General features: G+C 47.0%; 4 protein-coding genes across 4 annotated transcripts; 3 read left to right on the plus strand and 1 right to left on the minus strand.

Annotated features, from left to right (window-relative positions):
• Window positions 1–6,380: 6,380 nt before the first annotated feature.
• LOC144156137 (tetratricopeptide repeat protein 1-like) lies at window positions 6,381–24,828 on the minus strand. Its single transcript, XM_077687967.1, has 7 exons — window positions 24,688–24,828; window positions 24,016–24,261; window positions 23,475–23,648; window positions 22,394–22,430; window positions 22,061–22,209; window positions 9,145–9,199; window positions 6,381–6,623 (listed from the first exon to the last, which is right to left on the minus strand). Exons 2-7 carry the CDS (start codon window positions 24,241–24,243, stop codon window positions 6,508–6,510), a joined length of 759 nt encoding a protein of 252 aa, XP_077544093.1. The 5' UTR covers window positions 24,244–24,261; window positions 24,688–24,828; the 3' UTR covers window positions 6,381–6,507.
• A 3,606-nt stretch (window positions 24,829–28,434) lies between these two features.
• LOC144156139 (E3 ubiquitin-protein ligase TM129) lies at window positions 28,435–55,081 on the plus strand. Its single transcript, XM_077687969.1, has 6 exons — window positions 28,435–28,663; window positions 31,819–32,057; window positions 35,932–36,161; window positions 41,817–41,976; window positions 50,695–50,903; window positions 52,972–55,081. Exons 1-6 carry the CDS (start codon window positions 28,459–28,461, stop codon window positions 53,012–53,014), a joined length of 1,086 nt encoding a protein of 361 aa, XP_077544095.1. The 5' UTR covers window positions 28,435–28,458; the 3' UTR covers window positions 53,015–55,081.
• Window positions 55,082–65,752: 10,671 nt separating this feature from the next.
• Window positions 65,753–66,792, plus strand: LOC144156140 (endoribonuclease LACTB2). The gene has a single exon (XM_077687971.1). It carries the CDS (start codon window positions 65,823–65,825, stop codon window positions 66,654–66,656), a length of 834 nt encoding a protein of 277 aa, XP_077544097.1. The 5' UTR covers window positions 65,753–65,822; the 3' UTR covers window positions 66,657–66,792.
• A 513-nt stretch (window positions 66,793–67,305) lies between these two features.
• Window positions 67,306–100,357, plus strand: Flr (actin-interacting protein 1 flr). Its single transcript, XM_077687968.1, has 16 exons — window positions 67,306–67,462; window positions 68,714–68,835; window positions 71,905–71,995; window positions 72,096–72,243; window positions 72,310–72,490; window positions 72,617–72,694; window positions 72,790–72,867; window positions 74,404–74,495; window positions 81,233–81,374; window positions 87,101–87,182; window positions 87,283–87,436; window positions 92,855–92,939; window positions 93,131–93,241; window positions 94,018–94,185; window positions 94,304–94,454; window positions 99,308–100,357. Exons 1-16 carry the CDS (start codon window positions 67,447–67,449, stop codon window positions 99,415–99,417), a joined length of 1,809 nt encoding a protein of 602 aa, XP_077544094.1. The 5' UTR covers window positions 67,306–67,446; the 3' UTR covers window positions 99,418–100,357.
• Window positions 100,358–143,532: the final 43,175 nt, after the last annotated feature.

The following is a 143,532-nucleotide window of genomic DNA, read 5'->3' on the forward strand; positions in this document are numbered from 1 at the left end:
GATGGAGGGTGAGGGTTTGATGAGGACCCCATCTAATTCTATTTCTATAGTTGTCTTATAGTGGCATTCTTGAGTCGAGATCTCTTCTGCACCAGTAGGAGTTCTGACTTCTCAGGGGCGCATTTGAGGCCACAGTTTGCTGCATAGGTTCGGACAACGTCTGCAGCCTGTTGTAATTTGTCTTCGCCTTCCCCTATCCAGATCGTGATATCGTCAGCATGCATATATTCCGTGGTGCAGACCTGGAATTTGATCCAGTTGTCTTGGAAGGTTGATGAGGGCAATATTGAAGAGAAGCGGGGACAGCACCGCCCCCTGCGGAGTGCCCTTGCATCCAATCGTGATGGGTTGAGAGCTCACGTCCCCAACTTTGATGACTGCCACACGACCCGTTAAGAAGTCTCGAATGTATGCGTACATTCGTTCCCCGCAACCAAGGTTATTAAGGTTTTGGAGGATGACTTCGTGCTTGACGTTATCGAACGCCCATTTAGGTCGAGGGCCAAAATAGCCTTCGGTGCGAGTTTGTTGGCTTTGCTCAGAACATCTTTAATTTGCAGGAGAATGTCTTGAGTTGAATGATGTGGCCGGAAACCGAACATTGTGTGTGGCATCCGTTGGGATTCTTCAAGGTAGCCCTGTAGTCTGTTAAGAGCTACATGCTCCATGAGCTTTCCAATACATGAAGCAAGAGAAATCGGTCTCAGATTTTCTATGCTTGGGTCTTTGCCCGGCTTTGGGATAAGCCTGACTTCGGCTTCTTTCCATGTTGAGGGTATGGCACCTCTCTCCCAACAATCGTTCATGTATCCCGTGAGTGCACAGATTGAGTTGTCATCAAGACAGAGCTCTGTTGGTGATTCGGTTCATTCCTGGCGATATGTTCTTCCGGATTTTTGCAAGGGCTGCCCTAACCTCTGCCTGGGTGATTGGGCGATCGAGGTTAGCGTTGGGGGAACCATTGTATGGAGGCGGGTGGAAAGGGGGTGAACTGGGTATGTAGCGGGATTGGAGAGCACGAAGCAAATCATCTGTGGTTCCCTGAAATTGATGAATAATTGTCTGCATGGTTTTACTATTTTCTCCTTTGCTTTTTGTCGGGTCGATGAGGTATCGGAGGAGACTCCAGGTTTTGGATGTGCTTAGAGTGCCTCGGAGCTCATCACATTTTCCAAGCCAGTTCTGCTGGCAAAGCTTCGTTGCGTGGGCCTCTGGCTCCGCCGTCAGTTTTGCAATTCGGAGCTTAAGCTTCCGGTTGTGTTTTTGTCTCCTCCATCGCCTAGTGAGGCTGTGCCGAGCTTCCAACAAGTGAAAGAGATGGCTGTCTATAGCTGGGGTCTGGGTTGTGGTTTGGAGGACTCTGGTGTGGTTCTTAATGTCTCCTCGCAATTTCTGTGCCCAATTTTCGATGTCTATGATGGGGTCCTTAGGAGTTTGTTGCCGGCTTTCCCTTAAATTATGCCAATCTGTGATTCGAGCTTCACTGAGATGCCTTCGGTAGAGGGATCCCTGAAGCTCAGTCTCAATTATCATGTGGTCACTCCCAAGGTTTTCCTCCAGACTGTGCCAGGAGTTGTGGGGGGCGTTTTTAGCGAGAGTGAGGTCGGGGCAAATATCCCGCGAGACGCTGTTCCCCACTCTTGTGGGTTCGGCGGGATTAGCGAGTAGCGTCAGGTTCTCTTCATCCATACAGTCTGCGACTTCCTTGCCTCGCTTATTAAAGTAGGAGTACCCCCAGGCAAGATGAGGGTTCGGGATTAATTTTGACCACCTGGGGATCTTCAACGTGCGCTGAAATCTCGAACACACGGGCGTTTCCGCTTTACTCCTCCATCGAAAATGCGGCCGCGGTGGCTGGGAATCGAACCCACGTCCTTGGGCTGAGTGAGAAGTGGGTCATAGTGATGCAACGACCATGTGGTGTAGTGCACACACATGTGGCGCACTTTCCCTAGCAGCCAGGTGCACATTATATTTCATGATAAAGCCACACGACGAACTGATTAAAATTCAGTTTACTGTTTTACAGCTGAGGGGCTGCATGCAACCATTAATGAGCAAAGTTAGAGCTCTTCAAAAATTTTCAAACCACTACATCGCCTGTGATAGGCGGTGCTAATGTTTTCGGGAAGGTACCTGGCTTAACTCTTATAACCTTTGGGCCATTTGTCATAATGTAAACTACAAAAATCACTACAGACCTCCCAGTGCTATTGATGCCCTCTTATAGGCTAGTAGAGCACTGAAAATAAATGAACCCAAAACACAACCCACAGAAAACATGGCACCTGTACTGGTCTAATTACGTTTCAAAATATTACAGAACAGAACAAATATTACAAGCGCACTGTGTGTCTTCTGTGTTTTGTCCCTCGTCTTGTGGTGCGCTTCGACACGTCGCTATCTGCCGACTCGCCCAAACTACTACACTGCTGAACATAACAGAAGCAACATGTGCTACAAACATGACGCTTAGGCCCAGTGCAAGTCTATTTGTGCCATGAAATAAGACTAGCAGTCTTGTGGGTATGTAAAATATAAATGAATCAAAATACCATGTGTGTACTTCGGCAATGCCAAAGTAGCTCTACACACTCACACACTCCACCAGGTTTCCTCCTTCCCCTGCACTGTGTAAGGTAGGCATTAAAGGGGTCCTGAAATACCTTCCGCCGATGCGTGGATGTACATGTAACCAAATAAAGCAATGTATTAGCAATCTCCTCCCGCAAGAATTTTGTTGAAGCGATGAGTATTAGCTGAGAAATCGTAAATCAAAAACCGCGTATTATCGTCGCGCCGCGTTTCCTCCTCCTTTCAACTTACTCTCCGCTGTTGACGGCGAGCGAGCCTTCCCTCCCATGATGCTGCGCTCCTCGGCGGTGACGTACTTCCGCTATTGCGCTGCTCACACAGCCGTCTGCTACGGGCAAGCTTTGTTGACACCATGAATCCCGCTCTCCGCTCAAGGCTGGAAAAGCGAACGAAAAATCTGGCCGCATGTGTGCGGCGGCCTGGCCTTGCCCTTTCGCGGTGTACGTTGCTGCAGAACTTTGCTATCGGCGGCACGCGACTCTTTATCGGCGGCGAACTCACAGCCGCACGGGGAGGTTCCTGCGCTCGCTCCCTTGGATGCACAGCGCACTGTTTATCCAAAAAGCGCCGTATCAGATGTGGCCCCGCTGGTGCCGGGTCTTATTTTGTGGCGGTGGTAATTCCTGGCGGCAGCATGTGAAAAAGACATTTTAAACCGATACAGAACCTGTGCACAAAACGCCAGTTCAGCTTGGGGCGACGCGTGGTGGAGAGCGGCAACGTTGGCAAAACATGCTCCTCCGCGGCTCTGAGCTTTCTAGCGCTGGAGCGAGCACCATTTCTTTGACAATATCAAACATCGGTTGCCCTGGAAACAAGGCACAAACCGCTCTAGAAGTCAGTTACGGTTGCGTGATCTCGGTTCAGCTTGGGGCCCCACCTCGCAGCATATGGGCACTGCAGGCATACTACTCACTCCCATTTGGAAGTGCGAGATGCGTTTGGCATTACAGGAGGCGATGGTGTGTGTTGTGGACGCCTTTGTTTCGCGATGAAATGCGACGTTGTGCTTCTGCGGGTGGATAGTGCTTCCCATGGTCTGGATTATCTTTCTCAAGCGGCGTACGACTCAACCTCGCATGAGGTATGTGCAGTGTGCGTGGCTAAAAGCCATCTCGGCTTGTGCGCCAGAGTTAAGTGACTTGCTGTTCGTCCCCGCAAACCGCGCGCGAGGTGAGTGCCGAATTTACGAGGGGCAGGAGGAGGCAACCCATCGTCTGTCAATCGCGGTTCGGACTTGCAACGCATGTTGTGACGTTGTGTTCGTTCGAAACGCATCTCTGGATTGTTTGGAAGTTGAATAAAATGTACGCGTCTAACCCGGGCATTCGGCTCAGGGCGTTCTCTGCGATTGCAAGAAAGAAGTGCCACGGGGCTTCAACGCTTTCTTTATGGAACGTACTCAAGTAAGAGAATATTCATGTCGTGTTATGGCCCTGTTGCATTCAATACAAACGGTTAAGCGTTTGTTTACACTTGTTTCGTTTGTCGTAAAATGTCCAAGCACTCCGGCACTCCGCTGGCAGATCAGCCGGCGAGCCGACGCTGAGCAGACGACTCATCTCTTTGCCGGAAGTGCGTAAAAAAGCCGCCCAATAGCAGGATGTCTAGCTCATGACGAACATCTGGGAATCGATGTAGACATGTGAAGATGGCGGCGTCCAAAAACACGAAGGAAAGGGTGAGAAAAAAGCGACAAACTTTGCAACAAAAGTGTGAGCTTTCCGCTGCGTGTAAAATAGTAATACTTGGCACAGATGATGTTGAAGACCCAATCTAACGATTGCGCTAGTCAATTTAGTGTGCTCGAAACGCCTTTCAGGGCCCCTTTAAGGGAGGGAGCGCTTGTCCTCAGCATCACACATTAGGTAGCAGATAAATAAGAAACTGCGCACTCCTGCTGCCCCCGCTGCTTTGATCGAGGCATGAAGGGCGCAAAGCAAGTACTTCACAACACTCATACCTGCAGTACAAATGGACAAGATGGTCACACTGTGCACCACAGTGGCCAAAAGCTGCCACGTTTGGTGCAAGACACCAAACAGGGGACAGTTTTTTTCAGGTATGACTACCCACTTTAACATAACGCCAGGTGGCTGCCCGTAGAGTTTAGAAACTTTGATCATCCCCTGCAACTTGCCCAGACCCCACTGAAAAATGGGCAAGTTTGGCCCCTTTCAACAAAAAAAATTGGCATGTGTTGAAAACACCTTACTGACCCAGTTCTGTTACACCCCCTTGCCTTAGCCTCTTTCTGTTACAATTTCAAGACACAGCACAGCACATCTAGGTGGCCATTTATTTTACGCCATCTTCTCATAGCTATACTAGTCGTAAATAGGGTCTAGGGTTTAGGGGCTGCCCGTCTCGCCTACTTCTCAACTCAGGCAGGGCAGCGTTTGTTGCAGTTTGCCCCGGGAAAATTCCACAACAAGACATGATGTGTGACAAGGAAAAATCTTGCAAGCTTCAATGAAGTGGTTTGCATGTAGCTTTCTGACCCCAACAACCTTATGCATGCTCAGCAAAGTGTAGCAGTGGTAGCAGTAGTAGTAGGCAGTAGCAGCAGCAGTAGAAGTCCAACCTGTGCAAAAACTACGTTAAGTGGTTATTCAGTGTGTTGTGTTTGTGAATAAAATATGCATGGAATGTGTATAGCATTACTAAAAGTGCTGTAAACTGGCAAAATGGGCAAGCTGGTGTGCGGTAATGGAGACAGCAGCACAAAAGGAGGAGAATAAGAAAAGAAAACTCAAACAGCTCCATGTTTCTGTCTTCTTAGTCTACGTCCTCTTATGTGCTGCTGTGAACATGAACTGTGTACATTTGAGTGTAGAAGGCTCGTAGTTTAAAATTTCAATGGTCAAAATAGTCAATCAAGTTGGGGTGTGAAGGTGCCTAAAATTTCAATGCATGCTCAGAGAGGAGGACCTCACTCAATACTGAGAGGTTCTGAGGTTATAAGTTCCATACAAGAAGTGTTTTAATAATCTAATACTTGCAATGTAAGCTGAAAGACATCTGGTTGTGAACATTGGGTAGCCTGCTAAAACAGGAGCATTTGAATTAAGAACCCCATATTCACAAGGTAAGCTAAAAGACATCTGTTTGTGAACATAGGGTAGTTTGCTAAAAATAGCGAGTAGTGTAGCAGAATTTTTCAAGTGTAATTTCAGGGAAATGTCATCGTCTAGGATCATTGCATGATACGCACTCAACACACGGAGCACAAAGAGCCATTCCTCCCATTTGTGACAAACTGGTGAAGTGCAACAAGCACATGCAATGAGAAATAACCAGGGGTTCTGTCCCTACGAGCGTCTAATGAATTTCAAAGCATACGAAGGGTACATGCGATACATAGTAATGAAACACTGTGCAGCCTGCATCAGGACTCAATAGCAAGTGTAAGTACAGTAGATCCTCACAAGTTCCATGTCAGTTTTACCAGCCATACACATTTGTATTGAGGTAGGCTCCCCAATTATATAGATTTTCAAATAAACAAGGTGGGTGGGGCACGTTGCCTGGCCTTGTCTGACTCAGTCATGGCCACCTTGTACATTCAATAAATAGAATGTACAAGGGGCCCATGTACATTCTTACCCGTGGATCGTCTTACCTGTTCTGCACCCCGTAACAATATTTATTAAGGTTATCGTTTATTTCACACCTAAAAAGCTTTGTTCATACTTTTATATATATACGACACCTAAAATTCTGTATTACACCTGCAGCCTCGACCTCAATTTACTTGGGAAAAAAGAGAGAGACAGAGACTATGCTTTAAGTTTAAACAAATAACTGGAATTTATTGATAAAATGTACATGTTATAAATTTACTCCAGCTACTGCCTGCACATGAGTGAAACTGAAAAAATTTATTCACTCTGGTTGGACTTGACTATACAATCATTTCTGAATCTCTATCTTGTAGCCGCCCCCTTCGCCATCTTTAATCAGCTTGAAGTTGTCAGTGGACATACCAAAGGGCTTTAGAACAAGGTTTCCAAGCTCCTTCAGTTTGCCTGCAAAGACAAAAACATCATCCTTATCATCAACAACAACAGCCTACTAGGTTCACTGCAGGACGAAGGCCTCTCCCATCGACCTCCAACAGCTCCTGTCCTGCACTGCTCGGAGTCCATTCTTCCCCTCCGAATTTCCTTTTTTTTTTTGTTGTGATTTACAGATACTGCCGGCCCTTCTCGGGCCCATGCAGGAGTGAAGACAAAGAAATACATCGGCAGAAATTCAACATACAGCTTGACAATACATCAGTGTTGCTTGACATAATTTTAAAACGTACAACACACATAGGTGGAGTCGTAAATATGCTTACACAATCGCTTGTGGAAAAGAAAAGAAAATGATAATGTCTTCCAATTTTGAAACAACACTTCAACCAAAGCTTATATTATCAATATGCTGAGAAAACACTTCTAACATCACAGAGTTCACCTTCTCTTCAGGTAACATATTCCAGTAAGAAATTGCTCGAGGAAACAATGAAAATTTATGCAAATTAATGTAACTAATCGGTTGCCTAATAGTCTTACCGTGATGAGTTCTCGCTGAATGTTTGAAAGGCTCTTGGATGTAGTATTCCCGCGACAATTTGAAATGACCGCAGTAAAGCTGATAAAGAAATTTTAAGCTAGATATGACCCTAGACTGCTCGAGTTTTTGGAGGTTTGCCATATTACGTAAAGTGGTTACGCTCAAGTGACGCGAATAAACAGAATAAATGAAGCGCAAAGCTAAATTCTGTACTCTGTCAATTTTACTTATCACGTATTGTTGGTAAGGGCTCCAAATGACATCTGCATACTCCAACTTAGGTCGTACTAGTGCTTTGTAAGCGTTTAATTTCACAGCAGGAGGGGTATTGCGCAACTTTATTTTCAAAAATGCCAATTTCTTAAGTGCACCCTGACAAACGTTATCAATGTGCGTTTCCCAACTGAGGTTACTTGTAAGTGTGACGCCTAGATATTTAACCTTATCAGATTTGTTGATGGTAGCATTACCTAAAGAATAAGTAAAGCCGAGGGGCCTCTTTTTGTTGCTGAATGTAATAGAAGTTGTCTTAGTAGCATTTAAACCCCACTTTGTACACCATGTCTCAATTGAGTGCAAAGCATTGTTCAACTTAGTTTGGTCATCTCGGGTATTAATACCTGTGTATACCATGCAGTCGTCCGCAAATAATTTAATATGGATAGGGGGTTCAACAGTAAGATAAATATCATTTATATATACTAAAAAAAGGAGAGAGCCCAATACAGAGCCCTGTGGAACTCCAGAGTACACGTCCAGCTCTTCGGAGATACACTCATTAATGGCGACACACTGTGTTCTATTTCTTAAATAACATTCTATCCATGCGACTACTTTTCGTTCAATGCCAATTGCGAGTAGTTTTGTAATCAGATCGGGATGGGGGACGACATCGAATGCCTTTGACAAATCTAGAAATATAGCGTCGGTTTGACCATTTGTATTTAGTGTACTAATTAAATCATCTGTTATTTCAGATAGTTGGGTAACGGTTGATAAGCCAGATCTAAAACCATGCTGTTTGGAATAAAGCAAATGGTTGTATTCTAGGTAAGTAATGATGGCCTTATAGATAATATGCTCGAATAGCTTACAACAAGTACTCGTTAAGGAAACTGGCCTGTAGTTGTTAATTTCTAGAGGAGAGCCAGATTTATGCACGGGAATAATTTTTGCCGAGCGCCAGTCATCGGGAATAGTCGAAGTGCGTAAGGACATAACGTAAATTTGATGTAGATATTTAGCTACCCATGCAGCATATTTACTTAAAAAAGTATTGGACAGTTGATCGGGGCCAGCTGATTTCTTCACATCTAGTTTATGCAAAAGGCTGAGGACACCATCCTCTGTTATTTCTACTTCAGGCATAGGACAATCAAAAACATATGATGGCAGCGCAGCGTGCGAAGCTGTCCGCGTGAACATGGATTGGAAAAAGGCATTAAATTTGTTAGAAATGGTAGTCGCGTCAACAATACTTTCGCCTGAAACATTTATCTCCGAAATGCGTTGTTTATCTTTTGAGAGATAGCGCCAAAACTTTTGGGGTTGGTTGTTCACGAATGACTTCAGAGTAACGGAAAAGAAATGCTCCTTTGCCAATCACGTTTTTTCTTCCCTTCCCTTCCCTTCTTCCCTCCCCTTCTTCTAGACCCGCCTCTCAGCGTCCACTCTGTTACCCTGGTGGTCATTTCGCCTAACCACATAGCCAGCCCAGGTTCATTTCTTTTTCTTTACTTGAACCACGATATCCTCTACTCTAGTTTGTTCTCTGACCCAAGAAGCTCGTTTCATGTCCCAAAGTGTTTTATTGTTTGTTCCATGTCCCGTTGAGTCGACCTAAGTTTGCTTTCAAGTTTTTTAGTAAGGCGCCAATTCCTGCTCCAATGACATATGGAAACAAAAACAAAACAGATGCAAAAATGTGAGGCAAGCAAATGCACTGGAAGTGTACCTGCACTTCAAAGGGAGGAAAGCAGTTGCTCTTACCGATCATTTCAGCTTGTAATTTCTCATTCCTCTCTTTGATTTCATCAGGCAGTGTCTGTCAAAAAGAGGGAGGGGGAACTTACAGGGCATGATACAACTCCAACAAATTACCTTTGACAGTACTTTGATTTGGGCCAGCTAAGTCACACTTAAAGAAATAATGGATGGCCACTTGCTCTCTACCCTGCACCCGTGGCTCCCGTTTGTGGCATATGCTAAAGAAAAATCTGGTGGTAACGTAATTGAGCCCCACTCGAGGCCATACAGGCTACTGTGGGAATTACATTATGAGTACAGGTTTGCATTAGCTACTGTTAATTGGCTCGGCTTGTAATGTTTCAGTGTGCGTGCAAACACCAAAGTGCAGGAAAAAGCCACAAAAAGTCTGTTTGCATAAGGAATAAAAACACACTGTAGCAATCGGAAAGTAAAATAATGGGCACTTTTTTTAGCCCGCATACATGAACATTTTTCATTCGCAATTCTCACAGACCAAGCCAGCCATTAAAGAATTTTCACCTTTCATAATTCCCACTAAAACAAACTTTAATCTTTTCACAATTATTTTAAAAGAATAAGTCCTCGAAACAGTCCGCAAAAACCTTACACGTAAAAAAAAACGCCAGCACCGTCGTCAAACTACCTCCTTGATGTAAAGCGTAGTTTACCTGCTATTAGAAACTACACAAACGTTAACTCAGGTTGACCATGGTGCAGATGTTTCCTCGTATGTGTGTGTAAGTGTGTATATATATACATACATATATAACAGTAAAAACTGTTCTGATCCTGTATTTAAAAAAAAAAATTACGGTGAATTGATTAGTATGAAGTATTGCAAAAGTCAAAAATTTTTCACCAAAATCAGAGACGAAAAATGTCCACCGAGTTCTCCACTTAAAGAAAAAGCTCACTATTTCACTTTTCAATTGCAACAGCGTGTTTTTATTTCTTATCTATTCCCAGGCACTAAAACATTAAAGCCTAGCAACATCTTTCTATCTTTCGTAGCTATCTTTTATCTTATATGTACCTTGTCTTTTATGTTTGCCTTAAAACTGAATTAATCGCCATTCTGACGTGGCACTATTTCGATTAATTATTAAACCAGACTTGCCATCTGCCTTCGGTGCCACGGGCATACGCCGCACTATTCTACACGGACGCTTGCCCTATAACACGCAACTTTAACAGCGAAGTTGTTCATGAACGAGGCTTTCATTGAACAAAACGAGGAACCGCGGTCGCCCTGATGTGGAGAGGCATAGTCTAACGGTGAGGAGAGCAAGCCCCATGCACACATGCAGTTAGTTGAAAGAACGCTTGAACAACATGCTTATACATACAGACAAAGCTTTTTTAAACTACTACATCTGGTGGCAATGTTTATACTTATCAACACTGTTGAACAAAAATAAAACATTAAGCATATTTTCAGCAAGACATCAATATATAAGTAATAGCTGCACTGTTCTTTTAATTAAAAATACTACATGGCGGCTTGATTTTTGCGATAGCAAATAAAAAAATACCCTGTGAAAAAAACAAGAAGGCCTTGCGGCATCCCTCGTGGCAACGTTCCAAGTTCAAAAGTAACGAACGGTTCCAGCAGGCGGTGTGAGCAGCGGAACAGGGCAAAAATGAATTGGCGCGAACAGGAATCCATCTGCTGGCTTTAAAATGTTCTATGAAGCTTGGCCTTGAAATTAGAGAACAACGGGCAATTTGTGACGTTACGTCAGTGAAGCTGGGCTGACTTTCAAATTCCATTTCGCTAACTTCTGAGGCATCGCAGTAGCTGTGTTAACTGCTGCTTGTCTGCGTGAATATAAGATCTAATCATTTGATTCTTATTCCAAACTGAGCTGAAACTCTCAACCTGGGGAGCATAGATCTAACTTGTATATGACTGCAAACACATCAAGCGTGCAGGGTGCAATGCTAAAGTTCTACGCAAACACAAACACAGCAGAAAGAAGATTTAAAAGAAGTTACTACAAAGTCTTTACAGGTACACTTGCACAGGCACGAATTTTCAAATATGGCGTTGTGGCTGTACATGTATAGCACTATCCTTAAACGCATCAAATCAGAGCCACATGTTTTATGAACCCTTCCTTACCCTTTTCACCACGATGCTTTTATCATCGACCACCATCCAACGTAAAGTATGGATGTTTGCAACTGTTACTGTCAGCACAGCTGCCAAAATAGGGTGCAAGTTCATTGCAAGTTTTTTTTCTTTTATTAAAGGAGCCATGAAGAGAAAATGCAAGTTGGTTTTATTCAAAAGATTTCGTGTTTTATAGTGCCCCCAGCACTTGTCCGGATACAAACGATGCTTTATTCACTGAGAAATTAAACAATTTAGGTTAAAATTTTGATTTTCCCGCTAAATCGTTTGTTTTCGGGGTTTGCAATGACATCACAGGAACCGACCACTCTGCAGCATAGAATACCTTCATTCACGCATCCGCTGTACAGGGTAGAGACACGTATACGCTGGCGCCGCCATTTTGGGTCGCTCGCTCGCCGCCAAAGCAAGTCATTGTGTCAAAACCGCGCTAAAATTGTCGCCGCAACGCGGTTTACTGAAGAAGTTTGAATCATATTGTCTGTTTCGCGTTGCTAGGTCTCGTGGGAGACGAAAAGAACAACGCGTTGAGCACGTTGACCCAATTGCGGCGGCACGGGACCGTTCAAAGGTTGTCTCCACCCTGTACAGCGGTGTTGGTTTGTTCCCGCGTTTCTTCACGTTACCCGAACCTAGATGGCGCCACCATACCGTGGCAAGCGTTTGGTTTGTTTTTGCCCGTATTTAAACCTGGCTTGTTTTTGTTCTGGGAGAAAACATTCGTTCCCTGAAACAGTGCTCGCTCGACAAATGTGGTCACGTAAGACACCGTTGCTTGCGTCAATCTGCCAGTGTCGTCTGAGACAACCCCAAGCCCCGTAGTGCTGTGCAGCTAAACCAAGCATGCTGTGCGCAGTACGAACGGCAGTACGCATCAGTACTTCTATGTTTACATGTGCTTTCGTAACTTCCACTGTTTGTCCCATCATTCTTATTGCTTTGTAAAGAATGTGCCCTAAATTTAAGCGCAAATCGCTCGTTCGGCTAGTTTGTAAGCTCTACCTAATTTGCGTCTGCTTCTGCCGGCCTCCGCCAATCGCAGAGCTGGCTCGAATGACATCATAGGTTCTGTTGCGGGAAATGAGCTGGTGGGTCGCATGGCCATTCCCTTTTTTCCTAATTATGTAGCTTATTTGAGCGAAGTTTACGTTAAAAGTGGTGTCAGTATGATTCTAACGAGGCAATATTTTGAATGAACCAAACTTGTGTTTTCTCTTCATGGCTCTTTAACCCCATGCCCTCTTTACAAGACATCCAGTTTCAGAAAAAGACCGAAAACCATTTTTTCCATTTTTATGACCCATTGTAGGTTATCAGGAAGTATGGCCCCCAACTTTTATCGAAGAAACTGCCAGCTGCCACCATCAACGAAAAATCCCCAACTGCTAGAAGCAACTCCACTGCTGAGACTCCTCGGGCTTTTATCCCTTTGGCATTTTTGTTAGTCCCAAGTGAATCCCCAACTTGGAAGCAAACAGGAACCTTGGCATGCTGCTATAGCTTCCACCGACATAACAGCAGACTACATAACCGTAACCATCAATTTACTGTACCAATAACCAAATGCCATTTGATGATGACCACATAAGAATCGTATGCCACCTTTCAGGCCAAAGCAATAACCATTCAATAATTTAGGCCGAATGACACCAATACTAATCTGTGTGCCCTCCTAGGTAATCTAGTCAGCAAACAGCACAACTCTGGCACTGAATATCAAGCCTTCCACATACTCTGCCCAGTGTTCCACAGGAGCCACAGCAACATCACAAAGTGTCTTCAATATGCTGAAAAGACTCACCACTGGCTGAGCCAGAATTAAAAAAAAAAAAAAGAAAATACTCCACTGACCCTTGACCTGAGTGACAAGTGAGGTTGCAATGTGTTTAATTAGGCAATTAAGCTACAACACTGTTCTTGCATTTGCAGTGGATGTTCATTTTCAACTAATCTATGTTTCCTCAGGCTGCTGTCCACAGAGCCGGTTCTGTTCTGCGTTGCTAGTCACATTCACATTACTCCTCAGCCGCTCAAACTTTATCTGGCATACCCACGGCAGATATGCAACCACGCGTTTCCACACCACCCAGCAGCTGTCTTGCTAAGAAAACAACAAGCGGCACAGAGCTGATTGATTGATTGTAGGGTTTAACGTGCCGACGCAACGCAGGCGATGAGGCGCGCCGTAGTGGAGGGCTCCGGATTAATTTTGACCACCTGGAGATCTTTAACGTGCGCCGAAACCTCATACACACGGGCGCGTTTTCGCTTTTCGCCTCCATCAGAAAAGCGGCCGCCGCGGCCGGGAATCGAACCTGCGACCTCGCGCACAGCAGTGCAACGCCTTAGCCACTGAGCCACTGTGGCAAGTACAAACGGCACAGAGCTAACCATTCCACTGCGAGAAAACAAACTTTTCACTGTCATCATGCTCTGAAGAGATGGACTATTGTGTTGACACACTTGTATATCTTCAAGATGTTCCAGTTTTATTTTCACTATAAAAAGAGTTTATTCAGCCCCAATATTTTCTTTGTCAACACAAAAAAATTTTGACACAGGTGACATATGCCAAGGGAGAACTGGTACAAGTGTGAAAACGAGGCTGCCATACTAGCCCAATATATCTGTTCTCTGGACGAGCCATTTTCGTCACACCACTACTGATAGACTCTTTAATTCCCAACCCAGACAAACATCAGAGTGGTATTTGCTGCAGGCTGCTACGAGGGCACCTAGAAATTTCTGGCAATGCCATTCACTATGTTTTGGTAATTTTCTTCAAGCAGGCGCAGGCGAAACTCAGATACAAGTGTGTTATTCAAAGCCTTCGCCACAGCAGTCAAGAAAGTTTATGAATAGTTTACCATGGTGAGACATTTGCTTTTGATTAGGAACTACCGCCACACTTTGTCTTCAATGCGTTTACACTTCGCCAGAAGAATTTTGTTTCAGGCTACAGTCCATTTTGAGACCATAGATATTTTTTGTAAAGCACGCAGTTCTGGTGAGAGATCAAGTTCAACTTGATTTTCATAAACTTTGTTTGGGGGGTAAATATCATGTAATATGAAATTTTCCCTGAACATGACCTAATCTATGTAGTTATAGCATTACATTAGCCCTCCGTGTAATATGTTTATGATCACAATCATTGCACTGGTGCAATGTTGGGTCAGCTGTTGCAGTTACCATCACTGATTTCGACACTTCTGTTAACAAACAACGCAACAGATGGTTACAATCACACTGCATTAGAGGAAGGCACAAAACTTATGATCAATTGCTGTCCATGACCAGTATACGAGTACAGTTAAACCTGGATATAACGAAGTTGACAAAAAATAGCTTTTTTATTACATGCACGTTTCGAGTTAAGGCTCGCATGAATGAAGCAGCAACGAAACCAATATGCTAGACATCAGTGATGGGGAACTCGCCCTTAAAGGGAAGGTGAAGCGGTTTTAGAATTAAAAGAAAAGTTGACTAGCAGCAAGTACACATTGAATAGTTCATGTGTACGAAATATTTTCGCAATACATGCAATAGAAGCGGCGCAATGAGCAAACAAAAGTGGCCCGATGCCCCGCCCCCCACTCGCTGCGCGATGCCGGAAGACCGAAGAGCGCGGGCGAAAACCGGCTGAAAAACGTCATACCTGGACTTCCGGCCGGATCGGCCGCCTCGGCCATGCTCTTTTCGCCGTGTTTCCTTGTGAATGATACTTGTTGTTGTGGTTGATAGCACTCATTCGTACAATTTTCGTGTTCAAAAAGTATGCACGAAAAGCAAACGAGGCATACGTTATCATGCCGTATTCCTAAGGAGAATAATGCCACACCGGGATGCTTGATAACATACGGAAGCGACAGCCGAGGTGGCTGTGCTTGATGACAGAGAATATACTACACTACGTTAAATACTTTGTAAACCGCTCCAATGCGGCTTTTTTTTTTTTTTTTTTGATGCGACGGACGTGAATGTTCGCATTAGATTCTAGATTTAGGAAGGATGGGGAATACTGCTGCACTTTGGCCGGGGATGTTTCGTTCCATTCCAGACACCAAGTCACATTTGTTCAGGAAATACTTGTTTCGTTAAACGCGTCGGTTTTCTTTCCCTATGGGCTCAGGAAAGTAAAAAAAAAACAATTTTTTGGCGAAACTAAAAAAAAGGGGCCAATCCTGATAGAAGTTCTCTCCCGGCTAACAGGTAAAAAGTATTCCTACAAAGTAAAAGAACCAAGACAACCAGATTACTTATTTTGCAAGTATACATGTCACGATAAGGTGATGTTTGTCTGGAATTTAAAAAAAAACACCACTCCGAACCACCACCGTGCCATAATTTCTGTTGACTGCGGGGGCCTAATTTTTCCCCAAGATTCCGTGTGGCTGCATATTATAACCTGGCAAGCACTTGTTGTCACTGAACCTCAAGTGTGCTCCAGTGATAGTCGGTGATATATATAATGATGATACTAAAATATTAGGAGCGAAGAGTAAATATACGGCCTCTGTCCGACTAGCGCGGTAAATGCTTAAATCTAGAAATGCTGAAACAGGCCATCGATTCATTATCACAAACGTTTGGTGATTGCTACCTAAAGTAACGTAACTACAACGTAACTGCCTTGTCCGACTGGTCTGTTAATTATAACGAGGTGGCCGTAATATTGTAGCAGAATGCGCAACGCACAAGCGAAAATCAAGCCCTACTACAGCCAATAATGCTGAGCAGGCACTAGTATGCTGCAGTGTTTTCAGAATAAATGCATGTGAAGCAGTAAGACGCCACTCATCGAAGTGCAGCTAGCAATCGCGGAGGCGCCGTAGCGCCGCTGCCGGAACGGCGCGCGCGTGTGGGTCTGTGTACGGGGATGAGTAACGGGGCTGGGGTGGGCGACAACGAACAAAGGAAATGCGGAAGCAGAGTCTGCTTGTTGGTTTATGCGTGTACCGGCAAGATGTGTCTCGCATATACGTTTACAGCGCATGAACGCTATTTTTTCGCGCAGTGCCCGTACGTGCTTTTCGCTGGTAGATTGTTTATAAAACGCCGATTAATCTTCGGCATAAATGATTTTGTGTATAATAAGAAACAGTTAAGGCAGTAGCTAATATTAACATAAGGTATAAAATCCCCCCATGCTGGTTGCCTAATTCAAAAATATTTTGATGGAACCCACTAGTCGACGCCACAGTCAGTGCTTTGGGGTTCTCTGTCGTGTAAAGCAAATTTAAGCTCCAAGATAATTGAACCAACAGCACGGGAAATTATAAAACAAACTTCCAGTCATGTGCGAAAATTAAACTGCAAGCTAAATTGCCGCAAAGGCAACCGTGCGATCGTTCGCAATGCTTCCGACAACCCGCGCGGCCGAAGGGTGTCCTCCTTTGACGTCATGACGGGCGCAACCAATCAGGGGCGTCAAAAGACGAAAAGCGCGCGTCTTTCAAACGGGGCCGCGCTTTTTGCAAGATAAATGCCACTTGGACTCATGTACGATAAATTTCAATGTGATATTCGGAATCAGCGTGCAAGAAACTATATAACTGTTAATCTAACTCAAATTTTTTGGAAAGCGCTTCAGCTTCCCTTTAAGGGCACAGGGTAAGCCCTATACTTCCCATGCATTTTTGGCCATTTTGAGGTACATTTTTCTCAGCATCTAATAAAGGTATCTACGTAACGTATATATCATTTTCTTTCAAATTTTGTGCTCTTTTAACTGTACTAGAGTTATGAACATTCTTAAAAAATTCAGTTTTTTATAATTTTTTGTCCGTTAGTACCTAAATTTTGGCACTATTTTAGCATTAAAACTTGTGTACCAAAAAAACTCTTACGTGCATATTTTCAATTCTAGTACAGCAGGTGTGAAAAGTTATGTAGATGACAGGGGGAAAAAATCAGCTCGTTGTCTTGGAAGATATAGGAAATAATGGTACCTATGTAAGAAAAAACATTGTTTTGAGATAATTGAGTTTAAAGTAAAAAAAGAGGTGAAAAACAATACTTTTTTGCCAAAAACACCAATGGAGCCATTTATTTAAAAAGCACCAGCTTCATAATCACTGTCAAAGTCATTTTTTTGCTTTTCACCCGGTCGTCTGTCCTTCCTTGACTATTTTGTGCACAATCGTACAGATTTGTTCACACAGTATTTTGCTTGTGGTCAACCTCTTAAAGCCACTTGATGGTGGTGTTGCGCCCAGGTTTTGGTCTGACTGATTTTAAAATGCTGGCTCATGCGTTGATTCATCATTTAGTGGAAGAACAGCATCCAATGGTGCAATCATTAGAGTGTGAAGCCCAAAAAAGATGTTTTTTATGCACAGCTTCGAAGGGAAAATGTGAAAAAAACGTGCAACAGGGTCTTTGTATTGCCCTCGCTGAAAAATATGCTATGCAATGGTTGCTAAGCAATTTCTTACTACAGCTGGTTCCAGAAAAGCATTTTGATCTGAAACTGGAAGTTTTTTTAGGAAAAAAATGACAATAAACCCTGAGAACATTCTTAAAGGGGCCCTGAAAGGCATTTTGAGCACACTAAATGAACTAGCGCAATCGCTAGATTGGGTCGCCAACGTCACCTGTGCCAAGTATTACTCTTTTACGCGCAGCGGAAAGCTCACACTTTTGTTGCAAAGTTTGTCGCTTTTTTCTCACCCTTTCCTTCGTGTTTTTGGACGCCGCCATCTTCACATGTCTACATCATCGATTCCCAGATGTTCGTCATGAGCTAGACATCCTGCTATTGGGCGGCTTTTTCACGCACTTCCGGCAAAGAGATGAGTCGTCTGCTCAGCGTCGGCTCGCCGGCTGATCTGCCAGCGGAGTGCCGGAGTGCTTTGACATTTTACGACAAACGAAACAAGTGTAAACAAACGCTTAACCGTTTGTATTGAATGCAACACGGCCATAACACGTCGTGGATTTTATCTTACGTGAGTACGTACCATAAAGAAAGTCCCGTGGCACTTCTTTGGTGCAATCGCAGAGAACGCCCTGAGCCGAATGCCCGGGTTTGACGCGTACATTTTATTCAACTTCAAAACAATCCAGAGATGCGTTTCGAACGAACGCAACGTCACAACATGCGTTGCAAGTCTGAACCGCGATTGACAGACGATGAGTTGCCTCCTCCTGCCCGTCGTAAATACGGCACTCACCTCACACCCGGTTTGCGGGGACGAGCAGCAAGTCACAACTCTGGCGCGCAAGCGAGAAGGCTTTTAGCCAGGCACACTGCACATACCCCATGCGAGGTTGAGTGGTACGTCGTTCGAGAAAGATAATCCAGACCATGGGAAGCACTATCCACCAGCGGAAGTACAATGTCGCATTTCATCGCGAAACGAACGCGTCCACAACACACAGGAGGCGATGCACACACACACACACAGCTTCGGTCGCTGCATTGACTTAGCTGCAAGCTTCGTTCGGACAATCAGCGATGCTACGACGATACAGAGCTGCGTGAGGACGACGTGCTAACCACTTCACGTATTTAAAAACACAGGGGCAAAGAACTAGGTTCATCGGAAGCAAAAAATCTTTCCTCCATTATAGTGCCTGAAATATACTGGCTAGTGTGCCGAGGGCGGGCACCAGGCGGGCGCCGGGAGCGATGTATGCGGCCGTCTGCCGCTTGGGGCGCTGCCGTGCGGGAGTGTGCGGTGCGCGTTCATCGGCCCGAGCAGATCGCGCGGTTACCTCCGAGCTGCGTAGCAGACGGCAGCGGCAGAACTTTCCATTCCCGCTTGCGACGAAAGCGAGCGAAAGCGACGGGAATTCTGTCGCGCGACGAAAATTTGTCCCGACCATTCGACAAAAACGATCGTCGCGCGACAAAGCGACGGAATTCCTGCCGCTCTCACTCGCTTTCGTCGCAAGTGCGAACGGGCCTTTATGCGCAATCTCCGCCCCACATAAAACAAGCTCTTGCTTGTCGCCTGAGCATACGGTTGATATCTGACTACGTTACACTGTGCTTGCCAGTGTATTTAAACGATGTCACTAGGTTTGAAACGTACGCGCTCGGCGTGCAGCTTTCTAAACGCAAGCGGTTTCACATACGCACGCTATTTTGCTGCTAATAGAGTTTTAGTACAGCGTTTGTGGCCTTTGCATACGCTAAGCGCTAAATTTTTGCGTCCCGCTACGTGACACCGCGATGGGAGTTTTAGTAGAGCGTCTCATCAGTTTTGCGTAGCGACACACTAATGCATACGGCGCCATCTGTCAAATGTTTTCCGAAATGTCTCGCCGGCTGATCTGCTAGCGGAGTGCCGGAGTGTTTGGACATTTTACGACTATCCAAACAAGTGCAAACAAACGCTTTCCCGTCAGTGTTGAATGCAACACATGGGTGCAGTTTGTCAGAACACGGGTTCTCGCTGATCGAGTGCAGCGTTGGTTTGCCCTTCGCCTTCACGTTCATCGCCGTTGATAAAGCGATCCGATCCGGCGCGTTTTGTGCACGGGTTCTGTGTCGGTTGAAAATGTCTTTTTTCACATGCCGCCGGTAGTAGGAATTACAACCACCGCAAAATAACACCCGGCACCAGCGGGGCCACATCTGAGACCGGGCTGTTTGGATAAACAGTGCGCGGTGCACCAAAGGGAACGAGCGCACGATTCTCCCCACGCGGCTGCGAGTTCGCCGCCGATACCAACTGCAGCCCTGCAGCTACGTACACCGCGAAAGGGCAAGGCCAGGCCGCACACATGCGGCCAGGTCATTCGTTCGCTTTTCCAGCCTGTGTCCATGGTGTCTACAGAGATGAAAAAGCCGAAAGAGCTGGCCCGTAGCAGACGGCAGTCTGTGGGAGCGCAATAGCGGAAGTACGTCACCGCTGAGGAGCGGAGCATCATGGGAGGGGAGGCCAACAGCGAAGAAACAGTTGAAAGGAGGAGGAAATACGGCGCGACGATAATTCGCGGTTTTTGATTTACGATTTCTCAGCTAATACTCATCGCTTTAACAAAATTCTTGCAGGAGGAGATTGCTAATACATTGCTTTATTTGGTTACATGTACATCCATGCATCGGCGGAAGGCATTTCAGGACCCCTTTAAGAGGATGTGGGCACTTACTACTTGCTTACGAGAAAACTGCTTTTTAGCGCGAAATAAGACTTTTTAAGACAAGTGTGATATGGAAAATGTGCACAAGGAATTGAACTTCCCTAATTGCGAAGAAAAACAAAAAGTCATTTTTTCAAAATTTCGCCTTACCCTGTGCCCTTAAAGTATTTAATTCACAGGAAAATCTGCGTGATTTGCGCCTGCGGCTTTTTCACGAACTTGGTCCCTACCTGACACTCGGAAGGACCAAGGTCACTTAAGCCTCGTATTCCAAACGCAACTTAAGTATCACTTTTTCCTTTTGACACATTTCGGTGCCTTAACCCCTTTCAAGGACCAAACGTATGCTGAAGTGACGCCTTACGCCAACTTGAAATTTGCCGCACTCAAAACTGTTGCGAGTGTGCTAGCTGGATACTGTACCGGAAGGCAACGTTCCTCTTTCTCACCGGCAGAGACAGCATTTAAAATACGAGTTCTTCTTGAAAAGGCAAAACTTTTCATTTTCTGGTCGCAGAACTCATCACTGACAAGCCTACACCACAGGAGGCAGTGGAGACGCGCGACTGCACGCCGACAGGGAGTTCTGGCACAACCGATACCGCACTCACACTGCGAACGCACGTTAGTTCGCAGTGCAGGTGAAATTCGCTAAATAAGTGCATTTCTCCAGCCAATTTTTCAGAAAAAGTGCAAGAAAAAATGGCTGATCAGTGAAGAGAATTCGCTACATCGAGGTTAACCATCGCAACACCTTAGTTACTCAGAGGTCACAAACACATAGGTTTCAATGGAACCGGCAACGGGGAATCGAAAAACTTCGTTAAATCCAGGAATTCATTACATAGAGGTTCGTTACATCCAGGTTTAACTAAAAGGACCTACAAACGATGCAACAGTCATTGTGGGGAATGATGACAACAAGCAGCTTGTTTTCTTGCCATATTTCCTTTTAACATCATAGTTTTGTTTGTGAGGACGTAGGCACACAAGATTTTGTGGAAGGACCCTAATACAGATTCTATAAAAAATAGTCAATAGCTGTAGCTCACAGATTCAGCCCCGTTTTGGGCTGGAAAAACTGATACGACAGCACGAAGATAGACAATGAAAAAGGCAAACATCCTCCCCGTCCTTGCACTGTTTTCCCAGTATGTTTGGTTCAAACTAATCAGCCCAACTTAGTACCTCAGAAAGACCCATTTATGCCCCACATTTGTCCGCCTATGTTTTCATGGGATCAACTGCAATCACATAAGTTCCGTTTTCTTTTCGTAAAATGCAAGTGACGTTGCGCCTGTATGATTTTGTACGTCTGCTTATGTTTGTAAAACGCAAGTGATGGTTCGTTGTTTGCCTTTTGTTATATGGCTGTGTACTATGTGAAATATGAGTGATTGTTCCATCTGTTGGCCTGGTGTTATATGCTTATTTTTTCTTTTGTACCCAACCTGCTAAAATCCCTCCAGGGGATTGCAGTACCCATAAATAAATAAATAAATATATAAATAAATAATGCAGGCTGCAAAAAGGACAGCATGCTTCCACAACTTTTCCAGAGTTTGACGTGCCGACAGGAAAAGAAAATAATAAATAATGAACACAATGAACAACGAACACCAAGGAAGACACCACACAAAATATTTTTGAGTTGAATGGTGAAACTCGCAAGCAGCAGGGCAAACTTACCCTGCAAGCGTGCCTTGCCTCCCAAATGCTAGGATCCAGCTCTAGGACACGCTGGTAGTCCTTTAGCGCCTCGTCCAGATTCTTCATCTCCTTGTTCAGCTGCGCCCTCTTCAAGACGGGCTTCAGGTAGGAGGGGTTCAGTTCGATGGCTGGCAAAGGAATGTCCATTTAAATCAGTCATCAGCAAGGCATTCCCAAAGCAACACGTATGGCAGCTTTTCACAGTCTTTTCACAATGGGCTGAATCTTTTACGAACCAAAATCAGTGGCTCACCCCCTTGCACACTTGCATAACCCAAGGCTGCGTAACATGCCCCTACAAATGTTACTCACCCTTTGTGCAGTCCTGTATTGCCAATTTGTTCTTTTCCTAAACAAAGGAAAAGGAAACAGAAGATTAAACAGATAGATTACTCCTTGAAATAAGACATATAAGCTAATCACACACTAGGGCAATCACACAGTAGTTTTAAATGAGATAGCATCCGTGGACAAGCTGGTGCAAGCGTCTATGGCTGCTGCAAAATGGGAGGAAGGTGTGGGAGGCCAGGAGGAAGCCACACCTTTTGTCCCCACCTTCGCCCCAACAACGGAGAGGCAGCCACATACAAAACTTTCACAGTGGGCCCCTTGTAGTGTATGCAACTGTTACCATCAACAAACAATACACTGGTGCTCAATGCATGCCTGCTGCACTGCAAGCCACAAAAGTTTGAGCACTGCAAATGCAATGCTGCACCCCCTGGGAGTACACGCGTTTCAAGATGTGCACTTATTCCCACTTCAAGCACACCTGTACATGCTTCAAAGCGCTCACTTGGCATCACTCAGCAACAACCGGGCTAAACCAAGATTTATTCAGCACTATTTTTATAACCTATAACTTTCCCAGCACATCACAAGATTTGAAACAAGAGTTGTAGTGGCTGCAATTGAATTGCACCTGATGAAGGAAAGTAGATGTACCTACAAGCATCAAAAGACACATTCATGCAAAGTGGACATCTCGGTCATAGACGAGCATCCTCAGCTGGTGCGGAGTACCCATCGCTCACACATTCCGCAATCTTTGGGACTCAACAGAACGGTCACCAAATAAGACTGGTGGGGCCTCCGTATGAGCACCCTGAATCATTCGAGCAGTTAACTTTAACAAGATAGCGAGGTAACTGCCTTATGCAGTGGGAACTGCTAAAATGACCTGTGAACATGCGCAAAACTGCGTGTTACATATTCACGGCACATGAGGAAAACAAAGCATAAATCATGGGCCTCTTGTCAACCTCACAGCATAGCTTTTAGTCTACAGCCTTCACACTGCTGCGAATATCCTGGCACAAAGAAACGAAAGCCTGCCAACGTCGACAACACACTTCACAGAGGGGCGCAGACAAACACCAAAAGCTCTGCTCACCAGCCTAGACCATGTCGCGCCTCTATTTGAGTAGAGAACAGACCGCTCTGCTGACAAGGATAGGGGACATGTCTTCAAGGCTTCTGTGTAGGACTCCATTGCATCATTATATTGGCCCCTCTTGAAGCTTGCATTGCCTTCTTCCTTCAGATTTAATGCACGTTCCTTCTTTGACTGTAAACAAAAATATGGTATGTTGTAGAATAAGCACTATAAAATCTTCAGGGCGGCATCGACAGGCTGTGAAGCTCAGCACAAGAAATCAGGATGCCCCGAATTCCGTGATGATTATGCCATACTGATTCATGAATAAAGTTTGCACTGCTGCTACCGATCGTCAAATATTATTCCGATAATCCCCAATTTGTGCTTTCGCAAATGTGCGACGAACCCCCTCTTCTTACAACCTCAAATTCCCCAGCCCCGCATCTCCCTCAGGTAAATTGCGTGCACTAAACTAGGGTGACAGCCGGGGTTTTTGCTTCCTCTCTTTCACAACATTATCTGCGGCCACGATTAGCGCACAAAAACGTTGTCATACCATCCTCTCCTCTTCGGTCATTGCCTTTTCGAGCCTCTCTAGCTCCTCCTCATCTATTATATACAAGTCCTCCTCCTCGGTGTCTTCAACGTCCTCGGAATCTGTCGGGCGACCTGTGCTCTGCGATTCTTCCTTGCAGGCATCACTGGCATCTCTCCACGTAGCATCCTCCGCAGACAGCGCAGTCTTTTTGCCATCGTCCCCACAGTTATCCGGACTAGTTGCCATGACGCCACGTGAAGGTAACTGTAAAGTAAGCAAGGACTCGCATTAAGAATGCAAAACTTGCAGCACTCCGAGAGCCACACCGATGGCAGCCAGGCGAGTTAAATTGGTAGCATGTTTCGCCCGACAACGTCACAAGCTTCGTAAAACAAACGTCTAATATATTTTTCGTGATGAACACTGTAAAGTAAGCAAGGATTCACATTAACAATGCAAAACTTTCAGCGTTCAGAGATAGCCACACCGATGGCAGCCAGGCGAGTTAAATTGGTAGCATGTTTCGCCCGACAACATCACAATCTTTGTAAAACAAATGTTAAATACCAGCCAATTATCTTTTTGGTGATGAACACTGCAACAACCGCGCCGAGGTGAGCACAATCTAGCCCAAAAGATGGCTAACTGAACCAGCTGTGTCGAATTATATAAATGCTCCTTGTAACTTACCGTTCTAGCTGTATCAGTGAGGTTACTTTGTGCTACAAAATTTTGTCTAAACCATTAAAATTTTCACGACTGCTCTTAATGAACATAGCAGTCACGAAACGAAACACTCCGCTTGCAACCCTCTTGTCATGGTTGCTGGGTGTAGCCAGTGTAGCGCAATACTTGGCTAGATAAGTTTTTCAACATCTTTTTAACAGCGCAATCTATGCCAAAAAAGGCAAATATCATTCAGTATTTAAAAATCCTAAATTTATAAAAATAAATTATTTGAACTACAAATAATTATTGCGGTCGTCGTCATTTAGGAGTCATCGTCATCACCATCTTTGTAAGTCTGTTCTGATTGGCTTCGAGGAGGAAGCGCGGAATCTGATCTGCCCTCCTCGGTTGACATTGGCAAGAAGCGCTGGAAGCATGGCTGGAAGCGCTCTGTGCTCTGTTAAGAAATGTTGATTCAGTAGTGGGGGCGATTACCCGCCTGCTCCGCGTCAGACTGGTGAGGTAACCTGTGCCTTTGTGGAAATTCTAACCCTGAAGACTGCTCAAATTGTCCGCTTTACGCAGAGGAAGGCAATGTCTTGGAAGGGATCGATAAACGTCAGCGCACGTAAAGTGAGGCGAATCAGGCGATTGCCGTAGTTGAATGCCTCAGTCGTTGCCAGTGGGTCCACTACTGTGGATGCGTCTCTTACTGACGTCACTACCACTGCTATTGGAAGAAAGCGCGACTCAGATGATGGACCGGTATATGAGCTGCTCTTGAGAGCTCATGCAGCCCATGTCACCCAGGCTGTGTCTGAGTTGTGCTGTGCAGCTGTTCAATGAGGTCCCACTGTTGGTTTCAATACTGCCTGTGTTGTGCCTCCCAAATGATCTTGCTAAATCTCCCATCGACTTTATCTCTACGGCCCTACAGTCCCCCGATCTTCCCGCGCGGTCTGCTAGCCCTTACCTCTCACCCCTTCTCGTGTGCATGCTTCGTCTCAGTTCCTTTTCAGAACTTGCTTCTCTCTCACCAAACACTAATATCGCCAGTCCTTTTCAGATCAGTCCTTTACTAGTCATCCTCCTACCAAGCCCACTGCCAGTTCTGCGAACTCTTTAGATGATAAAAAAAAACTGCATCTCTTGTAAGTTCACAAGATTCTTGTCCAAGTGACAGAAGAGAATAAACTTATTTAGTTGCCAACTGGAGTTCCTAGGCGTCAGCCAGAAGCCCCTGGGCTTTGGAAGCATTTTCGACCAGTTGGACGATCCAAAGCTGATTCTCCGGGTTGGAGCTGCGCAGTACGGACTCCTGTGTGGCTGCCTGCCGACATTTCCATAGCATGTGTGCTAGGTCGGCTCGTTCCTGGCACCTGTGGCACTCTGGGGGGTAACGCCCTGGGTAATCTGTAGACAATCGGGCTAGGATGTGAGTTTGTCTGGAGGAGTCGCCAGACCACGGATTTGCGTTTAGTTAGGGACGGATGCGTGGGTGGGCAGTGGGCCCGGGTCAGCCGATAGTGGTTGGCAATCTCCCTGTAGGACACGAGCCTGTCCCTTCCCGAGAGGGAGACGAAACCCTCGTCTAAATTGACGTCCGCTCGGTCGGTGAAGCCTAGAGCCGCGTCTTGCGCGGATTCGTTCCGGGCCAGGCCAGAGTGGGCAGGGGTCCAGATTAGCTGTACCAGCCCATGGTGAAATAAAAACCCCGCGCACGCATGTTCAAAAGGCAAGTGGTTTGGAAGGAAGTTTTGGAGTAACCAATGCCGAACTATTTGAACCAATGACAATATTGTGGCCGCCATATTCAAGCGGGTTGTAATAACTAAGGCGAAAGAAACCGTAACACCTAAAAGTGAGCAACTCTCTCAAAGACGAAAAAGAGACACGTGTTATATAGTTTCTTTTGCGTTTGCGGATGGTGCAGCATGATCAGTATAATGGTAATTCAGTTGTCACCCACAATGTTGAAACTCATTGATGTTTCACAGCTGTCTGCGGCTGCCCCAGGTCCAGATGCATGTATTACGGTGGCAAGGTTAAATATTTGAGGAGCCTGACTTCGAGGAGCCTGATGACTTGTTTAACACAGCTAACATTTTCCTTGAAAATAGCTGGCTACCTCTTACGTGGAAATTTGCTAAAATCATGCCATTCCTAAAAAAACGAAAGTTTAGGCATTTGAAGGACTCTGGTTTAGGTTTAATCCTAGATAATAGGCCTCTTTCCCTAACTTAGCAACATGGCTTATTAAGAGCTTATTAACACGGCCTATTAACACGTGGCCTCGTGCGGTTTTTTGATAGCAATATTATTTAAAGCCCCAGTCAAATTGGCTTCTGTACTGGGAATTTCAAATTTGGAAGGCTCGTGGAAGGACATCGAGAGCCGTACCAAACTAACCCGTCGCTTTAAACACGTCAGCGCTCTTGTTAGAGAAGCACTCTGACATAGCGAATGTTTATTATAATGCGGAGTACTACATATTCCTTGATGTCACATCTGCAGTCTAGTGGAATACCAGGTTACACTCTCTCCTGGATTGGTGCTTTAAATTTAGAAGGGTTATCGTCGTCTTTGTACCGACGTTCGTCAGGAATCAGTCCTTTGTGGTGTTTTTTTTTTTTACTTATTCCTCTGTCCCCAATGCAATTAAGGAGCCACGTACGTCTACGCTGATATTCATTAGTTGTTTCTTCGGTTACAAAGGCAGCTGCGCGTCCTGGTTAATAGGCTTAACGCATAACATCTGTCACCTAAAGGAACTATGCTGTTCCAGTATATCTCATTGCTGAGGTGCCCAATATTATTATGCCCATCATATCGGCAGCAATGCATCCCTCAACTTACAGAGCATCTGGGCATTATTATGACCAACTCACGGGGCGTCCTCATATTAACACGTTGCTGCAAAAAAGGTGCAAGATAGCTGCTGGTATGCTGCGCAGGCTGTATGCGACCATAAATTCGGAATGCACAGAGACACCCCTGCTTATGATGTTGCACGATGTACAAAATACATCCCCTCTTTCTGGTTCTTGATGATCGTTTGGCAGCGAACCGACTTTGTTGTATAGTTGTTGCCCAAATCAGAAAATGGCTGTCGCTGCAAAGAGTAAATAAATAAAAAAAAACAATTGAGTTTGTATGGGAACCGATCGCGAGGTCATATATAGCAGTTGAGTGCATTACTTCTGCGCCTCAGCACATTGCCAGCCATAACACAAGATTTAGCCTAGTGCGTGCATCGCTGAGTCACTGACGGCATATCGCATGATAAGTGAACGTAACGGCACGTGAGTAGAACAGGTGCACGCCAGCTGCAGGCGACTCTGGTTCTAGGAAAACTGTGGCGTGAAGTATCATCGAGTGCCTGTCGAAGTAGTGCTGGTAGTGCGCCAAAAGACGAAGAAATGAAAACAAATTACGATAGCAAAAGTGGTTCAAAAGGGCAACAAAAGTTGCATGGTGCTGGAATTTCATCTTGAATTGTGCTGGGCATAACTACGGCGAAGCGAAAGTGGACGACAAAAGGACAAGATGATGTGCATACGTACAACTGTACAGCAAAAATGCTCGGGGAACGTGCACGCGCGGCGAAACGTAAAACAAAAATTCAGTTTTTTGCTACAACCGACCGTAAACATTACGACTGGAAACGCTGAACGTTTTATGTGGTTTTACTAAAAAAAAATTGATTGCTGCCTCATTTTGGAACAAAGATGATAACGTCGACAACTTTTTGTGGCTTGGATTCGTTCCGGTGCCGGCCTTCTGTAAATAAACATGGCGACGGAGGCCGTGTGGTTTACTGCGGTGTATGCTATGATATGTGTTTACATCCTTACGCCACCAACAGAATTTGTGACAGCCGGTTTGACGCTCACACATCTCTTAGGGAGGTTCATCGACAAAGAGGACGTCAAGTTTGTGGAGCATCATATTCAAAGGACGCTGTTGACTGTCATCGTTCATACTTTTCTACCACTGGGTAACGTCGTGTTCTTATACCTCACGCTAAGTTCCGCAGCTCTCTCTTGGGTCATTATCCCCTTTTGGTGAAAAGCGTACTTGTGTGCACGTTTCTTATCTCTTCGTATAGCTGTGCCTGATATTTCAGTGTCATTTAGTTACGTGACGTGTCCTTTAGCGCAAGAGCGCTTTGCTGGTGCGTTAACTCGTACGCGCAGGTGGGGCGCGTGCTGTGAGGCGTGCATGGTGTGAGATCATTTTCGTGCGTGTAGCCGACTGGATATCGACGCGAGCAGGTTGCATGTAGAGGATGAATCATGTAGCAAAAAGTAGCCGCAGTTTGAAAAATGCACAGCACCATGTTTTGGCGCCGTGGCCAGGTGCATCCGTTTTGATTGACAGATGCGCCTGGCTTTCGCAAGTAGAAGTTATAAACAATGACTGGAAAGCGTCAGACAAACCAGATCGGTGCCCATACAGTTATTATAATTTTCCGTTTGAAGTTCAACTGAACTGTCACCACGATGCTTCTGGCGAATTGGGTCTGAAACGAAAACCAACCTCCATATTCAACGTCTGCGGCACCTCATGGGTAATAATTAATTCTAAGGTCGGCTACTTAGTTAAGCAAAATTTTTGACATCTCAACATTTTAAAAATCATGCCGTTGTAAAAATTAAGCAGGTGACAGTTTCGACCCCCCCCCCCCCCCCCCCTTGAAAAGAAGATCGACAAACTAAACTCCAGCTCAATACTAAAATCTACAAGTTGTTATGAGCTTTCAACTATTCAACTTTTTTTTAATATACATATACAATTTGAAAGGATCATGTTGTATCAGAGAGCGTAATGTGCTTGAGCCACGCAAAGCTCTTGCAATGTTTTCAACTGCTATTTTTGAATGACATCATCTTCTTGCAAGGTGGCGTTGTGGCTCAGATTGTACTATTAGGTATAAGTAACGAATATGCCGAGACAATTGAATTTCATTATCTTTATCTGTTGGCAACTCTATCGGCTTCTGTAACATAGTCTGCAGCTGAGTATGACGTCACTGGTCAAGTCCCAAACCTGTAGACCGATTTTATGGCAGGTAAAAAACAAAAATGCCTTTGTGTTGGACATTTCAGTGCAAAGGCCCTCAGGGGGCAATTATATAAAATCAAGGTGTTCCCGTGAGCCTGACATCAAACTTGGGTCATAAATCTGCAAAGTTCTAGACCGCGCTCGCTGCTCATTATGCACAAAATGGAACTGCGTTGCAAGGCCAATCGCGTGAGGTAGATTCATCTGACAGAAGTGTCTCAACATGTCTGGTGCCGCGGAGAATCTACTACCTGGTGGTCTAAATTAATCTGGAACCATCCAGTACAGATGCCTACAAGGTCGGGCATAGCTGCAGTGATTCAAGGGACATTAAAGTGTGGGAACAAGTTGAACTCTGCCATAAGATTTTAATGCCGTGAATTCAGATACACCACTTGTGGCAGCAGCAGTCGGCTTAATAATGCAGAGAATGCCGAAATTGAGTTTGTTTAAGCAGTTTCGTGAAGCAAACATCAAAACAGGCGAATGAAAATGTAAAATAAAGTTATGTGAGAACTCCTGCTGAGCACGTGTTCGAAAAGGCATAAACTTTAGCTTTTAAACATTATTAGGATATGGTTGGTGCTGCAATGCAGAAGTGGAAAGGTGCTTAAACTTCGATGAAAACGTGAACAAAAAAGATGACAGCACAATTAAATACTCTGATTTATTGCATGTAATTACATATATATGTGGTGTTTTTCCCAAATAATGTATATCTGTGGAGTATGTTCTGTTAAAACCAGTCAGTCGTTAGTTGTGCTGTCATCTTGTGTTGCTGTCCTTTTAGATCGTGATCTTTTTTGTTTACTTAAATATTGTTAGTAGGTTGCTCTACTAGAACTGCCAGTAAGATTTGTTTGTTTTGGTTTTGGTCCGTTTTGCATAGCCGTAAGTACCGTCAGAAGGCTAACGCATGAGCTGTCGAGCTTTGCCTCTTTACACTGCTGGTGTGTGTTTGTGTCCAGCCATCAACCGTTGTGGTGGGAAATCGCGCGAGTAGTTTCTACCACTTCTCCCGAGGAGGGGGGGGGGGGGGGGGGCAGCACCTCCCTTGCTGGAAACGCTGTGAATGGCTTTGTAGGCGGTCCCTCTTCATGATGTGTGTAGTGATCTTCTGTATCAGAAAATTGGAAGGGAAACGAGAGGGAATGGCAGCTTATGTACATATTTTTAAGCAAAGCATTGTTCCCCATTGAACAAAAGCCGAAACAGCTTTGAATAGTTTGATATTGTGGTTGAAACAAAAAATCTTTCAGACTTTAGTGTCGCTTTCACCCTTTCAGTATTACTGACATAGTGGTGCGTTTTCATGTTTCCATCCAGCCATGTCACGGACGTGCCTCACCTTTCTCACTCCATTAAAAAGTGCTTGAAAGAACCTGATATTGGGGATGTGTTACCCCCAGAAATATCTAACCCTGAAAGTGTTAAAATGCCAATTCAAACGTTTATTTGAGCATTCGCAAATATTATGTGCTCAAGTCAGTGTTGGTATATGTGTGTGTGTGTACAATGTTCACTGTTGAAAACGGCAGTCCCAAAGAACACACAAAAAGGAGGCTGAATTAGGGCCCTGTACTCGCATAGGGCTTCTGAGTGTGAAAGGTGCATCCTGGAAAAAGGCACATCAACCATTTTTTTTTGTAGTCCTGTCATCTGTAGGGATGTGACTTCATGCGTTCTGTCTTTCTGCCTAGCAAAAACCTTTTGTCTGTGTTTCACTGTGCAAAGCCTATAATTTGGTAACATAAGGAAATAATACGTTAATCTGAGCTTTTGCTTCAAAATTTTTTCACTTTGTTAATTTCTCTAAAAAAAAAAGTGCTTGTATCGTGTCAGGTGTCTCATAACTTTTGCAGCACCCGTAGTGGCAAAAGGGGCCGTGATTCTGCTGTGTACCCTTTCATCGTTGGGGCTACCCTACAGGCGGTGCAGGCTGCTGTCAAAAGTATTTCATGAGAATGGTTACTCTGCAGTTGGGCTAATCCAGAGGCCGGTTGTTCAGCCAGAAAATGCGCTGGTTGTGGGTTGCAAGGGTTGCCCCACGGGCAGTCTGGCGTGAGCCCCTGTTGCATTCCCTACCAGGCTACTTCTTTGGGTTCACCAACCTGATTGAGGATGACAGCCTGGTGGCCCTATGGCAGTCCAAGCTGCTGTGGCAGGTGGGCCTGGCCGTGTCCTGCCTGGTGTTCACGGCAGGCATTGTGGTGGCCTTCAGCTGGTCCATGGCCGACTGGAGCCGGCACCCCGTGACGCAGCGGCTACTACACTACGGCAGCCCCTGGCGCCTCATCGCCATGCGCATTGACGCCGAGTTCTGCCAGGTGGGCTATTAACCGGGCCTTTCATCATTCGTCAGGAAAGAAGGGCAGTGCAGGTTTTTACGGGAACAAAAAGAAACGTGCATGTTTAAGCTGAACATATTTTCAGTTCAGTGTGCATGTTGTGCCTCTCCTTGTTTATCCTTGCCGGGGGTTAAAAACTCTTCAGCACATTAAGAAGGTACAACTAAGGTGTCCAAATGCAACTTGTGGTGGTATGATTATTTGTGGGGGGGGATTTCATTGAACAGTGTCCAAATGAGCCAGCACATTTCTTCTATTGCTTTGGAAAAGGTGAGGCCTGTGCTTGTAGTTTGTTCAAACGTTTTATATGGGCATGACATCTGTGCAGCAAGGACAACTTGGGTGAAACCTTTTCCCCCTCGCTTGTGCATGCCTCCTTGCATTCCACTACAATGTTTAGGTAAGTGCAGTGATCATTGCAGGCATGTTCATCCACGTTCGTACCACTATTCATTAATTTGGGAACTGTCTAATTACCTAAATAATGTTTCAGCAGTGTGCAGTGTTAACAAGCTCTAAAATATTTTGGAATATAAAACGTTAGAATGTTGAGATGGAATGCGTCATCATCAGCATATCTGAGAATTTTCCTTATTCGTCCCTCCATGGTCTTCCTCTACTTCTGGTACCCTCTTTTGGTAGCCACTGTGCTATGCTGGTGGTCCACCGGTTGTCATTTTGCTTCATTACACGGCCAGTGCAAGTTCATTCCTTTTTCTTAATTTGATATGTGATATCTCTCACCCCAGTTTGTTCCTTGATCCAAGATGCTCATTTATAATCTCTAAGTGGTTGATTGGGAGGGTTTAACGCGCCAACGCAACGCATGCGATGAGGCATGCCGTAGTGGAGGGCTCTGGATTAATTTTGACCCCCTGGGGATCTTTAACATGCGCCGAAATCTCACACACACGGGCGTTTTTGCTTTTCGCCTCACCAGAAAAGCGGCTGCCGCGGCCGGTAATCGAACCCGTGTCCTCGTGCTCAGCAGCGCAGCGCCTTAGCCACTGAGCCACCGCGGCGGGCAATAATCCTAAAGTGTTACTCCATGAAGGTTACTGCTACCAAGCATTATTCGTACCATCGTTTGTTTCATACCTCGTTGGGCTCACCTGAATTTTCTTTTCAGATTTTTAGTAAGGTGACAAGTTTCTGCCCCCTGTGTCATCACCGGCAATACGCATTGGTTGTATACCATTCTTTTTAGCCGTATAGGTAGGCCACACAGTACTTGTTGAGTGCGCCCCTGCCCATACCTACCTACCTGTTCTGCTCCAGATTTCCTTATGCTTGCGATCAGAGCTGATAACCTGTCCAAAAGGGTTATATTTGTCTACTTGTCCTAGCGTTTCGTTCCCTGTGCTGAGCTTCGTTCCCTAAGCTTTGCCTATGCCGTAAAGGGGGCTGAAGAGGGTACTGAAGAGGGTGCTTTCAGCATGTTTATTCATCATTACTTTAGATTTATTTGCATTTATTTGTATCGCCACGGCCCTGCTTTCTGAATTTAGTTCCTGAAGCATTTTTTGCAGGTGTTCTCCAGACTTGCTGACCAGACTTGCTGAACGAGACTATGTTGTCCGCAAATCTCAAATAGTTCAAATATTCCCCATTTATCCATAATCCTCCCAGTTAAGCTCCTGGAATACCCTTCCAGCAATTCTGTAAACAATTTTGGCGAGGTGGTGTCTCCTTGTCTTACTCCCTACTTGGTGAGGAACTTTTTGCTGTTCTTATGGAGAATTATCCTGCCGGCACATCCCTTGTATATGTCATTCAATAGTCTCTTTGATTCCCTGGTCTTGCAGTAATGTGGCAATGTCTACAGAACCAAATGCTTTTTCATAGTCTGTAAAAGCCATGTAGATTGGGTTTGATGTTCAAATGTTTATTCAAACCCATTCCTTCTCTTGCCAGCTTTTTGTGGTGACAGGGATTCTGTGTCAGCTCAGGGTTGCTGTTGGTGGCTGCTTTGTGCCAAATTGGCTAATTTGTGGCCCTGTCTGGTGATTGAAATCTGTGTGTGCTTTATGGCTCCTTTTTAGCTCCATTTAACACATAGTTTGGTGCATTTGGTAGCTATATTTGTTGTAATTGCAGGCATGGCATGTGCCTTTAAGCAATAATGTGCCCCACCAGAGGTGATAACACACCTGATCCTTTTGCTCACCGGACGCCCTAGAGGCACATCTAAGTGTAACAGTACTTCCTGGAATTACCAAGCATGTATCCCTCTCAATACCACTAAAAACGTCACCTACCAAGAAGTTAATCATAGGCCATAATAGAGGCTTTTATGGACTGATTAATAAACTTACTTGCTTCACAAAAATTTTAAAAACCATCGGCTCACCTCAATCCCCACCATCATCAATGCATGCGCATTTCGATCGGCAGCTGGAAGCTACTTTTGTTTTTTGTAATCACTTTTTTTATAGTATTTTTGTGTATGTATATACATGCATTGTATATTTCCTGGACGATTATGTTGGTCGTTTAGTTTGACTTTTTTTTTTTTTTTTTTGGAGGGGGTGCATTTGTTTGCATTGTATCTTCTTCCTGTTTTTCTGAGTAAACGTATTTATATTCATTGTATAACTTCTGAAAACTTTTTTTTTGTGCAACCCACAGTTTTGTATAATTTAGGCATTTTCCCCATGTGCAATATTTTTCTTTTGCCATTGATAAGGAAAACAAATGAAGCAGTGGCAACTCACCAGCCACTATCTTGCTGGTTCCATACGACAAACCCAGCTCTCACACTCAGGTATCACCTCGGTCAAATTTACTTAGAACGTACAGTACATACCACCAAACCAACTAATACATGACTGGTAGCCCCGTGAAATGCATAGTTAGTTAGAAACGTTTAAAATAGCCCTGTCGCAGACGACGCTGCACCTGCTGGCAGTTTACATAAACTGCCGTTTACATAAACTGCCATGGAGTGGAAGTGACATTGTGGCCGGTCAGGTGCTTGGTCCTCTGGCCAGCCAGGAGAATCTGGTCGAGCTCCGCTGAGTGCGTTCCTCCTGGGGCTGCTGTGGGTGCGAGCGGTTGCGCGCAGATTTTCTCTGGCCGGCCGGCCACTCGCTCACCGGCTGCAACGTCACTTCAGCCTGGCCTAATTGCTGCGCTCTTCTCAATTTTGGTTTCGAAATCACAGATTTTTTATGGTAATTTGCACCGTTCATACGTGTATTTCAGCTGTCTATGTTGTATCTGGCTGTCTACTTAGGCAGACTGTACGGAAAGAAGGTTTTTAAGGGGGCGAAATTTTGAGGGCAGTTGGCTTTTAGCGGCCCCCAACCAGAGCCACCACCAAGAAACATGACTGTGGGATTGAAGGAGTGCGTCTCTAGTTCCGTTTGGCCATACCACTTAAACACTAACATCCATTTAACAACCATGTATCCCCCCTATCACGTCACTGCTGATGTTGTGTAGCATGAAATTTGGAAGTTTTCTTTATTCCGTACCTTTTTTCGATATAAAAAAACATCTTTTGTGGCTGCAATAAAGTTTAATTGAATTACCAGAGGCTAGTTATTTCAAATGAAATCCTTATGCCACCTGTAACAAAAGCTTCCTACCTATTACGGACATGCATAGTTGCTAGACAGTAACTGCTTAGCTTTCTCTGTGCCTCGTGGGTTTATTCGTTCTTTTTTTCCCACACATAGCCCCAGTTGTAGCCTCAGCACACAGAGCCACGTGCCCCTTTTTCGATGTTAATTAGAGCAGAAAGTTGGGCAAGTTGGTACTGGGATAACAGAGGCATGTTTCCAGCGCAACAAAGACTTGAACACAGGAGAAGAATGTTTTGGAGAAGAAGAATGTTCTTTTCCTTGACCAGGTGGACAAGTTCATCAGCGGGGCTGGCTCGCTGACGCGCACGGTGGTCACCAACTCGTGGATCATCAAGGCGACCCCGTACAATCTGCATCTGATCCAGCAGACAGATGCAGTGCTGGAACTGGTGAGCAGTGCCGAGCACTCGGTGTCCCACGTCAGTGGCATGGGCATCCAGTACCTGGACATCCTGGTGAAAAGCCGGAGGCCAGGCATCCCCTCCTTTACCATCAGGTGGGTTATCCGACATTTAAGCAAACCAGTTCCAAGTGTTATCTGCATAAATGGATGTTTCTAGTTTGGCTGGAAAACTCTTAGTGCGCCAGAAAGCAAAAGGGCTGTTGGCCCAGTTGATGGAGAGCCATAACTCTGCTGGCACAAAGAGAAAAAACTGACACTGTGGCATTTGACGTAAGTTCCATGTTATGATCGCACCGTATACATTTTAGTCAATTGTACTTTTCAGAAATTTTGGCCGATGGGCCTGAAAACTCTGGGATTGGCCATTGTGGCCACATGACCTGAGGTTGGTGATGGCTGTGCATGTACACTCCAGGAGGTGGTCTATACCATATCTTAACAGCACAGATGGCAAGACAAAGAGGAAGGACTACACGGCAGTGCTCATTCCGTGTAGTGTTTCCTCTTTTTTGTCTCGTCATCTGTACTGTTTAGGCATGAATCCTAACCAACTGGCCCAAGTTTTCTTTTTGCTGAGGTTGTCTAAAATTGCTGGGATTCTACTGTGTCATGATTGTCATGGTGCACGTCGACCTCTTTCAATGTGCACCTGGCAGAAGTGTGTGCCTGTCATATAAACCAAGATTGTGTCAATTTTAAATGCAGAGCATTTCTTTAACTCGCGATGTCACCCGTTCTTGGCGTCCGTAGTTGTCCGGATCGCTCGCCTCGACATGCCCGGCTCAGACGTTTCGCTATCGGCGCGATCAACATTCGATAGCGCGCCCAGGCACGTTTCAAGGACACTCTCTCCCCTCTCTCGGACTCAACGTGCGCCGAGGCTGCCAATTTTACTGCTGACGAGCGCTCTCTCGTCAGCAGTTGCCACAAGTGCAACAACATTAACGTAACGCAAACTACTTAACGTCGTGCGCCCCCGGAAATGCTCTGCATTTGATCGTGCCCCTCGCGAGGGGGATGTTTCACTGCGTCGCCATGCGAACAGTTTGCCACGCTTTAGTTTCAGTTCCGTATCTCCCCGCCGCGGCCGTGGAGAGAAGGCGGCCGGCCGCGACTCTCGCCACCGCGGCGCTGCGGTTGCGAGTTGCGCTAGGAAAGCGAGCGTCGTCTGCTAGCGGGGAGCGGAACGCATTCCGCTCGGCATCTCCGGTCTTCGCCACTTCTGGCTGCGCACTGCAAAAGAATTTTTAGATGCGGAGCAGCTTATGGTAGCGCCTGTTCCCTCCGCCGTTGTGCGGCGTCCACACCCACACTGCGCATGCGCATCCTCCTCCCCCTCCACTCCGGCATTCCTCCTTTCCTCTCCGAAGCTCCCCTCCTCTCCGGGATTGCGCAACGAATGCAACACCTGCGGCTCCGCGCGTGATAATGCGAAGCAGCTTAGGGTTACAGACGCGACGGTAACCGCTGCATACTCCGCTGGGGGCGCCACTGTAGCTCCGCGGTATAAATGGCGCGCGCGCGCTCCGCTACCCTCATTCTCCTCCCGCAACACCGCAATCGAACTGAAAACTAACGGGAACTTCAGTTGACCCCATGGCTGCTTCGGATACTACTCATGGTTCCCCTACGGGAAGATGGTGAAATTTTTTATCTTTCGGCGCGAGTGTTTCTGGAACCGTCGATTGACATCCAGAACATTGTAGATCACAGACGATTATTTGTGGTGCCAGCACTGTTTGTTGTGCTTCTTGTGAATTTCTGGACGATGCTGTCCTCTAGGCTCTTGTAATCGCTGCTCTGTCTCTCACACCCCCACAATAGACAGGAGGGGGGGCTTTGCAGAAGGGGCTTGCAAGTAAATGTAATGAATCAGCCTAGCCTACAATATCACATTTTTATTGTCTGCATTATTGCGCGACATCTTATAGCAGTAATCGGTATTCACCAAACAGCTGCACTATACAAAATTTTACACGATGTCATGAATACCCAATGAGTTTTATGAGCCAAAAGCATAGGTAAATTACGATGGAGATTTTTGGTGGGATGTGATGGTACATAAAGGCAGGGTTTTTACGATAAGCCACGAAAGGCTTACACAAAGGTGGCTCTTGAGGATACGAAAATTGTAAAGAGCACACTGGTCTCTCTGATTGACACACAGAGGCTGGACATTGATTAAAAGAGACGAAGTCTAAGCTTAGTTTCAGGCCTGATTCTTTTCAGTTGAACACTTGGCGAGGCACAAGTGTAGGATTGAAGAATGAGTTGTACATGGCAAAAGTTTATAGCGCAGAACAACAAGGATGATCAGTGCTCATCTTCCATTCTTCCAGTTCGTCCTTGTGGTTCTGTGCTGTAAACTTTTGGCAAGGGTAGGAGGCTTGAGTGGACACCGCCATTCCTTAGCCTTACTGCTGCATGTGTCTGGAAAATAGTGTTTGAATTAGGGCACTTCCCAGATGTGAGGTAAACAAACGTTAATATCTTCTGCTGGTAAAGAATTTCCTGACTTTTTTGTAGATCTGAGCTTTATTTTATTTCTCACTTTATCATTTTATGTGTATTTTCAGGTTTGGAAGTGTCGTACACCGTTAGACTCTGATTCGACCCCCATTAATAGTGTGAACTGTCCATGTTGTTACTTCCTTCATTCTATGTCTTTATGATACAAAATAATTTTGCTGATTTTTGCGTATCAGTTGGAATGAACTGCAATTTGGTTCTAATGTTACTGGCAGGGCTTCTTGAGTGTTGAAACCAAGCAAATAATAATACTTTCGTGTTAGGAATTATCACTGGACCACCTGTGCCAGCATGTGGTCCAAGTTTGTCGGGCAAATTTATTGTAAGCCTGTTTAGTGTTCGCACATACTACACAAGTTACAAAATAAAAAGAAATGACTTGTCATGAACTGTTTGCCTGGCCAGATGAATAGTGTTTTTGCTGTCCACAAAGTATGTCATATTGGCCACAGTAGAATGAAGTGAGCTCATCATCAGCATTCGTGAACTGTAAAACTGTTTTCAAGATAAGTGAGCTGTGGACAGCCTGCTGGCACTTTGAACAGAGTGCACTTCAAACTGCCTTGCATTAAGCTGGTGAGCGTTAGCTGTTACCAACTTTTCATGTGGAAAGGTGTGCGTACCAGCCCAATCTTTAATGGGGCCATGAAGACAAAACACTACTTTGGCCACTTTGAAAGAGCTAGCTTTGAGCTAGCCTGTGTTAACTCGCCCAGGGCCAATTCAGCCACAAAATAAACTTCTTTAACACTTTCGTGACCGTGGAAAAATCGATTGTTTTTGGGTAGTCCTGGAAATATTTTTTTCTTGCCACAGAATTGATTGATGCTAAAGTGTAAGATATGAAATGATAGAGGAAGGATAGGTTTTTCCAACAGTAACAATTTCAAACAACAGGTTTATTACTAATTCTATCAAAAAATGATTACAACAAAACAAAAAGTAACAAGAAGAAAAAAAAAATGATGAAAACATCAATGCTTCTTTGCACAGGGTACACAAAAAAAATTTGAAATATACAACTTGAACATAAGGCCATTATAGAATAATAACTGCAAATATGAGCTCTGTAAGTACAAAAGTTATTGACATGCATACAAAAATATAAATACTAGTGCCTATCATGCCACCACGCGAAGCAGTTTCTTGACGCGGTGAAACAGAGGTTGGCTGTGCATGTTTCATAGACAACGTTTGTTTTCTGCTCAACCGTCCTTTCTCCGTAGCACAGTTTGCAGTTTCGGTATTTTTCGGTTTATTGTGATTGGTGCTGTGGATCCTGAGGCGCAGTTTTAGGGGACACAACTGGAGGGACGGTGGGGCCCACGAGATGTTGCTCGTCACAGCCCAGCAGCTGTTCAATGAGCTCGAGTCTGAAAGCAAACTGATCAAGTGCAAGCTTCTTGAAAGCTCCGGAACTTCCGGATGCTGACGACAAAATCGATGGCTGACGAAATACCGCGCGCTACTCTGGAGCGCTATGCCAAGGTCAATTTTGGGCCGTCTCCGCGGAGACAACTCGACTCTTTGTGCAGCCGGTGCCAAGTGGTCTCGCCCGAACGAAGCCAACACCCTGCAGATAAGAGCTGTGACTTTTAGAACAGGCCGGATCTGTTTACATCAACACGCGCCCGCGATAAAATGGCCGGAGGAGGAAGCGAAACTTGCCGGCGGATACCTGTTGATGTTCCGGGGCGGTTTGACGCAATTTTGCTGTCTGTACTAAAGTCCGACGGACTGAGGTCGTCTTCCGTGTCTGTGCTGCTAGCACCATCCGCACATTCCAGCTCACATTCATTGGAATTCGTCAAAATTCACCGTTCGCGTGAAGCATCGGCAAACGGCGTCAATGGCATAACCATTACCATGAGAGCTCATCTCCCCGCCAGCAAAGGACATCTAAAAATCCCACCTGCAGCAGAGAAAAGAAACTCGAAAGCAAAATTGATGAAATACTTCCTCCTTTACCCTTTTGATGGCGTTAGCTGTCCAGAAGCGCTAGAGCGCCAAAATTTGAATTTGTATTCATCGATAATATACTATTGATATGAATAGGTGCGGTCACGAAAGTGCTAACTGAACAAAAGCAAGAAAAATTTAAAAAATTTTTGAATTTTGCACTACAGTGATGTAATATGGGCCTGTGCTAAAATATCGTTATCAGTGTGTTAACTACAGGTTAGCATGCAAGTGATACAATAAAACGGAACTAGAGGCCTCACTCCAATCTCCCAGTCATGTTTCTTGGCGGTGGCTTTGGTCGGTGGCCGCCAATCGCACAAGCAAGATTCTGTGACGTCATAAAAAAGCTGCCGGAAAGTGCCTGGGGTGTCGCCACTGCTTCGCCTGTTTTCCTTAACCCTCTCAGGGTCAGTGACGTACATGTACATCTTCTGCAAACACCTTCAAAATGGTCAATGATGTAAATGTACGTCATCGCTTGTATGTTTAAGAAAGCGCGCCTTTTTCGATCATTTCCCTCGCTTGGCATGTGCTGCCACACTGTGGAAATACGTGAAATTTCTTTCTTGTGCGGATGACTCTTCTTTTATTTTCTTTATGCTTTTCTAAAGCGGTGTGCTGGCCATCGCTTGTGCATCCGGCCGCATGCGGGCGCGCAGTGGCTAGTTTCGGTTTCGTTTTCCGGGCGTTTCCATTTTTTTTTTTGTCCGCAAAACTGATGTGCTTCTTGCACTTCTCTTTCTTGCACCCGCGAAACTTCTTTAGAATTTTTCTCGTGTTACGAATAAACCACGTGTATGTAGCAACACAAACCATTTTTTGGTACTTAATGGTCGCCCTAAAAAAATTACGACAATTTTTTCTCGAAATACATTCGTCCGAAGAATTCAAATCAGCAATACAAAAAATTGGCCCTCGGGAGTCGCATTTGGCAAAAAAATTTGACACTCCAAGGGTTAATTCATTTTTTGTTCATTAAACATTTTGTTTCACTTAAAACAAATATTCATTATTTGTTTGAAGTTTGCGATAAACTTGGTATCATTGTTATCGGAACGAAGCAGGCTTGCATTTTTTCTTCATGGCCTCTTTAAAAGAAGGCTTGATGTGTTGAATTGTTCGAAATGGAAACCCTGTAAGGAAATGTCGAACTTCTTTGTGTAAAACGCTTCCAGAATGAGCATTGGAAATGAGCAGTCTAGTAGTGGAGGGCATTCCTAATGGCATGTCTCTTGTATTTGCGACGGCTGGTTTCAGGGTGAACTCAATGGAGTACAATGACCTGCGGGTAAAGCTCCAAGCCCCATTGGATAATGTGCGCAACATTGTGATCCACCGGAGCCTGAGCGACAGGTTTACTGACGCCTTCAAAACCCACGTTGAGCAAAATTCTAAGTACAAGCTTCCAGCAGGCATGGTGAGTTATTCTTTCCCCAACTTTGTTTCAAGCTCTTGATTTTTTATTCTGCTCAAAGAACTGCTAACACTCAATGGATGGGATCACTGCTGCGGCATATATTTTGCTCTATGGTTCGTGATGCTGCACATATTGTGAAACAGATTTGCGGAGCTTGTCAAAAAGCTTGTACAATGCATCTGAACAATGCATCTGCAATTTTTTGTTGATAACTGTTATGATGCTTGCTTAAACAACTTACAATGAACACAACATCGTATTGCTTTATTAAAATAAAGCCACAACATTGATTTATTAGCCAGGTCAGGTAGTTATTACTTCACTGCATTTCTGCTTGGTGGGGAACGATGTTTTCATTGAAGATGAATCCACATTTAGGACAGATTTCACGTTATTTGTTTCCTAAATTTACCATATGTTGTGCCACAATTTCTTACGACATACTTGGTACTTGGGGGGCGCAGACAAAAAACCAGCAGGCAGTACTCGGACTACGTGTCGCTAAATGCTGCTGGCAGGAACCGGAAATCTGATGTTGCTGTTTAATGTACCAAAACATAGTACAGCAATTCAGCTGTGAAATTGCATGGCCCATGGTTTCCATGCTTGCTGATAACTGTGGCAGTGATGCGATTGCAGCACCAAACTGCGACAAAAGGCAGGTCCTACTACACCTTGGTACATTTTGAGTAATCGGCACTGAACCTGTGTCACACCTTGCTTTTGGGATTTGTGCTGACTGCCCAAGCTCGTAGTACTTTGCATTTGAGAGCGACATACATTGTTTGTCACTTGCAGCCCCTCCTTCGTGCGGGCACAAAGGAGAGGAAGCATGTCAGGAACAGCTGGTGCAATTAGAAAAAGAAAGACATAGCCTGCGGTACAGTAAAACCTGCTTACAAGAGACACTTGGTTAGAAGAGACACTTGGTTACAAAGAGACACCTGAATGAAGGCGGTTTGGTTGGCTTTCCTGTGTCCCCCATGTTAGAAACATTGCTTACAAGAGACCTTGGTTACAAGAGACACGTTTTTTGGTTCCCTTGAGTGTCTCTTGTGACGAGGTGTTACTGTAGTATTGTCTGTCTTATTTTATTATTATTTTTTATTTATTTTTTGTGCTAGTGCAGAAAAATGCAGCCCATTGTTATGCACGCCTTTTTCAAGGCGTGCACCCTCTGCAGTCCGAACCTTCTACCCGATTTCCGGCCGTTTCGGTCCACACTATTTTGCCAGTTTCTAGCGCCACGAAGAAAACCGTGAACTGTGCAAGAAAAACTCATCGTATACTTATTTTTTCTTTTGCATTATTCTTGCAACTCCTTTACCAATATTTGAGCAGCATGTGAAACTGCCTGAAGCATTCTCGTGGATGCAAGCCACAGTTTTTTCTGCTGGTTTTGCAGAACAACATAGTTTTCCTCCTGCCTCCTTTTGTTTTTCTGTCGCTGCAAACTGCACAGCCCTCGTTGCTTCGACCTGGGAGCTTGTAGATGAAATGGCTTATCCCATATAGCCTTCACTCGCTCTCCATACTTGCAGATGGTCCCCGATTTTCGGCTCGAGCCCTCAGATCACCCACCAGCTGTTAAATGAGGTTTTGGCGGTACTGTAGGTTTCCCTGCTTTTTTTCGTCATGTGTGCAGTTGTGTGCACTTCTAAATATAACTATGGACAATGAAAACCTCTAGATGCCAGAACAAAAACTTTTCATTGTTTTTCGACAAAATGCGTAGCTCACAGAGTAATGATCCGCGCAGTGCTGTCTCCACTACCATCGTGGCCTTCGTCACTCACTTCTAACTAACTGATGGAGGCACGTCCTCACTGAAGTCATCATTGCTTTCGCTAAGTGCACCCTCGTAGAATGCAGGCGATGAGAAAGTGGCCATGCTTCTTGGCAAACAGCGCCCACATGAAAACGCTCTAGAATCTAGAAAGACCGTGTTGAACATTGTGCTGCACCCTAGTGCAAAAAGGAGAAAACTTCAACAAAAAAACTTCACTTATCCCTCAAGAGATGGCACATCATGTATACAAAGGATGCGGGTGCATCACAGTGAGGAAAACCGCGAAATTTAACCTTGAACACCCATGTCGGGCATAGCCCGACAACGGACCGCTACAGCCGTGTTGCGTTGTCGGGAACAGGCGTCCCCCATGCCCGACAACGGACCACAAAGGGTTAAGAAGACAGCCATCTCCTAAACAACCCACTTGCACTTTCTGCCCGGGGAACGGCTGTTATGTACCTGATTTCCTTCAGCTTTGTTACCGTTGAACGTTGGTAGTGCGTGCTTGCTCGTAAGGGTGTAAGGTAGATTTTTCATGTGTAGAAGCAAGGAGGTCTCATACAAAAACCACTTTTCCTGGTTTTGAGTAAGTTCCGATGTGGAAAGAACTTGTAGTGCAGTACACATTGTTTCTGTCACAGTTACTCCAATCGGGTGGGTCTCTTGTGTTGCAGTGTGCTGTGGTTATGGCATTCATGCGACAGTGGGCGTACAAGTTTTCATTCCAGGGAAGAAAAAAGGGGAGAGAGAGGTTGTAAAGGGACACTGAAGGCAAAATACAAGTTGCTTTAGATCATTAGATTAGCTCACCGAGAACACAAATTTACCACACGTATGCTTAGCTTTGTCTAAAATAAGGTAGAAAATGGCGAAAACATGATTGCAGGTGTCGCCACCACTGGCTATATTGTGCAACTTACACTAGTGCTTAACAGGAAGTTCTCTTAGTGTCATGTTTTAATGTCGAAAAACAAAAAGAAAGCTAGAAACAATATGATGGGAGCCGAGCCAATAGGTCACGCGGCAATGCCAAACCCCAACAGGCTAGTTTTAGTTTCTGTGTAATACCTGGTACAATTCGCGACCAGATAATTGTGTGACCCTTGCTGTAGTAGTGTGCATTCCTACTTTTATTATGACCCTCTGCGTGCTTTTGCTGCATTAAAAAAAAAAAAAAAACCTGGGAATGCTTATTTTGCCTAAAATCAGGATATGTGCGGAACGCCTGGTGTACGCAACGTCTTCCTTAGCTGCCGCTGCATGGCACTACCCACTTATGCTGGCACCGATGCTGCTATGCGAGGCGGCGTGTGGGGGCCGTGCACAAGCAGCTGGTTTGACGCCAACATTCACACAGACTAAAAAGGGCAAATGCTTTTCTTCAACAAAGCATCAATACTGATCATGGGTCCCATGAAGAAGCATTTTGCTTAGTGGTCCGTAGCAGTAGAGGACGCGGGTGTTTGGGAAAGCACGGCTCCTTTGGAATTAAACTGATAAAGCCGCGTGGTACGTGGTGGCGTTGTATATTCGGTTGCTTCTATACGGCTATACATCACCACTGCCTCCCTTGTATGGTGACACAAACAGCGGCTGCAGCAGCCTGTGTTTGCATCATGGAATTGCTGTAAGGGAAATGAGGAAGGACCCGCCGCGGTGGCTCAGTGGCTAAGGCGTTGCGCTGCTGAGCACGAGGTCGCGGGTTCGATTCCCGGCCGCGGCGGCCGCTTTTCTGATGGAGGCGAAAAGCAAAAACGCCCGTGTGTACGAGATTTCGGCGCACGATAAAGATCCCCAGGTGGTCAAAATTAATCCGGAGCCCTCCACTACGGCGCGCCTCATCGCCTGCGTTGCGTCGGCGCGTTAAACCCCACAATCAATCAATCAATCAAATGAGGAAGGAAAGTGTGTTGTTTGATTAACAAATAAGGCACCCAATCAACTTTAAAATGGCTATGGGAAGGTCAGACTTCCATTTGAAACCAACTTGCTGGCTGCCTTCAGTGGCCCTTTAATCAATGCATCCCCCTTTTTTCAGCTTTTTTTTTGTGTAGAGCGGAGGGAGGTAATGTTAGCAAAATATTTAATCAAATGTGATATATATATTTTTTTCATTGTGTTTCAGGTAGAACAAAGCATCTGCCTTAAAGGGACACTGAAGTGATTTGTAAACATTGCGGGATTACTAGCGCAAATTGTAGTTCGGAGTCTGTAGGCCTTGTTTCGACCACCCTGGCCGCGTTTACGCGAATTTATTTAGTAGAAAAATCAATTCGAAAATGCTGTCCTCCTCTCTTTATGCTCGCCCATTTTCTGTGGCGTTTTCGTGTGACGTCAGCAGGAGATGAGCTGGAAAATGGCTGCGCTACTGCACGGTTCGCCGACCAGCCGACCTACCGATCGAGTCAGTCGGCCCAGCGTTTCGTCCGCCGGCCGCCGACGGGTCGTCGCTATTCGCTCGCTCAATTTAAACTAAGCCACAACACCTTTGTGAATGAAAGAATGTGCCTTTCTTTACTTTGTTAGTTTGTACACTGTGTCAAACTCAGTGTCCGGGTCGCTCCACGCAACCGCTGCACAAGTGCACATGCGACGCTTCGCTGACTTTACGCTAGTAGGAAAATCTAAGGCCAATTGAAGGCGGGAGAAGAGTTAGAGAAGTCAATATAGGTACTAAGAAAATAAAATCAACTGAAACTTTTACCGTACAGCGCAAAACTAGGGAGCAGGAAGCATTTTTTGCGCTGGGTAAACAAGCACAGCGGTCAGCAGCACGACCGCCCATCTGTGAACGCTTTTCCGTCAAAGAAATGCAATTGCTAGACGTGAGATATTGTGGAAGTTTGGGGGACGCTTACTGCAGGAGCGCTATACAACAAATAGTCACATAAAGTACTTGAAATGCTTAAAATAAATAAAAGTGTAAACTGGTTATACATTATAGACCTTATATATCCAACCGAGTCAGTGCTGGCTCGTGGCCTAGTGGTTTGAGGCGCTGGGATTACTGTTTTGAAAGTCGCAGGTTCGAATCCCCGAGAGTACATGTTTTTTTTTTTTTTTTTTTTAAGTTGATTTTTTCGTATGCGGCTGATGTTTTCTGGACTGAGTTCACCCTTTTTGGGCCGTAACGTTCACTGCTCCACGAGCGAGATCGCAGAACGCGCGCATACTGGCAATGACGCGCTAGCGAGTTCTCGTTGGCGTGCTGTTGCCACAAGCACCGACTGCTTGCGGGCAGTGGGCCCAGGCCTCAATCAGCACACCCTTGGCCTGGTGCGAACTAGCTTTTTACGAACAGACATGAGTGAGGCAAGCTCCGAATATGCGGGAAAAGCGCATGGCATTTGAGAGTCTGCGGTGACGCGGAGGGCGTTCATCCACTGCGTAGGCCTCGTCTAGTGATTTCTACGATTCCAAGCCGCCCTGGGAGGTTTATGTTAGACATTTGACAGCCGACAACATGGCAGAAGCGCGGTACGGTGATTACTGAGATATCGAGAATGGCCATCCAACAACGCCATCGGATGTCAAGCATGTTGTTTTACAGAACCGAAACCGAAACCGAAACTTGTTTGATTGCTATCCTTGGGCATCGTCCAATCACGGTGCCCCCCCCTCCTGACGTCACAGCCTTTAGTTGGTGCGGCCGCCGCAAACCGCGCATGGTAGTTTTTCTTCTTTCGCGCTTTGTAAAATAATTACCGATTTGTCAACCGGATAAACGATGAATAGTGTGTTAATTTGAGCCAGTCTACACAGTGCAAGCAAAAACGGGAGCTTGACAAATTCACTTCAGTGTCCCTTTAATTACATTGCATTGAGAATAAATTTACGGGAGAACAGAATCAGAGATATGTGGACTGATAAGGAACCATTGTAGTGCATGTGTGTGTGTGTGTGTGTGTTACAGCTGGCATTCTTTTTAGTAACATTTGACTGCACATTGTCTGATCTGATTCAACTGCAGAAATATGCAAACACAGTTGAGGCGAATACAGGCAAGACGGCCTCCCACCGTAGTGCCATGGACGCGGCAGCTGTATGTGGAGGATCGTCCAAGTCAGACATACACCACGTGCTTATTAGCTTTAAGTTAAGGTTGGGGATCAAGCAAGTTTGTGTAGTGCAGTTTTGAACATTTTACAAGTGGCATTGCAAGCAAAATGTAAAAAAAAAAAAACATTGTTCATTGCTGATTGACGAGTCAGTGAAACTTTAGGTGTGTTATGTGGGAAAGGTTTTGAGGGTTGCACCTGTATAATCCTGCTGTGACTCCTATTTTGCCACAAAAACAACTGTGCACATGTGAAGGAATTCTATTTGCTCTCAGTAAATTTTTGGGGTCATCTTACTCTCCTCCTTTCAACTGTGGGAGTTGTGCTGACAAATCCTCTTGCTCTCTGTTAGAATTTGGATATGAGAAAATAGTCAGCCCATATACAGGGTGTCCCAGCTATCATGCACCAAGATTTAAAAAAAGAGAAATCGCGTAACTCGAAGAAAACCTAGTGCATAATGTTTGCAGTACTGTCAAGAAGCGGAGAGTAATTTTTTCGTTAATGAGACTTAATTAACTAATTGTTATTAATTATCTAACTCGAGAAATACTGTCCTAATCACTAAAGTGTCAATGAGGCACTTGTAGGTAACCACGAGGGGCATCTAACTGCGCTATTTTCAGCGACGAACTAATTGCGTACTCATTTATTCTGACTGAAAAAGGAAACCCGCGAAATATGAAAAATACCACGTGACGACGCTTACGCGCACATTGTAAAGCAGCGTCCCCAAACAAAGCTGATTGAAAGCAACTGCTTCGCGTGTTACCCGCCCGAAGAGACAGCGCATCACCTTGATAATAGCATGCATGGAAGGAGCAGCAGCAGCAAGATTCGCGGGACGCGTGTGCAGATAAGGAACAAACTCGGTCGCGATTTCTTCTTTCTTTCTTTTGTCTATTTCATTCTGGCTAACTCAGAGGCAGCCTGTTTGAGGGCGTTGCTTCACGGTGCGCGCGGAGGCGCCGTCACGTGGTATTTTTCATATTTCGCGGGTTTCCTTTATCAGTCAGAATAAATGTGTACGCAATTAGTTCATCGCTGAAAATACCGCAGTTAGATGCCCCTCGTGGTTACCTACAAGTGCCTCATTGACACTTTAGTGATTAGGACAGTATTTCTCGAGTTAGATAATTAATTACAATTAGTTAATTAAGTCTCATTAACGAAAAAATTACTCTCCGCTTCTTCACAGTACTGCAAACATTATGCACTAGGTTTTCTTCGAGTTACGCCTTTACTCTTTTTTTAAAACTTGGTGCATGATAGCTGGGACACCCTGTATAATTCTTATTAGAAAGTGTGGAATTAATGGAGGGTCTCTACACATGCTGGGTGCTTATGTGGGCATTAAGGGCGTTGCTTCAGAGCACTAAAACCCCAGCCAGCTAGCTTCGGTAGGCAACAGCATCCCCCAAAATCCACCGAGTTCACAACGTTGCGTGGATGCAGGGACTAATTCAGCTCGCAGACAGGCTGAAGACAGGCTTCAAAGGGCTGAGACGAACAAGAGGCTTTATTAGCCGAGAAGTACAAGTAATTATGAAGTGATTGTGCAAACAAGGACAGGTACGTATACTGAAGTGCATCTTTGTTGACCCAACTGAGCATTTGCATTCCGCATCCCGTAGGGGCCAGTGACATTTTGTGCCATCTAGGGGCACATTTGAACATACCTATATCCACAAGTTTTTTACTCTCCGTTTAAGCAAACTTGGAAGGCTGGTCGTGTGATGTAGAGGTTCTGTTTCTGGGTGGCAATCTTGCAAAACCTGGTTCAAATCCCATTGGTGCCGTTCTTCTTTTTTTTTTTTTTGGTCAAGTTTTACTTTAGATAGATTTTTTTTATCATGTCTGTTGTGCATTTCTGACACCTTTGTGCATTATGAATGAAATTTTTGCTGTTGGTTTGTTTCATTTAGGTCAGGTTAGCTCTTGTTATTTATGTTTTAGCAGTTTGGTTCCTTGTATGTTGGTTTCGACTGCCTTTGTTCAATACCTTTGTGAATGGAGTGGTTTTATTCCTGTTAGGTGGACTTTGGTTCAGAATTTTTTTTTTAATTTGTGGTTTTTTTGCCCCCTGAAGGTTGGTTTTCAATGTCCCATAGCTAACCGAGTGAAGGCTAGCTACGGTAAGCATAGGTGTGTTGTTTTTTTTTATTGGGGTTGTTTCGCCCGTTTCAGGTTGGTTTTGCCTGTTGTTGTTTCACTTAGGGTGCTTTCGCTTATGAGGAAAGTGTTAAATGGAGTGGGAGAGAATGCTTCTGGATGAGGAGGTGGCTCCATTGAAGGAAGTGAGAGAGTCCTAGGACCCCACCGGCGTGTTGGCTCCGTGTGGTGTAGTTCGTGAAGAAAAGGCATGCGTCGTGCGTGTGCAAGCGGAAAGGCAAAGGGGGTTCTCCACAAAAGCAAAGCGGAAAAAGTGTCCTAGTAGTGGATACTAACTTGCACTTCGAGTACCTAATTGTGCTTGTAGCGTTCCAGAACCCCATTCAGACTTGATGTCCACGCTTTCTACAGTAAGTTATCACATGAATGAGCTTTTTATTTGAATGAACATCTGAGTTAAACCAACTTTTCAAAAATCCCCTGCTTGGAATCCTTTTGTGTATTAATTGCATTTTTTTTTTGTTCCCTTGAAGGTTGTTCCATTAAAGCTCTGTTACATGCATCATTGTATCTCTCAGTGAAGAGGTAGGCAGCAGTTCAAAAAATATGTTTGCAAACAAGGCGAGAATTCCCACAGTGTGCTATTATTTTGACAGCAGTCGCAGTTGACAGTAGGGGTTCAAGCAGTGCCAACACCGTCGCATGCGTCCCTGTGAAGTTGTGGAAGTGATCAAGGTGCCCCTGTGGGTGGTGCAGGAGCTGGAGCCGTGCATTGGGTGCATGCAGACGACGGCCAACGTGAAGCTGCAGAAGCTCTGCGACGAGGCCCTGGTGGGGCAGTGCCAGGGCTGCCTGTGCCGGCCCATGTGGTGTCTGGACTGCATGGGCCGCTGGTTCGCCAGCCGCCAGGACCAGGCACGCCCCGAGACGTGGCTGGGCAGCCGCTGCTTCTGCCCCACCTGCAGGTAAGCCCTGCTGCCACCCCTTCTGCTGCCTTGGGGCTCTTCGATTTACGACACTCCCCCCTGGAGAAAATCGGGCACCGCTCCATAAGCGGTGTAGACTTACCCAAAAAAAAAAAACGAAGTGTTGACTTTTTCCTCTGGCGGCCTGTGGGTAACTCGCGGAGATCTAGTAGGTATAAAATCAAAGAAGCTCACGGTCGACAGACTTTGTGTGTTTGTAAGCTCAAAATTTTGAGCACAAAATGGAAAGTTCAGATTTGAAAATATTTTACGAAATTGAAGGGCCAAGGAAAAGTTTAGACCGATTGTTCCTATCTGCATCCCGTCATCGTAATATTCCGTTTCCAGCTTTCTTAAGGGGTCAGAGAGGGCTTTGAAGGACTGTGCAAAGCAAAAGTCTACATGGTGATTATGTGAAAGCCCTTATATGCACACTGTTGATTCATTTAAGAATTATGAAGGCATCAAGTGCTGTACCAGCGTAAATATTCTTTTGAGCCAACAATTTTGTCAGAATTTTTAAGGTACTGCTTTTTTTTTTTCAAATTGATATTGATTTGCAAAATGTGTAAGAAATTGGATTCTTGTAGAAATTAAGTACTTTACAGTTGTTGGGGACATAGTTTGGGTAGCTAAGAGAGAAAGACACTTTGCCATAGCTTATCATGGCACATTAGAACATTAGCTAACCAAAATAATTTGGGAGGGGGGAAGGATTAATACGATCGACTTTTCTGGGGTGTTGCTCAGCTCTTCTCCCTCTAGTATAACATTTATACTGATAAAATTTCGAGCATTTCAAGGTTTGATGATGATGATTGCTATTGGTTTCCCCTTTGAAGCGGGGTGATGACATGTCATCTTACCAAAAAGGACTAATATAACCATGTTTTACACTCTTGGTTTAATACTAGCACTGCTTAAGGCAGGCACTAAAGATTATTAGGCCCGAAATACTTTCTTTTCCCCGTTACAGGTGGTAACTGTCCTAGGCAATATTCCCCTCTCTGCTCTTCGTCCACCAGCATTCTAATCTTCTTTTCGTCCCCTCGACAGCCTTGAAGTTAACTTCCTCTCTGATACCCTTAAATCCTAGGGCTTCTGGAAGCCCAATATTCCCTTCATGTAGATTTGGATGGATACCCTCACATTCTAACACTATGTGCCGCATAGTTTCTGTTTCTTTTCCGGAGACCACACATACCCCATCATTTTGTGAATACTTCCCCACAAAACTCTTAGTTCGCAGGCAACCTGCTCTAGCCTCAAAAAGCAAAGCACTGCCCTGGGAATTATCGTAGAAATTTTCCTTTCTGATGTTAATTTTCTCAGCCCTGTCATGACACCCTGTCAAGGGGTGTCATGTGCCTCCCAACCACCCTCCCCACCTGACTTGCCTATGCCACCAGATTACAGTGCCCGAGTTGTACTACTTAAAAAAAAAATACCAATGAAACAAAAGCATGTTGTACAGTGGTGCTGTGCTAGCATTGTTGTGTGAGCATAACTAATTCTGCAAGTTGTAGCTAATAATTGGAGTTGTCCAATTACTGCTGCGTACTCAACCTTAGAGTTGTAAGCAAAGTGGAAAAATATCAATGGGCCTGCTTCTCCTACTTGCCTGGTATGCCAACTATGTAGTCGAGAGTTCTTTCATTCTAGCAATGTAGTGAATAAGGTGAGCTGGTGGATCAACTCGTCCATCTGTGTCAATTGTGATTGGGTGTCCGTCAGTTTAAATGTAATAGTCGCATCTTTTTGTTGCAGATTAATTTGTTGCGTTCACACCCAGGGCATACCCCTGCAGCCACATTTTGGAGGTTTCTTAGGTATTTGTTATCAGTGGAGAACTTAACTGCATCTGAAGTTTCCACTTCTTGCACAATGCAGCAACAAATGCGACACTTCATGGGCCATTCCACAGTGAAGCGATAGGACGGCAACAGCATTGGATGGGCTGTAATGTTTCGTGCTTGAATAAGCAGCAACCAGCTAGGCCCGTTTACCTAGTTTCTTCCCCCACTTGCCAAATGCTTTCGTCTCAGGGCTTTCAATTCTCCTCTTGCAGGTCTGTGTTCTGCATGCTTGACGTGTGCATCGTGGAGCCCTAGCTCCTTCGCTCTCACGGGACGCCTGCCTGAAAGAAGTGTGATGCGGTGGCTGCAGCTCACCCGAGCACTTGGTGTCGCCGCAGCTGTGTGAATACCGCTTAGCAAAAACACCGAGGGGCCCCACCTGAGAGATGTCCATTCCTTCACCAAGTGCATTGGGAAGGGGCCATCTGAAACAGAGTGCTGCATACGTTTCAGACAAAGCTGGCTGACTGTTACCCGCTATATTTACATCAGAGGAAAAATTGTGAAAAGAAGCCCCTTTCTCATTTATGTTGGCACGTTGGGTTTCTGGCCTTATTTTGTGTGCATACGCATGCTTTTTAGTGTGCTCAACATTTTCTGCCACGTATTGCATTGTTCACATTTATCGCTGGTGAACTGCTGTGACCTGTGGGGCATGCCTTGGCAGAGTTGCAGCTTGCCTCAGCAGTGCTACATGTTGGCCCCTCGATGCCAGTGTAAGTCATTGGCAGGAAATGTAGCAGGCTTGTGGGGCAGGCTGCAGGGCAGGACACCGAAAGGCAGTGAAAGTGCTAGTCTCTTGTTTATTGTCTCATTGCCTCAGTGACAGCTTGCAAGATCTGAGATGAGACATTTGGAGACACAGCGTGAAGGACGAGCACTGGCAGGAGGGCAGCTACTGTTATAGTGCTCTGTGGTTGCCCGCCTGCTATCTGCCCTGACCTTTTGTGCCTTGTCTTCAGATGTCAACTACAGTTAAACCTGGATGTAACGAACCTCTGTGTAACGAATTCCTGGATTTAACGAAGTTTTTCAATTTCCCATTGCCACCTCCACTGAAGCCCTTATGTTTGTGACCTCTATGTAACGAAGGCATTGCGATGGTTAACCTTGATGCAACAAATTCTCTGCGCTGATAAGCTATTATTTTTGCGCTTATTCTGAAAAATTGGCTGCAGAAGTACGCTAATTTAGCGAATTTCGTCCGCACCATGAACTGCCGTGCGTTTCCACGTGTAAGTGTGGTGTTGGTTAGATGCTAGGCCTGCCTGTCAGCATGTAGTCACTTGTCTCCACTGCCACGGCCATGCCACTGCTATCTGTGGAGTCGGTTAATTGGTGGCGAGTTCTGCTGCCAGAAGACAAAAAGTTTTGTCTTGCCAAGACAAGCTCGCAATTTTAAGTGCCATCTCCGCTGGCGAGAAAGGAGAACACAACCTCCCGGTGCAGTATGGTTAACCTTGATGCAACAAATTCTCTGCGCTGATAAGCTATTATTTTTGCGCTTATTCTGAAAAATTGGCTGCAGAAGTACGCTAATTTAGCGAATTTCGTCCGCACCATGAACTGCCGTGCGTTTCCACGTGTAAGTGTGGTGTTGGTTAGATGCTAGGCCTGCCTGTCAGCATGTAGTCACTTGTCTCCACTGCCACGGCCATGCCACTGCTATCTGTGGAGTCGGTTAATTGGTGGCGAGTTCTGCTGCCAGAAGACAAAAAGTTTTGTCTTGCCAAGACAAGCTCGCAATTTTAAGTGCCATCTCCGCTGGCGAGAAAGGAGAACACAGCCTCCCGGTGCAGTATCCCAGCTAGCACCCTCTCACCAATTTTGAGTGCGGAAAAGAGCACCAAGTTCATGAAAAAGTGCCCTTTCAGCATAAGTTTGGGCCTTGAAACGCATTAAGGCTCCGAAAAGTGTCAAAAGGAGAAAGTGATGCTTAAGTTGCGTTTGTGAACGCAGGGGTAAGTGACGTTGCTTCTTTGGAGTGCTGTGTAGTGACTGAGCTTGTGGGAAAGCAGCATGTGCAAATCACGCCATTTTTCACTGTGAAATAAATCCTTGGAGGGCGAGTTCATCGTCACTGATATCTAGCATTTTGGTTTCGTTTCTGCTTCGTTCACGCGAGCCTGAACTCTAAACCTGCACGTAACGAAAAATTGCTAATTTTTGTCAGCTTCGTTATATCCAGGTTTAACTGTACCACCAACTCACCCAGCAAGCTGCCCTGTTGTGTCCCTTATTTTGGTCAAGGAGTCAAATTAGTTTCTGCCAGAGAACGTAAGTTGAAATCTTGCAGAAATAAAGGTGTTTGAGAAAAACTTTGTGCATGCTAGCATTACTCAGTCGGTTTTAAAAGAAATCTCCACAAAGAATGCTTACTAGGGCACCTGTGAAGTACTTTTGTGCTGCATTTGACCAGGGGGCTAGCAAACAAACAGCTTTTTTCGGTCATTTTTATTTTTATTTCACTCTTCTTACCCATAAAAAAAAAAAAAGGTCAGAGCTGAAGCGCTTATTTGAAAACGAAACTAAATATCAGTCTGTTCACCAGGTGGTGTAGCGACGTCAGAGGGGCTGGACTGTGTGCCCCCGTCATTGGGGTCATCGTCTGCTTCCTTGTCCTTGCGCCTGGGTCATTTGTTGTGATGTTAAAATCCAGCCGTGCCAGGATGACTTGTGAGTGGTTCCTTGGGGTGGACTTTCAGAGCGGCATCTCGTTTTCAGTCGGGCCTTAAGGACATCTTCAACAGCCTCTAGGTCCTTGACTTTTTATACAGTAGCAGAAATCATGTCACTGTTAGCATTAGAGGGCACACAATTTAAAGCTTTAAGTTACACCAGACAGGTAATTGAGATGGTGCATGGAAGATGCTGGCACGAGAAGCACAACACACCTTGCAAGAACAAGCAGCTGCCTGGCCTAGTGCATAGAAGCCCTTCATTCGAGCTAAAAACATGCTTGGTCGCTGTTTACTAGTTTTTGGTGTCACCCATTTGTTCACCACCACTCTCAAAATGGAGCACTCTGGCAAGACATTTTCATTGCCTTCTGGTTGGTGGAAATGTTCAATGATTGGTGTACTTCAAGGATTAACTAGAGACCACGACCAACTATAACTGCGTGTTTAAGAACATTAACTGAAAAATTTGGAAAACGCTCAAGCTTTGCCTTTAAGTGTGGAATACAATGGTGTTATTGGGCCACATTCGCAACGCATTATCATTTGCTTGTCATGCCCCTGAGCCACACATGGCACCCAAGAGGAGTGAGAAGTTTCCACTCCTGCTCACACACCATCTGTTAAGGCAGCGCCTTGCTTTCCCGGGAATTTTAGTGGGCACTGCGAGGGGGTGTAGCCTTAAACAACCCGTTCCCGAAGCGCCCTTCCCGTTTGACCTGTCCCGTGCGCACCTGTTACCAAAACGACCTTTTCCGCTTAGGCACTTCCTGTCTCAACCCATTCAAAAAACCCATTCCCGTTTGAACTAGTATCGTTTCAACCCATTCGAATTTCTGAAAATATGCGTTACCGTTTTTGAAAGTGTTCCCAAAAATGTGCATCCAAGGAATGGGTCATGCATTACTGTAAAAACTTCTATGCAGCAACTTATCTGGAATTGAGCATACGACCGATATTTCTGGCTGATAAAAGTGTGCGAATGCCTGAGGCCGATACTGTGCTCTTGAAGCTTTTTGACGAAGAAAATGCTTTCGCATTTCTTGTTTGTCTGGCTTCTGTACAGAATCCAAAAAGTGCGTTCGTTCATTCATGGCTCTTCTCAGAAAAGAAACAATTGCGCTGAAACAATTAATTATGCTCTTGAAAGACTTTTTTCCAGTACCGGTGCTCCTAGCGGCCACCACGGTGAGCAAACCATTCAGGGTCATAAAGATTTCACTGTCAAGAAACTTGTGAACGGAACATCCTGCATCGATGTGGGTTCCAATCTCGACAGTTGCACTGTTTTTTATAATCAAGAAGCATGCAGCCATGTGCAAATGCAACTACTGAAAGGTAGTTCGACAATACTGCGTGCATTGCATGTGACGCAGGTCTGTGCGGGCATTTCAGAGAAAAGTCTCAAGCTGGCAACTGGTTCTGCAAAAAATATCTGAAGCATTAGTGGATGACTACATAATGTTATGCACTACATTTGCTTTTCCACGTACTGCATGCCCACCTATGTATTACCCGTAAAAATTACACTCAAACAAATAAAGCTTCAGGTGTTCTTAACTCCTGGATGTAAAATGTGTGCGTACGATTTAGACTTCAATTGCCATCTTTTTGCAGAGATTTTCATAGAAAGTGACCCTTAGCCCTATATTAAAATGGATTGTAAAAACCACTGGTTTGTCCCATAATATGCCACTTTCATAAAATACATTTTTCATTAGTTAGCTAGGTTTGGTAATTAAATTTTGCAAGATTTCTTTACTGCACAGAAATAAAACAGTAACCCTTTACTACTCCTAATGAATTATTAATTGTATTTGTAAAAGACCCAACTTCGTTCTCGGCATGATACAATCGCTACAAACAGGCACTGCGCCCGCGGCAAGAGTTTCCGTTTTGTTAATTCCCACATTTTCCTTTTCATTTGGGTGTTACATATGGAAAGCAGTGCACGTGCTTTCATATATAAAACAATTCAATACTTTGAAACTCGCATGCAACCATCTGGACTCGAACCCTCACCCCTGCTGGTGTACACGTGCAAGCAACACGCTCCAAACCACTCGACCAACGCGAAAGCATACAGAAGGGTAAGGTTGCAGCCTGTAATTCACCAATGCTCTACCAGGTCAGTCAGATGTAGCGCAGCACCCAAAGGGTTGCTTTTTCATTGATGCCATGAATCGTTCATCACCATGAATGGCAATAAGGTTATGCATATTAATAGGGCGTGTCTGTACTCTGGTATTTTGTTAACTGTGGAATACATTTTATGCAATTTCAATTTAATTTTTTGGTTACGTCGGACGTAAGTGTAATTTTATTTTGGGTTACGCCGGACGTAACTTAAAACATCGGGTTAAAGTACAGTCAGATGTAACTTGCAACTTTTATTTCAAAAATTGCACGTTTCGATCCGAGTCATCCTAGTCGAACTGGGTATGTTATTTCAAGAAGGGGCTAAACGGAAAAATACAAAATGGGAAGGTCGTTTTGTACTGGGTTGTTGTATCGAGTTGAAACGGGGGGGGCAAACAAGGTTGGAATGGGAATGGGTTCAAATGGGAAAGGGCGAAACGGGAAGGTTGCTTTGCACCGGGTTGAAATGGGAGGGAACAAGCGGGAAGGTTGAAATGGGAATGGGTTTAAACGGGAACCTTCCCTGTGAGGTGTTGACGGAATTTTTCGCTCACGACGCTGACCTTTCCACGACATGGGGCCCTTTGCACTACGCGCTAAAACTTCGCATTTTGCGCACAATGCAGGCACGCATTTTGAAGCAAATTGTTTAAAGTTCCTTTTTTGTTGGTGAATAATTCAGGGTGTCTAGCAAATTGCCTAATTCAATTTCCCTGACTTTTCCATGTTTTCCATGACCAATGAATTCCCTGACCTATACAATAGGCGCCATTCTGTGGAAATGGTCCGTGAAGAATATAAAAAGCACAGAAAACACATTCTATGATAGGGAAAAACACATTTGTTGCAAGTGCCCTAATTCTCAAAGTGCACTTTGATTAACTTCAGTTTAGAAGCTTCAAGTTGCGCTTCAGCGAGCACCTTTTGCTTTTTTTCTTGATTGTCCTGGCGCGACATGCAACGTGAACCACATGGTGCGTTTTTGCACGCAATTCGAGCGCGTCGGCGTCGCGCGTGCGATTTTTTGACGCCCGATTCGACGATTCGCGCGCGCGGCAGCTTCTGCCTCGCTCAGAAAGTGACGCTCGTCGCGCGCGACAGTAGGAGGAGCCTGATGACAGAAGGACTCTGCTGACGACTTGCGAAGCGCTCGAGACAGCCGGCTTGGCTCCGCCGGAAATGGTTAGGCTTAGCACCCCGGCAGATATTTAATGGGCGTTTTCACTAGCGCCGTGGATGATGTTTTATAGTACCGTTTTCGCATGCATAATCACCTTTCTTACCGCACAAGCAACTTAGCGTCTGCCTTGAGCGGCATTTTAGAGCGCTTTGAAGCGGTCGCTCGAGCTCCCGTCACCACTTCGCGGTTGAAGCCGCCGCCGGCAGCACCACGCGCAGCATGCGGGCGATGCGGGTGGTTCCACGGCAACGTTCAGCGCGCCTGTGGCGTCGGCGCGTTTTCGCGAGCAGAAAACGCCCCATGCGGTTCACGCTAAACCATGTCATGTTCCTTTTCGATTATGGAATTCTGGCTCCTGATGTCATAAGAAAGAAGTTCTTTAAATAGCGCTGCCTTTTCATATTCGCTGGGGGGAAAAAGCGTGTTGTGCGTGCAATTTGGGCACCACCTACATCGTCCCTATACGCAAGTGCACCCCAGCTGCTAACTGCGTGAACCACACGGCGAGTTTCTGCACGCGATTCGTACGCGGTATTTCCACGGCCGCGTCGACGATTTCGTGCCTGCGGTGGCTCCTTTCCTGCACGAGCAAGTGCGTTTGTGCCTTGAGTAGCATTTTAAAGATCGGTTAGAAGCGGTCGGTGGAGCTGCGGCAGGCGCGTGATTCCAAACGCTTCGCTGCACAGAGCATCCACGTGACATGTGTGATGTTACTGCGCGCGCTATTCTTTTGAGCGCCTGCTAAAATGAGCCCTCCGTTCGGGTTCTGTGGCCTTGATGTAGAGTACTGAGTTCTGGAGCTGAAGGCTTGGATTTGAGCCCCAGCAGGTCTATCTCTTTTAGTTTTCTTAGTTTTTTTTTCATTGGCTAACTTTTTTTTTCTAATTTTTTTTTCTAAACTCAAATGTGCGGGTTGTTCTCCGCGGCCGGTACTGCCGCTATGTTCCCGGTGCCTTCCGCTCGGCACGCAGGGTGGTTTCCACGGCGGCGTCAGTGCGTTTCAGGCGTGCGAGGCGCGTTTTCGCTTGCAGAAAAAACAGAAAACGTTTCATGCGGTTCACGCTTTCGTCGCGCGCGAAAGTGTTGCGTTCGGTAACTTCTTGGGGGCCTCCAACACTGGTTTCCCCTATTCTAAAACTGTGTGGGCAGGCCCCGAAGTAGTTTTCCCTGACTGGTACTACTTGATTGAAAAATTCCCTGCCAATTTCCTGATTTTTCCCGGTGGCTCAAAATTACCTGACTTTTCCCTGTTTTCCCGGTCGCTAGACACCCTGGGTGTGCACCAGTATATGGTAGAACTTTGATACCAGTTGGGAAAAAACCTAAATGTTTAGATGAAACACTTAGTTCAGCCACAAAGATTGCTTGAAAATTGACCATAACGTTTATAATTCCATGAACATATCGAACAAATCTAGAAACCTCAGTTATTTGCCACCAAACGGGGTGTGTAAAAGTGTGCCTTGCACCATCTAATGCTTTTGGTTTGTCTGTCACTAGCACCCACAGCGTCTTGTACTTTTGTAGAGAGCTCAAAGCCAGCACAAGCTAATGTTTGTTGGGCCGGGCTGAGGCAGGCTTCTTTGGTTGTTCCATTTCTTCAGAATCTGCCTTGTGAGAAATCTTTATAGTACTGAGGTTTAACTCTTAAACCATCCACCATTTTTTCCTCCTTTGTATTCATACCACTTAGGTATCTGTATACGTACGAGCTAGGGTGCAAAAAACTGAATTTGGTAGTCTTGTCAGCCACAAGAAAGGTTTGCCAGAACTCCACTGCAAACATCATGTGGTATCTGTGACGTCCGTAGCAATAGCATTTCCAAGGTGGGCAGAGTTTAGTACAATGAATTTGTCATGGCTCCTTGTTTACATGTCCATTTTTCCAGAAGAGGCACGGGAATTCATTCAGATCAGCATGGCTACTTTATGAAGCAAGGGATTTGCTGTATCTGGGATTACTGTGATAGAGTTCTACTGTACCTCTAAACAGCTTTCAAGCATCACCCTGCAATTTTTCTGCGAAGCTGACACTGTGCTGTTTATTAGCCATCAGGATAAGACAAACACCCCATTGTTCTAGGTATATATTGCCTGTAGTCAATATATATCCCCAGGTAGTCCAAATTAATTTGCACCTCGTGGCTCCAGTTTAGCTTTGTTGTATCGAGCCATAATTTTTTGCATTTGATGACAAAATACTCTTGTGTTGACTAATGGTCGACGCCGTGGAATATAAAAAAAGAAGCTGCCCGTTTTTGCCATGCGTGTAGTCATTGTCATCATCAACAACAGCCTACTCAGGTCCACTCATGGAGGGGTCCACTGCAGGACGAAGGCCTCTCCCATTGACCTTCACCCACTCCTGTCCTGCACTGCCCAAGTCCACCGAATTTTCTCATTTCATCTCTCCATCGGGTTAACGGCCTTTCCCTTTCTTATAGACCCGTCTCTCGGTATCCACTCTGTTACCCTAATTGTCCACCGGTTGTTGGTTCGTCTCACGGCCAGCCCAAGTTCACTTGTTCTTGATTTGAACTATGATATCTTCTACTCGACTTTGCTCCCTGATGGAGGATGCTCGTTTCTTGTCCCTGAGTGTCACTCCTATATCATTGTTCGTTCCATGGCCCGTTTGGGCCGACCTAAGTTTGCTTTCTAGTTGTTTAGTAAGGCGCCAAGTTTCTGCTCCGTATGTCGTGACCGGTAGAATGCATTGATTAAATACTTTTCTTTTGAGTGACAAAGGTAGCTAACTTTTGATTATTTGTGGGTGCTTGCCAAATGCCCCCCAGCCCATTCCTATTCTGCGCTGGATTTCTCTCTCACGGTTGGGGTCAACATTGACCACCCGTGGTAGTTATATTCTTCTACTTGTTTCAGTATTATGCTACCTATGCTGGAGAGGGCGCTTTCAGCATGCTTATTTATCATTACTTTAGATTTCCTCATATTTATTTTTAACCCCACTGCAAAGCTTTGTGTGTAGATTTTCAATCATTTTTTACAGTTTTGCCGATTCACTGAGAAGACTATGTCATCTGCAAACCTCAGATGACCCGTTTATCCGTAAACCTGCGTTTTCCCAGTCAAGCTTCCTGAATACCATCTCCAGACATGCTGTGAACAATTTTGGTGAGATGGTATTTCCCTGTCGCACTCCCCCCTGGATTGGGAATATTTTGCTTTGCTTGTGAATTCCTCGTACATATCGTCTAAGAGTCTTATATAGGTCTCTTTTATTAGTACTTGGTTCTTTAACGCTGCCAAAACTGCTCCGGTCTCTATTGAATCAAACGCGTTTTCAGAGTCTGTAAATGTCAAAATATACTCTGCAGGTTTTTCTATTACTTAATTGATGACACGGATGTGATCCACTGCAAAGTATCCTTTTCTAAACCCAGCCTGTTCCCTCGGTTGTTGAAAATGCCGTTTATGCGGTGAACCTTGGTAAACAGCTTGTAAACAACCGGCAGTACGCTGATGGGTTTGTAATTCTCAAGGTCTTTGTTATCTAGCTTCGCGTGAATCGGAACTATGTTGGCGTTTTTCCAGGCTATGGGTACTTTTAAAGGGGCCCTAAATAGGCTGCCAAATGTTACGATTTTGCGTGCGCAGTCACTGGAGTACTATCCAAGGAACGTCATCCCGCAAAAATTGTTTAAATTCGTTAAGTATAAGCCGAGTTATCGCTCATTAAAAGGGGCCGCCCATAAGGCCTGGGGCTCTCCTCCTCTAGTAGCTCCTCCGAAGCACTGTGGAAGCCGCGACGTCATCGACCCGGCGCAAGACCACCGAGAGAAACAGGGCAATCCATCACCCTCCTTGATGTACGTGCAGTCATTGGCTGCGCCAAGCCCTGCGCGCGCTTTTTTTTTTTTAGCACTCGACGCGCATGCTCCGCCCACCAGATTCCGGTTGCACGGTGAGCGCTGTCGCTGTGGTTCGCGTTCGCGGCGCCGCACTGGGCAGTGTCTCGTGCGTCATAGAGGCGCGTCAGAGCCGGAAAGAACTGCGTCAGAGCGCGCAAGTGTGGCGGCAAGGTATGGTTGGTGAGCCAGGAGAGAAAGTGAAATCTTTTTTTCGTGTTTGTGCGGCCCCTGCTTTACGCAGAGGTGTAATATTTGGTACACGTTGTCGTGAAGGGGTACTCTAGCGATTGCGCGATTGAAATGGCGACCTTAGGAAGCCTATTTAGGGCCCCTTTAAAGCCCTTAAGCATTTCAAGAATAGTTTAGCAAGCTTTTCCAGTACAATATCGCCACCCTCTTTTGGAAGGCCCACGGTATGCCATCCTCGCCTGCCGCTTTTCCTCCTTTCATACGCTTGAGTGCCTTTTCTACTTCCTCTTTAGTTACTAGCGGGACATCACAAGGTAAGCTTGTGGGTTCGGTAGTTTTCCGTGGAGCAACATTATAGCCTTGTGTATAATCATTCTGCTACTTTTATTATATCGTCGATACGACCCGTGGAAGACCCACCAATGAGGAAATCCAGTGGCCCCCAGGAATGAGGAGGCCTTAGCCGAGAGGGCAAATAAACTCTTTCTCTCTCTCTCTTTGGTTCATCATCATCAAATGGTCCGATGCCATGTCGATTATTTCAGCACTAAATACCTCTCCAAAGTCTCTATGGTGTACAGCATATTTTTGTTTTCGTTCCTGCCACATGATGGAGGTGCAATTTGCGTAAGTTCCATGGCATGCGGGTCACAGGGGCACTGGAATGGTGGATAACCTAGCTGCTCTGTTTGTCGCATCTGTTCAATTTGGAGCACAAAATCCGTCTCTTTTCGTGGCCTGAAAGCAGAGAAGATTTTATCACGTGGGTGCTGCTCGTCCTGACGCGCTCTTTGACAAGAAGTTCATTTAAATATTTGCTTGGAATACTCGCCTTCCTGCTGCGCGGCAATGTGAGGTAGCCACCACTAACACCCAGATCAGGGCTGTCTGCTACAGAACTGTGCACGAGGTGCACGCCAGGTCCCAGAATCAGTCGAACCATTTTTTACATTGGCACCAGTTCTCGGAGACTAGATGGCTGCTTTTGGAGGAGCCAAATAACCGCACGAGGCTGACCCTCTCAGTGTCACTTATTCTGTTTTTCATGGCCGCAAGTCTAGTTTACGCAAAAAGGGCGGTCTTCAAATTTATTTAAGCTTATCTTTCTGCCACAGGCCTCTTGAATTGCTAAACAGCAGTATTAGTTGATTCGGGTAATCTAATTTCACTTTCTTTTACTCTAGCGTTGCTGTTTCCTTCTGTGGAATACACATTTAATTAAACCATTGAGCTCTAACCGCAGCACAGCCAACGCATTAGCCCTGGCCAGTTCCCCCTCGTGGGAAAGTGTCAAACTCATTGCGGGCATCATCATCAGCGTCATCTCGTAGGCGTGGCTGCAACGCCTGGCAACACTGGTTGTTTAAGTGAACCAGCCAACCAGTGAGGCGAGCGTGGCGGCGCAAGGCAGCGCCACGCCCGCCACGCGCCACTCCACGCCCCACCGGCAGCCTGCGCCATTCTTGGAGGAATGTTCGCAGCAGCACCTGGCATCGATCTGCGCTCTCGGATGCCAAGTCGCCTGCATCTTCACCCGTGCGACAACCATAGGACCCTCGCGGCAATGAAGCTGAGGCCGCCACAGCTCCATTCGGGTGCCTGGAAGTGCGTCATCTGTTCCTGCACGGCAAGGTCCGGTGTACCAGCCTCTGCTCCTGCTGCCCCGTCGCCGATGGTCGTGGGGCCGTCTGCTGGACGGGTACACCGCGGTACCGGCCTCGTCTTCGGAACTAAGCCCACGGAGTGTGCACCAGCTGAGTTCCCCTACCACCTCTACGATGGCGGTAAACGCCTCACAACTGCGTCACCCGCCGCCACAACATCGGCTACAGCCATCGTCACTTCGGGCCTCATCATGCGGTGCCCAGGGCATACTACTTGATGACCTGTTGTGCGAGTACCAGCGTTCGACGGGAATACCTCAGGTCAACCTGAAGCTGAGATCTGCGCGCCCAAGTTAAAATATTTATTCGTGATTTCGAATTCTCAAGCTAATAAATTGAATCTGATTCGCTTGGAGCACGTCGTGTCTCTCTTGCTTTACGCGAAGCAGAGCACTTCGCTTTGACTTTTCCCACTGAGTGTGACAATCCAAGTTTCTGCTCGAGTGTGCGCTGTACTTTAACGTTTATTATAGAAACACTTAAAAATTCACCACAGCAAAGGCGGGCATCAAGCCTAAAATTTACGAAGCGTGTGTCCCAACAGTTGAGTGGTCGTAAGCATGACTGATACTTGAATTTTAGCGCCTTTTGTGTCGTGATGCTCAGAAGACTGGGCTAGAGTGAACCAACTGAGCCCTCAGGAGTCAGGGGGCACATCATTGCTTGTTTTCATTTTAAATGGCCAGTCGTTGGTGCCCTCTTGTACTGATGTTTAGCCCCGCATATAAAAGGCGCGCGACCGGAGCCAATGCCGTGCGCGGCCAAGCGCGCCATGCATGCGCAAAGGCGCTCAAGCTTGATTTCGGAGCGGAGCGGACCGCGAAAAACGGTAAGCTAAAACTCGCTAGTATTTCTATCGGGCGTATGAGTTGCGTGCTATGTGCGTGCAAAAATGCTGGCTTACCTCGCTCTTAGCGCAGCTGTTGTTGTTGTAACTTTTCTGATGGCACATACCCATGAGGGGGATTGGCCAAGAAACGTGGTGGCTTTTTGGAGTTAAAACGCCCACCTCATAGCCTGTAGAACTGAATAGCTGTTCTTCGAAACACGCGCTCAAAAGATGCCACGTAGCGGTCGTGGGCTCGTACAGCCTCTGTGCATGCGTGTAGAAACTTTACAAAAATTGTAAGTGAAATTCACAGGCGTTGTAGCTTCAATGTTAACAGTGTTTTTTTTTTTACTTTTTTAACTATTCTGGAAGCTGCATAGCGAAGCTGTTGTACCAGGGTTAGTAACCCTGGTTGTAACCAGAGTTACTGGAAAAAAACTTCAGTCTAATCCAGCCGTAGCATTTCGTATCCGCATCCATATCCGTATCCGTTTCTCCTCCGCTTGTTTGCAATGTCGACATTCATTCCGAAGGTAACTACTCTGACGTCCCGGATTATTCGAGTTTTAGGATGTAATCCGAGCCCGATGACGCTGCAGGGCACTAATACGTATATAATAGGAACGGGGAAACAGCGAGTTCTACTCGATACTGGAAACCCTAACGTCCCAGAGTATATCGAGGCCCTGAAGGGCGTGCTGCGTGAACGAGGCGTCTCCCTGCAGCAGATAATCTGCAGCCACTGGCATCTGGATCACGTTGGTGGCGTGGACGATATACTGCGCGACATTCAGCCCGGCTGCAAAGTTCAGAAGTATGCATTTGATGGCGACACGTCTGGGGCTTTCGAGTACTTGAAAGACGGAGATTGGATCCGCACCGAGGGAGCGTCGCTCAAGGTGGTCGCCACTCCGGGTCACACTCAGGATCACATAGTGCTCTACCTAGATGAGGAAAACGCGCTGTTTAGCGGAGACTGCATATTAGGAGAAGGCTCTGCCGTTTTTGAAGATTTCCATTCGTACATGGGCTCCTTGAGTGCCATTCTGGAGATCAAACCGGCTGTGATTTATCCGGGGCATGGGCCCGTGATTTTAAACCCAGAGCAAAAGATCAAGGAGTACATCGCACATCGGCTTGAAAGGGAAAGGCAGATCATTGAATGTCTCTCGAGCACGGGCGCTGAGTACAAGTCGGCCATGGACATCGTTAAAGAAGTGTACAAAGACACGCCGGTGCACCTTCACGCAGCGGCCGCACGCAACGTGGAGCACCACTTGGAAAAGCTCATCAAAGACGGAAAAGTAATCAAAAATGTGGCCGAGAACACTTACAGGCTGACATGACTTCTGTCTGTGGAGTTGTCTTTAACGTTACCCGTTGTTAGCACAACAATCTTCGCGTTGAGAAGCTATTTTTGTTAACGTTTTGTGTTGAACAAATATTTTACTATGAAATAAAGTACGGTCTGTGATAATCACATTTATTGTGGCTGTATTCATGCAGGGGCTTTTACATTGCACGATGATAAATTGGAATTGTTCTAAAGGAGCAGTGCAGGCAGTGCGGCCTGCAAAAGCTTTGTCGACTTCAAATGGGGATATTACGCGCACAAGGAGGGCGACGGATCCTGAGCTTCGGGCGTGCCGAAGGGCACGGATTAAATCTTGCTTAGACAATCCGGGGAATTTTTAACGTGCAGCTACCTGTCTGATCACGGGCGTTTTTGTTTTTTGGCCCCCCACCAGCGAAATTACCGCAGGGGCTGAGAGTCGAACCCGTGACTTGGTCAATTTGTAAAGTTGATTCCTCCTGTTTTCTCCGAGTTAACGCCGGAGGCGTTGCGGCGGCAGAATGAGAGCTCACCGGCGTGCTACTAAGAAAGAGAAAAGAGAGTTGCGAGTTTCAAGGGCTCTTCTAAGTGAAGACACCTTGACATGTAGCGAAGTTATGTCGTATTTTTAAGGCTGGCACAGCGAGAGCTATTTTCGGGCGCTGCTGTGACTCGGGTTGGCAAGCGGCGAAATCGAAACCGCCTCCCCCACAAGCGACGCGGGAATAGGTGGGGCGCCGTGTTTCCGGTTCCGCCAAAGCGGCCAGGGAGGTGTTGCTTTCTGTGTGCGCTGTGCTGAAAGAATGTCGTACAAAAAGAGTAAGTTTTTTTCCATATATTGTTCGAATATTCTTTGGACAGGTGCATTAGTTACGGTGCGTTGTCTGGTTCCCTAACCAACGCAACAGTCTGAAGTCAGTACTGCCTTCTGCACGGCAAAAAGTCATGTCGGCCCGGCACCTCTCGACCGGCCTCAAGGAGGTGCCAAAAACGGCCCCAAGACATTTGAGATCCTTGTTCCCGTTCGTGCTGTTACGCGTGCCTTTCCTGTGCAGTAGCGTTAATTTCGCCGGAATGTACGCGACTATCGTGCCTTGCCGCAATGTGTTGTCCCCCTATCAAGGCCTTTATATGGGTGATTGCGTGAACAGTGTATATTTACTTCACTCATGGCAAACGAAGCGGTTAGCGAGGAAGAAATGCTTTTGTTTTGTTGTTGCTAGCTCGACTGTGCACTGAAGTAAAGTGTTCCATTGCTAGGTGCACAGTGAGCGGTCTATGATAACACGATCGAAAGCTAACCGCCGTGCCGGCCACACCAAGGCTATGAATCATCCCCGACTGCCTGCACAGTGCCGGCTTCCGCTCCCCCGCCCGCATTACGAGGAAGCTGCCGATCAGCGCCGCTGCCGTTGTCACGTTGCCGCCTCTCAAACAGTGCTCGGTAATGCGAGTGCTAATGTAAATTCAGGTGCCTGCTGTTGTGCTCGACGTGGTATGCCGGGCGTGATATTATGCAGAACACGGCCTTCGCAGGCGCGTGCCCAATGTTTTTTCTTCCCCCTGCAGTTGCAGTCGGCTGCAGCGCTTCTTAGTTCTGTGGGATGGTGATAATGTACCAGTACGCTTAGTAAAGTTAGTACTTTGCGTCGGGATCGGGGCTAACTAGCCGGATAATTTTCGTTTATTGGCATAGCCGACCTCAAGAGGTGAAAATGCAACAAGTTGAGAGCTGGCTCATAAATATTTATCTGCGTGACGGTTGGATGTAAACACCGTGCGAAAAACGAAAACACCGCGCAGTCGGATAGAAGCTTTTGGTTTCGGCGTTTGTCGTACTACTAGGTTGAGCTCGGGGGCCCACGAATGGTGTGCGAATTAAGCTGTGCTGGGCGAAAAAGCAATGTCGCAGCACGAGGGGACTTATTAATTTTTTTGCCTCACATTCAGTAGCCTCTTGTTTGAACGTAGTTAATACTGTTCATGTCGCCTTTGAAGCTATCTCTCAAGGGCGCCCATATTAAAGCCGGGTGCTCTTCGTTTTAATTGCCAGTCGATTCTCATTTTCAGGGAGCACATTTGCGACGCTGCCGCGCACTCAGCGGGGCATGCCTCTGGTCCTTGGCGGAGACCCGAAGGGAAAAAACTTTCTCTACACAAATGGGAACAGTGTCATTATTAGAGATATTGCTGTAAGTCCAGCTGCTTCACCTTTTCCATCTGTAATAATGTGTAAAGCAGAAGGTCATGCTTCGTAATGCCATGGCCTACCTTGGCCACTTTTCTGTCCTTATGCAGTGGTCACTGTCTAGGTGAGACGTAGTGAAGCTGTGTGGACCTTACGAGAAAAAAAAAAAGGAAACTCAAAATTTGTGTTTTTGCTGTGCCAGCAATTTAGCCAGATAGATGTGTACCTAGCTGGCCAAATGGGAAGCGATCTCAAAGAATGTTTAGTCTCAACTGCAATAATAGGGTACTTGCAACTAGACTCGAGGACAAAGAAACTGGCACCAGTCTGTGTTTGTGTGATCCTTTCCTTGTTCTCAAGTCTTCAGTTGAGCCATTAATTTATTTTTTGAAGATGTCGCACCTAAGCTCGTTTACAGTCCATTTTCAGTTACTGCTGTAGTTCTGTGAGGCAATCTGCAGTCTGTTACTACCTTGATCCCTAGTAGAGCACTGCACGGGCCTGATTTTAAGGCCCGAGCCCGCTTCGCGAAGCCCGAGCCCGACCCGGGCCCGTAACACCTAGCCCACGCCCGGTCCGGGCCCGGGCATTCATAAGTGAGCCTGGCCCGAGCCCGGCCCGGGCCCGCCATCTCAAGCCCGGGCCCGGCCCGGCCCGGTAATTTATTTTTTGGCCTAGGGAGGGCCCGCGCGTGTGTGACCAGGCCCGGTCTTTGACGCTAAGGAAAGTGTGTATTATATTCCGGGCGATCAGACGGAGCATCTTATCTGTACAAGCACGTCATGAACTAAAACGCAAAAAAATAAAGGTTGAAAAGTGCACATAGTTTAGCTTGCACCGTCTGCAGTTCACGCCACATCGGTGTAATAATAGCTCGTATTCTTACACGAGAGACATCACCACCTTTGATGACCAGACTCTTGGCAACTTCACGTGGTTGTCTCGGCCACAAGTTGGTATTGCTGACATTTTTCGATCCGCATTTGAACCAACGAGTATGTACGCGCGTTGAAGTACTTCACATGCAGTGGTCGTTAAGCGGTGGTGTTTCTCAGGCATGCGTGTTTGATTCCCGGCCACAGCAGCCGCATTTTGATTGGTGCGACATCTAAAACACACGTGTACATACATAGACATAGCTGCACAGCTCCAGATTGTCTGAATTAGGTCCTTCCCCTCTTGGGCATTCCTTGTAATCGTATCTTTGGTATGATCTTGATGCTGTACAAAAAATGTCATTAAAATTGCAGTATAGTGACCATCAGACCTATCAAAACACGTCTCTAAAATAATGCGTACAACTAACAGCAAGAAGCACGCAAAAATAAATAAGAATATTCATTTTGATGCTCTTTTCTACATTTCACGTCGGACCTATTAACGGCCATGCCTATGAATTCAAGCCCGAGCCAGGCCCGGGCCCGCGGCATTGAGCCCGGACCTGGCCCGGGCCCACGAATAATCGACTTCGGGTCGCCCGGCCCGGCCCGGCCCGCGGGCCGGGTCGGGCCCGGGCTTTCGGGCCGGCTCGGGCCCGTGCAGTGCTCTAATCCCTAGTACTGTATGAGCTCCAGTCTTAACTTGTATGTTCCTTTCATTTACCTGAAGTCTTTAGTTGCACCGTACATTTTGTTTGACCTTCTATTCCAAACACAATTCATTATGTGCGTTGAGGTGAAATCCTAAAGATTTGCAGAGATTATGAGAGAAATAAGTGGATAAATTTATTTATCGTGCTATGAATTGTATTCTTAGGAGGCTGTAAAGTGCAATTTTGAAGGAGTCTCTCAAGGCAATTTTGAAATGCAAGTGGGTGGTTGGGTCGTTTGTTCTGACTGTCACTACTGGGATGGAGTGGAGTTCTAAAAATTTTGTGTGCTGTGAAGTTCCAAAAGAACGCCCACCCAAACTACGTAGATTGCAGGTAGAAAATATGGGATGGGCAAGTATCAAAAACTGCAAAAAAGTGCCCGCATTTGACGTGTCAGCAGTACATTGATGTTTGCTGTACTACTCGCCACCATTGAATAATGTTTGACCTTGAAAGCTTTGGTGCTTCTTGAAAACTTCACATCTACTTTGCCATTATTTTCCAAAGGGAACCGAACAAGCATCTTCTTTTTTGTTCAAATTCTGGTTACTGCATTTTCACGCAAATAACCTGCACTCCCATGTTGTGCCCCTGCCCCTTCCCCCCGAAAAAAATCTGTACGTAATGACTTGCATTATTGATGCCTGATGCAACCTTTTATTCTTCATGAGAAAGGAGTACTATGCAATTACATGTTTATCCTGATCGTTTTCAGCATACCACGGGTTACAAAACCTTTTTTTACCTACACATTACTGGGGGAGAAAGTTCAGCTAGGAGACCATACTTTTCTGTGTGAAAAGGCGCACCTATTGAGCTGATTACTTGCATACGGCTGGGTTCGTCAGCTCTTGCTTGTGCCAGGAGTGGCTGCAGTTATCTTATCCTCTTAGACATTGCTCTGCGGCATCTGACCTTTGAATGGCAAGTGCGCTTGCAATAGATAAAATCGTACGAGTTCGGGAATCAGCAGTAAAAGTTAATTCTATATTTCCCTTCGACAAGATGTTACTTGCAATGACTGCTGGTAACAACTAATTCATCGGGGTGCAGTGCGGTGAAGCTGGATTTCGGGGCAAAACTTGTCTATTCCCTTCACCCCAACTTTTCCTCTTGAGATTTGTCAATTATTGGTGCAGGTTACACAGGCCGAGAATACATTGGCGATATTTGCAATGTTGGGTCATCAAAAGTTTTTCTAAAGGAACTGTCGGACATTGTTGCAATGGAAGCTTGCTGGACTTTCTAAGGCACTGAAACACGATTATTTGGGGATGGGTGATGTTTGGGGTTGGCATTAAGATAGATATTTCACCCCGAAAGGTGGCTGAGCAAAATACTTCAAGAGGAAGCATTCTTTTGGAACTTTATGGTACTTTGTTAGGGGAAGAAGATGCAAGCTTGGTAACAGCTGACAAACTCAAAAGTGTGAGAAAATGATCTTTGCAGTAGGTGCCAGCTCTGTACTGTTTGCTTTTTCAGAACCCATCTATATGCGACATTTACACGGAGCATTCCCAAATGACAACTGTTGCAAAGTACTCGCCAAGCGGGTTTTACATTGCTTCAGCCGGTAAGCATTTCAAGATTAAGCCCATCATTGAGCTTTTCTCACAATTTACACCGGCACTTCTTTGTGTGGGGTGCTTGATTTTGCCTTGTGTCGCCTCCAGATCAAACCGGCAAGATCAGGATCTGGGACACAGTCCAGCAGGAGCACATCTTGAAAAATGAGTTCCAGCCATTTGTTGGCATCGTCAAGGACCTTGCGTGGTCACCAGACAGCCAGAGAATCATGGCCGTGGGTGAAGGTCGGGAAAGGTGAATGCCCGCGGCTGTGTGCAAGGTGGGCGACTAACTGGGCGGCACTCGCCTCTTGGTCGGCAGGTTTGGCCACGTGTTCATGGCCGAGACGGGCACCTCGGTTGGCGAGATTGGTGGCCACAGCAAGCAGATCAATTCGTGCGACTTCCGGCCCACGAGACCATTTCGCATAGTCACGGGCAGTGAGGACAACACCGTTGGCATCTACGAGGGACCTCCTTTCAAGTACAAGCTCACAATTAGCGTAAGCCCTACTCAAGTCTTCTGCGGGAACTAATGTATCGCTGCGAGATCAGCAGCATTTCATGTATTTCTCTTTGGAAAGCCAAGTAGAGCCTTGTTTTTTTGTTGTTGTTGTTGTTGTTTCCAGGACCACACCCGCTTTGTCCAGTCTGTTCGTTATTCACCTAATGGCGAGCTCTTCGCAAGTGGAGGCTTTGATGGAAAGGTCAGAAATACTGTGCAGCCATGCCATTGTGCAATTACATGTCTCACTTAAAAATTTCCTGGTGTCATCTCATATGAAGCTTGTTTTCCCAACAGATGTTCCTCTACAATGCCAGCACGTATGAGAAAGTTGGTGAATTTGGGTCGCCAGCGCACAGTGGAGGAATTTATGCTGTAAGCAACATTTGTTGTGTATAAATTTTGGTTACGGTTGTTTTCAAAATTATTCTGTTACACTTGTCCCTGGTACTAAAATAACTTCGTACCTTCAAGCAGTCTTTAGAGCTGGAAGTCTGCCAGAGAATCATTTTTAATACTAATAACATTTACTGAGTTGTGGCATCTAAATGGCAATTTTTGCCCGTTTTTATAAATTTAATTTCTTGTTTTTCAGTACTAATTTTTTGTGGTAAAGCAAACTTTTGCTCACAACATCTTGGGAAGTACCGGTCAGGTTAACATAATTTTTACTGCATTTGGTAGCTCGTAAATTGTAAAGTGAAACCAATCACAACATTACAATTTTTTTTTCAAGTACTATAAAATGTTGCACACAGCTCCATTGACTATACTTCTGTTTTCTGAGTTGATATTTGATATAGCTATGAAGGAGAAAAGCAAAAGCGTCCGTGTGTACGAGATTTCGGCGCTCGTTAAAGATCCCCAGGTGGTCAAAACTAATCCGGAGCCCTCCAGCTCCGGATTAGTTTTGCCTCATGGCTCATTGCCTGTAATGGCCTCATCGCCTGCGTTGCGTCGGCGTGTTAAACCCTACAATCAATCAATTATTTGATACAGCTATAGCTTTCAGAGGGACTAAGCTACTATTCCTATTGCGGTATACTTGAATACCTTGGCCCTTCTGGAGTACAAAAGCATATAACCTATGCCGGTATTCAGGTGGTACAATATAAAACATTTGGGCAAGAAGGAATGGTATAACATGTTGCGGAACACCTCATTTGTGTCACATAGGCAAGAGCTGATTTTATGTTTTGGCTTGGTGTTGTTCCTATGTGTGCCACATCAGAAGAGTCTGATTGCATATTTGTATTCGGCAGATGATGTACTGATTGTAGGGTGTAACGCGCCAAACCAGCACCTGGGCTATGAAGCGCGGTGTAGTGGAAGGCTCCGGATTAATTTTGACCACCTGGGGATCTTTAACGTGCACCGAAGCCTCGAAACACAGGCCTTATCGCTTTCGCCTTTACCACAAAAGCAGCCACCGCGACAGGTTTGTATTGAGCATGTCGAAGTACACTGAATGTGAGAAGTCTCAAAGTGCACAGGCAGGGTTAAAAATAATGACAAAAATGGCCTTCGCCCCAGTATCGCCTTGAACTTTTGGCACAAAATCTGCTTGCTCGAAGTGAAAATGGCAGGACAGATGCTGCCTTATTTCGGGTATTTGCACAGCTTAGGAAGAAGCTCTGCTTGAATGGGAAGTGCCAGGCCTGTATGCTTTTGGAAGGGTCTGTACCTAGCCCCATGGGCCGCTTTTCTGATGGAGGCTAAAAGCAAAAACGCCCGTGTGTATGAGATTTCGGCCCATGTTAAAGATCCCCAGGTGGTCAAAACTAATCAGGAGCCCTCCACTACGGCGCGCCTCATCGCCTGCGTTGCGTCGGCGCGTTAAACATTAGAATCAAACAAATCAACCTAGCCCCACGGGATTGTTTGTTCTCCAAACTATGGCTTTTTCTTTAGGTCGCATGGAGTCCTGACAACACCAAGATCCTGACCGCATCTGGAGATAAAACATGCAAGATTTGGGATGCAAGCACATTATCTGTGGTCACGTGAGTTCTGTGGTTCTGTTGACGTTTTGGTTGAGCAGGTAGAATAGAAAGGCTTGAGATAAAATTAGTGATCTCTTCACTCACATTTGCAGCAACAGTTGTTACTTAGTGCTGTAAAGTCTCATAAAGTTGAAATTGCAGCAGTGTATACTATATGCTTGCGTTTCTCTGCACTATCCTACTCTTAACTGCTTAGTTGATGGTGCAAGAAATTGTAATTGTTGACTATGGGTGAACCCCGATTTAATGCAGTCCTGGACCCACGAATTATTCGTCAAATCAAGCTAGATAAACCGAGGCAGCATTAAGCTTATAAGCAACAGTGGGGCAGTTCCGAATTTCTTAGTTGAGTGGGGAAGTTCGTAAAACCAGATTTTTTAAAACCACGGTTCAAAAGTATACATCAGCTGAAGTGAAAAAAATAGTTTTCTCATGCATTCTTAAAGGGACACTGAAGTGAATTTGTCAAGCTCCCGTTTTTGCTTGCACTGCGTAGACTGGCTCAAATTAGCACACTTTTCATTGTTTATCCGGTTGACAAATCGGTAATTATTTTACAAAGCGCGAAAGAAGAAAAACTACCATGCGCGGTTTGCGGCGGCCGCACCAACTAAGGCTGTGACGTTGGGAGGAGGGGGCACCGTGATTGGACGATGCCCAAGGTTAGCAATCAAACAAGTTTCGGTTTCGGTTTCGGTTCTGTAAAACACAACCGATGGCGTTGTTGGATGGGCATTCTCAATATCTCAGTAATCATCGTACCGCGCTTCTGCCATGTTGTCGACTGTAAAATGCATAAGATAAGCCTCCCAGGACGGCTTGGAATCGTAGCATTCACTAGCCGAGGCCTACGCAGTGCATGAACGCCCTCCACGTCCCCGCAGACGCTCAAATGCCATGCGCTTTTCCCCTATATTTGGAGCTTGCCTCACTCATGCCTGTATCGTAAAAAGCGTGTTCGCACCAGGCCAAGGGTCTGTTGATTCTGGCCTGTGCCCACTGCCCGCAAGCAGTCGGTGCTTATGGCAACAGCCTGCCAACGAGAACTCGCTAGCGCGCCAGTGCCAGCCTGCGCACGTTCTGTGAACTAGTTCGTGGAGCAATGAACGTTGCGGCCCAAAAAAAGGTGAACTCAGTATAGAAAACATTGGCGGAAAACGAAAAAGTTAACTTATAAAAAAAACGCGCGTACCCGCGGGGATTCGAACTTGTGACTTGCAAAACACTCGCGCTGACATAACCTTGCGCTCCAAACAACTCGGCCACGGGCGAGCGCTGCTGACCTTGGAAATATAAGGTATATAATGTATAACCAGTTTACACTTTTATTTAGTTTTAGCATTCCAAGCAGCTTAGGTGACTATTTGTTGTTTTGCACTCGTGCAGTAAGCATACCCCAAGTTTCCACAATATCTCACGTCTAGCAATTGCATTTCTTAGACGGAAAAGCGTTCGCAGATGCTTAGTCGGGCTGCTGGCCGCTGTGCTTGTTTGCCCAGTGCAAAAAAGTGCTTCCCGCACCCTAGTTTTACGCTGTACGGTAAAAATATCAGCTGCTTTTATGTCCTTAGTACCTATATTGACTTCGCTGACTCTTCTCCCGCCTTCAAGAGGCCTTATATTTTCCTACTGGCGTACCAGTCAGCGAAGCGTCGCATGTGCGCTTGTGCAGCGCTTGTGTGAAGCGACCTTGACTTGGAGCTGGATACAGTGTACAAACTAACAAAGTAAAGAAAGGCACATTCTTAAAATTCACAAACGTGTCCTGGCTTCGTTTCAACTGAGCGAACGCATTGCGACGACCCGTCGGCGGCCGGCGGACGAAACGCTGGGCCGACTGACTCTGTCTGAAGGCCGGGGAGCCGTGCAGTAGCGCAGCCAATTGCGAGCTCAGCTCCTCCCGACGTCACACGAAAACGCCACAGAAAATGGGCGAGCGTAAAGAGAGGAGGACAGCGTTTTCGAATTAATTTTTCTACTAAATAAAATCGCGTAAACGCGCCCAGAGTGGTCGAAACATGGCCTAGGGACTCCGGACTACAATTTGCGCTAGTAATCCCGCAATGTTTACATATCACTTCAGTGTCCCTTTAATACACTGAGCTCAAAGAAAAAATTACCCGCACCTCCCCGAGGGGGATCGTGAGGAGGCAGAGCATCTTTGTTGCTATACCGGCGTTAATTGCGTTGTTAATTATGGTATTACGTTGTTGGGTGTTGTTACGTTGTTATTCCGTATTAAATTGCGAATGGTTACCATCATCATCACACATTGCTTGAGTACTTTGAATGTATGAGACTAATAGTGCGCCTAAGAGAGCGACTAAGAGAGCGCGCACCCGGAGGGAGAAGCGCGCCAACCCGAAGACGACGCTTAGAGGAGGAGGGGAGAGGAGGTGCGAGCGCGCGCTAGCAGCTGGAGTGAAGAGGAGGATGAGAGAGGACGCGCGCATGCGCGCTTATCACAGCTGGTGGGGGTGGAGCCGCGGAGGGAGGAGCGCGACAGCGCACAGACGGCGTGGAGAGGAGGAGGGGAGAGGAGGGTACGAGCGCGCGTTATCGCACAGCTGGCGGGTGCGGACGGACGGCGCGCACCGACGACGAGTGACAGGCCGCCGCTATAAGATGCTCTGCATCTAAAATGAGGGCTAGTATGTTATTGTTTGTGTTAAACTGGCCCAGCACGGATGGTAATCACCCATGTGGGCCGATATTTTCTGGTTTGTTTAAAAAACCATTGGTGGTCCAACATAATTTCTAGCCCTCCACTGTAGGGCACCCCACAGCAACGGCTTAGGTTTGAAAGTTGACACTCCAAATTGAAAAAAATTTAGAAGGAAATTTTTTTTTGTCCTAGTGAAACAGCGCAAAGAAACGTTGTCCTTAAGATGCAGGCCAGTGCTTGTCTTTTTCATTCTGTCTCACCTTTTTGTTGTTGCTGTTTTCGCAGATAGCAAACACAAAAAAGAAAGGAGCACCCAAATCGATTAATTTTATGCCATATTTATGGTGAGCTTGGTCTGCCAAGTTCCTACGGGCACATATTGAGAGACTGGCCCACTTTTGGTGCCCATCAAAACTCTGCCGTCCCCATGCTGTGCAAGAGTCTTCATTTTCATTTTTACATTGATAGCACTCGGCACATCACACCCCTACCATTTGCTTGCAGCATGCAAGTTGCACACACCGTCACACTGTCAATAACCGAGTCTTGTTAACTCTTTCGCTACCGCAGAAAATTGACCAATTTTTAGGGGTTCAAGAAAACATTTTTTTTCCTGCTAAAAAATTATTTAGGCACTAATTGCAGGAGCAAAAAATGCAGATTATTTAACGGCCTTTCCAATAACACCAGTTTTTTAAAGGTTTTCATATATCATAGTTGTGAAAAAAAATATCAAAATCATAATTTTTGTCAAGTTGCCAAAAAAAATGATAAAAAAGGAGTTGTGTATATCAAACCACTGGTAGTAGAAAAAAATTAGAATATACATTTTGTAGGGAAACATTTCAAAAACACACCCTAAAAAAAATGTCGACTTGCGCGGAACAGTTTTTCAGATATAAAAAAAAAATGTTAGCACGCACGGTGCTCGTGTCATGCGGTGAAGCCCAACCTCCAATTCAAAATGTGAAATTTCGGGTGGTTCCCTGGAATAAATCTGGCGGTTTGACATTATCAGAGGCACCAATTTGCCCCCACATAACGTAAAAACATCTTGTCAATGGCTGACTTTGCATTTACAGCGAGCACAATATTTGGGACAAGCACGCGATGCGAAAAAAAACATGCATGAAGTTGAAAACGGAACGCCGTGGCTGATTCTTGTTGTCGTTCACGGTCAGTTATCTCTCAAAACATAAAGCTGAGCTTTATTATCACATTCTTACTCGCAATTGTACCCTTGCTCGCAAAAATGAGGTACGATGAGCTAGAATCGTGCCCTGCGATCTTTGGCCGAGTAGCAGTTGCGCGCTAAAAAAGAACAGCACAACGAGCCTCCTCTATTGCAGCGCCACCTAACATTTTTCAAATGAAACAGTACAAAAACTTATCAGAGACTCCGTCCGAATAGACCGTTCAACTAAGCAGCAACATTAGACACTTGGATATACTCTCGCATGGAAACGAAACTGGAAGGCGAACAGCTGGCAGTGTAAGGCCGGTTTGAAGCGCTGTCCTCGGCGGAACAGATATCTGGCGACTGGGTGTGACCTTTTGACTTGCATCTCAAGTTCTTATCGCAGAAATCGGGTTAGGGTGGGGGGAAATCAGGAGCGGCGTGCTTTGTTCGAGGATCAGTCGCGGACGCTTCAGGCGCCATGGCAGGTAGCCTTGAAGTTGGGTAACTGCTTAGTAGCGCTAAATATGAATTTCGCGATGCAGAAACGAAACCGAAACTGTTGTAAACTGTTTGCGAATGGTCCTGGGGTAAGTAGAACTACCACAGTACTTAGAACAACTTGCGCAAAGGCAATAAAACTGCATAAAATCATAAAGTAGCTTTGCAACCAGGCACTGCTTGACATTTTCAGCCGATTTCTGGGATTATTACTGTCAGAGCGCGAACCTGACGATTGAAAATCATTTGCTAGTTCCCCATTCACGCCCTGATAGCAAAAAACAAGCGCTGGTGCAGAGTAATTACGAGTTGCACGCATTCTTCGTTGGTAGCCGTGACGCGCGATGACCACGCCCCTTTTCCACACCCAGGTGATTCAAAAGAGTGTCAAAAATCACGTTTCCGTTGCAAAAATGAAAACAAAACTGATTTTGAAAGGCCATTTTCTGATCTAACTCCGAACAGCTTTACTTGTTCGAGAAACGCCTGGAACGCTATGAAAAAGTGCTCCCAAAAGTATCGATCAAATTGATCGATTTTGATAGGCGCGGTAGCGAAAGAGTTAAAAACATACAGGGCCTTTTCACTGGACTCGATGCATATTCTGCACTGAAGCATTTTATACAGATAAAGCTCCTGCGGAATGACAACCATGCATAAGAACACTCGATGGCCAGCATTTCCATATGGTGAAATACGGCACCAGATTGTGAAAATCTGGTGAAATTTTAGTGTCGCTGGTGTTGCAGTGCTGGTAACTGCTACACCAGACAATATGTGGTGAAAAGTGGTGATAAAGATGTGTGACCGCTTTAAACCATGGTTTCCTTTCCCTGAATGGAAGCTTTTTTCCTCTCATAAACACCAAGAGGCACTCATATAATTGGACAGCACGCATATTCTAATGTGCTCGATACGTATTTTGGCTTTTCACCGCTGCTTGAAAGTAATGGAAACTCAATGTGACGTTCTGTATTTCAAACAAACCACAGTGAATGACATTCTTGGAAACATCTTATGCAGGACTTACTGTTAGCATTTCTTCTCTAGTAAATTCCTCCCTAATTTGTGACAGCAACAAAAGCTTTGTATGGCATGTTCATTGTACAATAACCAGCCAAGTTCATATGTTCATATGTTAACTTTAGAGAAATATACGTTGCACCAGATCTTGCTTGAATATAAACATAGCCGAAAAGCCCAGCGAGCGCAGCTTCTGCGCGAGCACGGCCATAAAAAAATGGGGTAAAGTTTCTATAAATGTGCATTGCGATGGATATAAATAAATTTTATTTCACTTCCCTCAAACCTATTGCTAATTAATTCACAGAGGTAATCAAGTCACTGGCTCCATTTTTAATTATAGAGGTAATTAGGTCACCCCTTTCCTTTGTATGATGGTTTGCTCAGCAACAAAAACACCATCTTCAAGGCTATGTTTTGGCGAACTGCATGCGCAGAAATGATACAGGAGCTGGAAATATGTTACAGCGGGCGTATTTTAGTGTTGGTGAAATTTTGACAAGGGGCTGGTGTTGAAGGCCCCTTCTGATCTGGCAGCACTGCCTGACGGTGCACACTCACATGCGATGTGCCTGCTGTTTTTATTATGTTATTATGACAAGTGAGCACGTTCAAAAGTATTTTTATAATGATTATGTTGGTTATGTGTGTATGCTAATACCTTCAGCCAGGAGAGCACAGCGTTGGTGGTGTCTGGCAATGCTCTCTGCGCTGTGCTCTCTGCGCTGTGCTCTCTGCATAGTGCTCTGCACTATGCTGTCAAAATGGTCTCGCACATCTGCAACAGCTAAGCACTGCTACACGTCACGCCAGAAAAGACTGCTCGGGACAATGGTCCTATGCCTTGATGATATATCATGGCAAAGTAGGTTTTTGCTCCAGCAGGGGCCTACATACTGCCACTTTATACTGTGTAATGGTCAATGAATTTCATTACCTATAGCTTACACCATGCCTAGTTGTTACAAAAGCAGCTGTAACCTTTCACTTTTTGTACGACCTTTTGTGTGACAATGCTCCTATTGCCTGGATTATTCCAGCTGTGCTAGGGATGTTGGGTGTTTGACAATAAAAAGTTCGGAAGCATAAGTGCTTGCCTTCAGCATCGTTTCCGTCATGCACAGAAGCAATGAAACATGGGTCATTTAGATTTACTGGTGCTTCCGTGTTTAAATGAAGAGCATGAAGTGCTGGTGGAGTAAATAACAAACACAATGTAGGGATCTGCATTATCAACTGCACCATTGCTGCTCCATTGTGAAGTTGCAACCAAGAAAGCAAAAGCTTGTGAAGGACAGCTCCCACAGTTGTGGTACGACTGCACATGGTCGTCTGCCTCAACATTTCTCAGCTGCTGTTTTGGTGGCGCAGGGAGTTCATGATGGGAACGGACGTCTTGGATCAGCAAGTGAGCTGCCTCTGGCAAGGCGACTACCTGCTGTCAGTGTCCCTGTCTGGCTTCATCAACTACTTGGACGCCAACAACCCTGAAAAACCCCGAAGAGTGATCAAGGTGAGGGGACTGCGTGGCCTGCATTGCATTTGTGCTGGTGGCGGGGTTTTGAGGCTATGCAAACGGCAGTGCAACTGCAGTGCATTGCAACTGCATTGCAATGCATTGCATTTGTGCTGGTGGCGGTGTTTTGAGGCTACGCAAGCAGCATTGCAACTGCAATGCATTGCAACTGCATTGCAACACACTGCACTGCGATGCATTGCAACTGCATTGCAACGGCGTTTCAACTGCAATGCAAGCTGTTGTACTTGGGACTGCTTCATGCACTGGACTTCATGGTCCCATGCTAGCAGAGCCTCGAATGCTAGTTGTGCGAATGCATGGTGCAAATGCTAGAGTCTCGAATGTCACATTGTTCATGGGCAGTTGGCAATTTCCTCTCATGCAACACTGGCGTCTGCACTGAATGTATTGATTGTAGGGTTTAACGCGCCGACGCAACGCAGGCGATGAGGCGCGCCGTAGTGGAGGGCTTTGGATTAATTTTGACCACCTGGGGATCTTTATCGTGCGCCGAAATCTTGTACACACGGGCGTTTTTGCTTTTCGCCTCCATCAGAAAAGTGGCCGCCGCGGCCGGGAATTGAACCCGCGACCTCGTGCTCAGCAGCGCAACGCCTTAGCCACTGAGCCACCGCGGCGGGCCGCACTGAATGTAATACTGATACCCGACGAGCCTTTGATGCATGTTGCAACTACAAAGTGAATGTGAAACTATGTGTGCACAGGTCACGTTGAGAAAATGCACAGCTATTTTTGGTTAAGGTGTGTCTGGTACAGTTATTAGTGTACCTTAAGGGTCTAGTTGGTGTAATCTACATTGCTCAGGGTCTTCGTAAAAAGTACAATGACAGGATCAACCCTTTGAGGGCCGAATTTTTTCGCCAAATGCGACCCCCCAGGGTCGATTTTTGTTGTTGATTTACGAATCTATTTCGAGAAAAAATTATTGTAATTTTTTTAGGGTGACCATAAAGTGACAAAAAAATCATTCGTGTTCTTACATACATGTGGTTTCTTCAAGAGTAACACAAGAAAAATTCTAAATAAAAACCTTATACTACTTTTACAAAATGATGCATTGTGCATCGATGCATCGAAATCAGATAGACATCAGTTTTGGGGGCAAAAAAAGCGGGAAGCGCCCGGAGGACGATACCAAAACCAGTTGCTGCGCATGCACGCGCCCGGCCGGATGCGCACGTGATAGACGACACACCGCTCCTATAAAATACAAAAAAGGGAGAAAAGAGCCTCATCAGTTCCGCAGGCGCCCTTGGTCTGTGGCAGGCGCAAGAAGCGAGAGGCGCCCGGTGGGCGATACCATGCGCACCCCCTCGTTACCGGATGCGCAAGCGATAGCCGGCGTGCAGCTGAAGTAAATCATGGATGGATGGATGCAATAAACTTTATTTAAGACGAGCTTTACGTGCTGATGTTAGGGGCACCTGCCCTGTGGGGGGTCTTCTTTAGTCCGGAAAACCCAGGTCCTCGCTGGCTGCTGTTGCTCTTCGTACCAGGTCTCGCTGGTCGGAGAGGTCTGAGCTGGTCAGCCGGGCCGCCCACTGCTCGTAGGTGGGGTTGGGGTTTGGGGAGAGGCTAGGGGTTTGTGAGCACTCCCATACCATATGGTATAGTGTGCTAGGCTGGGTGCAGAATTTGCAGGTTCCGGGATACAGGGTGGGGTGGATTGCGTGTAGAATGGTGCCATGCGGGTATGAGTTTGTAATTGGCGCAGAGTGGTGGCTTCGGTGCGGGTCAGTTCGGGATGAGGTGCAGGGAATCTTCTGCGCTCGTGGCGGTAGTGAGCCAAGATGTCTGTGTAGTTTAACAGCGGCTCAGGTCTTGGAGCGTTGGCGTTGCCTTCTTGAGAAATGGCCCGGAGTGTATGTGTGCGGGCCGCGGCGTGCGCCGCTTCATTTCCCTCGAGGGACTCGTGTCCGGGGGTCCAGACAAGTTGGATTTGCGGTAGCGTCTTCGCCGAGCGTAGGATGTTAAGCGCGGAGAGACATATTCGGCCAATAATGTAATTTCTGCATGGTGCTTGGGAATCTGTAATTATCGTGAGGAATTCCTCTTCATCCTGGTGGGGGGCGGAAGCTGCGGCCAATGCGATGGCTAGTTCTTCAGCAGTTTCTGTGCTTGTAGTGCGAATCATTACTGCTGTTAGTTCTATTCCATGGGGGTCAGTTACACTGATTGCATGAGCGGGTTTGTGCGGGTACGGGGAGGCGTCGCAATACCAGGTGTCAGGTTGCCCAGCATACTTATTTTGGAGGGCTCTGACGCGGGCGGCGCGTCGTGCTTGGTTGTACCGTATAATGCGGAATATAGGTCGAGATTTTTTACAGAAAAATTTGCCGAAAAGTCACCCCTCGACCTATATTGCAGTCACTGGCAGTTGTCATCTGGCGACCGGGCAGCCCATCGAGCCCATCCAAACCCCAAAGGCACCATCGCCACCACCATCAATCGGACGCGACGCCATCTTTGTTTTGTTGCTTCTCTCGCTGTCGGCGAATGTATGCGTGCAATTTTCTTCTTGCTCATAATGAGTTTAGGCACTTGGTGCCAGTTTACAGCAGCATTTAAAAGAAAAGTTGGGGTTTTCCAGGGCCAATTACGTGTCTGCCTTGCACCAGTTCGGTATCGCCAAAAGAAGTGATGCTAGCGGCGTTAGCTGAAGGGGCAGCTCTCGGTATGCAACGCTCAGAAGGCTTCGTTTCATGGGCGCTGCTCTGTGCACCTGTACTGCTGTACAAAGGGGCAAATTTTGCCCGCTAGCATCGTGCGATGTCTCTACGAATGGATACCCCAAGATGTTTGCTGACCGCCTGCACAGACTGGCTGTCGCTCCGGTCTGCAAACGAGTGTCCCATGCTTTGCGCTCTCTTCACGATGACATCGTCTTGCGAGTGTTTAAGTGCTGCATAAGCAATTCCCTGGACTGCACCGAGGACGACCTGCTGTGTGGGCGACAGCGAGCCAGAAGCAGTTGTCCGACGATACTTCAGACAGTTTTAAATGAGTAATCTGAGACGAAACAAGCTACGGTCTTAATAAAACAATGGTTGGTACGTAATTATTTCTTTTTTGCATTTTTCGGCTACAAGGTAAGGGGGTCGACCTATATTCCACCTCGACCTATATTCCGCATTATACGGTAGATGGGATTCATGTTGCGTGGTATTGGAGCGACTCTGATGGTTTTCCAGATGTTGAGAGGGATGCGCTGTTTTTGGTCCTGTGGTGGCGGGACCATGTATCCCAAGCGGGTGAGGGTAGTGCGTCCAGTTTTGGTGAGTTTGAGGCGTGACAGCTGGGCGACATTGTGGGCTTCTTGTAATTCTTCCCATGTGTTGTGAAGTCCAAGTTGGAGTAATTTGCGTGTGGCCGTTTTCGGGGGTAGACCCAGTGCAGTTTTGTAGGCTTGCCTAATCATAATGTTTAGCTTCTCTTTTTCAGCATTTTTTAGGGCTAGGTATGGCGCACCATAAGTCATTCGACTAATCAGGATAGCTTGGATTATGCGCGTGGGGTCGGCTTCGTTGAGGCCGTATCGGCGATGAGAGACCCGCTGAATGATGCTGACCAACTGATTCAGAGTTTGTTGTAGATGAAGAATTGTGCGAGAGCCGGAGCCGTCCTTCGGTATGTTGAGGCCTAGAATTTGGAGGTGAGATACTTTAGGCCCAGGTTGGCCATTTATGTGCAGGTCAGGATCCGGGATTGCTTGTTCCTGGTTTTTGCGAGTTTTTTTACATAGCGTGAGTAGTGTGGATTTTTCAGGGGCGCATTCTAAACCACGAGATTGCAAGTATCGTTGGGCAATCTGTATTGCTTCTTGGAGAGCGTCTTGTTGGGTGCCTGTGGAGCCCATGGGGGTCTACATAGTCAGGTCATCTGCGTATATTGCATGCTTGAGGTTTGCGATGCGTTGAAGGAGGGGTGGTAGATCCTTCATGGCAATGTTGAATAATAGGGGGGATATGACTGAGCCCTGTGGGGTTCCCTTTGGTATTGATGCATCGGAAAGGTTTTTGAGCATCTAGTTCACAACCGACTACTTTCACACATAGAAGAAAATGGCTACTTCCCCGACACGATGTATGGCTTCCGACCACACCTGTCAACACGGGACATCTTACTCCAACTAAAAGAAGACATCATAGACAACCTCAGCAATCAAAACAAGAAGTAAATCATAAAAAAAAATAAAAAGAAGAGCCATCGGTGCAAGAAAATAATGTGACGTATTTCCGCAGTGTGGCAGCACATGCCAAGCAAGAGAAGTTGGTGAAAAAGGCACGATTTTTAAACATACAAGCGATGACGTACATATACGTTATTGACCATTTTGAAGGTGTTTGCAGAGGACGTATATGTATGTCCGTGACCCTGAAAGAGTTAAAAGAGGTTCAACTTTAATCTGCTTAGGACGAGATCTTCAGGTTAATCATTGAACATTGAAATTGCTAGCCTATGGGCTTTTTTAAAGCCCTGGTTAGCATGTGTCAACACAAGTAAGGCTTGCTGTGGGCTTGTGTGTACAGCCAAATCTCGCTACAACGAACACCACATTAACAAACTTTTTAAATTAACGAACATTTAAGAAATCCCACGCTGACTCCTTATAGTTTCAATGTAGAATTATTTCACTGCTACGTACTTCAGAATAGTGAACTTTTCAAAATAACGATCGTTTTATTTAGTTCCCTGCCATTAACAACGCCTTAGTACTACGAACTCATATTTTCAAGGCCGGCGATTTTTAGATTTCCGTTAAACAATCGCGGCAACCAGAGCCGTATGCTAGCAGACGACACGGCAAAGCGCAGCGCAGAAGTGGACGTCTTGCAATTTGCTCCGCGGAATGTGCGAGCCTATGCGAGAGAGAGAAAAAAGGTGAGCAGAAGAAAAAAAAAAAATGAAGCATAGGTGGTCTCCTCCGTCCAGAAAGCCGCGGCCGTGCTATTCGCGCCCCACCCCAAGTTTTTCTAAGTTCCGCTGCTGCTGGATCTTCATGGTTGCTGGATCTTCACGGACATCAGTGGAGCTGACAACAGAGGACATTCTCCAGAGCGTGAGTGTTCAGGATGAAGAAGGCAGCGAGGACGGCATGAACGACGATGCCTCTGAGGGTGCCGCGGCACCACTCGAAGACTGCGACGAGCACGTGACGACTGCGGATGTGCTGGACTGCATACGAAAACTTCGTACATTTCCGGGGAAAAACCGTACGGCCACTGAGTCAGTCCACAGGAATGTGGAATTGTTGGAGTCCTTCGTGCTAGGAAGCTTGTGCTGCACGCACCAGGTGAAAATTGCCAACTACTTTAATAAACGTGCATTGTTTCATTATCATTTGTGCACTTATTGTGAAAAATGACTTCAAGGATGCACTGCTGTACAGATACGTTATTTTGACCAGAGAAATATTTTTTCTCTTAAATATTGCGATTTTCGCTACAAGGACCTTTCAGAATAATGAGCAATTTCACGCGGTCCCCTGAAGTTCGTTGTATCGAGATTTCACTGTATTAACATTCATGCTTCGCCTCCTCTTTGTCAAGGCCCTGTGACAGTCGTCTTCTTCTTTTTTGTCTGCGAGTGGTGGGTTTCTTTGATTGTAAATCTGCACATTTTTTACTGTGTCATACATGCTTTTGTAGGTATGTGTGCAGTCGAAATGATATGCTCAGAGAACAAATGTTGTTTTGCAGGGCCATCATAAGTCCATCACCGCGCTTGCCGTGAGTCCGAACAGGGAGACCATCTACACTGGTAGTCATGACGGCTGCATCAGTATCCTTGTTCGTGCTCGCCCTGGAGGTGCATGTGTGCCTTTGGGATCGTGCTTGAGAGTCGCTCAAACTCCTCGTTAGGCTCCTTGACAGTCGCGCAGGTTTCTGGGACGCTGCCTCGGGAGACCAGGACCGCGTGTCTGGCATCAGCCACAGCAACCAGGTCCAAGACATGTGCACGGGCACTGACTCCATCTTCACTTGTGGCCTAGATGACACCGTCCGGTCCATAAGTTTGCTGTCCAATCAGTTCTCGTAAGTTAAGGCCACTGGGCGGTGCTTTTTCTTTCCTCTTTTCTTTTTCTTTTCCTTTTTTTTTTTTTTTTTTTTTGCATGTTTGGCCTGAACCAAACTTGTTGCTTTGCAGAGTAGCCCTCAGTCTTGGGCAGTAACTTGTTACTAGTGACGCGTTACCAGTGACTAGTTACTTTTTTCAGTGACTTGTAACTGTAACACTTACTGTAACAGGAAATACCGTTACAGTTACTTCATTTTTTATACCAAAATTTCCAACAACAGCACTCGTTAAGGGCTGACGTACAGTTTGCACTTTCCTATTTTTCGGACTCTCTTCTTTTCCATATCCGCTCCACGTTTCATCGTGCCACAACACGGCTCCCCTCAGTTTATGAGGCGCGGTCGCTAAGAGGCACGTTTAGGGGCTAGTTGGTACAGTCTTGAATTCGATAATAACGTGTGCTGCATATTTGGACGGGGAACACGGACAGTGAAAAAGACAAAACCATACGATGGTGCGCAAATATGCAGCGCACGTTATTATCGAATTCGTTAAGAGGATTATCGTCCTCGCAGAAGACCAAGGTCGGAGGTTGAAACTTCCCTTCATCTTGAATTGAGCGGAAACAAGAAAAAAAAATGGCAATTAGACTTCCGAAAAGACGGAAGCTCTTTGGATGACAGGTTATTAACTCATTCTAAATTGCACTGAGTTTTGCAAATAAATTGTCCGACACCAAGGGTGCACCAACAACACAGTTGATTCAACAAAATGAGGCGTGCACAACTATTGTTAGTATTGTGCTTGAGTGTGGCCCCTTTAAGGTTCCCCTTGTCTAAGATTTTACCACGTGCATTTTTGACTACCCTCATGCCTTCTTTGACTACCCTCATGTTACTTTTCCACAGTAATTGTAACTAACTCGTTACTTTTGGAAATGTAACTGTAACACTGTTACCTTTTGCTGGTAACGTGCCTATGACTGGTAGCCCTTAACTCTTTCGTTACCGCGGGAAATTGACCAATTTTGAAGGGTCTAACAAAACATTTTTTTCGTGCTATACATATTGGTTAGGCACACATTGCAGTGACATAAAATGCAGATTATTCCACGCGCTTTCCAACGACACCAGTTTTAATAATGTTTTCCTAAATATAGATTGCGAAAAAAATTATCGAATTCGACATTTTTGTCCACGCGTCGAAGAAAATAAGAAAAAGGAAGTTGTGTATAATAAACGAGCAGTAGTAGAAAAAATTTAGAATATACATTTTGTAGGTAGACATTTCAAAAACCCGCCGTAGAAAAAAAATTGAGTTGCGCAGTACAATTTGTAAGATATAAAAGAAAATGATAGCCCGCGTGGTGCCCGTGCCATGTGGTGAAGCCCAACCACTATTTCAAATTTTGCTATTTTGGATGGTTCTCTAAAAGAAATCTGGTGGTTTGACATTATTAAAGGCTCAAATTAGCCTCCACGTGATGTAAAAACCCCTTGTCAATGATTATGACCGGCACAATATTGAAGGCAAGCAAGCGATGTGAAAAAATCCGCTTGGAGTTGAGAACCAAACTCTTTGGTAGATGCTTGTTGACGTTCTGATGATCACTTATCAGTCATAACTTTCATTTGCGGTTTAATATCATGTTCTGACTCACTAAGGTAGCCGTGCTTGCAGGAATAACGTACGATGCGCTCGAATCATGCCCAGCAAGCTTTCACCAAGCCGCCGTCGGGCTGTAAAGCGAGTTCAGCACTACGAGCCTCTTACATTGCAGCGCCACCTAACAATTTTGAAAAGAAATAAATACAAGGCTGTTGGAGACTTTGCCAGAACAGACAGTTGTACTAAGTAGCGACACTAGACCTCCGGAAATACCCTCGTATGAAACCGAAACTGGCCGGTGAACAGCTGGCGGTGCTCAAGGCCAATTGGAAGTGTTCTCCTCGTCTGAACTGATACCCGACGACTTGGTGTTATCGTTTGACTTTGAGCGGAAGCTCTTATCGCAGAAACAAGGCGTAGATAAAGTGGAAGCACGAGCGGCATGCTTGTTTTGAGGAGCAGTAGCGGGCAACGGAAGCGCCATAGCAAATGAGCTTGTAGTTGGGTAACTGCGTAGTAGTGCCAAATATGAATTTCGCAATGCAAAAACGAAACCGAAACTGCTGGAAACTGGTTTAAAATGGCAGGCACACTCGCTAGACATGCGGGGGACCATCAGAAATAAGCTTTGGGAGAATAAAGCTGCCCTTTGTCCGAACCAAAGATCATTAGTGAATAGCTGGGGCCATTTTCAAGTAATTATCACCTCTTAACGCTGCCGGATTACAAAGCTAACCGCATTATTTGGTATTTGTATTGCCAGGAGCCTTTTGACAAAAAAAAATATTATGGTAATGCAGCCTAACCACGATCTGCGTCCTTTTTCCTCAAGTGCAGCAGCCACACCCCTTCCTCAAAAACACACGCACCTCAGCTCGCAAAAAACGTCGTCGAAAATCTCAATGTCGCCGGAGCGGGAACATTTAAACTGATTCTAAAAGGGCAGCGCCTAGACTAACCACTGGCCGCATTAGGTGTAGGAGAAACGACTACAACATGTTGAAATAGGCAATATAAATCATCGATCACCGGTGATCGATTTGAATAGGCGTGGTAACGAAAGAGTTAAGGAGTCGTTGAATGTCTTCTTTTTAATATTACAAAATGCATATTTTTTGGCTTTCTCCTGAATGCTGGGTACCTTTTGTATTTTGCTGACTGTGCTTTGAACACAAGTGTTGCTTTAGTGCTTTGGGGGCAGAGTTTCGTATGAAAAAGTTCCCTTGTCAATTGTTTTTACTGCAGATTCCACAGAGAAAAAATGACGAAATGGTTATTATTCCTATAAAAGTTACCAAGAACCATATTTTAGTGTCGTAAAAGTGCTGTGCACACAAAGTATATGGGCCTAGAAATGATCACTAATGTCTGAAAACCATAAAGAAAATTATCCTTGAGTGATATTTCTTGAAGCATTTCTTTGTGACAAAATGCTTTGTTTGCAGAACTATTGTTTTAGGGGGGACACTGGTCTTAAAGCAGCTTTTAATTTTCAATTAAACTTTGTGAAACTTGTCCGTCTTGCTGCTTTTTTCCCACTGATTTCAAATATGCCTTTCAGTTTGTCAATTAGTTCCCAAGATAATTAGAGATAATTAGCCATTTTCGATCAAACAACAGACAAAACAGTGTTGGTCATGAAACTGTAATCTTTGTATTTTCCAATACTATGAACCCCGGTGAATGCAATAATCGAAGCAGTTTTTTGATGCACCGCCTGGAACTAATTTTACAGCTCATTAAACTTTGGTGGCAGCAATGGCAAGGAACCATTTTGAGTTCCCATTTCAAATAAGTTCCTCTGAGGAGAAGAAATTCATTGGATCTGCAGCACATCAGACTGACTCCAGTTTCAGTGCCGCGCTCTGCTTATTGTGCCTTTGCAGTACATTCTTCACCCACGCTGTTAGGAGGCAGGAAGTGTTCTTTGAACCTCTTATGACTGGTTGTCGCAATTTCGCATCATACCGATTGTATGCCGTGCAATCAGATGAAAGAATCGGTAGTTGCAACGCCCGCACTCAGATGGAGTCTGCACATTGATGGCAACGCATGGAACAAGTGGCATCATATACTACCTCACTGTCAGTAAAGTGCTGACTGCTCCCATTTCTCCGTTTTAGGCCAGTGATCACCGTTCCTCTTTGGCCGTCCATTTACACCCGTATTTACTAAAGGAATGCAAGTATCTTGATTGCAATAAAAATGTCACCACATTAGGTACTTTGTTGAAAAACACATGGAGTTGCCGTAAATAATTTTTTTCTGAAAAAATTTACCATGTACTGGTCTATTATGACCTCATGACCTCTTGTTTTGTTTTTGTGCCATGGCGGTAACTTTCTTCCGAAAACCCGGACGTGCGTAAAATTTCTTCTGCGGCTTCCTTATAACCCTTTCAGTCACCATGTCTCCATATGGAGACGCGACTCTTTTCGTCATTTTCCTCGTGAAAACGAAGAGAGTTCATGCTGCAGAGCGGTGCGGCTGATGTTCGAAACCTACGGAAGTGAAAGGTAGCACCATTGACGTGGAATGGCGGAACCGCACTCATAAACATCGTTTCAAAATGGACACCGCCAAGTTTTGTGGGAGCTCCGGTGTGTTGCCGTCCTAAGTTCTCTTTTACTGCGGCGTAAATCATTTATAAATGCTAAAAACACCTCTTTCATGTGCAGAAATTGTTATTTTACCTCTTTGTTTGTAAACTGCCTCAGGATATTTATTATTTTTTATTGGGAAAAGCAGGATTGAGCAATGGTGTCCCCGTATGAGGACGCGACGCCATTTGCGTAATAAGTATTCTAGAGACAAATGACACTGCTAAACCTCCAAGTATGGAATTTTTCTGCAGTGAATATAATAATTCGTGACTGAAAGGGATAAGCAGACTAGCTAAAGTGATAGCAAAAATATTTTTTTCATGCCCCACAGAAAGTTCAGGCTAGAAGAAGTTAATAATGTGGGCTTTACGAACCCAAGTGTGTTGGACTAAGCGATTTGGATGAGGCCTATGCAAGATGATACTCTGCGGAACGAGACATGCTCTCGGGATCACAAGGAGCTGCAGTAGAGAGAGGCCTTTTTGCCAACAAAGAATGCCTTCTTGAGACGTTGAAGGAGGAATCTCTTGTAGCGCAAAGGGTAATGCATGATGCTGCCTTGGTGGTAGATGGCATAACCCAAACAGAAATTACCAACAGGATAGGAAAAGCAATTCGCAGTGCCTATAGCGTCTGCAAGAGCAGCTGGGAGCAGACGAGGAGGAGAGACAGCAAACATCAGAATAGAAGAAAATGAAGGGAGAAGCAACTGTGATTAAAGAGGTACAAGAAAAAATGCAAAGGGTGCTCAGAAAAGCACATAAACTCTTTCAAAGTGTAATGGAATATGAAATGTGCAATTTACTACACATCCTGCCTGTGTGGTTGCTGCTCTAATATCACTGTGCCAACTGTGTAAGGTGATTGTGTATTAGCTGCGGCCATTCCACTATAAATACAACACTGGTCTCTTTCACTAGCAGCAGCTAAAATTGTTGCATAGTTCTAGGAAAATATATTTCATCTCATGAAGCCAACGTTTAATTCAGTGATACATCCCACCAAACATTTATTTCAAAATGTATTCAGCAGAAGAAAGAAAAAAATCTAATTCGCTTTCAGATTATACTATACAAAAAAATTGGGCTGAATTAAAAAAAAAGAAAAAAAGTGTACAGAAATGCAGGACTCTACTCGTTGGCCAATTGTGTTTTCAGTGTATAGAGCACTGTTTTTTTTTTGTTTTTTTTTTACTCTCAAACTGCTTTATCTTTCTTCCTGCAGAAACTTGAATGTCAAGATGGACTCGCAGCCCCGCGGCATGGCAACAGCTGATGGGAACTTGGTCATCGTTGCGGACATTGGTGATGTACGTGTCAGTCTCGGAAGTTTTGGTAGATTCCTATCTGGTTGGGAGGTTGGGGACGTACGACTGAGAGGTAAAATAGCGGCGCTGGTTTCAAAATGTTGAGTTCTCCGATTGTTATGTTTGTTGGAGTTTATTTCGCATCTCGAGTGTCAGTCTTGGGTGAGCCAGCTAAGCTGAACACTCTATTGCAGATCTCGTTGGTGGAGAACGACATGAAGATTGCATCCCATCCGGTGGACTACGAACCGAGCTGCGTCACTGTCCACCCCCAGGAGCCAGACGTTGCTGTGGGTGGAACCAAGGTACATGCCCCTGCTCTTTGCCGCACGCTAACAGGCTGGAAGGAGGCCAAGCGTAGTGTCCTTGCAGATAGGTGCACGCAGATGGGTCGTGTGCACTTCCAAGTGTCCTACCCGTTGGCACTGTGTGAATTCACGCCTGGTCTGCACACAAGATGGCTAGCTGCCTGGTGGGGCTGCTGTCTGTCTGAGATTAGCCTTCTCAGGCGATGCTGACCAGTACGAATTATGCCAGAACGTTGGGCCCACGTTTGCCAACCGCCCTGTCCCTTGGGCTCTTCACTGTGGAGGGCATCATGTTGGGGGCACTGGATTAATTTAAACCACTTAAGGGTTTTGGACCTGCTTCAAAATTTCTTGTACACGGGCGTTTTTGTGCTTCGGTTTTATTCAAGCTAGGGCATTCAGGGTGAGGTCCTTAAACTTTGACCTTGCGCATTGTAGCGTGACACCTAGCCACTGCACTACTAAAGCGGTTATTCAGCGTGAGTCATCTTTGGTTGGTATAAGCATTTGTGATGAGCAGGTCGTATGGGAGTGCCGAGGAATTTTCATTTTAACAGCAGTTACGACTTGTTAAATTTTACATTGAATTGAACATTCATTATTTAAATCAATTTAGAAGCCAGCTTCATAAACTAGGTGAGTATTATGAGTTTTTTTTTTTTTCACTTAGAAAAATTGTTTTGTGTATACAAGAGAATGTTAATCTCTGCGCCTCTCCACTGCATTTGTCATGGAGTTAATCTACCCCTCTTTTTTTTCTCGCGCCTTTCTAGGATCACAAAGTGCACGTGTACGTCTTGAAGGCCAGAAACTTGACGGAGAAGAAAGTGCTCGACCAGGGTGGGGCAATAACAGATGTGAGATATTCACCTGACGGCCAGTACCTGGCTGCATCCGATGCCAATAGGATGGTTCGTCTCTACCTCTCCGAGACCTATGAGGTGCGAGGTGCATACTGCCTGTTTACCTTGTGTGTATGAAGCCTCTGTGCGGCAGCGTCTGGTGCCGCATGCATTGCCCTGCAGTGGTCTAATTCATGGCCTGTTTCCTCTTCTGCAGCCTGCTCACAAGCTGGACTGGTGCTTCCACACGGCTCGGGTGAACTGCATTGGCTGGTCACCTGACTCAAAGCACCTTGCTACTGGTAGTTTGGACACTGGCGTGATTGTTTGGAGCACAGAGCAACCCACCAAGCATATCAACATCAAGAGTGAGCTCTCCTTACCATGCAACTAACCGGGCCTGTGCTGATGGGCAAAATAAGGGGCCGAAAGGGGATGTGGCAGGGAAAGGAGGCGGGAGCAATCATGGGTGTCTTCTTTCAGGCTTCCCCTGAGTAGTATGTCTGTGTCGGGTATGTCTGGGTAGTCTGTGTCTGAGTAGTCTGTCATAGTATGTCTGTGTCTGTCGTAGTCTGTGTCTGTAGTAGTCTGTCGTAGTAATAGTAGTATGCCTGAGTAGTCTGTGTCGGGTGCTGGGTTGTACAGTTCGAAGCCATTGCTGAAAATGATGCTCATCATCTGCGTCAAACCCCATGCTTGTTGGCATCTTTTATGTTGTCTTAAATTAAGGTGAATGCCTTCATGCTGTTCTCTTTTTTTTTTTTTTGGTGGCAGCTTATTATGCTTAACTTGTTTTTTTGTTCGGGCCACTCTACTCTGGAGTGCTTCAGTGAAAAACTTCTGATTGCACTAAAACTTATTGTATTTCTGAAAAACTTCTGATTGCACTAAAACTTATTGTATTTCTCTGGTCAATTCAGATTTGCTTGCTTCATTGAATGTTAGTAACCTTTGCAGATTTCGTTGCCACTCGAGATCACAGCCAGTGGAAGAGGGCTAGGAAAGTTGACTCAAATTTTTCCTTGTGGCAGGTGTGCACCAAGCAGAGAGAAAGTTGGCAGACTTCTGCATCCGAGTGATATTGCTATGTACTGCTTAAAGGGGCATGAAGACAAAATAGAAGTTTGGTTCATGCAAAAGGCTGCAGAAAGACTGCAGTGACCCAATAACAGTGGTGGCAATTTTAACGCAAGCTTCTACAAAATGAGCTAAATCCAATGAAAACAGGTGAAGCAGTGGTAACTCACCGGGTGCTTTCTTATCGGGTCCTTGGGGCATCAACGGGACTTGCTTGTGCATTTGGCAGCATCCGACCAAAAGCCACCACTGGGAAACTTGACTGTGCGATTGATGACCCATTTTATCATTCCTCGTGCCTTTAGCTCTGTTTGATCATTTGTAACTCTGTTTCTAGTTTTCCTTTAATCACGTCACTGCCAACGTCATGTACAATGGAACCCCGATAATACGACTTTGAAGGGACCGTGCGAAAGTGTCGTATGACTAGGGTGTCGTATGATCGAGTTACGGGTAAATGCTGGCCTAGTAGACGGTCTAATGTGACAGGTGGCCTAAGAACTTATTTAAACTGCCGTATTTAGCGCATTCTCGCGTGATTTGCAAATCTTTAGCTAAAATCTGAAGTTTCTAAAAAGAAAAAAAGAAAACTCCTATTTTGTGCCCCCCTCCCCCCCACAGTGTCTGTGCTAGCCCGCCAGCCCTGCGCCCTGCGCCTCGCGCACACAAGCTGGGAAAGCCAGCATTGTTGAGCAAAGTGAGAGAGGAAAAAGCGAGATTGTGAAACTGCCAAGGCCAAGCAAAATGAACGGTAGTCCAAGGTGGTGATGGAAAAAAATAAGGGAAGACAGGAGTGGAGCGACAATGCGGCTTGAAAGACACTGCTAAGCAGAAAGCAGAGAGGGGGTGAGAGAGCATCGGGAAAGGAAAAACTTGGAACCGCGCGTGAGGAAAGCGGATGTTTGTCGGTCATCGCCGTGGGGTTGCGTCGTATTTGTCTTCACATCCGTCGGCTCGATGGGAGCTTCAAATTCGCAGTCCGTTGGCCACCTGGACTTCGACTTCTCGCGGTTGACACGTTGGCGTTCTGCTGCCACGTGGGGCCGTCGAAGGCTTACTCCCATCCACCAATACCCGCCTGCTTTCTTGCTTCTGTTCAAAAGGGGGTCTGGCCCACCTCTGCACATCGAGCAGCGTCAAATGGGGGCTAAGAATGAATAAAGGTCGGGACGAGGCAGCGAAGCAGTGTAAAAGATGGGAAAACCCCAGTTTATCCCCGCCAGGTCTGCCAAATGAAGCGGACTGCTTGCACCTGAGCCTGTATAATCGAGGTTTTTAATGCATTGTTTCTATGACGTTGATTCGCCGTAGGACCAAGGGAAGTATTCTCGGGGTTCCACTGTATGAAATTTAAAGCTTTTTGTTGTCTTTAAATTAAAAAGTCTTCCAGGATTGCAGTGGAATTGTGTGAGTTAACAATGGCTAACACACTTAGTCCAGGGCCCTTTCTTGGGAAGTGGCAACTGAGCCCAAGGACGTGGGTTTGATTGTGGCTGCGGCGGTCATTTTTCTGAAGGAGGGGGAAAAACAAAAACGGCCGTGTGCCGAGATTTTGCCGTACGTTAAGGATCCCCGGGTGGTCTGAATTAATCCCTAGCCCTCCCTATGGGTCCACTATGGTGCCAGGTATAGCTTCAGCGTGTAAAACTGGCAAAATTTAAGAATTTTGGAAACTGTCACGAAGGCTTCATTTGCTTAGGACTTCATCACACGCTGCATCACTGCTCAGGTCATCCATCCTCTCTTCCCACAGTTACAGAGTGGGGTTGACGGTGCAGGTCAGTGTTACGCATTGAACACAATCCCATAACATATGGTAAATGTTGGGCTATCCTCTGCAGAACAAGTAAGTGGGGGTGCTGACAGATTTTTGAAGCGGTGTGTGAGGTGTTGGTGGGTAATGCGTTAGTACCTGTCAGAGGGTATGTACTGCTGTGTTGTGAGTGTATGATGTGGCGGTGGATGTACCTTGCGCTGCCTGCAAAAAGGCTCGAGGTATGCGGGTGAATGGAAGGGTGACATTGCATCGGCTAAGTTCTACGGATGTTGGTCAGGTTCCCGGTAAAATGTCCACTGCTTCATGTTTTCTTTATTATCTTGATTATTTGTTTGACGTTTGCAATAAAATTGATGTCATTGTTGTCGGGATGAAGCAATCTTCTAACAGCGAAGCTGTTTAGCAAATCGTAGTTTTTCGTGTCCAGAGTTCAAAATACCAAGAAATTGCTTAGTGCGCTCCGCCCAGCACTTAACAAAACCAAGAAAATGCCTAGCGCTCGTGTGTGCGTGCCGTGCGACGACCGCCCTGCGTCTTTTGCACACGTTTGTTAAGCCCAGCATACCCACTTAGAGAAATTAGCCAAGATTGGCCAAAAAGAAAAAAAGAAACTTAAGTGTTTGCTGTAATCATGGCAATGCTAGCTCGGAATGAAAAAGACACCTCATAGCGTACGCCCCTCCAAGGTGATGTCCATTGATTATCACTTCCAAAAAAAAATGAAGGAAGCTCACACTCATGCCAACAAAGATGGTGTAAAGGTTGTTGCGGCAGCGAAAGAGAAGCAAATCGGCTGCAATCATGGACTTGAACCGTAGTGATGGTCATGAAGGTTGCGTGCAGCTTCGCTGCCTTCAAGTCTTGCGTGTTAGTGTGAGCCTCCTTCATTTTTCTGGGGAAAGAAATTGCCTTTGATAACTCGGTCAACTGCATTCCAGCCCTTGTAGTTTCAGAGATCATCAGCATTGAGGAACTTGAGTGATGTCATTGGTGACATACCAAAAACAGAGTAACCAGGGTGTTAACCCTATGCTAGCATTCAAGCAGTGTGTTCAAATGAAATCAGAGGTACCACTACAATTGCACAGTTTCCTTGGCAGTTGCATTTGTTGGCCACGAATTGCACAAACTAGCCCCTGTGACGTTATGGCAACAGTTGCCGCTATTTCATGTTTTTTCATTATTTCGTTTATTAGCTTGAAGTTTGTGTTGAGATTGGCATGACTGTTATTCTAACGTGGCATACTTTTGAATGCACCGAACTGGTATTTTGTCTTCATGGTTGCTTTGATATGGGGAATGGGTGCTGACATGGTGGCTAGTGTTGGCGTAACACTCAGTGCCACATCGCGACATCTTGTAGCATCTGCAGTGGGACCATGGGCCACATTGGGAAGCTACATTTAGTCATATTTGGCCCAAATTCTCCCCGCCATCCATTCTATCATCTTGAGGACCGAAAATTTGCCAAAAACGATTTTCTGTACTAATTTTATTTGCCAAGTACAGGCCCTCAAAAGTATGTGCCTGCAAAATTTTATAGCTGTACCATAAGTATTTGCAAAGCTGTTGCCCTTTGAAGTCGCCTAAATGACCATTTTTGTCTGTTACTAAATTTCATGCCTTGATTTCTCAAAACCAATTTTTCCCCTCAAGGTCAACTGTTGGGTAAAATATCTTGGGATGTACTTGTCAGATTTTCATCATTCGTGCTTAATTTGAAAGCCTATGAGCTGAACGGTGCAGTAAAACCACAAATAGACTTTCTTTTTTGCCAGCACAAGATTTTGTGTTGTCCATTTTATGAAAACATTGGTAATTCATGACCTGACATTTAATAAATTTACAGTGTTTGCAGAAACGATGCTGAAATTACTTCCGTGATATAGTTTTACTCCCTGGTCCTTTTAGAGCACAAAGGAATAAAAAGAATTTGAATACTTCATAGGTAGATAATAAAAAAATAGCCGACACAGAACGGCATAATGTGTTGCACAACTCTGATTTTAAAAAGACTGACTGCATATTTGTGCTCAGGATGCTAAAATACACTTCATGTGTAAATCTCTAGCACATAGGTTAAGAAATAACAAAAATATCCTCAAGACCAGTGTTCTTTTTTAAACCGATTCAATTGCCACTGTGGAAAACTCTTTCTAGGTCCCTTTAACTGTCTTGGAATTTTCGTGTCGCTTGATCATTTGACAGATTTGCACGTGTTAGACTTTCTGTGGCCATTTCATTGGCACAGTAATATCCTCCCCATTTTGCCTGCCTCCATGGCTAGCGTAAAGGCAATTGCAAGTGCCTTTTCTGCAACTCGTAGTACTGTGAGCCTGGATAAGAGCCCCAATGTGTCTTTTGCAGAGGCTCATCCCCAGAGCCAAATCACCAGGCTAGCATGGTTGGACAATTCGACAATCGTGTCGGCTGGCCAGGACAGCAACGTGAAGATTTGGGAGGTGGCTTTCTCCTGAAGTGGGCTTCCCGTCTACACGACACCACGACCGACACCTGCCTGCTGCGGAGCTGAGTTCTTGCTTAGCCCCCCCCCCTTTTTTTTTCTTTCCCTCTCTCTCCATTGCAGCGGGACAGTTCCTTCTGGGGCTTATGCTCTTCCACACTTGACTGATATTTCTTTTGCTGCATGCAGCCTGATGCGGTAGACCAACATTGTTTTGGTTTTGCAGGCAACAGCCGTGTATCCAAGTTCATTTACTCTGTTCTCATGCCGAGTGTAGCCAGTCACAAGCACGATGCCGGATAAGTTATTGAAATGAGAATAGGCCCTCTTGCCGAGAGAAAAAGCAGGCAAAATGCGAACTGGTAGCGTTGTTTTTGAGTGCCGATGAGGCTTAGTCCTATGCCCACATGATCCGAAAGCTGTGTTTGTACTAACATGTTCGGTGAAGTTTGTGTGACTATTTGATACTGCATCTAACCGAGTTCAAAGCGCAAGGAAACACTCGTAAACGTTGCTATTGAATTCGTGCTGCTGTTGTAATTGTGCGTTTTAGCCGAGAGTCAGTTTGCTTTGTGCACTTTTCTTCCGCTTGCTTGAAGTTAAGCTGCTCTTGTTTTGTTGTTTCCAGTTTTCGATGTATAATTTCCCCGTGTTGGTTTTATTCTACGAGCATACGCCTTGCGCAAAGCCTTAAAGGGATGCCTTGCCGCGGTCTTACTTCTCCTTGTCAATCACTTGTAGTTAGTTAGTGCGAGTCCATGAAGGTTGTGTGTCACATGCAGTAGAATTGTCCAATATTTATTGTGGCATGAATGGTGGGATCAAGATAAAAGCATTGTGAAAACGGTCATGAAGCTCTCCTTTTGGTAAACATTTCGCGGGATACTGTCTCTGTATTTTGTTAACCTATAAATATGCAGGTTACCTTGCCAATAAAAAAATGGGGAATAGCATTGCCTATCTCATGTGCTGTTTTGTTCGTGAAGAAAACAGTGGCAAGGGCCATTTGTGCATGCTATTTTCGGGAACGGTGATGATGTTCCTCTGGGAGGCCTCCAGGCCTTCAGAGATCTCCAGTGCGTACATGTTTTGCATGTGTAAAGGTGATGTTCTGGCAGTTTTTAGGGGGAAAATGCTGGGTGCCCCACCTCATAAAATTGAGTTGGTCCTCCTTTCTTCTTCTTCTTCTTCTTCTTTTTTTTTTTTTTTGTTTGACTGTGAAGTCTGTCAATGAAGGTCATCTCTTAACTGAAAGAATGCCATGCGTGAAAGAAAGCGCATTGCCACGCAACGTTCAGGTGCATCACGTGTGCTAAGCACAGAGTACTACTGTATGTGCCAGTGAAGAGCACAGTAGCTGCACAGGATGCACAGTGGATGACAGTATGGAGAGGAGGTTAGTGTACAGCAAGGTTCCATCGTAAGTGGCCTTGTGACCATGTTTGTGGAGCATCAGTGAAAGCATGGGCCGGGCGGAGTACTTTGACCGATGGCAATGTTGAGCATTGCCCCTATCAAGCTGAACAGCGGCTTGGATGACGCCAAGCTCGACAACTGGAGTACATGCGTAGCATTCACCCCTCCAAGCAGTGCTAGGAGGGGTGAATGCAGCCACTCGCCTTCACTTTGGTAAAACTACTCTATTTTTTTTCTACGGGTATCTTCATTGTTCAGTGTGTTTGGCCCTGTGCATGTGCTTTTTTTTTTTTTAGAAACTGAAATAGGTACGTTTCTTAGGTAACATTCTATGTGGCCCGCAAGCTAGCATGATGGTAAGGCATTTGCAGTTTTCAGAAACCAATTGCAACGAAACTGGTCAAATTTAAAATGTTCAGCATAGAGTTCCAGGATTGGTCCTAATAATTTTTTTTATTGGTGTGAAAATATCGACACTTAAACTGTGACTGCAGTCTGACATAAGTTCTAAATCAATGGCCGCGTTTACATGGTTGCAACGGAAGCTTGTCAAATGCTGTTTGTATCGTGTCGACATCTTGTAAAGAGCACACTGCACCTGGAAGCGACAAGACACAGCCTCAGCAGGCTTGGATCCGTGCTGATGTGCTTCTGTCGCAGCCACGTAAATACAGCCAAGGGAAATTGTTTCAATTAAACGACATAAAATAGCAAAATTGCATTAAGGTTTGTTTAATGTTGCGCTAATATTTCAAAAGAAATTATCAAAGACATGAAAGGTAAGAATTTCCTAACAATGCTGTTTCTAATGTCTTTGACATTCTCTGGACAATTTATTAGATGGAACAGTGGACGGTGCAAAAAAAGCCTTTGCTATGAGCGTGCCTACAACTCTCATCAGATAGGTTTTCTGTATTTGAAGCTTGGCAACAGTTGCTGGGAATGCAGAAGTACTGGCTAATTTTGCACAGCCCTTCGCATATTTGCATGCTTCCCACTTGTAAACAGAGAGGACGGTAGATAAAACAATGCTTGCTTACGTGCACTTGCCCATGAAGTGGAATGGTAGTTTGGTGGTAGTATAAGCACTTAATTGAATAAGAATAAAATAACTATTGTGGGTGAGCCCTCAGTCCAGGGTTCCCTATGTGACAGCTGCCACCGTGACACTGTTTACCAGTTGTAGGGGATGAGGTGCTAATGTTCGGGGGAGTTGGTCTGCCCAGGCTTGGGAGTGGGGTGAAGGGGGTTCCGCAAGCACACCCATGCACAGTGCGGAGAGGGAAGGTGGGAGGGCTGGCACCTGAGGTGTGTGGAATCGTGGTGGAATCTGGGCGCATTTGCTGAAATGGGACGCGAATTGATTTGAAGTTGCGGAAGGGAGGAGTGGGGTAATGCCAGTGTCCAGCCGACATGGAGAAAGAGCATAATAGGATTCCAGTGGTTTTTTTTTTTTTTTTTTTTGTCTAGCATTTTTGGTGGTCCAGTGGGTGATCACTTGGGCTAGTGTGCAAACACATTCATTGCCTGGGGTGCCAGCATGGTGTGGGATTGGGCCATGTCTCGCATGAGGTTGGGGAGGGAGTTAAGAAGTGTGATGGGGTGCATCGGGTAAGAGCTTAAGAGCAGTGGTCAACAGGAGATCAAGGCCATGTCGAATGTAGATCACGTAATGAAGGGTTCAATGTGCGCTACTGTTTGAGGGTGTCGGCGTTGGCGGAGCCTATTTCGAAGTATGCATGTAGTGCCTTACTCCCTCTACAGGGGTCGCAACCCTGACACCGCAGGGGGGGGGGGGGGGGGGGGGGGGGAGGAAGTGTAAGGCAGTCACTAGCGGAGGGCGGTGTGAGAGAAGGAGGTGGAATTGAAATAGTGGCTAATATAGCGAGCGTGGTGAGGCATATCTGCAAGCTACTGAACTGTCTAGAACTCGCATTTGTTGGTTTTTGTGCAAAAATGGTGCAGGATGCTTGCAGTAAGCAATGGCCCAGTGATGTTTTATTGGCGGATTTTATTGGGAAAAAATCCAGGGAAGCTTGCACTCATGCGCAACACTTGAATCGCGAAGCTATTTTAGGTGAGCATTGATGTACACATAGTTTCAGTACCACGTCCTGCCTTTCGGATCGAGGCCACTTCCTCGGCCATGCCAACCCTCCGCAGCCGGGACATGACGGGACCTGCGAAGGCGCTGCGCGCGAGGTCAATTGTACGATACTGAGCGCATGCGCTCGACGACGCGAGCTCCCGTGCGAAGGGCTCACCTACGATACTGGGCGCATGCGCACGCTCCTCTCGAGTGTTGCGGCGGCGGCTATCACGTGTCTTTCCGATGTCGAGTGGGTATTATCTGCTGGACACCTGCGCGATAGCGTTCCTCGCTGGGAGTTTTGATTGATTGATTGATTGATTGATTGATTGATTGATTGATTGATTGTGGGGTTTGATGCGCCGACGCAAAGCAGGCGATGAGGCGCGCCGTAGTGGAGGGCTCCGGATTAATTTTGACCATCTGGGGATCTTTAAGTTAACGTCTCGCGGGGAGTTTTCGGCGCGCACGAACCCCAAAATTACGGCCAGTAACAACAGCTCCGCTGTTAAAAGCCGGCCGACGATGTGAGCGCAGCGCAAGCTGCAGTCTCGGCAACGGCGCATATCTGCTGCGTCTCGGGAAGTGATCGCGTCATCCGCGCGAACCCACACTGCGCGCGCTTACCTGGCGTTATCTCTCAGCGTGTCGCCGCCGCTGAGCTTGTCTCACGCGGCCTCGTCATACCGTCCTCCCCCTCACACTCTTGCCATATTTTCCTCCACTTTCCTACTCGCTGCATTTACGGTGGCCTCTTCGTTCTCTCGATAATCTCTTCGCTCGCCGCCGCTGGGGAGCATGTCTCGCGCGGCATCGGCATACCGCCCTCCCCCTCAAACTGTCGCCATACTTCTCAGGTTTCCTGTCGCCGTATCTTCGGTGGCCTCTTCGTTTGCTCTGTTACAACTAAGCTGACGGCGACGCGAAACCACAGGAGCGGGCGCTTAAGGACTGCGCTCTAAAAAATACGGGATGCTTAGAGGAGGATGAATAGACTTGAAGCCATAAGAGGTGACGTCAGGTGTTCCCCCTGGGCTGGTCCGTACGTGCGGGGTACCATTGGTCTTGCAGGCTTCATCCGCTAAGGTTATTAGCTGGTGCTGGCCCTCCGCGTCCGAGGCTCTGACGGCTAGCTGTCTCCCAGGGGTTTGGATGGTCACGTATGGCGTGCGGCGTCTTGAGGTGTCGGATGGCTGGGACGGGCCAGGACCATGTGGGAGCTGATGTCGCGGGCCTGTTGACGGAGGGGGGGGGGGAGGGGGGCATATGGGTGAGGGGTATCTTTGGGTAGAGTATCTTCAGTCTGGATGGCGTTGGGTAGGTGTTGGTTTGGCGCAGGCGCCGCTTGACTTGTTCCCCCTTGTCAAGCAAGAGTGCGCCGTTGCTGTCGATAGTATAGGTGACCGGAAAAAAGCGCTAAGAGGTACGTCGTCTGCTCCCGCTACTTCCGGTTCGAGATCTCGCCTGTCCTCCCGTACGCCAGTGGCTTTCAGGCGCGTGTGTGCGCGTTGTTTATTTGTCACAGGGTGCTTACCTATCAGATCAACCCCTAGTAGGGTCAATCGTTATTTATGGAATTTGCGATGCATGAGTGTTTTTTCCCCGGTGGAAAGAGATAAACAACAAGCACACGCGCGTGAAAGCCGACTGCGTACGGGAGGCCAGGAGATCTCCCGAACCGGAAGTGGCGGCCCTCCGCGAGAGAAAACAATGTGCCCATGAGCCTTTGCGCTTTCTACTGGTCACCTATTCTATTCCAGTTCACTATACCTATTCTGAAGTGTTGTAGGTGGTGAGTGGGGTGGGTGGGTCCGGTCGCTCTTCCAGACCATCCGCCGAAACCATGGCACAGGCGTCAACTTCGCGTGCCAAGTGATGCATATGGGCATTACTCCGCAGGTAAAACTTAGTAAGAATGTGAAGGGGAAAGCTTAGTTGGACCTTCTGTTGATCTGCTGTTGAACTTTCTGTTCAACTTTGCGGTCGCACCCGTCACAATTGTAGAGACCAGCCCCCTGCGCATCGCCCTCCGAGGACCATTCCGCTAGCTCGGCATCGCCATGAGCCTCCCGTTCGCCCACATCGGTACCTTCACCTCTCCAGGCGACAGCAGCGTCCTACCCTCATCCTCCGGCGCTGCTGTTTGTCTTTCCAGGCGTGTCACTTATTCTGTATTTCGGGGCCGCAAGTCTGGTTTACGCGAAAAGGGCGGTCTTCAAATTTATTTAAGCTTATCTTTCTGCCACAGGCCTCTTGAATTGCTAAACAGCAGTAGTTGATTCGGGTAATCTAATTTCACTTTCTTTTACTCTAGCGTTGCTGTTTTCTTTTGTGGAATATAAATTTAATTAAACCATTAAGCTCTAACCGCAGCACAGCCAACGCATTAGCCCTGGTCAGTTCCCTCTTGTGGGAAAGTGCCAAACTCATTGCGGGCATCATCATCAGCGTCATCTCGTAGGCGTGGCTGCAACGCCTGGCAACACTGGTTGTTTAAGTGAACCAGCCAACCAGTGAGGCGAGCGTGGCGGCGCAAGGCAGCGCCACGCCCGCCACGCGCCACTCCACGCCCCACCGGCAGCCTGCGCCATTCTTGGAGGAATGTTCGCAGCAGCTCCTGGCATCGATCTGCGCTCTCGGATGCCAAGTCGCCTGCATCTTCACCCGTGCGACAACCATAGGACCCTCGCGGCAATGAAGCTGAGGCCGCCACAGCTCCATTCGGGTGCCTGGAAGTGCGTCATCTGTTCCTGCACGGCAAGGTCCGGTGTACCAGCCTCTGCTCCTGCTGCCCCGTCGCCGATGGTCGTGGGGCCGTCTGCTGGACTGGTACACCGCGGTACCGGCCTCGTCTTCGGAACTAGGCCCACGGAGTGTGCACCAGCTGAGTTCCCCTTCCACCTCTACGATGGCGGTAAACGCCTCACAACTGCGTCATCCGCCGCCACAACATCGGCTACAGCCATCGTCACTTCGGGCCTCATCATGTGGTGCCCAGGGCATACTACTTGATGACCTGTTGTGCGAGTACCAGCGTTCGACGGGAATACCTCAGGTCAACCTGAAGCTGAGATCTGCGCGCCCAAGTTAAAATATTTATTCGTGATTTCGAATTCTCAAGCTAATAAATTGAATCTGATTCGCTTGGAGCACGTCGTGTCTCTCTTGCTTTACGCGAAGCAGAGCACTTCGCTTTGACTTTTCCCATTGAGTTTGACAATCCAAGTTTCTGCTCGAGTGTGCGCTGTACTTTAACGTTTATTGTAGAAGCACTTAAAAATTAACCACAGCAAAAGTGGCATCAAGCCTGACAGTACCGAGAAATCTGATAGTATAATTTTTGTCGGAATATGTAGTCATAGGACCTTTTTTAATTATGAATGAATAAGTTTTACTATGGTATAATTTTAGCAATCGCTCCTGATGTGCATAAAGTACCAGATACTGAGACGGAAATCATCAAATGGTCAGATGCCATGTTGATAATTTCGGCACTAACTACCTCTTCAAAGCTTCGGTTGTAGGGCATATTTCCTTTTTTTTCGTTCCTGCTACGTGAGGGAGGTGCAATTTGCATATGTTCCACGGCATGCGGACCACAGGGGCACTGGTATGATCGATAGCATAGCTGCTCGGTTTGTCGCATCTGTTCAATTTGGAGCCCAAAATCAGTCTCTTTTCGTGGCCTCGAAGCTGAGAAGATTTTATCATGTGGATGCTGCTCGCCCTGACGCACTCTTTGACAAGGAGTGCATTTAAATATTTGATTGTAATACTCGCCTTCCCGCTGCGCGGCAATGTGAGGTAACCATCCCTAACATCCAGATAAGGGCTGTCCGCTACTGAACTGTTCATGAGGTGCACGCCAGGTCCCAGAATCAGTCGACCATTTTCTTTTACATTGGCACCTGTTCTCGGCGACTAGATGGTTGCTTTTGGAGGAGCCGATTAACCGTACGAGGCTGCCCCTCTCAGTGTCACTTATTCTGTATTTCGGGGCCGCAAGTCTGGTCTACGCGAAAAGGGAGGTCTTTAAATTTATTCAAGCTGATCCTTCTGCCACAGGTCGCTTGAATTGCTAAACAGCCATAATTATATTAGTTGATTCGGGTAATCTAATTTCACTTTCTTTTACTCTAGCATTGCTGTTTCCTTCTGTGGAATATAAATTTAATTAAACCATCAAGCTCTAACTGCAGCACAGCCAACGCATTAGCCCTGGCCAGTTCCCCCTCGTGAGAAAGTGTCAAACTCATTGAACGAAGAGCGTATATGAAGACACTCCGAATAGCCCGCAGAGAACTCCCCAGACCACCTGATTCTTTTCCAAGGAAGTACACGACGCTCCTAAGGCAAGCACAAACACACTTCCTACCAAAGACTACACTCTGCATCAAATACTACAGAACAATCCAGGCAGACCGAATTGCCAAGTGTGCGGCTCCATACGCACACTCACCCACACTAAAGCCCCTCCTACTGCTCTCGTCCGCCGCCTAAGCGGCCCTGCCCGTGATGGAGGCGCTTTAACCCACACTTACTGGACCTGTCCCGGAGCCCACACACCGCAACGTCGCTCACTGCCCCATCACATTCCTCCTGGGAGGCCTGGGTTGCCCACCTCGGCAAGACGACCTCTTCGTGGACAACTCTCCTTCAGCACCTGCTCATCATCAGGGAGAGGTCGTTTGATCTCAACCTCCTAGAGCGCGGACCCGGACATGGGTCGTATTAATAAACGTTTACTCTCTCTCTCTCTCTCTCTCTCTCTCTCTCTCTCTCTCTCTCTCTCTCTCTCTCTCTCTCTCTCTCTCTCTCTCTCTCTCTCTCATTGAGGGCATCATTATCACCGTCATCTCGTAGGCGTGACTGCAACGCTGGTTGTTGAGGTGAACCGACCAACCAGTGAGGCGAGCATGGTGGCGCAAGGCAGCGCCACGCCCGCCACGCGCCACTCCACGCCCCACCGGCAGCCTGCGCCATTCTCGGAAGGTTCGCAGCAGCGTCTTTGCATCGATCTGCGCTCTCGGATGCCAAGTCGCCTGCATCTTCACCCGTGCGACAACCATAGGACCGTCGCGGCAATGAAGCTGAGGCCGCCACAGCTCCAGTCGGGTGCCTGGAAGTGCGTCATGTGTTCCGTGCCCTGTTCTGGGGATACCATCTCATGTGGCTGCACGGCATCCACATGGCTGCACGGCATCCACATGGCTGCACGGCAAAACCCGGTCTACCAGCTGCTGCTCCTGCTGCCCCGTCGCCGTCGGTCGTGGGGCCGTCTGCTGGACTGGTACCCGGCGGTACGGGCCTCTTCGGAACTACGCCCAGGGAGCGTGCACCAGCTGAGTTCCCCTTCGTCCTCTGTGTTGGCGCTAGACCCCTTCGTCACCTGCTTCCTTAACGTCGACCACAGCCATCGTCACTTCGGGACTCATCCTACTCAATGACCTGTTGTGCGAGTACCAACGTTCGACGGGAATACCTCAGGTCAACCTGAAGAGGGGATCTGCGCACCGAAGTAAAAGCAATTATTCGTGAATTCTTATTCTCAAGCTAATAAAAATGAACGTGATTCTCTTGGAGCACCGTGTCTCTCTTTCTTTACGCGAAGCAGGGCACTTCGCTTTGACTTTGCCCATTGAGGAATTGGTGTGACGAACCTAGTTTCTGCTCGAGTGTGCGCTGTACTTTAACATGAATTATATAAACGCTTAAAAATTCACCACAGCAAAAGCTTTTACAAAGCGTGGGTCTCAACAGTTGAGTGGTTGTGAGCAAGACTGATACTTGAATTTTAGCGCCTTTTGTGTCGTGATGCTACGAAGACTGGGCCCTCAGGGGGCATATCATTGTATATGTTCGTTTTAAATGGTCAGTCGTTAGTAGTGGTGCCCTCTTGTATACTGATGTTGCGCCCCGAATTTAAAAGGCGGGCGACCTTTGTGCAATCGTTACTGCCGGTAGCACTCACTTATACTGCTGCATGCACGCACGTAGGGGAATGAATGAATGAATGAATGACTTTATTGCAGAGAGGAGGCTATAAAGCCCTGTGGGTAGGGAATGGAAAGGAGGATTGGGAAAGACGCCACTAAGTAGTTGTAGTACATCTAAGTAATGTTCAAGCTTCACTGTAGTTGACACTGTTGCTGTCTCTCGAGGTTCCGTTGGAGCAACACACACACACTGGCCTTCCCCTGAAAAGAGGGGGTGTCCGGCATAGTTCTTGATGGCACATTACGGTTGGCGGGGCAAGATGCATGCGCACCTGTGTTCATTTGTGACTGGTCAACTTGAACAGGTATACTCGGTCAGCCATTAAACCATCTTATAGAGACCATTTTTTAAGGCAAAGTCTGTAATTTTTTATAACATTTCGGGGTTGTCCCTAACATACTCGACATGCTCTAACACCGACATCGGAACTGTGGCGCTTGCGAGCAACTGCGCACGGCCGTCTGAGAAGGCTGCAGATGACCAGATAAGGTGGAAAAAGTTTGGTTTCTCGTTGCTGCCACAGTGGGGGCACCTTAGTGAGGAGGGACGCCTTGCGTTCGTCCACTTCGATATCACATCAGGGGTATAGGCCGAGTTGGCATAAACTTTGCTGGCGAAGACCTCTCCTGTTCTGGGAAGGGTGTTTAGTGGGGCGAGAAACCAGGGGGTGAGGCCACGGCTAGCCGGTGCCAGCTGAGGGCTCTAGCTTGACGAAGTTTTGTTGCCAGTGTTGTTCAGATGTGCTCGGTGGGTCAGATTGTGCTGAAGTGGTGTCGAGAACCGTGGGAGGATTTAATAGACTCCCGGGCAGCGTTGTGCGCCGTTCGGTTGCCGTCCGCTCCAGACGTGTGGGCAGGTGTCCAGACCATGCGTATCGTGATTCGTTCATGAGACAGGTCCCGTACTAAGTAGACAATGTTTGTGGCCGTAGAGTTAGGCGTGAAGGTCCTATTCAGTTCCCCGGAGGGCAACGTGCGAGTCAGTGATGATGCAGAACTTCTTTGCGTGGATGGTTGAGCAATGGGTCTGGATGCTTTGAACTGCGCCCAGAATTCCAAAGAGTTCCACTTCATCTGAGAGGCCGTATGTGTTGGCAATGTTGCGAGAACAACCGAGTTGTGGAACCTCGGGGCAAATCCAAGCAACAGCGGCTGTTATGTCTTGGATAGTGGCATCGGTGAATACATCAACTTCATCGTGGGCTTTGTCGTTGGCCAGAGCGCGGACGTACTGTTCCCTAGCTGCTCGTTGATGTCGGGGAATGGGTCGTCGTCGGAAAGGGCCGATTGCAGGTCTCTCCCAAGGTGGGATGGATTTAGGAAAGATTTCAGGGTCAAAATTGCTGTTCAAGATGTCCCATTTAAAAATGGCTCGTCCCTGCGGCATGTATTCGAGGTGCTTCTGGAATCGCAGCTTGACTTCGACTAGACTGGTGATCGAAGGAAGTGGCACTGCTTGTTCCAGCACGTTCGCCCTGGTGTGGCGTGGTAGGCCTGTTATGGTACGAATCAGGTGTCTGTTTAACATGGTTAGTTCACTGAAATGCTGGGGCCGGAATTCATATACGGTAAATCCGTAAGACAGTCGGCCAGGCGCAACGGCGCGCGCAAGCTTGAGACAGGCGTCTTGGTGTGAGCCGCCTTATTTATTGGATAGACGGATAATGACACGCAAGGTGGAGCGCCATGTTGTCCGAAGATGACGGATCCATGTAGTGGGGCTATTGCAGCTGCTAATCTGGAGGCCAAGTAATTTGATGGCACCATTTCTTGATTCAAGAATCGTATTGGCGATATTGAGGTTGAGGACTTGGTCAGGATTGGTCGAACGCTTTCCGTCGACGCTGAGAAATTCGGTCTTAATTGTTGGGGGATAATTTCAGCTGGAATCGGGAGAGGGTGCGCTCCAAGCTAAAGACAGCAGCCTGGAGTTCGGCCTGTATAGGTTCTTTTGAGTCACAATCAGCAGCCTCGGTCCACACCATCAGCATAGAAGGCGAAACGGGCCGCTGAGTTCATTTCAAGGGTGCGGGCTACACGATTCATGGCCAGATTGAAGAGTAAAGGTCCGAGAATTGAACCTTGGGGAACTCCTCTGTCAAGGTAGCAGGTAGTTGGCGTTGCTTTCTTTGGGTTAAGGCGAATGGGTCTGTGCGTTAGGAAGCCGCGAATCCACCTCTGAGCCTTCTGACTGGGGAAGGCAGCGGCTAATTCTTGCAGGATGCCTTCTTGACTGACGTTATCGAACGCCTTGTGCATATCAAGGGCCAGGACGTAGTCGGGTAGGCTTTTTCGGGATGTCCAGTGTATGACTCGACAAAGAAGCCAGAGGTAATCATGCGTGCTTAAATTGGGGCGAAATCCCGTGAGGGCCGGGTGGAACCATCCTGTGTGTTCCAGATGGTGTTGAAGCTTGTTGTTTATGATGCGTTCTGTCAACTTGCAAATAACAGAAGTTAATGCGATGGGTCGGAGATTCTCGGGTTTTCGAGAATCTTTGCCAGGTTTTGGGATGGGGTGAATGGTAGTCATTTTAAAGTGGTCAGGATTATGCCCAGTATCCCAGGATCGATTGATGAGAGCTAAGAGGGCCGCTTGACCCGATGAGGGAAGGTTTCGAAGGTCTTGCCATTTTATTTAGTCGCGGCCCGGTGTAGATTTGGGTTTTCCTTGGGAGATGGCTATATGCAGCTCGCTCTCGGTGAACGGTGAGTCGAGCTCCGCGAGCGGTGTGCGTATATCGATTTCAGGCAGAGGTGAGAGGGTCGAGATGCCAGCCGTGGCGTGTGGCAAGAGCCTTCACAAGAGTATCTTCCACTTGAGAGTAGTTTGTATGGAGGCACATTTCGTCTAGAATCGGCAGTTTTACTTTTGCCCGTCCACTCAGGCCCCGAAAGAGGCTCCACAGATGTGAGAGACCGCGTTCTTGCCCAAGTTGTTCGCAGAGATTATGCCAGTTTTCAGATTGTAGGATTTTTTGATATTCGTTTATCGCTTTGTAATGGCATTTTAGTCTCATAAGGTCATGTTGACGTTTACCGCGCTCTCTATACCTTTTGGTAAGGCGTTCAGCGGTACGAAGCAGTTTGTGCATGTGGGCGTCCGGATTGTTGGCGTCAGCTGTGCTTGTTAATTACCATCTCCGTGGAAAGGGTACGCGCTTCATTCACAGAGGCAACAAACTCGGACAGCTCAGGTTGTGCGCTCACGTGGAATTGCGAGAGAAGAAGATCCCAGCTGATGTTTGTGTACGTAGTCTTGGAGCGGAATTTCTTGCTGTTCAAGTGGAAAGAGAGAGTAAATGTTTATTGAAAAGGAGAAGAGGTCGGCCTGAGAAATTGATCTTGGGCCTGCTACTTCCCTCTGGGGGGAGGGTACTGGGGACAGAAAGAGAAAGGAATGAATACGGGAGGTATGAGAAATGACAATGAAAGCGACAAATGAACTATGTACAATCATAAAACAAATAAACGTCTCACACACAACGGGCGCTGAATCAGATGACTACAGTTCACTTTTCAGCACATGACTGTCGTCCATGAAAAAGAAAAAGAAAACTAAACTACTGAGACATTATTTCGCGGTCTGTTAAATTTTGTCGCAACCTAGAGTCGAGAATCCAGATAGGAGTCAACAAGAAATGTAAGCAGGGCTTTAACGGCTAGGCTTTGTTTCCTGTTGTCAGACCACGTGCCCAAAATCTTTTGTTCGAACCGCCATAGCCCTGGCAGCCACCACCACTACAAGTACGAGCCACCTCACCATCTTAACAGACTCTCAGCAGGCCTGCCGCTACTACCTTCTTGGCCGCATTCCCTACCAGGCTCTCAAGATACTTCAATCCCTCAAGACTCCCCCAACCATCCAGATAGTGTGGACACCTGGACATGCCTTCCTACCAGGGAATGAGGCGGCACATGCCGCTGCCCGTTAACTCATTTTCCGGGATTTCCGTCCAAGGACAGACGACTTGGCATCCGCACCATCCCTCCACCCTCTGCCGCTCAGATACACCGACCTGCTTGCCCACTACCACCACACTCGTTTCCACTACCCCCCTCCCCACCCGTCGCTCACTACAGCAGAGGCCCTGACGTGGCGCCGGCTACAGACAGGCACATACTTCAACTGTACCGTACTGTCGCACATCTCCCCTACCACATTCTCCTACTTCTGCCATTCCTGCAACCTCCCCGCCACAACAGCCCATCTTGTATGGTTCTGCCCGCACCATCCCGATCCCCTCCCTTCCCCATCCCCTGAGCGGTGGGAACGCGCGCTGACCAGCCTGCACCCGGAGGACCAGCAACGCCTGATCAACCGGGCCACCCGGGCTGCGGAAGCGCGCGGCTTCCTGAACTGAAAACGCCACCCACCTTCTTCTTTCTTTTTTTTTTTTTGCTCGCCTCCTCCTCCTCCTCGGACAGAGGGCAAGTGGAGCAGAATAGGGAAGTGATCACTGCCCTATGTACAATCCAGTGTTCACCATTTTTTAATGACGCCGGGTGTTGTAAGGGTGAGATCCGGTGTGGTGTCTTTGTGCGAGCTGTGGAGACCTATCCGGGTAGGAATGAAAGGTTCATTGCGGAGTCGGAGGGGGCTATACTCCAGTGCTTCTTCTAGGAGTTTCCCGCGTAGATCGGCGTGAGAATAACCCCAGAGAGTACTTTTCGCTTTGAAGTCGCCTCCAATAATAACTGGACCAGAAACGTTTAGCGAAAAAATATGCGATATCCAGTCATAGGAATCCCTAGCCCGGGAGGCACATTGAGGTCTGTAATATACCGAGACCATTAGCACAGGTTTCCCACTAGGGGGTTGAACGCTGACGATAATCACTTCTCGATTTGTATTGCTTGCTTTATCCCATCGGTGTTGAACTGAATGGCACGACTTGTGCACCAGAACTGCTGCCTGACCAGGGGTGGAGGGAGACTTTGCTTTATCCTTGTAAGTATGCGGGATTTTTGAGTCCATGTAGGTGGTGTAGTGAGGAATTTTGCAAGGGCCTCTAGTCTCCTGTAGCAGTAGGGCTAGAGGTCGGGTGGAGGATACCTGTGATTTCAGTACGGGGCCATTTTGAGCGAATTAGCTTCGGTAGTTCCATTGAAGCATGATACGATTAGGAGGAACTAAGGGGTTCATTTAGGAAGATTGCTTTTTCTTGAGCTTGGATTCACTAGGGGTGACCGTCTCAAGAAACTTGCGCCTTCGTTCCATGACCTGTTGCATGTCCTGTTTAAGATTGGCGTATTGCCCCTGTAAATCGGCAATATTGCCGCAGGCTTTCTGCCATTCCTTGCACACCTCAAACTTGATTTGCGCCTCCCGTTGTTTCAACATCTGTTCAGTGACATAGCTCGTGGGTTTGCTGCTTGCTGTATGCGAAGAAGCTGCTGTGGGGCGACGAGAGGTGCGCGAACAGCTTTGGCGCACCGACTCCGGGCCACGTGATGATTGGGGTGAAACCGATTGACGCCGTGTGCTGGCTTTGCGGAGGGAGGCGGGTTCTTTACGCATCGCCTGAAGTTCTGAACAAAGTTCTAAAAGGCTCTTCTTGAGTTGAATATTTCCGATCATGACCGGGTGGTTTTCTGGTAAAGTGGCGGTGGGGTTACGACCAATCATCTGCTGGTGTCCTGTGACAGTGGCTGCCCAGGAAACATTGTTATTGTTGGGACGGCTTGTTTGCTTTGTTCCACGATTTGCGTCGGACTCTTTTGGTGAATCGGTCTTTGGAGACTTTTCCTCCTTCTTTGGAAGCCGGCTGGGACAGACTTTGCTTACAGCAAGATGACCAACGGCCTGGCACGGGACACAAAAGGGGTGCAGATACGTATTCGTCTACTTGTGCATGAGGACGGCCGCACTCCGTACACACACTGGGGGATGGGCAGTAGTTGGCCATGTGCCCCAAACTGTGGTACTTGAAACACACTAACCATATGGGACGGTACTCGGTGACTCGTACGAGTTCCATATAATATTTTACTAAACGGGGGAGAGTAGTAGAGTCAAAAGTAACGATCGCTCGGTCTATTTTCCTATTTTTTGCACTCGAAGTATACTTCAGCCCGCTCGCAACGAATCCAACCGTGGATAGTTCCGTTACTATCGTTTGGATCTATTTGGATGACTCCTCTGATGGTGTTCTTGGATGAGGAAATAAGTTCAATGACTACTTCGATGGTTTCTAACTTCCCGTTCTGGCGAAAAGTAAGATGGTCGATTTGGGTGAGCTGAGTTGCGTGACCTTCATCGTATACAGCAATGTGCGCGCTGTTAGCGGCGTCATCGAAGGTAACGGCGGCCATTTCGGCGAGCTCTGCACTTGGCGCTGTTCGGCCAATTACACTGGCTATGGCATGTCGATGAATATTTCTGATTTTAAGTTTGGTTAATGGTCTTAAATGAAGAGTGTGACGTGACCGACTTACCGTGTCTGTGCGCGTAGGTCCGCGCTTCTTGGAAAGGCGAGATCGTTGCCAGCCTTCAACCTCCTCGGTGGCGGCGTCCTCTTCGGTTTCTTCCATGCCGTTGTCTTCGAGCTCTTCTCCATAGGCGTTCACGTCTGATGACTGTAGAGGGAAAGAAGTCTGGGGTAGCTGAGGTTCGTTGAAGATCGCCTTCCCGTCCATGGTAGGAGTATGTCCGTCTTCAGTGTGCATAGGAGTGAGATCCGAGTGAGTGGGAGCCTTTCCATCCGCAGCTGCTGCGACAGCCGCACACGCAGCCGCCACGCCGACAGCTGCGGCCGGCGGTAGGCGCGCACGTCGTGGAGGCCGTCGGGTTAGGCCTAACCGACGTTTCGGGGAAACAGACTTGGCTCTGGGACGCGCGCGCGTGGTGGTTCCGAAGGGCCGAATTTTGTGTTCAGCGGGGTCACAACATGTCCACGAAGATGGGTAAGCACAGGAAGAAGGGCCAAAGTCGCTTAAAACGCCAGAACTTGCGAAAAGAACTGGAGCACGTTTGGAACACGACCGCTCGGCGCGGCCCCCTAGCGGCGATCTCCTGGGGGAAAGTAAACGAAAAAAAGAAAGTGTTAGCATAGCGGCTAGCTTACGCTACGCTAGCGGCGGCGGGTAACGGTACCCTACTACGCATGCACGCGTTTGTTCTGGGGGCGGGCGGTCCGCACGCCTGTCCCCGGAACGAACGATTTAATTTGGCGTCAGAAGGGGGAGGGTAGCTTAAAGTTCTGGGCCATAATTATGCCCTGCCCTGCCGAGTCGCCAACTTGGAACGCTAAGCCATTTACACCCGTTTGCCACGAGTGTTCCAAGTGAGAATGTATTTTTTAAGGCTGCCTTCAGGGCTCCCTGATATTCTTGTTTTACAGTAACCAACATGCTGGCGATAGAAACGGTGTTGTTTCGAAATAAAAATTGAGTTGATAGTAGCACTTCGTGTCGTCTAGGTCTTCGTTTTCTTCTCTTGTCCCTGTGTTAGTTTGCATTCCCACGACTGTAATGGGTGAGGGGGTTCATATACACTGGCGCCTCCTGGCGCAGAGGCGAGCCATGCGCAAGGTTATACTCGGTTACAACTCAAGAACGGCGCCACCTCATGTAATGTATCACTCCGCCAAAGCGCCGGATCCGTGGCGTCAGTGCGCGCGCGTTTTGAAAGGGGTTTGCTATGAATGCGTGATATTGTCTGCCTTGTCTCACGCAGTTTGTTTGTCGTCACTGGAGTCGTTTATAAGCATAATAAGTCCAAAAAATCACGGGAACGGTTCACGCCATGTTCAAAATATTCCCAGTAACGCCCTACTTGCGCCGCGTGGAGAAACATCCGGCTACGGTGATAAGGCACAGCGGCAACTTTCGGTGCCGTTCTTAAGTTGTCACCGAGTATAGTGGCATCAACCAGGAAAAGCCTCCTTGTGAGAGCAACAGTCAAGACCACGGACATCGCAGAAGCGGAGGAGATGGCAATTGCTCTGGCTCTCACACAGACGCCAGCACACGCGATCGTCACCGACTCGCAGCAAGTATATCGGAACTACCAACCGGGCTGGGTGTCTCCATCGACCCTTGCATTGCTAGAAAACAAAACACCAAATCGAAAAATCAAATTAGTCTGGATGCCCTCTCACGCCTCAATAGAGGGAAGCGGGTTTGCCCACCAACAAGCCTGCGCACTCACACCCTGCAGGCTAAGGAGGAACAGGTGGACTTTCAAGGAAATCACGCAGAACTATCGGCTAGAAAGACAGCCACCCCTTCCACCTCAGAACAGCCTCTCTAGAGAGCAACAGTCTGTTGCCTCATTCAATCTGGATCCTTCCCGCCCAAAAAAACTACACCTCATACTCGCAGAACAGCAATCTGCCGGATGCACACTTTGTTAAAAACCAGGATCACTCCGTTTCAGAGAATCCACTCCTCCTCAATTCCTCCATCCCCTCTTTTAGACAGGGCGCAGGTAGCCATGACGTCATATGGGCTCCAGTGAACAAGGATCCGTACCCAACGGGCCACACATCCCGCTTTAGGCGCTCAATAAATGTTATCTCTCTCTCTCTCTCTCTCTCTCTCTCTCTCTCTCTCTCTCTCTCTCTCTCTCTCTCCCGCATGCCGGTCAATCATGCGGTACTTCCACAAGCTGCACAATCCCATCACAACAAAGATATCTCGAAAAGGCAGGAACCGAATTGTACAAGGGGTAATGACACGGTCGGAGCAGTTTAGATTTTGGACCTTGGTTAAGCTTACATGGGAGGCAGCCTGGCGTTTTTGTCTTCGTGGCCCCTTTTAATCAGTTGCCATCGCTGAGGTAAAGCGGGGGGGGGGGGGGGGGGGGGGAGTGCTCAACACGGTTTTACAAGGGCGGCTCGGAGGAGGCTGAATCAAAATAAAATGGCACTAAGTGTCGATGAACGTGAAATGAAGGTCGGTGCTGAAGAGTTAGCAGTAAGAGCTCTTGAGCTAATGACAACAGCAGTCATCGCACGTCCCGTGACCTCGCCTGATCACGCGTTAACAGAAAAAGTGTGGTCTGCAGGTGGAGTCTGCCGGGAGTCCGTTGTGGCTCTGTACGTGAGCGCGCGAAGTTCGTGCTCGCGCATGAGTGGCGCGGATCAGTAGTGGCTGCAAGGTTTCCGACGCTTCACTGCAAAGACCGAAGAAAAAGCTAAATAATCTCCAAAGCTACGCACAACCATTCCCATGCGCAACAAAAAGTTGCCACAGACACACGAGAGTTAGGATAGCCCACTGTCGCACCTTTTGCCGAATAAGCCCGGAAGCGGCGCTCTTGCACCCGCAGTGCAGCTCTCGGCTGTGTAATTTACCGCTGTAACCGCTGTAAAGGAAGCTTCGCGCTCCTTGAGATGGCGGTGGTGCAAGGCAGCGCAGAAGGAACAGCTGCGCGCGAAGGCGGCACTGGTCGCGACCGTGAACTGTGCAAGCAGTGCATGTCGCGTCGAGGGAATCTAAAATGCTCCCAGGCGAACCCCTTGCGCTTTCTCCTTTTCCCTCTGCCACGTGCGCCATGCAGTTTCTTCTCCATTACGTGCCGCGGGACACGAAGAGAGCCACGCGCCGGTTGGCGCGCCGGGGCGCAACTCAGTCGGAGGCGCCCGCCCCAGCCAGACGGTGTTGCCCCAGCCAACGCCCCACAGAGCGCACGCTGGCCAACGTGCACACTTTTCTGATGCGTAAATTTAACTCTTCCGAGAGCGCGCACGTGTCGGTGAAGGTCGCGCTGCTGCGAGAGGGGTGCTTGGTATCTTTCGCCGCCCGGCCCCTTGGAGTGGGAATAGGGAGACGCCAAAGAAGGAGGTGGAGGGCGTATGACAGTTAAGATATTGCAGCATCGGCAACCACGCGGACACTCACGGGGGCGCGAGATGATATACAAACATGTTTGGGTCACACGACCGAATTTCACGGGGCACAGGGAGCATGAAGCGCTCTGAAAAGAATCAGTGATACCGGTTCAAAGCGTGCACGATGGGATAAGCGCCCAAAAAGTTGACGGGCAGGGGTGTGCAGGACACAGAAGAAAAATGTGGTTGATCCTTCTTTCATAGGAATCGGTTAAACACGACAGTGAAATGGGCTTTTACAGGAGCAGTTGAGTGCTTATGGCGCATCGATATGAATTTGCACATTGCTATTTATATTTTGTCGGTATGGCACCGTTAGACGCATCAGCATTACACACTGGATTACATGCGCCTGAGCATTGCGTAAATCAGATTGAAACCCTAGGCGCTCGCAAACCGTGCGAACGAAACCGAACGGGTTGTCATCGAATTGTTTGGTGAAGTCACGGTCCGCTACAGCGAAAGGAGCATTATTTGCGGGTCGGCAGCAATCTTATGGGTGTGCTGGCGGGTCGCTTCGGCAAAGGTACGACAACATTGGTCCTGCTCCGTGGCGTGTACGCCAGACGCTTGCGTAGCGACGAGCTCAGCTTGTGGAACGCGAGAGGCAGAGTTCGTAGCTCGGCTTGCAGAGTTCGGCGGGCGGATAAATACAACAGCTTACGCTGCTATACGCTGCCCTGCCGAGGCGCCCACTATCGGCGCTCATTGGCGTCATGATGTCGCCTCCGCGATCGGTACACTATCGGTACACTATCGGTGCACTTCTAGTACACTATATACCGGCGGCGCGCCGATCGCGGAGGCCATGGTCATGACGCACTACTTCGCGTCACCTCTCCTAGACGGCAGCACCATCTGAATGGACAAGTGCGAGGGAAGGACATGGGGCGTGCATACAGCCATGGGAGCTTGAGTTCATGGCCTAGATAAAACAAAACAAAACAAAAAAACTTCATGGCCTTGTTGGCAGTGCGTTTCACGCCTACTGTTGCGGCCAGAGTGATCGTGGGGTCGAATCCTAGCGCCGCCGCGTCATTGGAACTTTTTCTGGTGATGTCATTTCCGTGACCGATATGACGTCGGTGAGGTTTGTGTACCCCGGCATAAAACACTTTCGTGCTAAAAATGGAGAGAGGCGGAAGAAAATAACTGCAAACTAAAAAGTTCGAACCAGAAATAAATTACAAATGAAGATAAAAGAACACAAATAATGTATTAACCCTCCTATTATTTATTTTTGTTCATTTCAGGGTTAGTTTCCTCCAGGTACATTCCGAAATGCCTGATTATAGTTACTAGAGCAGGCATAGAAGCCACGTAAGGACCGTGCGTCGGCTGCTACAGAAAGATGGTTGTCAAGAGTCGTTAGCTGATGAGAGGGGAAGTTGATGAACCCGTGTATGTACAACCACGATCAAAAGTTTACGGACCAGGAAAATGGCCATTTTAGGTTATTTCTCTTCATATAGCAAACTGTTGAATGCATGCGAGATGTCGCATAAGTACTGAACTAATGAAGACTACCGCACATAGTACTCCAGGCTGCCGTGCGGCAGAGAAATAAGAAAATTACTGCTTTCGTGGTCCGTAAACTTCTGCTCTTGGGTGTAAATACATACGCGCGCGCACGCACGTACACACACACACACACACACACACACACACACACACACACGCATACACAAACATGTGCACGCACACACAAGCATGCACCCACACGCACACACGCGTACTCACACACAAGCATGCACGCACACACGCACACACACGCGCGAGCACGCACGTACACACACACCTACACACACGCACACGCACACGCGCGCACACACACACACACACACACACACGCACGCACGCACGCAAAGAAAAGCCCGCAGGCAAGAACGCCAAAGAAGGCACGAAAGAATGGAGAAATACGTGCTCCCCGGGTGGGATACGAGCCCACAAATTCGGGAATACGCGTCTGACTGCAACTAGGCTGCCGGGGAGGCAACGCTTCCCCCTTATTTTTTCGGCATTTTTGTGAATGTACAGCCTCCCAAATTTTTAATATAGCGGGAGCGACGACCGACCGGCATGTCAGCGCCTTATCATGGTGCTCAGCAGCGAAATAGGCGAGAGTACGCGCACGCGCAAAGGGCTATCTGCTGTATGAGTGACGTCTGCTACGCTGTTTCCTTGAGAGTGGCACACTCCCTGCCACTGCATGCATCGGAATGACTTTGTGCCCCACGCTGCCTAGCTACCTTTGGCGGTAGCGAAACGGCCGTGCAAGATAAGAAAAAACAGGGGGTGTTTTGCCCTGAGAAGAACAGCGGAGCAGACGACGCTCCCACAACTGATAGTTCAATGCGCGTGCGCGTACCCTCGCCTATTTTGCCGGTGAACACCGTGATAAGGCGCTGACATGCCGATAGGTCGTCGCTCCCGCTATATTATTAAAAATTTGGGAGGCTGTACGTGTATACTGCGCTTGCGGGTGGCAGCGTGTGCCGCTCCGGCACCACGGGGCAAAGGGGACCTTCTTTTAAACCCCCGGGCTGTGAATCGAGCGTCTGTGCCACATGAGCTTTTCCATGTGCACGCATGTCCCATTATTTTGGATAGACTTCCTCAGAAAGCTATTCGTTCTCATAAAACCTGCTCTTGCAGCAAGAAGCAAAGCAGAGTACTTGGAACTGTCCTAGAGATTTTTCTTTCTCATATCAAATTTCCCGCCCTGTGCAGCTCTAACGACATTTTCTATAATACTTTTTGCTCCATATATTTGTTCCTGTCTGCCTTGCCTCGTTTCTTTGGCCATCCTTGCTTCCGCACTCTTCCATATTTCATCGCCAATCTCACAGCCTTTCTTCCCACTGCGTCTTTCCAACATTTTGGGTAGGCTTCCCCACAGAGCTCTTCCTGCTAGAACAACCTGCTCTAGCGTCAACAGGCAAAACAGAGCTCTTGGAGTTAACTTAAAAATTTGCCTTTCTGATATCGAATTTCTCTGCCGTGTACAGCTCTAACGACGTTTTCTATTTAATTTTCCCTGTCCATATACCTGTTTCTGTCAGCCTTGTCTCCTATTGTTTTGTTATGTTGGCTGTTTTTTGCTCCTGCATTCTTCTCTCATATTTCATCGTTAGTCTTCTAGACAAACGATGATATATGCTCAAGTTTAGCATGCTCCACTACAGCACGCTGAAGTTAGGCGCGTTTCAGCATCAAATGTGAATTTGAGTATTGACAGGGGTTCGCCGGTACCATTTGTGACCATATAGTGGTACGTACAACTGGTGACGTCTGGGTCGCGAAGTCTCCCAACAACATCTGCAATAAAAATCGAGAAACTTTCCGCGAGGGCGATTAACTCTAAAACATTACTCTTCTTACAAAACGACGGAGGGGGTAGAACATAGACGGAGACAGAGTAAACATCTCGACCATTGGCTGCAAAGTAAGCCGCGCGGGGCGAAGTGCCAAGGTCAGCGCGGTCCAAGCTGGGAGCGGAAAAAGCAACGGAATCCCATCGGACAGCCGCCCCCGGATTCTTCTCGAGACCTCCTCCTTCCATCGCCGAGAAAGTCGCGCCTTTCTCTTTTTCTCTGTTTCTTGCGAGCGACGGGCCGAACACGCGTCCTGGATCTGCGCGCGGTCGTGTTCGCGACATCGCATCGGTGGCGGACGAACGAGAACGCGAGAAACCGTTACTCTTATTTTGAGGATGACGTCCGTTTCCTCCGACGTTTATTGGCCGTGTGGGGCGAGGGCTGGGCCCTGATTATAAGGCGCGCTAGTTGGATGTGGGCTCTCCGGAAATTGATATCTGCCGGCTGCCTCGCGGGTCTTCGGCTTCCGTTTGCAGCGCTGCGCCCCCCGCGAGGCCTTCGCCCCGCACGCGCCCGATGGCTATTGTGAGGGCTGGAGCGGCCAACCCGTCGGGCACTGCCGCACACTGACACGGCGCCGTACCATTGGCTGCGCCGAGCTTTGCGAGCTTTGCTCGATGACAGAAGGGTCAGCAACCGACGACAAATGGGCCTCATATCAGCTTTCGTGACAAGAAAAGGAGCGAGCGCTGCTGCTCAGGGTCCCACATTGTACGAGCAGTGACCGAGAGCAGCTCCCAACTTACTGAAGCCCCTTATTCAACTGACCGACGTGCTGTGCCTATGCACCTGCGGACTGCCAGCCAGGGCACGGTTTGTCAGACCTAGCCTAGAGAAAAGTTTATATATATATATATATATATATATATATATATATATATTTATATATATATATATATATATATATATATATATAGATATATATATATATATATATATATATATATATATATATATATATATATATATATATATATATATAAATATAAATATATAGCCGACCGTTTTTGCGGACTCCACGTGTAATATTCGGACTCGCTGGATATTCCGGACTTTCCCGACTGATATTTCGTCGGAATTTCGGACAAAACAAAGCCCAAAGTTCGATTTTCTGGACAAAATTTTCCGTGACAGGGCCACAGTGCGACTCTAGGACGACGCCAGTTTGAATCCTAAGCCCCCTAGATAGCTTCGGATTGGATAAAAATTGGCTTGCCTCCCTCCGGGTTAACCAACTTCGACCTTGGAGGCCATAATTTTGCATGCAGTCTGCGGCGGAAGCCATCTCGAAAGCTTGGAACGAGTCATACGTGGCCAGTTTTTTTTAGACACCACTTTTTTATGCACCAGGTGATGTGCTGACTATAAGCAAAATCATCATCAGGTTTGTACTGTGTAGCGCGTCATGCACGTTGTTCTTTCACTTGATCGGTAGCCATCGTGGTGATTGTGGTTCACGGGGTTCACCCATCGTCTGTGCACTGTGCGTACCATCAGAACGATTGTGTTGCGGCCATTCAGTGTCTGCTTAGAGAGATGCAAGCAGACTTTCTCACGCGAAGGAGGAATTTAAGGAAAGGAGCAATGCGCGCCTTATTCAGTCCTGCTTAAATAAAAGAAAGTTCGTTTTTGCGACTGGCGGGTATTTCGGACTGCTCTTTTATCCGGACTATTCTCCGTTCCCCTCCAGGTCCGAAAAATCGGTCGGCTACTGTAAATGAAAGTTAAAACAGGCACAAAAATGTTGCCGTCAGCCTTCATGAGGGCTGCTGGAATTCCATCTGCACCACAGGAAAACAATGCTTTCATCCGTTTAACGCTATCGTTGCAAGTTTTTCATCGAAACATAATTGTATTAAAATTAGACATATTATTGAACGATAGACGTTCGTCGTTAGCATCCGGAAGTTGAAAGATAGAATGAAAGTACTGAGCAAAGCTGGCGGCAGCATCCTCAACCTGTTCTCCATAGGAATTAAGCAGGCTAATGTGTTCTTTAGATGCCGTAGAACGAACGCGTAAATAACCCGTAAATAATACGTATACAAGTTTAAAAGATCGCAGGGCAGACGAAGACAAGTCAAGATAACGAAGAATCATCAATATAAAGTGCAGACGATAAAGGGAGATAACAAGTAAAACACAACTTTGACAAGTATATGGACGACATAAGAAAAAAAAAAAGAAAGAAGTAGATCAACCTTGATACTGTATAATAATTAAAGTATAAGTAAAAAACGCTACAACACATTGGATAATATGCACTGTGCACACAATGAACACAACCAATGCTGACATGACACAACAGACGAGGTAATCAGGACGCAGATTAAAAAGAACATCTCCATAACACAGACGGACATGTAAACTTGCAGCATCAATTCTTGACATAAACAAAATAAAATTTCGTGGAAAGTATAGTTGCAGAGAGCACGGCAACGTAAGAAGCAGGCAGCCTAACAAGTGTCAATCTAAAGTAAAAAGATGAATTGATTGCTACGGAACAGAAAAAAATATACAGTACGTTTCTATGAAGGACAATATGTGCGAGTGTCTAAGTGAGTGATAGCTCTTCTAATGTCTGAACTGTACTGACGGAGTGAGCTGTTAAAAATGTCTACGTCAGCAGAATAGACTGTTACATAGGCTCTGCAGCCGGAACAGCGGACAGTGTCTGTTACAGGTGCGGAGAGTACGAAAAGGAAGACATTTGCGGTTTCAGTTTCAGTTCATTGTTGCTGTTGAAATGTCACAGAGCTTAAATAACTCTAGGAGTTCCCATAGTCATAGACTGGGGAGGGACCTCCTAGCAATAAATACAAACAAAAAGTACACTCAATGTGGTTAACAACAGTAAAAAGCCTAAAAAAAACTAAGAGAATTAACATGTTTGCACAAAAAAGTCAAATATTGTTAGCAACAATCAAAATCATTACACAGAAAGGTATATAAAGGGGATATGCATCCACATACCACATATACAAGTATACAATAACACTCATACATATGCCAAAATGATCCCGTGAAGCTTCCTCTTAAATAAATGGATTGAACGAGATAATGTAATGGTTGGGTGTATTGAATTCCAGAAGGATGTCGCCAAAAAGTTCGCACTTAGTTTGCCGTATTTAGTCGTAGATATGACAAAAAAAATTCCCTCGCACTTCCCCGAGGGGGAGAGTGTGTAAGTGCGAATGCACGGTTGTTGATTGCGCGATTACGGTGGATATCGTGATCTTAATGAGTAGTCGAGAGATTACACACACGCACACAACTACAAAGAAAGATATTTCACCCGTTATTGCTGGTACCGTTGCCCGGTCCGCCATCATCGTTATCGAGATGCAGGACCAGCGACCGCTCTCGACGACGGCGCGCGCTCGACTAATACCCTCCCGCGCCACGCGGCCGCTACACGAGCGCCCTCACGCGTCGGAATGCGGAGCGCCCGCTACGCGAGCGAGAGCTCTCCCGCCCGAAGTGGAGAGGAGGCGCCCAACACCCGCAGTCACTGAGCGGAGAGAGGAGGAGGAGAGTAGCGCCCGCCGTTACGGCGAGGGCTACACGAGCGCCCTCACGCGTCGGAATGCGGAGCGCCCGCTACGCGAGCGAGAGCTCTCCCGCCCGAAGTGGAGAGGAGGCGCCCAACACCCGCAATCACTGTGCGGAGAGAGGAGGAGGAGAGTAGCGCGCGCCCATCTCCCCCCGTTTCTAGGGAAGACGAGGAGCGCGCGCACCCGCAGCTGTTGCTATGCGGACGACGGCGGCGGACGATTCAGGCTCGCTTAAGAAGTGCATTCGCACTTAAAATAGTTATCGCGGAGTGAGAATCGAGTGGCAGCGAAATGCAGAGTTTGTTCTTTAGATATTAACAATATAGGTAAATTTCCTTGAAAGAATTTATGTTAGGACGCAAAAAGAATATTTATTTAAATCACCAATTGTCAAAATATTAAATCTGCGGAGTAATGTCAACGCATTACAGGAAAAATGGCTGTAAGAGATTATTTTTAAAGTTTGTTTTTGTGTGTGCTGTAAAGGTGCCAAGTGAGTTTGATATGTGTTGCCCCAATAAGAATTGCAATATGAGATATGGCGGGGAAGGGATGCCTAGTAAAGTAAAATTAATGCGTGTTCATTAAAGTAGAGTCGAGCTCTAATTAGTCCTCTCAGGAAATAGGCCGGTTTACCGGTTAATATAGATATGTGACTTGTAAATTTCAAATTATTGTCGAGTTCGACGCCAAGAAATCTGGCATGCTCAGTAGCATGAAGCAAATTCGGACCATGGATTACGGTTTGCTTTCCCGGAACAATTTTAAGGTTTTAAGCGGGGATGAAAAAATCACCAAGGGTGATTTAGTACCGTTAATATTGAGCATATTAACAGTGCACCAATTAATGATTTTGGCGGCATCGGCACTTAGGAGAGATATTAAAAAATCCAAACATGTGTTAGAAGAATAAATTTTCTTGTCATAGCGTATAAAACACAACTAGAATGTTTCATTTGGTCTGGAAGGTCAATAAAGTATACGATGGTCCCAATTGGTGCCGAAATTGAGCCTTGTGGGACTCCAATGTTAGTTAGTCTGGTAGAAGAATACGCATCAGAAATATAGACCGCATGCTTTCGATCCCGTAAGTAACTGCGAATTATTGATTTGATTGATTGTAGGGTTTAACGAGCCGACGCAACGCAGGCGATGAGGCGCGCCGTAGTAAAGGGCTCCGGATTGATTTTGACCACCTGGGGATCCTTAATGTGCGCCGAAATCTCGAACACACGGGCTTTTCCGCTTTTCGTCTCTATCAGAAAAGCGGCAGCCGTGGCCGGGAGTCGAGCCCGCGTCCTCATGCTCATCAGCACAATGCCTTAGCCACTGAGCCACCGCGGCGGGTAACTGCGAATTAGGGAAAGTGCTGGTCCACATACACCTATAGCGTGTAGTTTTGCAAAAAGTATGTCATGATTAAATGAATTGAACACTTTAGAAAAATCAATAAACAGGGCACCGGCAAATTTACTGTCGTCAATGGCGGTTTTAAGATGATCGTTTCAAGTAATGAGAGCTAATTCAGTACAGTAACCAGGCCGAAAGCTAAATTGATTAGGTGACAAAATACTAAATTTTGAGAAATAGCAGGTTAAACGTAAAACAAAAAGCTGTTTTAAATTAATTTGCCGAAAAAAGAAAAAAAGATCAATGGGGCGGTAGTTTAATAACAAAGTTTTGCTATACCTTTTTTGAAAACAGGAATAATTTTGGCTATCTTTAAGCAACTCGGAAAGACATTAGATATGAAAACTAGGTTTATTATGATGTGAAAGTAAGATCAATGAGTGCCTTTAAAAAAATAGTTTGGTAAAACGGCTGCATGGATTGGTTGCGCCCAAACTTTGCGCGATGGTTGCATTTTGGGGTCCATTTCTGCGATTGGGATTGGGCGAGTTGGTTCATACCGACTTGAAACTTCAGCTTGAACGAAAAAAAAAAAAAACGCAGGACGTTGCTGTGTTCGTGTTTTCTTTTTACGTCCTCTGTTTTTTCGTGCAAGCTGAGGTTTCAAGTCCATTTTTTCTGTGAGAGTATACAAGCAACAGTATTGGCCTGTTTTTTTTTTTTTTCGTTTTGCGTTTGAAGAGGAACCTACGTGTTTTCGGCTTTGGACGCAGTCTAAGCCTTTCTTCTGGGTTTACACGCATCCACATAAATAACACAATTTTACGGCCAGCTTTTCTCCCATAGGCAAAAACTGACTTCTAGTCGATTGCTAAAAAGCCTGGGGCACTGGTCTGCCTGCGTTATTTTTAAACAAAATAGACCATGAATTGTGAGCTCCGCGCAAAATTTTAGTAATAAGGATTCAGGGACTCACGAATGAAAGTGGTGTTTAAAGACGCCCATTTATTAAGTCGAAAGAAAGCCTTAGATGCCTCATCAAACGCGAAAAGTGCCAGTGGTTGTCGCGAACGCGGCGGCGCGTGCGCAGAACTGGTGCACGCGGAGGAGAGCTCTCAGCTGCGGCCAGTCTGCCTGCCGGCGTAATTTGCTTCAAAAGACGAAGGGACGAAAGCGAAGAAAGAGACGCAAACACGGTGCAGCAGAGGGGAAATATTTGATAATCTCTAGATTTCGCCTTCGAATCACGTAGGCATACTTAAGTTCCCGAGGAATTCTTCGGAGTCGGCTCGTGCGCCGTGTTAGACTTTCTCTGGTCAGGTTTCTGGTCTTCCTTTCTCTCTTTGTTCCTACACTTGTTTTTTTTGTTTACCATTCAGTCTTTACCGTACCTCGCGTTCTCATGGTGTTGTGCAATGGGTTCCATAATTAAATAACACTTCTTCTCGCCCAATCCCCCCGAGTGGGCATGCGCTATTTTTTAATAGCGGAGATGTTTAAGCGAGTGGAGTCGCTAAGGGGGATGGGGGGGGGGGGGGGGGGGGTAGGGGGGCCCTGGGCCCCGGGTACCAGCCCCTCGGTAGAGGGGGGGGGGGTGCCACTTGTGCCCCTGGAATGTGTAATGCGGACGTCGAAAACTGGAAGACGACTGTAACGAGCCCACAGCGTTGGCCTGTTCAATTTACGCCCCACCAGTCTATTCAAATTTGTTTCCTGGTACAACCGAAAAGAGCGAATAGAATTTACGCACATGAGATGCTGTGTATGGGCTCATGGTGAATGTTTAGCATTTTCTGGAGTCTTCGCGGTGACGCGTCGGAAACCATGTACCCCGGTCCGCTTGTCATATTTTCAGAGGGAAACCAAGGTGAAAATGACTTTAAAAAGAAATATGAGGAAGATTGAATCTTGAGGAAACGGGGACTGAGAATTAAAACGAAATGAAAGTAAATGTGAAACATGCAATGAAGGTTGGTGCGGAGGAGCTAACAGCCTGTATTGGGGGGAGGGGTGCAAGTGGAAGGAGAAAGGGGGGGGGAGGGGGGAGCTCAGGTGTCCAATAATGGGCGAGACGAATGATGGGTCGTTGCGATTTCCCTTGGTTGCACCAGATTCCTTCAGTGCTTGAATCTGAAATCGGGTGTTGATAGCTCATATTTTGACCGTTGACTTTCGTTCGTCGTGCCCAGCGACGCAGCCAGCACATGGCAATTGCGCTAAGATGGCGATATATGGAAAGGGCGTATCGCATGCAGCCCCGTGTAATTAAACTAAACGAACAACGGACGAGTAGCTTGTCGAACAAATTATGCAAGTAATAGAACAGTTATGTAGGCATTTATTTTATTTACCTAACTGTTAATCAGGTAAATCTACGTTGTTTTAATTCCCTCTCCTGTAAGTTAAAAGCAATATAAATGAGTATTTGCGTTGCGCACATAAATAAAGCGGATAGCCTTGTGTTCATTTTCTTTCTATTTTATCATGGTTTTCGTGTGGGCGTCCCACGGAGTTGTAAGTAAAGCAATATTGGAAGCTGATGACCTAAATATTTTGCTTTAATAGGTTCATCTTTCAAGGTGGAAGATGAGTAAAAAAAAAGACAGGGCAACGAAATTAACTGCGTAACAAAAAGATAAACACCCAGTACGTCACCCACTTTCTACTATGAGGCATTCGATCCACTGAGTGCTCCCATCCCGGAAGATGGTCGGGGGACCACACGATAATTGCGGTGGGCGAGAGGGGCCGCTTCTGTGCTAGTGAAAGAGTTCTGCTGAGTGCTTTGTGAACATTACTAGAAAAAAAAATGTCAAAGACTGTGCGACAGAGGACAGGACGCCCGGTGTCGTATACAAGATTTTTGAGCCGAGTGCCCCTCCCCATGCATTGGGGAGAGGAAAAATCTAGTGGGATGAGTCAGGCAGCGCAACGACGACGTCCGCCTGCATAACCGTCGCCCAGTACTGCGAAACATCAGACCACAAAAGAGACTTCGGTGAAACGTTCCGGAAGCGTGACCAACTGGAGAAAAAGATGCAAAGAACATAAATCCTTATAAATCCTTAAAAATCCATAAATCCTCCGAACCCTCCCACTTGTGTACACGCGGGTACCGCGCTCCACAACGAGGCACTTTAGTGACAGGCGCTACAACAGGACCTCAGTCCCCCCTGAAGAGGGAATCAAGCTGGTTCCCAAACGTCTTGTTCTTTTGTTAAAGAGGGCGATAATATTTCCTCAGCTACTGGGAAAAGGTTGATTCATCTCGGAGTCGTATTGAGCTAGTCGACTTCACAACGACGTGAATGAAATCGTTGTCCCCAACATATCGGGATAGCCGCAACCGAACGGTTGAGAGCCAGCGTGTTGCGCGGATACACTCAAGCCCTTACGAATCTGATATTTAACTCAAGAGTTCCTTGTTTATCGCTTCGTAACCTCCTTCGATTCGGATTTCCTTCATTTGCTGGTAGCTGCTTCACTAGTAAGCCTTAACCCCACATTTTATACTGTGTTCATTTTCCCACGACGTCAATGTCAATTAACTTATTTGCAAATGTGTGATGGAATAGTTTTTTACAACGTACGAAAGGAGACGATGACATCGTCGCCGACAAACATCCACCCGACCAGCCGTGCACTGGCCGCGTAGACTACTCGTGTACGGCCAGTCGTCTCTTTCCCCGCTAAATGTCCCCTTTCTATCTGCTTCCATTCTCAGTAACCAGATAACCATTGAAATAAAAAGATCCGACAATGTATCTATTTCAAATGTACTAAAATGCTCACCTAGAGAAATTTCCATCATGCAGTTGCTGCCACAGAGGCTGCCTTTAGTGACAAACCGGAAGGTGCATTCGGTTTTTCCGAATTTCTGGGGCAGTGATTTTGTTTCACATTCTATACGACTTTTCCTGCACAATATTTGGAAATAGTCTTTTTTAAGCCAGTCCGACTTTTGTTTAATTGCTTGGACAACTTCTATTTCTCCCCCAGCCTTCCTTCAGCAGGCTCCGCCTGCGGTCCCTCAAGCTTCATTTGTTTAAGGCGTGTTCGTAGACACACGAAAATCTTTCTGAATGAAGCGACTATTTGTCTTGCATGTGTTGCCTTTAAAGGGTCCATGAAGAGAAAATACAACTTTGTTTAACTTTAAAGAGTTAGGCTTCAGTACCTCATTCAGCTCCATTCCGGCCACGAAAGACGTTTTTTAACCGATAAAAACGCAAGAAATACTTAAGAACTTTCGAATTTCGCGCCACAGTGACGTGTTATGAGCAAGAATGACGTCATACGGGCCAACAATAAAACACAATTTTCAGTGCGTTAACTGCACGTTAGCACTCAAGTGATGCGGTCAAATGGAACTAGAGGCCCCATTACAGACGCCCAGTCATGTGTCATTGCGACAGATCAGTTAGGCGGCTGCCAATTGCACAAACAAGGGTCCGTGAGGTCATAGAAAAGTTGCGGGAAATTGGCTAGGGGGTCGCGACTGCTTCACACGTTTTCTTTAATATCTCCGTTATTTGTTCGAATATTGCGATTCATTCATTCATTCATTCATTCAGCTTTATTCACTTTTGTTTTACATAGTTTTTTTCTCTGGTCTGCCTAAGCACCGAATGCTTGTTGGCTTTCCAGGCAGTTGGTGTAAACATACACAAAAGAGAATAAGCACACTCAAATTTGAACATGACAAATACTTCTCAGTCAAAAACAACATAGCAGAATTATGCATTGAAACACAATATAAACAGCAAAAACGTACTTGTGAACAGCACAAATGTATTCCACTCTTCACCCATATGAGTTTCCTGAGACACAATATTCGCGAATTTTCTTAAACATTTTCCTCCGTGTTTTTAAATTATACAAATCGTTTCGGAGAGCATTCACTGGTATCACTGTTATCGGGACTAAGCCGTCTTTTTAATAAACCCAACTTGTGTTTTGTCTTCATGGCTCCTTTAAAGAGCCCTATCATTGCTGGCTACCCTCCTCCGGGCCTGCGTGACGTCTGCACGATTTAGTTGGCACAGCGGGCTGCAAAACTTTCCGAACGCCTCTGGCGACCACCTTAGTGTCGTTTTCTGATGAGACATTAGACTCTCTCACACCTTTAGTGCTCTTGCAAGCATCCATTCGCTAGGTATCGACTGTAAGATGTGGTACTCTCACGCTGCAGCGTATCAGCCTTCACTTTTCTCCTACCCCACTTTGGTTTGTCGCATTACACCCTGTGCTGCCGCAAGTAGCTTTTGGCCACTCCTTTCACGGCTGCTAATGGCGTTTTCGTGCTCACGAGCGACACACCACGATGCTCCTTCTGTTAGGATTTTTATTGATGCCTAATTCACTGAAAAAGTCGGTGTTCGTGTATTCGAGACCTGCACCCGAGTCGGCGTCTGGGGTTATCTAAACTAAGTTCGTGTAGACAAATTTTCTGGGCCCCGAATGCAAGTTTACCCAGCAACGCCACTGGTTTAAGCTTAAGTGGCTCTAGCGAAAGAAAAAAAAATACAAAGGAAAAAAATAACTGCGTTGCCTGCGAAGGATGCACCACCGCACATAGGGTATTATAACAGTGAAGCCGGCATCGCGCTTGCTCGAGTGTGAGCACAAGGGGCGTAGGTGATATTTGTTCTTGGGCCACTAAAACGCAAAAAAACAAAACAAAAAAACACTAACGTCGAACCTGGGGAGGGGCGAAGAATGCAGTGTAGAAGTGTATTCTTGGCGCCTTGGCGTTTGTGCCAACGGAGATGAAACCGTCGGGGGGTTGAGGTACACGACTTAGCTGTAAAAGTCTTTGAAGCACGAAGCTCTCTAGCCCGAGGCATAAACGAGTGTCCCGGTGTTTTTTTAGTATACGCGTTACGAAGCGCTCCAGCGCGATGCGTAAACGAGTGTCCGGGTGATTTAGTACCGTGACTATATGAGACGACGATTACGACGGCGACAGAAGACGCCAACAGCCCCAGCCCCTAAGGAGCTTCGCCTCTGAAGTGGCGTAGTTTGCACTAGCGGGCTGCTGCGTCTGTGGGCCGAGCCGTGACTTCTGCTGGGTGCTGCGCCGCTGCAGCGCTGCAGCGCTTGGGCAGCGCTGGTTGATTCGACTCCTCGACCTCAGCGCGTGGCACTGGCTGCAGCGCCTCGGCCACTCGGCGCTTGCGCTGCCAGCGTGAGCAACGGGGATCCGTCACACTGTGGCGGCCACTGCAGTTGGAGCAACGGGCAACAGCTGCAGTGCAGTTTTGTGAGTTGTGTCCTCCCCCACAACGCGTGCCCTTGCAGTCGGCTGTAACATGGTTGAGTCTACCACGTCGGCCGCACTGGTAGGCCTGGGGCGGCAGGCTCTCACGACGAGCAGCAGCTTGTAGACAGCCACGAAAGAGGGCGGGTGGGACAGGTCCCGCAAAAAGCACTACCACTGCACCACTGCGTTGCCAGGACACTTCACTTATAGGCACATCGGAGTTAATATTAGCCAATATCTCGGCCGACGTGAGGTGCGGGTCCGCGCCGAACATCAGGCCATGACTCGTGCCTCATTCGACGGGTCGGTAGGCGCGAACGGGCATAGCACATAGTTTCTCTGTTGCCATTAGGGAAGAGAGGCACTCAGTGGTCTCGGTATGGGCGGCAACAACGTTTAATTAAGCGAGTGCACATCGTCACTTGAGAGGCACCGGCTCATCGTCACTCGGGAAACTCACGGTGGACTGCCCCCCCCTAATACCGCAAGGAAGGAGGCAGAACAACCGTAAAGCTTACGCGTTTTGCGGTGGTGTGACTTCGATATCTTTTGTGTCCACTGGCCCTCTCCGTCGTCTGAAGAAGTTCCGGAGTTGGATAGCCCTCTGTGTGGTTTCCTCAGTGTCCGCAAGGTCCATTGGTGTGACCACACACTGCTCCGTTTCACCATCTTCTTCCTCGGCCAGAAGGGCGGACGCCGCCCGGTCACGCAGCTCATTGGCGAGCCCGGCACCATTCGAAGCTCCCTCGCAGCAGCGGCCATCGAAACCTGTCCAGTGGAGGCAGTAAGGGGCCGGTAATGCGCAGGGGAGCTCACGTGGGTGCGTGACATGGACTTTCGTGTTTTGCCGATCTGCGCGGCCTGGGGTATTGCAACCCCTCGCGCAACATCGATTGTGTGGTTGCAACGTTTGGGGGCACGCGCATTGGTCGCCCTCTCGGGGTACACAGTCGAAATATCACCATACCCATCCTCGGAGTAATCTCGCTCGTCCCCCGAAATATCGGCGGGGTCTCGGCCGCGTTTGTTTTGAGTCCATCCTGACCACCTGGTCGGCCCTATCGGCGTCGGGAGGGCTGTGTTATGTTTCGATGCCTCCACAGTAATCGCCATCCGTAACCAAGGAGGTCGCCGATAAATCACCCAGCGGGACAGGGCTTTGCCCCGAGCTTGAAGCAGCTCGGTGGCGCGTGCCTGCTGGAACTGCACTCGTCTACAGAGGAGTTGTAGGCTGCGTGCACAGTCGATGCTGCTGGCTCGGTGGTGTTGCGTCACTTGACGGTGTACCTCAGGCACGAATGTCGTTATCGGCAGGATGCCTTGCGGCAGGCTGCGGCTGGGCAAACTTGCTCCTTGCATGACGGTGGCAATGTGCTTTTGTTCAGTCGCGGGTTCGGGACCTAGAGTTAAAAGCTGGTGGCGGTTACGGCCGAATAAAGGGCAGAGCCAAATTAAGTGGTTAAGATTTGGTATGCCATCACGACTACAGGGGGGGGGGGGGGGGGGGGGCATACACGCTCAGGATACGTTTTCCGATCTGCGCTGCCTCGTCCTTCATTGTCACCACTGAGGCGAGTTAAAGGCTGAACAACGTTGTGTGGTCGGGGCCACACGTGTATCCGCGTTTCGATATTCCAGAAGTTCAAGGTGACAGAAAAAACACGGGCTTTTTTGATGCCATACGAGGCTGCCCAGAAATGCCGATGATGGGCTTATTCCCCCCCCCCTCCTCCCCGCCAATAGGAAAGCACCACCTCATGAGGCTCATCATCATCATCCTCAAGCCACGCAGCCAAGTCAAGGAAGGGCTTCCGCGTGCCCGCGTTCCTGGTGTTCCTGCTGACCAAGATGGCCACGGATGCACCTGGGTTCCTGATGCGTGCAACGGCTCGCGTCCATAGCACTGCAACCAGGGCCGCACCGTGTACGCAAGCCAGGACGTGAAGCAGCCCCCGCCCACCGCGAGGCGCCCCGCGACCACCAGCAGGCACATGGTCCCCACCGGCCACAGGATGACGAATACCACCGGCCACAAGGCCGTGCCGGTGGCACCGAGGAGAGCGGCGGCCTCCATGCGGCCGACTCAAGAGAACCGTGCGGACGACCTCATCGACGTGGGTCAGCCGAAACCCGAAGTGAGAAAAACGCCATCGGGTGGCTTCTGTTTTGGGCCTATAGCCATGAATGGCTCTGCCCGAAGTATACGCCGTCATACACGCGCTAGCCGTACATTTGCTGCTGCCGTGTATGTATGTATACGCTTCCTGTTGGTAAAGCATCTTGGCAAAGGCTATTAAGCCAGGGTCGTGACGGAAGCTCGGGTGGGAAGTGGAGAAACTTTTTATTTCATTTTTTCTTCGGTGCCTTTCCTTCGAAGTATCGGCATTTTGTTGAACCAACTGCCTCCGCATGTATCATCAGCCCCGCGGGCGAAGGGGAGGTGGTATTTCTTTTAAATATGTTACGTTTTTAGAGCCAATCGGACGCTCTTTCATTAGCGGATGTTTTTTTTTGTTGTTTTTAATCGACTGATACCTAGTGTAGTCGATTGGTCCATTAGCCAGAATAGCTGATATTATGCCAATGGCTAGAATAGCCAGTCTAACTGATCGCCAGGACGATTTTAAGGGACAATTTTTGGAGGATCGTTGCCATATTTTGCAAATGAGTGTCAGGCTGTCGTACCTTGCAATCACCACTAGATAAACCGTGCTCGGCACGCTTCGGGCAGCAGAATGGGAGGCCCCTCTAATGACATGGTGCATAACGCAAAGCTGTTGTTTCCCAGGTGTAGTGCCTGAAGCCTTACCCTGGTATTCTGAATCCTTCCTCCACTCGAGGTTCAGGTGGAGGAGATCCTTGAAGTCGATATCCCCGTGAATAGGCATTGCGTAATCCTACCAACATCCGATTGGAGGGAGAAAATGGAGTGGAGGAGGGACTGAGAATAAGGCCCTTTATATCAGTCAACATACTATGGCGACCGACTAGACGTGCGAAGTTGAGAAGCTTTAGCTGCGCGAACCGAAACCTCATGGCCAGCTATAGGTATCAAACGGATGTCTCTGAGAGCATGATAGTTTCCTTCGTCGCAGGACAAAGCCGATGCAAGATTTTTAGCTTGTTCGTCATGTTTGACGCCCATTTTCAACATTCTTCCTTGCGAAAAACCCCGCCGTTGCTTGTACTTGTTATCCCGGGGGGGGGGGATTCATTGTCTATATGTTTTGCCTCTAAGCGCCTTAGTTTTGACGAAATCTGTTTTAACTGTACAAATGGCCCTGTGGCACAGTAAACGCTTCGATCTCCCAGGTTGGGCCACGTCTGAAGAGGGACCTAAACTCCGTTCTTACGTCTAGTTTCTTACCTTTTTTTGTGGTGAGCACCGTCACGGGGAATTCCGTATATCGGACACACACACACACGGGCATCACCTAGCGCACCAGACGACAAAAACAGGCGACAAAAACAAAAACGTCCACAGCAAGCATGTGAGAGGGCTCGCTGTGCCTGTGGCTGACGTATCACGCCGCTCACGCATACATTAGCGTAATATTTAGGCGGACTAATACTTCAAAAAAAAAAAAAACAATGTCGCGATTTCTTAACATCTGCTTCTTTAATACAGTGAAAGTTGTAGTGGCGATAGTTTGATTTCCACTTATTTTGTAAACTCTTTTTGTGTGTTTTATTCTTTGTTCAGAACTCCGCCAAGAGTCATGGAGACGCGGGAGCAAGGGACGAGTCCAAGGCACGGATGGTGGAACTTTCCGCCAGTAAAATAAAAGGTCAAAAGCATAAAAAAACGAAGCGTACGCGTTGTGGTGTTTATTTTGGATTGCTCTAAAGACACCTGGCTCAGCCTGCGTATACGTCTAGATGTTTATGGGCGGGTACCGGCAGTAAAAGTGCTCAGGCTGGGGCAGACACCATGAAATGCGAATATGTATGTATGTATGTATGTATGTATGTATGTATGTATGTATGTATGTATGTATGTATGTATGTATGTATGTATGTATGTATGTATGTATGTATGTATGCGTGCGTGCGTGCGTGTGTGTGTGTATGTATGTATGTATGTATGTATGTATGTATGTATGTATGTATGTATGTATGTATGTATGTATGTATGTATGTATGTATGGCCTCATCCTTGGGATTCTGTCGCAGAGGTGTGGCTGGAGGCATTGACGCATACGTTTCCGAGACCAGTGCTCACCTCGTTGGCTGTTAACCTTGAGTATCTTTTCCTTTACAAGAATTTCATTTTTCTCTCCCAGCCTCTAATTTCGATCTATTTTTAACAATTATCGCTTCTGATTATGCGATAGTTTTGTGAAGCTGGCGAATTAGCCCTCCTGATGCCCTATTCCTGGCCAATCGCCCGAGTGGGTATGTGCCATGACACAAGGAACAACAGCGAGCGCTCATACCTGGCGTACACCACTCCTTTTTTGTCATGTATAAAAACAACCATCGCCTCCTGTATTACAGGAGGCGATGAAAAAACAACGTGTGTATTAACGCATGTATACGTATGTGCGTGTGCGCACGCACGTGTTCAGAGAAAGGAAGGTCGGCAGTCAAGAACGCCAAGGAAGGCAAAGAGGAACGAAAGAATTCGTCCATTTTTCTATTAAAGTACGTTTCTTAGGTGCGGAGTACCTTAGGACCGCACAATGTCCATCCGCGTCCGTGCGCATAGCATTTACAATCGCATAAAATCACGAAGGATTCCAGCCTGTGTCTGGTAGACCAGACAGAGTTAGTGTCGGCCTTCTTACCCATTGGGCTACGACCGTGAGTCAGTACCCGAGAGACAAACGGCTTACTCCCTCGCCTGTAACGGTGCGGAGTGCCTTAGGACCTCCCAATGCCCGTCCGCGTCCATCCGTGCGCACACCACCATCACGCGAAAATCAAGCGAAATTCGATTTGAGCCGTGAGTTGAAGTTTCATTTAGGGAATAATAAAGGTGCAACTCACGGCTCAAATCGAATGACGGTCGGGGCACAAATCGGATGTCACTCGGGGGTGCAACTTGGATGTCATTTCGAGTCCCCGTACTCCGCACCCTCGCCATCATCCACGGAGTGCAGATGCTGCCATTTTTTGTAACAGCTTCATGCGCACCTCTTCGCTTTTCGGTGCAACTGCACAGCGCAGTTACGTGAGCCCACTGCACTCGCGCTTATATACAGTTGGCATCGCGCCATCTATTACGCGTTTGGAGAGCATGGTGATCGGTGATATGGAGGATGGGAGATATGCTCGTGGCGTTTGAAATCGTTTTTGTGCTTGTTCATCATTGAAAGGAAGCCTTTTTTGTGCTACCGGCTTGGTTCCAGACGAGATACGATCCCTTTTCTTCAAGTTGTTGGAACCTGAAACGTGCTGAGCCAACTTGTATTGCTTTTCGTGAAGCTGAAACCCCAAATACACGTCGCCTAAATATTCGACGCTGATGGGCTAAGAAGTCGCGTTGGCTAACAAGAATGATCTCTGCTTGAGAATTTTCAGTCTGCAGCAGGGGCACGGCGGAGGAGGAGAGGAGGAGAATAAACATTTATTGAGCGTAAATGCTGATGGGAGGGCACTCGCCCGGTGGAGGGCATCCTTATTCCGGGATACCCAGGCTGCGACTTGCCGTCCAGGCCCTCTTGACCAGTTCTTGCTGGTGTCCAAGGTCAGGATCGACCAGACGAGCCACCCACTGCTCAAAAGTTGGGAAGGGGATTGGAGGTAGGTTTGGAGTTTGTTGGCACTCCCATACCTAGTGGTACAGGGTGCCTGGCGTTGGACAGAAATTGCAAAGGGACTGAGTCGGGTATACTGAGAATACTGAGTATACTGAGAATACTGAGTCGGGTAGATGGAATGGGGGAGGGTGCTGTGGGGATAAGAATTTGTCTGCAATCGCCAAAGAATGGTGGCTTCTTCTCTGGTTAACCGAGGATGAGGTGGTGGGAATATTCTTCTGCCGGGCCTATAATGTTCCAGGACGTCTGAATACCGGAGAAGTGGGTCCGTTTTGGTGTCAGCGGAGAACATTCCGTCTCGGGTAATGGCCCGGTGTATGCACGCGCGGGCAGCGGTGGATTCATGCCCAGGATGGATTCATGCCCTCGATGGATTCATGCCCAGGAACCCAGACGATTTCCATACCAGGTAGCTCTGCAATATTTTTCAGAATGATCAGTGCTGGTGTAGAGATGCGCCCCCGCTGATAACTTCGACATGCCGCTTGCGAGTCAGTTAGTATAGTTATAAAGTCCTTGCTGGTCGTGGCAGCCAGGGCAACCGCAACTTCCTCTTCAGCTTCTAATGAGGTTGTACGCACAGTCAGAGCTGTCATTTCCTGACCGGCCGCCTTAACAACGCAGACGGCGTGTGCTGGTTGATTTGGATATATGGCTGCGTCGCTGAATCTTGTTGTTGGGTTATTTTCATACTTGGCGTTGACGGCTCTATAGCTCTAGCGATGTGGCGTGCCTTGTTATGAACGGGGTGCATGTTTCTTGGTATCGGTAGAACTCGGATGTGCTGTCGAATCTCTAATGGAACACGTATCTTGTCGTCTTGAATGGGTGGCGTCGCATATTGTCACGGCAAGAAATCGCCACGACAAAAAGGACAACCACAAGAAAAAAAACGTGCGCAGCAGACGACGATGACGAAGACGAGAGGACGCGCTCTGCGGGGTACGTGCTGAACACCCCGAGGCCACCATCATCATCAGCGCCTCGCGGGGTCATTGACCCCCTATTCATGAGCCGGCCAATCGCAAGGCGCCAGCGAAAAAAAAAAAAAACCGAAGAAGGAGCGACCCCGAGAACACCGAGCGAGAGGGGACTGGAAAGCGTGGATCGCGACCGGGATGCGCGGCGGTCGGGCGACTGGACCCGTGCCGTGCCCCAAGAGGTCACCCACCATTGCAAACTCCAGGAGGCCTTCGCAAGAAAATCATCTCGCCGGGCATCGGTGAAAGACAGCGGTGCGCCCAGAGAGCTGCGTTCGTCTTGATCGTGGAACGGGAGCTCGGAGCACGCTGCACCGCCACGGCCACGACACGCTACCTGGACCTTTGAACACCGAGACACACCACGACTGCGTCTCTGGGACGTAAGGTAGGGCAACTCCATTCCAGCTGTGAACAAATATTCTGGACGTTCCCTTACCGTACTTTGTCTTCGCCCTTCAATCCTGGACTTTGACTGTTTCCCCCCGTTTGAACCAACTATCGTGTGAAATACCGCATTATCACATTTTTCTGTTATTCTTTGGTTTAGCTCTGTCTGTTGTGTGATTCTGTTTTTTTGTTTTTTTTATTTGGGTTTCGGGTTACATAAACAAAAGGTCTCGTTTCCTGAGATTCTTCTTCTATTTATTGTTGTCACTGAACCTGACAATATCCTAGCTGTCTTAAAGTCGTCCTTCCCGTGTGAGTCAGCTTAAGTCGTTCAAGCTGTGAGGTTCGGTGTGCTTCCTCTATCTCCTCCCAACTATTATGTATTCCCAGTTGGAGCAACCTTTTCGTTGATGTCTTTGATGGTAGCCCTAAAGCGATCTTGTAAGCTTGTCGAGTTATAGTATTCAATCTGGATTTCTCCGTTGTTTTAAGGGCAATATAGGGAGTGCCATATGCGACCCTGCTGATGAGCAGTGTCTGTATAATGAGCAGGGTATCCGACTCCAGCAAGCCAAACCTTCTATTCGACACCCGATGTATGAGGTGCATTAGCTGGTTGAGAGTGCGGTTGAGAGGGGCAATTGTATGCATTCCTGATTCATTTTTGGGAACCACAAGCCCTAAAATACGCAGTCGGGGCACACTGTCAACTGGTTTGCCCTATTGTGAGCTCGGGCTCAGGTATGCTTTTCTTCCTCTGCGTAGTGTTACGAATCACCCAGCAACACGTGTTTTTCCGCATCAGCGACCACGTGGGAATCGACCATGTGCACCCACGTGTCGGTGAATCGTACTTTCGTGTCTCGACATGCCGGGTCAGTCACCTCGCTTGGCAACGTGATTCCGGAAGCTGCCAGCGCCACACCCTTCAGGCACCTGCGCGTCGCCTTGACCTTCCCGGCTCAGACGTTTCGCTATCGGCACGATCAGAGTTGATAGCGCGACCCCGGCACCTTTCAAGGACACTCTCTCCCCTCTCTCGGACGCCACGGGGGGCGAAGCCATGACTCGCGAACTATGGACACGTGTGTGTGTGTCTGTGATTTCGTGGCGTGTTACTCTTGGGGGCGTTTTTTGGGTATAAAAGAAGCAGCACAAACGCTGAAAATCATTCCTGTCTGAGCAGCGAATCCATGCGGTCGCTCTGCTCCTGTCCTGTATTGTAACCTCGCCCGTCGGGGCATTGTATGTTTTTTTGTGGCTTCGGCTCACCTCTCGCTATGAAGTAAACAGTTACGTTACCCTACTGCTCTGGACTTCTTCACGGCTGCAACACCGGCTGGCCGCTCGCTTCCTACACGCTACCCATCGTATGTTGGAGGCCACGGAGAAAAGACCGGGTGCCCCCGCCCGGTCGCAACAAATGGTTGGCAGCGGTCGGATGACAACTTCGTGACACCTGGAGCCAGCGGTGCGAGACCCAACACCACGGACGTCAAGGCGGCTTCGGACTTCGCAGAATTCACGGCGGTCAAGGGTGAGTGCGGAACTTTTCTTCACTGAGTTTTACCAGGCTTCTGAGGATAGCTGGTAGGGCGTGTGTTTTTGTCGCGTGGGTTATTCGCGCAAAACATTTTTGGAACAGTGGGAAAGCAGTACTCTAGACCGGCCATGAATTTGAAAGCGTTGAAAAAACCGCAGTTGTTGGAGCTTGCAAAAGAGTTGCGCTTGGATGTTACGGACGCGCTGAGAAAGCCAGAGCTGATAGAGGCTATACTCGCTGTCGGGGCTGACGATGAGGAGCTGTCGAAATGCATTGAGCTGATCAATGGCAGGGAGACCGCGAAACGTCAGGCCGCCGAGGCAGAGGCTGAGGCTGAGCGCCAGCGTGAGGAGTTCGAGAGGCAGAAACGAGAGCAGGAGCGCGAGGAAAGAAAACGTCAGCACGAGGAAAAGATGCGATGGTATGACCTCGAGCTCGAGCGCCTCGACCGGGAACTGAAGGAGCTCGCACGAGAGAGACTCCAACGGGAGAACAAGAAAACAGAACAGGAGATTCAACGCGAGCAGGAAGAAGTGAAGCCTGAATTGCTCGAAAAAGACCTTGTTTGCGAGGAAAGCACCATGCCAGCGCTGACAGTAGCAGACGCTCGGGAGCGCGAGTCGGAAGCGACAGTTGCGGCCCAGCAGCGGGGCGAGGTGGCTAAGAGAGACAGCGGAGGTAGCGCATTTCCGGAGGCTCAGGACAGAGGGCAATGTAAGTCCACTGAGAGCGGAAATGTGTCTGTGTTGGTTTCGGACATCTCGGCGGAGTGTTCAGATGGCCCAAATTCGCGGGAGGCCTTAGGAACGGCTACCGGTCTGAACATTAACATTTCGCGAGATAGCGAGGTTTCGCTGGAATGCGGAAACCATGAGGCTACCGAAAGGCGACAGAAGTCCGCTGAAACGGAGGTTGTTCCTTCGGACGGTAGTGCAGAATCGAGCGACGTGGTGGGAAAGCCTGCAGTCGAGGCAGCAAACGGTTCGCAGGGTTCAGTTGGGAGTCATGACGATCTCGCCACTGAGCAAGCTGATTCCGTCCTGCCACCAGCTCAGGTAGCTGACCTCGAGCAACGGCCAGCCGAGCTCATGCAGATTCAGGTTTCTGGGGCGGCTGAGCCGTCTTTTCAGACAGGGCAGCCTGGTTGTAGTGTAGTTCTGGCAGTGAGGAAGGGGAACGGGAACACGCTTCGGTCTTCGCGTGCCGAGGTTGTCGCTGAAAGCGCGAGGGACGACGAGGTAGTGACTGTTGGGAACTGCAAGGTGTCTAATGGGCTCGTCGTGCCCGTTTCACTCCCAGCTGATGTTCCCGACGATAGGTCATCATCGGCTGAGCTAGTTGAGGTTCCGATGTCGCCTGTGGCTGAACCGAAGTCGGGAACCGACCAGCCTAAAGGGGAGAACGCAAACTCGTTCCGGCGTTTGCTTGCCGAACGCGTTCGTAAAAAAGGCGAGCAACGAGGAGGTAGCAAAAACTTCAGCGCGAAATTGTGGCGCGGGTTTCAGTGCGAGCAAAGCCGTGAGCTCGCATCGCGCCGAGGGAACGCCGCCTAGAAGCAGTGCGCGCATAACGTA

Source organism: Haemaphysalis longicornis, unplaced genomic scaffold (genome assembly GCF_048455015.1).
Source record: "Haemaphysalis longicornis isolate Haplotype H1 unplaced genomic scaffold, Haemaphysalis longicornis Haplotype H1 scaffold_1, whole genome shotgun sequence".
In the NCBI taxonomy this organism is placed as follows: Eukaryota; Metazoa; Arthropoda; class Arachnida; order Ixodida; family Ixodidae; genus Haemaphysalis; species Haemaphysalis longicornis.

Bases quoted from the DNA above. Each gene is read 5' to 3' on its own strand.
- Flr (XM_077687968.1), top strand. The intron at 74,496-81,232 runs GTGAGTTCTGTG...TTGGTGGCGCAG, and splicing joins AGCACATTATCTGTGGTCAC to GGAGTTCATGATGGGAACGG. The intron at 93,242-94,017 runs GTACATGCCCCT...GCGCCTTTCTAG, and splicing joins TTGCTGTGGGTGGAACCAAG to GATCACAAAGTGCACGTGTA.
- LOC144156137 (XM_077687967.1), bottom strand. From the start codon at position 24,243: ATGGCAACTAGTCCGGATAACTGTGGGGACGATGGCAAAAAGACTGCG. The intron at 23,649-24,015 runs GTATGACAACGT...TTTTGTTTACAG, and splicing joins TGACCGAAGAGGAGAGGATG to TCAAAGAAGGAACGTGCATT. The intron at 9,200-22,060 runs GTAAGTTTGCCC...TCTTTTTGACAG, and splicing joins AGGCAAGGCACGCTTGCAGG to ACACTGCCTGATGAAATCAA.
- LOC144156140 (XM_077687971.1), top strand. From the start codon at position 65,823: ATGTCGACATTCATTCCGAAGGTAACTACTCTGACGTCCCGGATTATT.
- LOC144156139 (XM_077687969.1), top strand. From the start codon at position 28,459: ATGGCGACGGAGGCCGTGTGGTTTACTGCGGTGTATGCTATGATATGT. The intron at 32,058-35,931 runs GTGGGCTATTAA...TTCCTTGACCAG, and splicing joins TTGACGCCGAGTTCTGCCAG to GTGGACAAGTTCATCAGCGG. The intron at 41,977-50,694 runs GTGAGTTATTCT...TGGGTGGTGCAG, and splicing joins ACAAGCTTCCAGCAGGCATG to GAGCTGGAGCCGTGCATTGG.